We start from the raw sequence: 116396 nt of genomic DNA, 5'->3' as shown, positions 1-116396 counted from the left end.
GTAAGACAGAACAGAAGAGGACATTCATGACATAATTTCAACAAGTTTTCAAAACTTGGTTATTCTTGCCAATTAAAGTATAGTCCATTTATCTCTATTTTATGTCTTTTTATTACATATATATCTAGTAATTATCATTTTGCTCAAAGTAGAGGCACGAATGAACCGTTTACGTAAACAGAAATGTGTCACATAAATTTTACCGAACATTCTTATCTTTAACATATTGGGTCAAATTTATGAAACCTAAAAAATAATATTCTTATTTTAGGCCCTTATACTCAAATTCACTTGAAAGTGTTGTTGAATAAGTCTAAGTGAAACTATAAGATATTAAGATCTAACAGAAATATTAAGCCCAAATAGAATCGTAAACTCAGGACTCAGAGATCTAAACATAGGGTCTGGAAAATTAGTAGGACACCGGTTTTGTTCTCAAACAGGGGCTCTATAGAACAGATTCTATTCAAGTAATTTCGTAGTTACGAATCTTAGGACAAACTTTGAAGTTTGAGACATTAAAATCTATAAAAATAAAATATTTTGATGCAATTTTCTAATATAATAATCCGGTTTTATTAAATGTTGACCAGCTTTTAATTGATGCTTGATTTTGATATCATTAGATCATATTCTTTAGCAGATTTTCGATTTGATATGCTAACGTTCATTCGGCATATAATGATGAGGCACTGAGGTAAAAAAACCCACGGGTGCTTATATTTTAATTATTCTTTATATTGTGTCCTTTTAGTTTTCTCTATTAACAAAATTTTTGTACACATGCTTTATCAAAAATCATATCATAGTCATGACTATGATTAAAATAACTCGAATTATGAAACACCAACCCGCCAACCTTAGACCACCTCCAATGGTTAAAACCTATTTTAAATATCTAAAACAAATAAATATTAATATTTTAATATAATATAATTATATAATTAAATTTTAATTCTAAAACTAAAAACAAACCAATCAAAAGAAGACACATGTAGAGCCTCTAGCAAATGAAGTTCTTAAATAAGGATTTTAAAGACTTTCTCTCTCTTATTTTCATTTTTTTTCTTTATTTTAATTGTTAAGAGCTTTTCTAAATACTCTTATTGGAGGTGATCTTAAAGGTGTACCAAAATGCTCTAAAGAGCAGATAAGATTCTCACTAGTCACTCCACGGTCCATTATTTTGCGATTATTCTTTTTCTTCTTTTTTTTTTAACATTTCTTATTCTTCTACTTTATTAAGCATATATATATATATATATATTGCAGATTTTAATTAAAAGTATTACAAATCCCCCTCCCTCCTTTCCCCAACCAAAAAATAAATTATATTGAAAAGAAAATGCATAAAAACAATATTAACCCAAAAACCTATAAAATTTTTTTAAATTTTCTTAATATTATATTTGGATAGAAAGCTGACATGGGTATAAAAAACATTTTTTAACATTTTTATATAAGAAATATTATATAAGAAACGTTTCTAAATTTTTTAGTTTCTTTTTTTTTCAGTTTCTTTTGTTGATTATTTTAATCAAAAATATTGTTAAAAAATTTCCTTAAAAACTTGCGTTAATGATGGTCTAAAATATCATGTCTTACCGTATGAATCCAAACATATTATTTATCAATGGATCAATTGATCTGTTGATATAATTTTTTTTTTTTTAATTAAGTCTGTACATAGTTTTTTGTTTTGAGCAGTTATTAATTATGTATGTAGTAGTTGAATGTTTAGTTTATAGTCTATGATATTATGACAAAAGACTGATAATAATTAATAAAGTTACACATACGGTAGTTAAATACTTAAATATGTATATGTTTATAATTATCAATTTATAACAGTAGATAGACCAAATTAATTGACAAATATATATGTATATATATATATAAACAAAAACAAAACACCAAAAGTGATAGAAGTCGACAAAAATAAAGTGATAGAAAACTATGAAAACGTGTCCACGTGAACCAACGAGGAAACGTGGGTAGGCTATTCAAGTTACGTTGGGCTTGCTTCTTAGCCCAAGTCAAGTGGTACTCTAAACGCACCGTGTCATTCATCAATTCGACTCTAATTTATAGTATTGGTTTTGGGGATCAAATCTCATTTGCACGTTATTTAAAGTGTATAAAACAAAAATTTATAAAATGAAAACAACGTTCACTGTGATAATTTTATCATGGTGTTACAATTATGCTCTTTTTTTACGTCGGTGTGCCAATAAATATTAACAAACAATCTTAAGAATTAAGAGAAGACATGTGGGGATATGGCTCGGTCGTTTGGTTGCTTCTACACCGTGCCATGATTCGACCCATGATCAAGACATATATTACGCCTTTGAAAGATTTCCTCGTTCTTCTTCTTTTATATTTCTGTTTTTTCTTTTATAAATTTCTATTAGTTTTTAAGTGATGGTTCAATTAGATCGGCCTACTGGGTCATAGTGCTTTTATTTTTTTCTGTTATCAAGTGTTTCATCTTTTATATAACCTTTCTAGTTCGTTAACATATGTGAAAGTATGGATTTAAAATATATGAAATTTGAGTCAATTTTGAGAAATGATTTCATACGATTATGTTTTGGCTATAATAACGTTTGTTTATTTATATATATATATATATATAGTTTAAAAAGTCAGCAAGTTAAATATAAAGTCACATGTTTTATTCTAAAACTCATATATATATTTACTGAAAACTTCACATACATATATACACCTTCTTTTGTAAAAAATATTCTCTCCATTTCAAAATATAAGTCGTTTTAAGATCAATTTTTTATTCCAATATATAAATCATTCTCTTAATGTAAATATTTGAAAGAAAAAAATTTACTTTTATTCCTAACTTTTTAGCTAATTAATTAGTATAAACATAATAAATAATAGATTAATAAAGGATAAAATTGAAAATTGAATAGTTTTTTTTATCTGTGTACTAAGACTTACAATAACTTATTTGAAATAGATGGAGTAATAAATTGAGAGTCAATTCGTTCAGCATTCTTTATTACTTCAGATTTTTACAAAAGATTTGGTGATTAATAAATTTCACATCTTAACAAAAATGAAAATTTGGGAGTCAATTCTATATCTTTTGCTTTCCATCAAGTAAATAATCAATCGTTGAATAATATCTTGGACGGTTTCACCAAGGTTCAAAATATATTTATTTTTTATTATTGATAGTAAAAGATCATAGATTTGCAGAAATAATATTCAAAACACACGAAGCCTCGTAACATACGTCAGAAGATATACAAACGTGTCGGTGTAATTGGCTTAAAGCTAAGCGACAAAGAGCCAATAGATTCGGGAGCATTACTCATTTCGATTCTTGACAATTACACTGAGAAGACTTCTCTGTGACTCATTAAATCAATATAAAAAAAACTTTACTTTTACTTTTATTATTGTTTTTCATTTTCATCCTAAAGTCTGGTATCTTTTTTTTAAAGAAAGTCCTCCTTTTTCTTTTGGATAATCAAAATTACTGTTTAAATACATTCCATTTTTCTTCCACAAAACATTGTTTTCGATTGCTCGAGGAATTTTAAATCAAACAACTTTTCGGTCGAGGCCAAACGCTTCCCAAACAGGATTCAAACTATGTAGGCTGCACTGTTTAATAGACCTAAGTAACATCATTCAACTATCATACACTTGGTTGGTTCGAATACAAAACCTGACCATTGATAAAATGGTAAAAAAACAAAAATCACAAAACCGGTATTTATGACAAATTTAAACAGTTCAGATCATGTTAAGACAAGTTCTTACCGCTCAATATCGATGCTACTATTTCAGTTTACTACTTAAATCACTAAAATATTACTACATTTTTATTATAATAGCTATTTATTCATTACCACCATCTCTTTTTCTTTTTTAATTTTTGGTTGAATTCGTACCACCATGATCTCTTGTATCAATATCATAGTTGAATTGTATCAATATATTTCACCGTAGCATATTTTTATCCTTAATGAATCACCTTAATTCTCTTTACTGCACTCCTTGTTTTGAATTTTTCAGCATGTTAATCCATTATAGTTTATAATTTAAATATAATATTAAATTCAAAATTACATAAATACAAAACAAATATTAGGTCCAATACATTATGATTTTTATTAAAATCAATAATGAACACAAGCAAGATTTGTCAAAATTTAAACGTAGTTCATTTTTTATAATATTTTTAAAAAGGCTAGACGAACGCTTAAATAGAACTAATCGATCTAGAATTAGATTAACCAGACACCTGATTTTTTGGTTTGATTAAGCTTAGATCACGGTAAAAATATCACAGCCGATTGTTAGAACAAGGACTGCACTACTATTTCTCTTTGTCATTTCGTCAGACCAAACATATTGCCGCGATATAGGAGTTTCAAAATAATATTTGTGTAGCTTTTTATTAACTTGTAAAGATAGACCAATGCTTTTGGTCAAAAATAAATAAAGATAGACCAATGCAATGAGGAACATCGTACTAGATTATATTGGATATCTTCTTTTAAATTTTTATTATTATTTTTCCACCACAATATTTAGTAGTAAAGAAATGAACTCTGCAGGTTTTTTTTTTGACGATGGGCTGATTTGTGCAGTTAATGGTCGTTTAGTTGGTTGGTAAACAGTTTAATTAGTCAAAAAAATAGAAGAGAAAAACGAACAATAATTAAATTTCTGACGACTTATCAATTCTGCAGCTCAAAAGTAAAAAAAAAAAAAAACCTATCGTATCGTTCATTTTAACAGTGAAACATCGGTCTCGTAGTTACATACTTACATGTGAAACATAAGTCAAGTGATCGAATAAGAGGAAAATATGTATAACCGGAGTAAGATGAGAAGTGCATGTGAGCGTCAAGAGAAGAAGAAGAAGAAGAGAGGAGAGAGAAAGCACATGCCAAAAGGTATCCCAACTGCCATTACCTAACATTTTCACGTCTCAAGATTGGTGAATGGTCTCTCTATTTTTAAATCACCCATGTGATCTTTTATCTTTTATTCATCTTTTTAAAAATAGTAACTCCTTTTTGTCTTTTTATTATAACATAGTAAATTTTATTTCTCAAAGTTTTTTGGAACATTCAATCGGAGCAAATGCCGTTGGATTATACCGCATATATATTTTTTGAGTTTTTATGTTTTTTTACATAAATTTGATACATCATACAACTGAAACTAAATTGAACTGGAACATATAGTGAATTATATACAAAGGGGCACTCAAATGGCAACCAAGCTGACCAGTTTATCCACACAAAAATTAAGCAGACGATATCACATTCGAGCTCATAAATTTCTAACCAGTTGTATCATTTTTTCGTCTATTATATTATCGTTCAACATATTCTAGATTTTATATACGAAGATCAGATGTCCGCAAGATATAATTAAACCTAAATATCAACATGCAAACGCAATATTGTCCAATTCTCAATATACTTACTAATTAACCACGACAAACGGATTAATGTATAATCAAAACTACAATGTACTGGACCATAAGGTCCACTATCGTAAAGGAATTGTGGAATTCAAATAATTGATGGATTAACCAATAGTTTGCAGAAATTTACTAAAACTCATATGGAATACCTTTCCAACAAAACAAAACTCAAACAGAATATCTTAAGATTTCTTGTTTAACTGTTGTCCGGAAAATGTCAGAAAAATATATTTCCCGTGACTATGGAGAGAGAAAGAAAAGGAAAGAGGTCCAACAAACAAAAGTGTATTGAAATAAGCGAGCACATGTGATCTGCCATTACCATTGACCTTCTTCCCAAAGACATGTGACTGTATATAAATTACTAGTCTTTTTTTGGCTTTCTGAATACTGTTTTTGATATTGCAACAAAACCCTCTATCGTAAAGAGTTACATCATTTTCTTATAATTGAAGTCATCTTAGAGCGAAACCCTAATTTAATTCGCGAAATTTATAAAAATGCGAATTTTGTTGTCAATTGGCCAAATAGAAATAATAAGATAATTTACTTTTGATTCATGATCTAAGACCAACATAAAAAAAAATCTTCAACAAAGGAGAAATCACTAAACCATTACCGATTAGGTTACATCATCTTCAAAATAATGTAAATAAACATTCAGTATTCTCCATCTGTGTAGGTCCTTAATAATTGTTTTCAGATCTATCATCTAACGGTTAATTCACTATTTTAGAACTTAGTGTAAAAGAATTCCCTATTGAGAAATAGCTTACAGTCACAGCCCTATAATTATTTTATTAAATTATCTTCATTATTTTTAATGCATTGGAAAATATCTAGCCAAAAATCATCATTTTGACATTAATGACTGTTTTTATAAACATCACAGTTTAATTTATACTAGTATTCATTACAAATTAAGTATTTACTGAATATTTGCATACAGATTAAGAAAGTTAATTTTCTGAATATTTGCACATAGATTAAGAAAGTTATAAATGCTCAATTATTTGCTGTTTATTTTGTTTAATTAGGTTATTTTTACAATTAATTTCATTACTTTTATTAGTATTACTGATTTTTACTTTAATCTGGGCTTTTCATCTCCTCTCTTTTAATTAATGCTTACACCTCTCTTTTAATTAATGCTTACAATTAATAAGTTTTGTAAAGCAACATGCATAAATATGATTCATTCAACTTAAAGAAAAAAAGATGTGCATTAATTAGATGTAGAAAATCAAATATTATGAAACAAGAAAAAAAACCTAGAAAATCAACTATAATGAAACAGAGGGAGTTGTACTGTAGTGTATTAATGATGGGAACTAAATTAACTACGCCTTTTTGTATTACAAATGAAGTATTCTATAGTACGATATTGCAAGTGTGTTGCCTTGCCTTGCCTTTGACTAATTGTTCATTTGAAATTTCGAATCATTTGATCCTTTCTCCTCCCTATTTATCGTTAATTATAATCGTTTTCCATACAATCTATAAATTGTGTCACTACTAAAAATAGTCTAATTAAGGTTCTTAATTATTTATTTAAGTTCTCCGAGATGTTTAAATTTCAGAGAGAAGTATGTGAGTAATATTTCGAGATTTTCTGAACTCTCTCAAATCATTTCTAGTGACGTGGAACTTTAAAACTCTTCCATTTGATTTTATTCTCATACGGAGTATTAAACTGATTCTACAAAACTCTTTCATTTGATTTGATGTTATAACACCAAATCCTACAAAACTGATGTATTAAACTGATTCTAATTAGAGTTTTCAACTCTTTCTTTCAAACACTTGTTTTCTTAATTATCACCATTTCCTTCCGAGAGAACTTTAAGTTCTTCTTCTCTTCTTCTCTTTCAGTCCGCAAACAACAAATTGATTTAAGTTCTACGCTATAGCTCGATTTTAATAGTTGTCTCTTCGTCATTTCCTGATTTGAGTATTAAAAAAAATCAAAAAAGTAATCACTCCATCTGAGATATACCCTGATCATGTTAATGGTACATGTTATGTTTGTTTCCGAAAAATTGCATGTCACTTTACCGTGAAACCTTGAACCAACAAATTAAATTTCAAAATTTTATAAAAATCAATTTGGTTCTGTACTTAACCCTAAAAATTTATTAGTTTTTACAAAAGATCATTTTGTTCGATAGAAAATAATTAATTAACTGGACGTGAGGCATAAATAATTCGTTTGAATGCTTTTGTTTTTGCTTTAATGTTGTTAAAGAGAACTAGAGAAGGTACTCAAAAAAAAAAAAAAGAGAACTAGAGAAGAAGAGTATGCTTATAGCCCTATATGTCTACCTCCCACTTTTTTTTCCTCTGAATGATATTTGTGTTATTTGCTTATCTTGATACTATAAGTACGAATCATAAAAGTTGAGAAAGAGAACAAATGAACAATAGTTTGCCAGAAATATAATTAAACAAAATATAAATATGTGTATAATTTATCCACAGATACATTTACACGTGTATGTAGTTAGCGTCGCAATGTAGCTCTCAAAACCCATGTGGATATGAGTCATATGACACAACAAATTATATAAATGGAGAAACCATATTAAAATTAATTTTTTGGGTACGTAGAAACAAGATAATTTTGTCATTTAACATGTCTGTAATGATCAAATAAATCTAATAATGGAAATTCGTAGAAAAAAGAACTCGATATATTGCCTAAACCCACACACAGAAATATTACTTCAAATCTGTTACATGACAACTGCATCTTGATTACAATTTACAATAGTATATTATATATTTTCTGCAAGCTTTCGTATCTTATTTTATTAGCATATTCATTTTTACAAATTAAAAACCACAAATCTAGGTATAAAGCAATTTAATCAACTGGATTTAGATTTACCATAGTAAATAGCATCTCCCCAATGAGTTAAAGTTAATAAATACTAAAAATATAATAAAAATAAATAAAGAGTGAGTAGAGAGAGTGACATAAATGGAAGGACGAAAATTGGACCGACCGGCGAAGGGACCATAAAGCGTGAGGGAAGGTAAGTTAGTTGGTCGTTGTTGACGTTTTCTTTCGATCTATAACGAAGGTTCCTCTTTCTTAATCTTTTGACCCTGACTTCTTTATTTATTAGGGGTCTTTTAAATATTAATTAATACTATCATTTATTTCACGTATATATCCATATAAATTAGACGTCAGTTAAAAAGAAATAATAGAGATTTATATTTCCTTTTGTTTTCTTGTTTTTTTTTTCTTTCAGAAAGGCTTTTTTGCTTTTCTTTTCTACTACTTTCTTTCCTCTCTTACTCACTTTCGGTAGGTTGTTCTTAAAATTATCATTATCCATTTTTGTTTCCTTATCTTATTGTATTTCTCTGGTCGGAAATTTCGGGGAATAATTCTTTGCTTCCTGTAAGCAAAAGGGCTCTTCGTGTTCATATTTCAATTCGTAAAGTTCACTTATTTTATTATAGTTTATTTATACTATAATAATAATATATATAATTATATAGAAGTGGTCATTTCCGAATAATTGTGCCGACTGATTTTTTTGTTTCTTAGTTTTAAATATTATATTTTTTTCTATTAAAATCACATCCGGTAATCCTTTCAGTAAGCAATATTTTGTGGACATATACTCTTTTTAATATTAAATTATTATCCTATTATTATTGACAAAAAATTTATATCCCATTATTATAAATTATAAAAATTATTAAACTGACGATTTTATACTAGATACAAGTCTTATGAACCTGCACACCAAAAGGTTTTATTTACACCATATTGAAAATTTTTCCCAATTTTTTTGGGGATTCAAAACTCAGATCTTTTAATATAAAAATATTAATAAATCACTGATCAACTATTAGACCAAAAAGGTTTCAATCTGGACATATACTGAAATTTGAATAATATGTACTTCTCTGTTGAATATTTTTAATATATATAACTATAACATATGAAATAATGAAATGTTATGGTTTGTGCTAGTAATATTATGTGTCACCATATGAGTACAAAGTCACATAACGCATACTGGTAAACGGATAAATTGCATCAACCACACTGGAATTTGAAATGAGAATGTTAATTTAATGTTGAGTCAAAATATGGCCCCAAGTAGTTTTGTATTTTGATATAACCACGAAATAGCGCATTAGCCGAACAGATTAACTCATATCAGAGTCAAAAGTATATAAACATGTATCTTTCACTACTATACATAAATCAATAAAATATACATTTGGACTTTGTTCCACAACGATCTAAATATAATATGAAAGTATCTAGGGACTCCATTAATCGGGTCCTCCATTAATCTAACTACTTTGGCCATTTTAGAAGATCTTTTACCGAGATATAATGTGAAAATAATATTAGGCCTATTGGTAGGGACGTAGGGTCTTTAATTTCGCTGTAGGGGCCAAATTCTCATGTTGTTGTCCAAGTTTTTTTTTTTTTGTCCAAGTTGGGTGAATCTCATTCATCAACGTTGAGTGTCATTAATATTACTGCCAAATTATATTTGAAAAATACATTTCTGTAGGGAGTGGTATATGCATACACTACAAACCTCAATGTTTACAAATTTTGGTAATATTCCAATTTGGTAGTTAGTCTAACTTATCCACAACATTCATAAAACAAAATTATAAAGTTACTTGGTAATCTTTTCTGGCAGCACTAATAGATTTACCGCCTTATAGTATTACTAATCGATCATAAAAGCGGTAAAGTAGAACGGTAACATTATGCAAACATCTTTTGCCGTTGTCCATTACTATATCAATTTTTATACCGCTTTATATATATATATATATATATATATATATATATGTCAGTCCACTTTGATATACTTAGTTCATACACCTTTATTTATTTTTAGATGTTAATTAATCTCCTTTAAATCTAGAGCTAACAGTATACGTCTAATCTTATATAACCAATCTTATTGTCTGCGAAGAGTGTGATATATAGGTAAACAGCATCTACTTAAGTTGGTGGTGCTGTGTTGTTTTCTTCTAATATCATTATTCTAGTGAAAACAAGGTTCATTTATCGAGTGTTAGCCTGTTAATTAAATGCCCTTAACGCCAAGTCAACGTGAAAGAAAACCTAGTAAAAATGAAACGATGTTAAGCGAGATCGTATCTTTTGTATTGTGAATAGCATGATAGGTGTTTTCCTTATAGGCGTACAAAAATAATTATAGTAATATTTGCCATTACAATTGAATTGGTGACTGATAAGTGGTAACAAAAAAAAAACAATGTCAAAATTCAAAGTATAAAAAGAACAAACAGAACACGTACCATTAGTAGAAAACAGACAGAACAAATAGAATGAACGGATCAAATACACCACTACAAATGTTGAATCGCTGAAATTTTCTCACAATTCGAATTGACCGACATGATTTTGTTTTTTTGTTTTTTGTTTTTGACACTTTACATAGTATCGTTTAATATATGACATGGGTGATATAACTAACACACACCCTCTGCACGTATTATAAGAATATACGGCTATAACTAAATTTTATGATTAAAGTTGAATATGTACATATATATATATATATATGCATATGTGTAATTGAATCATAGTGTGATTTTAGATGTATATGTTTAGATATAAAAACTAACTTGATCAAGAGCTGAATTTCAAATTTCACAACTGGATTCGTGACATTCTGCTATGGAAAGACAATTTGATTCAATTATATTTCGATCGATCCCAAAGAATGAATATAAAGCTGCAGATCGACTCACAAAGGAAACCATCTTTCCCATTAATCATTTTTTTTTATTGTTATGTACCATACAGTGTTGTGCAAATCCTCCATGAGGATGAATACCTTATATGGTTCTCAGCAATAAAGATTTGAATGTTTGACGTTCTAAAAAAAATTGATCAAATTAAGTTAAATAAATTAAAAAAAAAGTAAATCCAAAGGTTAAAAAAAATGAAACATCTTATTTGTGTTTTTTTTTAATGAAATTAGATCAAACAATAAATTATACTTTCGTAAAAAAAAATTTGGTCATAATGGGTGTTATATGTTTTTCTCAAGTTGTTAACGCCAACATTTTTCACTTTCAAATAAGTGTACTTCTTATAACTTCTTTATAATATTGTTCTTTAAGTATAATACACGAATGTTCACGTAAAATCAATGTGTAACAGTGCCATTTTTCAGGCTCTATTCTTTCAAAAAAAAAAATTAATACGTAAGATTTTGATTGATGAAAACTTTTAATATCTGCCCAAGCGGGACCTTTTTAACAAAACTATGGAGAAATAGATTTAGGGACACAACATTTTTAATCTTTTTGCGTACAGAAAGTTAGTTCCACGGCAATAACATTTTTTGCCAAATAATTTTTAGGTTTTGAGTGAGTTTCTTACTTTAGATATATTTACTTATGTTTTATTTGATAGAATTTTTACTCTTGTAGTCAAAACTTTTACACTCCTTAATAAAAAATAAAACCTTCTAAAAAACAGTGGCAAGCATGAGTAAAACTTTGTAGGCATATACTTTTGTAATCAAATTTCCTTGATAAGCACAACAAGATCAGGTGCATGGGGCCCCACATGATCATTTTAGATCTCCAAAACACCATAACTGCCGCTGGTTATTATTCTATGCTTTCTAATTCGTCTAATTGATGACACAAAGCAGTAATATTTTTATTGAATTTAAACATAATATTTAATGTTGTTTGTAATCTATTTAGGTCGATAAGTATTTTTACATAATATAATTAGTGGTCATACGTTTGAAACAAAATTTGAAAATATAGTTTTCAAAAATTACTAGTCAAACATAACATTTGAAATTTAGGTGGTGTTCGTTTATATCGTTAGCACAGACACTATGTTACATAGTTCCTAGTTTTCAGGTTATTTATCGATTTGTTAATATTGTACCTTTTTCTAATGTTGTCAATTATATCAGGACGAAGGAATAATATGGACAGGGCCGGACAGATCAATTTGGATGCCCGCATCTAACTTTTTTAAATATGTTTTTTTATATTTTTTTTTTAAAATGAAAAATAATAAGAAAAAAGAAACAAAAACTTCATAAAACAATCAAACTCCATAAACAGTTTATGAGAAAAAAAATCCAATAAAACATATAGTTTTTTGCAGAAATATAGATTTTCTTGCATTTTTTCTGTGTAAAATCGTTCATTAAATTGTCGTAATCGAGTTTTTCAACTATAGTTGTCTTAATTGATAATAAAGCTAACCTATTTGTTGTTTTCGGTGACAAAGATAACTAAAAATACCCTGCTAGAGCGAACTAAGGAATGTAACGGACCATAAGTGGACGTGGATTCACTTGGGGGGTGTGGAGGGGCGAAGCCCCCCACGATACGGTTTCCTTATTGGGCTAGGTTTATGTTTTCTTTTATCTAGTGGGTTTGTGAGTTGGAGTTTTGAGGCTATAAATACAATATATTTTATGGATCAAAAGTTTGTTTATAAAAATATTTATTATGTCCATTTATAGTGGATACCGCAAAAATATGCCTACTAAAAAAAATGTCCGTGGCGGTCGCCTCCCTCGCCTGCCTCAAGGCCGAGCCTTATGGAAACCATTTTAAATGTCTCTTCTCAACCGAAAATATTTATTGTGCATGTGACATTTTTTTGTCACATCTTCGATATATGTTAAATTATATATATATATATATATATATATAATTTTCAATATAAAATAATATCGTTAAGAAATTCCAAGGATCAAAGGTGACTGAAAAATCAAATTAGTTCCTGATATATAGTATAGTGGTTGTTGAGTAATTTACTCCTGAATTAAGTTAAGGCCTAGACCACATGCAAGTATAATACATTCCCAATGCTTTTAACCTGGAAAATAGATTAACAGTTAATATAGTGATTGTTATACGAAAGTAAAGAAAAACGGATTCCCAATGCTTTTACCCTGGAAAAATTAACGCATTTCTTTTTCTTTCTCCCTCTTTTTTTTTTTTTTAAATACTCCCGCTAAATCTGCCATTGACTTTCCATCATAATTCATAAACCTGCTCACGAAATGACACACACATGTATATCTTCTAGCAAAGTCAGGTAGCCATTCACTGGATATAATAAAATGTGTAAAATTTACATTTTATAAATGCATTATCAAATGATTTAAAGTTGCGAGTAACTAATTAATTTACTTACAAGTCTTACATACAACTCATGAATATCATGATAAAGAAACTTAGAAGCTACTACAATAGGCCGTGTGCCTTTTCAAATCAAATGCAATGATAAAACTGTTTATCATTCCATAGTATTTTTAAAATGCTATTACCATATTCTATTGAAAAGAAATCTCAGCAAAAACTTATCTATTATCTTTAAATACACAAAATTCCTTACTCTATTTGTGAACTGGTTGAACCGATGCATTATTAAAGATTAACCAATTAAAATCTGAACACCAGTTTACATTTGTTAAAACAAAACAAAAACACTAGTTTCCAACAATTTATATGTTCTTTTACGAAATCGATCATTCTATAACTTACAGCCGAAATTGTATATCTGTTAAAATACTAACTATTACATTTTTTGTTAAGTTTAATAACTAATACATTATGAAATTTTAGTGTACATTTCATCAGTTTTATAGTTGAAATACCGTGACATGCTTACTAGGCGATGATTGTCGAAGACCCAATAGAATAATACATAATATAATAACACTTGCTGGAAAAAAAAGGGAGCGACCGCATGCAATATAGTTAATACCGTTGCTGGAATTGCGGTTCACAGGGCTCTAAGTCCCGTATCCGTAGGATCCGAAAGGATTTAAAAAAAAATAGTCATAAATTTACACTCAAATATACTTTATGTTAAAATATTTTACATGAGAAGTGATCAAGTGAATGTAGAATCTAATATAGCACATTAAAAAAAAAAACATTGCTAAGAAAGGATATTAAATATACGAGTCAATGTATTCGTTGCAAATTTGTTTCTAGTTAAAAATATACGATTCACAAAGTTGTATCAGAGGTCGGTGGTTTATCCATGAATTATTTCCCTTTTGTAATAATAGATTTTCTAGTGGTATGTTAGAATGTCTCGTAGCCGTATGTAACTTTCTTATGATAGTGGATTTCTAAAAGATAATAACGAGAGAAAAAAATATACTGGATATACTGGATATATTCTTAAATATTTATCAGTCTGTTTTAGAAACATTTACTGGATATACAAGGTAGTAGGTCAAAGATATGCAATTGCCCATGGCCATGGTAAGTCGAATCTCATAAAATATAAATTTTTGTCTAGATTTCTTAATGCTAGAGACACATATACTATTATTATCTTTCTAACATTGAAGATTTTGAATTTTAATCAAAGTATATAACATTACTCAGCGTTGATAACTCAGTTGTCAAGACTTTTGGGGGATGGGGGAGGGGGGGGAGAGGGATTATACAACAACCTCAGAAACAAAATAAAGCTACAATTACCACTCTAGTTTAAAACATTACTAAATTTTAATCGGGAGTAATATTTTTTTATAGATTGTAATATAGAAACTAGTGAATTTTTCCACGTTTTACACGAACTAATATAATTGTCAATTTGATTGTTTAAAAATCTAATATTATTATTGTTTAATTCATTTGTTTTGTTTGTTAGATTTCCTTACCTTTTAATGTTTCATTAAATTTTCCGTTTTATTAAATTTGAAAAACGGATGTTTTATTAAATTTTCTGTTTTATTAAATTTGAAAAATAGTTGTTGACAGGTACAAAAGTAAAACGATATGTACATAATTTATATAAGACTATATAGTATATGTTAATACTTGTTTAGAAAAATATTTTTGTTTAGAAAAACATTAGCATATGTTTACCTGATGACTCTATGAGTTTTTATTTATAATAAAGAAGAAGAAAGATGTTAGACAATTTTAAAAGTTGTGAGAGAATTAGAGAAAAGTAGTTGATATTTATACTAAATCATAAGAAATCGATAATCTTATAAACCTTAGTGATATTTCATTAGTTAGAGATGCTTTTTTTTTAACGACATTTTATTAGTTAGATATATAATATATATTAACTTTTTTGTTAGATTTTTTGTTAAATTTTTTTTTTAAACGACATTTTATTACTTTTTAAATAGATTCTATTTTTTTCTCTTTTAACATTTTTGTTAGTTTTTTTCTAAATTTTGGAAACATAAAATATGGTAATTACTAAGAGATATAGATTCCATTTTGATTTTTTTTTAACAATTTTTTTGTTTTAAAAAAAAAATGTTTTTAATAATTTTTTTCTAAATTTCGGTTTTATAAAAATTTTAAAATGGTTTGATTGACTACAGAATTAAGCATTAAACCATAATAATTTAGATCGGTTTGTTTTAATTTTTTTTACACGTCATTAGATGTGAACCAATAAAAAAATGACACGTAATTGGAAAATAGAACTAAACGGTCTTTTTGCGGCCAAAACTCATTCTGAAGCTGACACGTAAGCGAAAAGTGGTGAAATTCGTTGTGAGCGCGACACATCAACAAATCATTACACAAATAAGTTTATAGATTGTAAAATAAGAAATACAACTTAATTAAACATTTTTGCTGATTTGATCAGACTTTTTTTTGCAAATTATGCTGTTTGGCAGGTTTAATAATATAAATAAATCATAGAAATATTATTAATAAATACTTGTTTAGACACAAAAAATGTACACCTGTTTGAATAGTATTAATAAACATGGCTGTATTTTAACATATCCCTACGAAAAAATTAGATATGACTTTACAGGTAATTAGATAAGAAAAAGAAACTTAGTCCGAAGACAAAAAAAAAAACTTAGTCCTAGTCAAGAATCTTAACACTGTATAAGAGATTTTGTCCTTTTCTTTTGTCTAAAAATTCTTAACATGAAAACAAAATTTATACTTTACAAAAAAAAAAACATGAAAACAAAAAAGGATGAAAATAAAAAATAAAAATAATAAGCAGAGAGAGAGAGATGCATTATTTTAAGAATATAGTTACTAATTAAATATGAAACAGTCACTTCTCTTCAAAGGGGAAGACTGCTTATAAAAGGACTTGAAAGCCTTCACCATCTCTCATTCAATTCACTTCACATTTGGATAAATCTCTACTTTCATTTATCGTTTCATAAAATTAGGTAAGTCTAAAGAGTACTATCTATCTCCTGTACTTAAAATTTGTTCTTTCACTTCTAGTTTATCTACACTTTCAACTCCTAACACAAAATTAAGAACTCAAATTCTTGTTTTAAGTTCTCTGTTTCTTTCTAGCTCCTCTCTGTTTATAAACAACCAAAAGCTCACTTATTCCATACACACAAAGACTTTCTCGGTCTTCCTTTGCTTTTGCTAGTTACTTGGGATAGATTTGCTATATCATAAAATAAACAGGACACGGAAATGAAATATGTCAGATTTATCATAATAACTACTTAGAAGCCTTTATTTATGTTCTAAGACCGTTTTTTATTGAGACAAAACGAAAAGTTGTATGCTTTCCTCTCTCTGCTTCTCCTCTGTTTCTATACTCTGTTTTCTCTTTAAGCTCATTTTCTCTTACTAACAAAGGTATTGTTTTTTCAGGAAACTGAATTAAGAAAATAATATTTTAGACGACGAGCTTAAGGAAGCAAAAGGAAGAAGATGAAGTATGTGGTGGTTTCAGGAGGAGTAGTGAGTGGACTCGGAAAAGGAGTCACGGCAAGTAGCATCGGACTCATCCTCAAGTCTTGTGGATTCCGAGTTACCGCCATTAAAATCGGTCTCGTTTCTTTGTTTTTTCTCTCTTTATTACAACAAACTTGTCAATTCTTTCGTCTACAACGAACATGTCGCCTTTCTTTTTTTTTTTTTCTCACGCAAAGTTCGTTTCTTTTCTTCACTTTTGCTTTTGATTTTTCTCCCAACGAAATTGAGGAAAGAAAAGGAAAAGTTTCAGATTTGATTTTTTTGGCCCCAGTAGTACAACAAGCATGAAAAAGGAGGATTTTTTTTCCTCTACCTCTCACGCGTGTAGAAAAGTGTACAAACAATAAGTTAAAAAGATCTTCTTGGAATTTCCAAAGATTTACACTTTTCTATTTTCCCTGTTGAAATTCTCATGTCTTTTTTTCAGAAAAGCTAAACACTTTTTGTTTTGTTAGTTACTGTACTTAATCGCTGATTTCAAGGTCGGGTTTTTGCAGATCCTTACTTAAATATCGATGCTGGGACCATGTCACCTATTGAGCATGGTGAAGTTTACGTCTTGGACGATGGTGGCGAGGTACTTCAAAATTTAATAACCCTTCTTCACCAATTGCTCTGTTTCCGTAAATGGAAATGTCATTCAATTAGTTAGGTCAACAACCATTTTTTTAAAAATCAATTTTTTTGTTGTTGTGTGTTAATAAAAGGTTGATCTTGATCTTGGGAACTACGAGAGGTTCATGGATATTAAGTTGACCCGTGAAAACAACATAACTACCGGAAAGGTTTATAAGGTGTGTGTCTTTAGGATGTTATGAACACAAAAAAAATTGAAATGATTGATTTTGATCATTGAACTTACACGTTGAAATTTGTAAACAGCATGTGCTTGAAAAAGAGAGGAGAGGAGATTATCTTGGGAAGACTGTTCAGGTAACAAGCTGATATAAGTAGACCATCTGTTCGTTGAAGTTCCCCTGAAAGAGAGAGAGACGAAGATTTTGAAATTCCTTTTTTGGGTTTTGTAGGTTGTTCCTCATATCACTGATGCTATTCAAGAATGGATTGAGCGTGCGGCTAGGATTCCAGTTGATGGACAGTCAGGTCCAGCTGATGTTTGTGTCATAGAACTTGGAGGAACCATAGGTATTTTGATTAATTTCTCTTCATAAGAGACTTTAAACTCAGTATCATGCTTTATTCAGTTAAGTTTAAAAACATGGAGTTACTGTTTGAATTCTGCAGGAGATATAGAGTCCATGCCTTTTATTGAAGCTCTTGGGCAGTTCTCGTATCGTGTTGGTAAGAACTGGTTTGTTGTTCATTGAGGTTTAACAGTAAGAGTTTACCAAAGAAGTCAAGATCAAGTGATGTGTTTTTTAACCTTTTTTCAGGTTCTGGAAATTTTTGCTTGATCCATGTTGGTCTTGTGCCTGTATTGAATGTTGTTGGTGAACAGGCAAGTTTCTTGAGTCTTAAAATATGGTTTAATCTGTTGGCTTTTTCTTTTGGAGTTTTCACTATAACGATGTCTGACATACTGTGGTCTAATTTCTTACACAGAAGACTAAACCAACGCAACATAGCGTCCGAGACTTAAGAGGCCTTGGCTTGAGCCCTAATATCTTGGCTTGCCGAAGCACAAAGGTTCCATCATTGTTAAATCTTTTATTTTGGTTACGTTTGTTTTTCAGTCTCGGCTCTAAGTTCTTACGTTGAAACTTAACTTTGCAGCCACTTGAAGATAATGTGAAGGCCAAACTCTCTCAGTTTTGCCATGTTCCGGTATGTAATATTTGCAAGATAAGACTTTATCTTTCTCTTTGTACATACAAATATTGTTAAAGAAGTTATAATTCTTTTGCAGATGGAAAATGTTGTCACTCTCTATGATTGCCCCAATATTTGGCACATTCCACTGCTTCTCAAAGTGAGTAGCTTTCCCATTCCACCATAGTTTCAGAGTTTCGGTAAAGAGGTTTCTCTCATCACCAATGTCTTTACATTTCAACTTGTTTGAGCAGGAACAAAAGGCACACGAGGCGATTTTGCGTGTCTTGAACCTTAAAGGGTGTGTCTCACTTACTATTCTTCAATAGATTGATTCATTCATTTAAATGCTGATTCTTGTGGGAATCATTGTGTGATTTTTCCATATACAGAATTGCGAAGGAGCCTGCATTAGAGGAGTGGTCTTTAATGGCTAAAATGAGCGACAAGTTGCATGTTCCGGTATGTTACTGGTTCTACCATGACATCTCAGGCTTAGTTTATCTCACTGGTTTTCAGCTAGAGACTGACTTCATTATGTCTTCGGTTTTCAGGTCAGAATTGCTGTGGTTGGGAAGTACACAGAGCTCTTAGATTCTTATCTTTCCATTCACAAGGTAAACCTTTGCAAGATACATCAATCCCAACAGCTATAACCACAATTGTGCTTCATTTGCGGTATTTGATAAAGGAATTCTTGTCTTTGATGACTAGGCTCTCTTGCACGCTTCTGTGGCTAGGGGCAAGAAACTTGTCATAGATTGGATTTCAGCAAGTGACCTTCAACAAGGCGCGAAAAAGGAGGTATGTTTACACTTTACAGTAAGCTCTACTACTCATACAGATTATGGAACTTAGAAACTGAAGCAAAATTGATTCCCCTCTGCAGAATCCAGATGCATATAAGGCCGTCTGGAAGTTACTCAAGGTTCGAACATTCTCTCATTCCCATCAAATGAATCCTGATTTCTTGTGTCGAGATGAATTTTCCGTTGAGCGAGTCCATGTAATTTTTCTTCAGGGTGCTGATGGTATTCTTGTGCCGGGAGGTTTTGGCAATAGAGGTGTAGAAGGAAAGATTCTGGCAGCTAGATACGCCAGAGAAAACAGAGTTCCATACCTCGGTATCTGTCTAGGGATGCAACTCGCTGTGATCGAGTTTGCAAGAACCGTACTTGGTTTGCCAGATGCAAACAGCACTGAACTTGATCCCAACACCAAGAACCCTTGTGTCATCTTCATGCCTGAGGTTTGTTCTCTTCCACATTTTTCTGTTTGAGTTTCATTTACTTCGCTTTACTGAATTGCGGGATTTCCTGTAATTTTTGCTTCAATCAGGGCTCGAAAACGCATATGGGAGGCACTATGAGGCTAGGCTCCAGAAGAACTTATTTCCAAACTAAGGACTCCAAAACAGCCAAACTGTATGGGAACAGAAGTTTTGTCGATGAAAGACACCGACACAGATATGAGGTATTTAAGCAGCTTTAAGATTAGAGTGAAAACTCATCTCTTCTACAGTTTAAGCTAAAACAAGAATGTTCTTTTACAGGTGAATCCAGCCATGGTTCCACGTTTAGAAAGCTCTGGACTCACATTCACAGGAAAAGATGAGACGGGTCAGCGAATGGAGGTTAAAACCGATAGATAAACCCCTTACACCACATATATAAATTTCAATCTTCTTGGTTATAATTCTTTACATTTGATTATACAGATAGTTGAGCTTCCTAACCATCCGTTTTACGTTGGAGCTCAGTTCCATCCCGAGTACAAATCAAGACCCGGAAAACCATCTCCTCTGTTTCTAGGTGAAGAGAAACAAAACAAACCCCACAAAATCTCAGTTTCTTCCTTCATGCAATACATGCTTAAAAACCAAACCTTTTTTGTTGAATCAAAACTTGCAGGACTAATTGGTGCAGCTAGTGGAGAACTAGACATGCTACTGCAACAAAGCTGCCAAGAAACCGTCGTCTCACGTCCTCAATCGAATGGAAAACATGAGAAGAAAGTTTACTGGAAAGGCGCGGCGAAAAAGCCAGTCAGTGTTGTGTACAGTTTATGCGATCGTGTCTACTCATGAACGTGCCTGCATCAACGATGACTTCTCTCTCTCTAAGAAAGCTAGTTTATCCGGATTTTTAACATGGATTTCTTCACATGTGGAGGGAGAGAGAAGGCTCTGCTTTTGTACAGTTTGAAGATTGGCGTTATTTAGGAGATGGTTTTCTTAAGATTATGAAGAAGAAGAAGAACACTAAACACGAGCAGCATTAGAATATAATTACCTTTGTCTTTTGTAATCGGTAATATTTAGAGAGGTCATGGGATTGACTCTCTGTTGCTGTGTTTCTTGGATTCTTATGTAGTAATTAGTATCAATCCGTAGCTTTTTTATTTTGTTGTTTTGTTTTGTTTTTTTTTGGGTTGTTATGGTTTAAACATTTTCAGAGAAGTACCGATATTATTTCGGTACATAGTTTGATTTCTCTGAATGTTAATGTAGTTTCTATGTTATTTGAATGGTTATATTATATAACAAATGTATCTTCTTTTTTACCGGCTAGTCTAAAGTTTTTGTTAGATTCCATTGAAGTTTGCCTAAGATTACTAAGACTGTTGTCATATGTTCATCAGAACTGAAAGGATGTTGCTGACTAATTCAAAAGAATGAAGGTCACTCACTTTATGCTCATTGCCTCTTCTCAATTCTCACTAATATCTCCTGCCTGATTTCCCTTACTCGGAAATGTTCTCATGTCAGAAGATGATTTATTGCAGCCTTTTCTACCACCAAGTTTAAGTTCAATGATTGTTGCTTTTTCAGCCATAAGATGATCTTTGCTTAGATCGAAACATTCTAGAACAAAGACTAACTCAAATATGCATTGTGATAATATATGAACACCATTGCAAACTCAAGATCATAACAAATACAAATTATTTCTTCTCCACTGAATACAATTTGTGGCATAGGTTCAATTTTGAATCGCATAATCAAATCCATTTATAAGGTTCAGTTCCGGGAAGAGCTGGCGTTAATGCTCTGGAAGAGCTCGGGCATATGGGCATTAGTGAGTTTGGTTCTCTTGCTGATCTCTTGTTTCTTCTTCTTCTTCTTATCCTTCGATTTAGTCATTAATACGCCGTGCTTCTGATCAGCAGCTCTCCTCGCTGCAGTGTCTGTTGCCGGCTTCAAACCGTTCTTCCGCAGCTCCTTCTCCACCTCCAGCATGTCCTCCGGGACTTCTATGTCGCGGAACAGAGCTTTAAAGTCGTCATCAACCTTAATGTCACACTTGAAATCATTTGGATACGCAATCTCCTCTTGTGAATTTGATAGCAACCAGATGTCTTCTGAAGCTTTCAGCGCCTACAACAATACAACAATACAAGACAATCTTGAAAACTTCAAACTTCAAGAACCAAGATCCTACAACTTTTCACGCAGCAGGAAACACAATCTAAAACTAGGAACCGGTACGGTTTTTAGTCATACTCAAACGTAGATATAAGTTGTCTAATTGATTGTCTAGCCAAAAACCTAAGGATTCAAGGCGATCAATCTCTTAAGAATCTCATTTCTCATATGTCAAAAAGGTCATCTTTGTGTCGTACCTGCAAATCCTCCATGACATTTGGGTAAGCGTCTTTGAGATCAATGACTGCAATCCCATCAGGATATTTATTTATCAAGGAAAGAAGTTGCTTCTTGTCCTTGACATTGTGCTCAGCCTGTGACGGAAATTGTAAACACAAAAGATGAAACATTTTTTTCCCAATGAGAAAATGAGAAGAATCTCCACCTTGAATGGGGAATGTTATAGTTTATACCTTGTAAGAGAACCTTCTTCCATCGTAATGCGCTTTAGGGTTCTTCCTCATACTATCAAAAACAGCCTTGTTGGCAAGCATATCAACATAACACGCTTCATTGATTTGCTCTGGAGTAAAAGCTTCCCTTGTCTGCAAAGAAGTTAAATTAGTCAACTTTCATTCGAATGAAATATATATAAACGTCATATGAATGAAGAATACAAACCTTCATGAGAAGATCAATGACACGTTTCATTTGAGCTCCAACAGGAGCTTTCCTTATGCTGTTAATGAGCTGAAGCCGCTCTGTATCGCTTGAAAACTTGACAGGACCTCCTGCAGCAGCGAGAGGCTTCTGACTGATTGCAGCAGGCACGGGCCGCCTCGAAGAAGAAGAAGGCGGATGCGCCGCTCTTGAAGAAGCAATGCTCGAAAGCGTAGATTGACATTTCACTTGCTGCTTCTTGAAATTGTTTAGCTGCTCATTCAGAGACATCTGAAGTGTACCCAGAAAAGTAAATATATTTAGTGATGATTCCAAATGCAGAGACTACTGAATGTTGATCAAGTCATGATCCCGAAAACATAAGATGATGGGCACAAAATAACATCATCTCCAAAAGTAGAATGAAAATCAAACAAGGCCGATTCTGGAGAATAACTCAAAATCAGGGTTTCCAATTGACACAAACCTCGCAAGCGTGAGCTTTCAGAATATGATGAACTTAATCAAAAACTGTAGAGTAGTGATAAACAAGGCTGATCCTAGAGAGTCGTTAAAATTAGGGGTGGCGATTTTCAAAATCTAGGTTCCGCAACAATTCCGATTCCTCCGATCTTAGAACGAAAGCAACTAGGGTTTATCAATCAATACAAACCTTCCTTGGAGAAAGGATACAAATAACGGATTCGAAACGAATTCAGACGAGAGAGAGGGGGAGATCGGAGAAGAAGAAGCTTTGGTTTCTTAGCTTTCTCGACGAGAGAGAAACTGAGAGAAATGGGTTCGCGAATGTGTAATATATAGAGGGTAAAGCTGGTAAATTGTAGTAAGAAAATTTGACAAAGCCCAATTACTGGCCCAATAAAGCCGTGTTCTCAAGGCCCACTACCTTCGGATTCTTATGTCCAAGTCTCTTGTTGATTAAGCCGAGTATTTGAAGAAAAGGAGAGAAAGAGGCAACCCGCGAGGGTGAGAGAGAGGAAACGGAGTTCGAATCCTTAATTCGAATTCCAGTTCGTATTTGCCTGATTAAGTGGGTTTTCTTTGAAATTGGGATTGTTCCTTTGATTCTGACTTCTCTTTTGCTGCTCTTTTGGAACAAGTTTTCATCTCTCTGCTTTGCTCTATAGCTTATTTGTTGGCCTCTGAATCACTCAAAAACGTAACTTGCGCCCAGTTTTTAAGAACTAGCTCCTGACTTTTCCTTTTTTCTTTAGTGTGCTTCAGTTTCCCAAGCTTCTTGCTCTGCTTTCGTTTCTTGTTTCTGTTAACCTCTGCTCGTTACTTATCCGGTAATTGATTGCTCTGTTTTTTTAAGTAGTCTTCTGCTTCAATGGAGATATTATTCTAAAACACAAACCTTTCTAACCTATTGAGAATCTCATCATATACACCAATTTCCTCATAGGTTATTCATCTTCAAGTGTTTTGTGTAATATGATACATGTTTTTTTTTTTTAAATCTCAGTTTTGTCATGTTCCGGTATGTAAATATTTGCAAGACTAGATTCATTCTTTCGCCTTGTATATCCAAACATTGTTAAACAATATATATAACTCATTTACAGACTTGAAAACGTCGATTGTCAAAACATTTGTGGGACATATATATTCCATTGCCTCTCAAAGTGACTTTGATTGTTTGCAAATAATTTTTATGGGCTTAACCTTTCATATTAATAAGCCCAGGCCCATATTTAAATGCGCGCGCTACTTCTTCCATGGCGCCAAATCTGGTGAAGCTGAATTTCTCTCTCTGTTTGATCCGAATCTATTGGCTCTAAGTTTCGTGTGCACACCAAGTGTTCGATGAAATGTCTTACCGAAATTTCGTCCTGATTCGTTTACCTCACTAGTTGCCCGAGAGCCTTCTTACCGTCATCTCTCTGATTGGCGTTTAGGGTTTTTCGAAACCTTCAATCTTTTTTTCTCTCCTAGCTCTGATTTCGTGGGATTTTAAAGGTTAAATTCTGTCTTCTATGAGTTTGATACTGTACTTTGGGTCGGCTGATTTATGGTTCTTTAACCCTTAATTGAGACTTTTTTGTTGTTGGTATCAGAATCGTTGCATTGCGGTTTGCTAAAGCCTGAAGATGAACTCTACTGTTTGGTGGGAAGGAGCTGAGAAGACACGAGTTCTCATTGCCCCAGGTCTTCTCTTCTACTTCGATAGACTTTATCTATCCTTTTGTTGCTACGCATTCTGCGGTTATCGTTAACCCAAATGACGTAGGATTACGCAAAGATATGAAATATGTCTGGTCAGTGTTTACCAATGATTGAAAACGTTAGGTTTTGATTGATAAAACGAGCATTGGTTCTTATTCTCTAAGATTACTTAGACTTTTGTTCATCAGAACTGAAAGATTTTGCTCTCATTTGAATCCTTTATTGGCAATGCTAGTTGGAAATCTTTGATGCTTTTAGATAACGTGACCGTTCTTCGTTTCATCTGTAAAGATTCAGGTTGTGGCGGAAACGAACCCGGAGAACTGTTAACACTTTGCCATCCAAAATCAGGTAATGGGATGTAGATTATTGGCAGGCTTGCTATATAGTGTTGTAGGGAAAACTTCCAGTTAGTAACATCTTATGTGGTTTTGGTATCTTTGCTTAAATGGCAGAAAATGGAACATGCTACCTTTTTAATAATGGGATGCTTCAAGAGATTCAATGGTTTAAGCAGTCATATGGTTCTTGGTTCCTGGGAGACTATATTTCTCAAGGTAATGCCACTGTTGATTTTGGTAATGTAGATAAATGCTTACTTCCTAGTGATTTTGAGCCAGCATCAGTACAAAATTTATTTCCCTTATCTTCATGGTTGTTTTCTTGTTACAGATGGAAGCTTATATATGGCCACTCCAGTTGATCCTGTTTTCATCTTGTTGCCTATTTTCGACAAAGCAAGAATGAAGGTCACTCACTCTATGCTCCTTGTCTCTTCTCAGTTCACTATTATTCCATGTCTGATTTCCACTTCTCGGAAATTTAAAATCTCTTCCAAAATTGTCGGTCTATAGAAAGGTGAAGATCCTGGAAAGTTCAGGCAACTGGATGAGATTTTATATGTGGAAGGATATTCTGGATATCAACATTTATTGGCACTTGCAGAGAAGTGTATGGAAATCGTTTGTCAAACTCAAGGTAAATTGGTGCTCTATGGGTTCGGAAAAAAGTCGTTCTACATATACTTTAAACTCTTGGTGATGATCTCTAGATGTGCAATTTCCTCATATCTTTTTCTTCTCTTCTTCTAGAGGTTGGATCTATGAAGTTCTATCGGCTTGACAACTCGAAAGTCTTAGCTTGGTTGAGTTTTAAGGTATGCTCTTGTCAGAGGATGATTGATTTATTGCAGCCTTTTCTACCATCCAGTTGAAATTTTCGTGAAACCTTCTCCATTTGAAAGTGAATATTTGTCTAAATCACTACAAGAAGAGTGATTTCCCTTGTTGAAAATTTCGCGCACTGCATATGTTTCAGGAATGATACATGGTTACTGCCTATATGTCTTTTTTGCATACGGCCTGGTGAAAATTCTGGATTTGCAGCTTCTATAGAAAGCTTATTTCAATGCTGCATTCTATAATTCTTGTCTCTCTGTATGGATTTGAGGGAAAGATAATGCATGTTAGCTCTTATCTGTTTTATTCGTACACTGGAGGTGCCTGTACTTTAATGAACGCAGGTCTGCTGTTTAAAGAAGACTCTACCGGAATTAGACAAGAACTATGCAGCTCAAGATGAGCAACAAACATGTAAGTTGTAGAATGGAAATCATTTAACTTGTGTTTTTGATTCCAAAAATGGTAATCTCTATGAAGTGTTAGTGAACTTGGTGTATGTCTTTTCTTGAAGTTGACCCTTCAAAAGGTGATGTAATATGGCTTTTCACTGATATCGCCTTTAATCTGTACAGTGGTAGATGCCGTTTCGATTGTGGGAGAGTACTTGAAGACAGAGCCTTGGTTGAAGCTTCTCTATGATCATCTTGGGTACCTTTTTTTGTCAAAAATTTGAAATCCTTCTATCACTCAGCAAAAGAGATTTAACTCTTTTATAAAAGCTTTCATCATGTGTGGTTTCTTTTACAGGCTCGAGTTTGTTGATCCGACAATGAAAGAAACCAATGTGGAGAGTCTTCTAACTGTAGATGAGAATAACATGGCTTCCTCAAATTCATTTCAGGTGTGTGTGTGTGTTTATGCAAAAACTGTAAATAAGAGCTCTTAATTGCATATCTTTGTGTTACTAACTCTACTTGTTTATATTTGTTTAGGAGAAAGCAAATAAAAAGCCAGGAAAACCGACAAAGCAAGCAAAGTTAGAGACTGGATCAAAGAACATAAGGGATATGTTTTCAAGGGCTTGTAAGAAAAAATGCTAAACGATATCGGATATGTTTCCAACTATTTATGATTGTTTTTCCGGCTATCAGCTATTTGCTTAGCTAGCAAATTATGAACAAAGACCAACTCACGTAATTTGAATTTTAAATTTGTAGCTAGTGTTACTTATCAACTGAAATATGTATGACTAATTGGTTGATATAAGAACATGCTTATTATATATATCTCGACGCCACACAAGACAAAAATGGACAAAAAAGAAAAATGATAACGATAATAACAAATAGTCAAAAGAAAACAAAACTAAATAGTGACAATGAAAGTCACGACATTTCCTGTTTGTAATTTTATCTTCAACAGTTAGCTTTAATTGGTTGTATTTGTTTTACAAGTGGTCCATTTAATATTTTCAACACAAAAAAACACCTAATTTCTTCTCGATATCAATTTTCAAACAGAAATGTCTCACCAATTTATTATAATAAATATCAATTTTTTTTGTTTATTTTTGTTTAATGTACAATAAAAAGGATGAACATTTTTTTCTAAAAAAATATTTTTCATGAAAAATATATGTTCCATATTTTTCTTGAAAAAAATCATTTTCAAAAATAGTACACAAACAATTTTATTCTCTTACTTATATCATTTTAAATCTTTGAGCTACCTTTAGTTTTGTCAATACTCAACTCTGATAAAAATAATTTCTAGTGATGAAGATGAAGATATGCAGATAGATGATTGTTTAGATGTTTTCTGAAGCTTTCAGAGCCTACAGTAATACAAGACAACTGTCGCTGATTACCAATGTATATATGTCTCTAACCTACATTTGGTTTTATCAATACTCAACTCTGATAAAAATAATTTCTAGTAATGAAGATGAAAATGCAGATAGATGATTGTCTAGATGTCTTCTGAAGCTTTCAGAGCCTGCAATAATACAAGACAATCGCCATTGCTTGTACTTTGGGATGAAGATGCATATAGATGGTTTCGGATGGTGCTATTGGAAAGTTTATTTTGGGAGCGTGATGATGCTCATGGACGATGGATAATCAGATTGGAAAAGATATGTTTTGAAGGGCTTGTACAAAAAAAAACCTAAATCGCATTGGTTAAAATTATTAGATGGCAAGTAGCAATATATCTCTTCAACAAAAACCAACTCACATAATTTGAATATTAAATTTCTAACTAGTTTTGCATATTAACTGAAATATGTTTGACTGACTGGTTGATATAAAATCTGCTTATTTATATATATGAATTCACGCCACACAAGACAAAAATGGAACAATAAAGAATCCATGAAAACTATTGTAAACTCTCCGTTGAAATAAGTTCAGGTTTTTGAGGCTTATATAAAGGGATTTAATAGTATGTAATATTCATGCATGTGGTTTTCCATTGAAGATCTCGGGATGATCTTCAAGAAGATGTTTATTGGTGAGATTGGTTATCTTGCGGATCTTTCGTTCCTTCTTCTTATTCTCTGGTTTATTGATTAATACGCCGTGCTTCTGATCAGCAGCTCTCCTCGCTTTAGTGTCTGTTGCAGGCTTCAAACCGTTCTTCCGCAGAACATTCTCCACCTCCAGCATGTCCTCCGTGACTTTTAGGTCGTGGAACATAAAAATAAAACAGTGAGATGGAGAATACATGAAAAACCATTGTAAACTCTCCGCCGAGTTTCCTATGTAATATTCATTTACAAGTTTAAAAAGAAATCTGAAAATAAAGGTATCCATCTTAGATTTCGTCTAAATCCAACCAACCACATGCATGAATCAACCGCAACTAATTAAGTCAAAGGTTAAGAAAGGACTTTGCGGGAACTAAACCGGGAAGGTCATACATAAAGTTATCTGTTAAAGAGCTCAGGATGATCTAACACAAGATGTTCATTGGTGAGTTTGGTTCTCTTGCTGATCTCTTGTTTCTTCTTCTTCTTCTTATCCTTCAGTTTAGTCATTAATACGCCGTGCTTCTCTTCAGCAGCTCTCCTCGCTGCAGTGTCTGTCGCAGGCTTAAAACCATTCTTCCGCAGCTCCTTCTCCACCTCCAAAAAGTCATCCGGGACTTCCATGTCCCGGAACATAGCTTTAAATTCGTCATCAACCTTAATGTCGCACTTAAAATCGTTTGGATACGCAATCTCCTCTTGTGAGTTTGATAGCAACCAGATGTGCTTTCAGGGTCTGTTAGCAATAAATATGAGACAATTTTGAATACTTGCATTAAACCTGAGACAATCTTGAAAACTTGCACTAAACCTAAGGTGACCACTGCTTAAAAATCTCTTGTATGTAAAAAAAGGTCATCTTTGTGTCGTAAGCGTCATTGAGTTCAGTCACAGCAATGCCATCAGGATATTTATTTATCAAGGAGAGAAGCTCGCTCTTGTCCTTGACATTGTGCTTAGCCTGTGACGTCAAGAGAACAGAATTGTAATCACAAAACATGTATACATATATTTTTCCCAAAGAGAAAATGAGAAGAAACTAATCAAATCAATTTGTTGTAGTTTATCTTGTAAGAGAACCTTCTTCCATCGTAATGGGCTTTAGAGTTGTTCCTCATACTATCAAAAACAGCCTTGTTGGCAAGCATATCAACATAACACGCTTCATTGATTTGCTCTGGCGTGAAGGCTTGCCTTGTCTTCAAAGAAACAAGACAAAAAAAATCAACTTTCATTCGATTTTATATATAAAGCTCAAATGAAGAAGAAGACAAACGTCGCGGAGAAGATCAATGACAAGCTTCATTTGAGCTCCAACAGGATAGTTTCTTATGCTGTTAATGAGCTGAAGCCGCTTTGTATCGTCTGAAAACTTCTTGACCAGAGAAGCTCCATCAGCAGGAGGCTTCTGACTGGTTGCTGCAGGCACAGGCCGCCTCGAAGAAGAAGAAGACTGATGAGCCGCTCTTGAAGAAGCAATGCTCGAAAGCATTGATTGGTTTTTCACTTGCTGCTTCTTGAAATTGTTTAGCTGCTCATTTAGAGACATCTGAAGTGTACACAAGAAAAAAACCGATAATCCCCACAACAGTCAATATATATTAGGGCTTTCAATCGATTATGGAGAATTAGGGTTTCCAGAATTAATTAAGGGTGCGATTTTCAATATATAGGGTTCCACAGCAACAATAAATTTTGATTCCTCCGATCATAGAAGGAGAGCAACTAGGGTTTATCAATCGATACAAACCTTCCCCGATCGAAGAATAAGCGCTTTGATTTCTCTTTGCTTTTATCGACGAGAGGGTGTTGGAGTAATAATGTCAATCTCTTTATATAGAAACACGTTTTACTTTTCAGAATAAAAACACGCTTATTATTAATTTTTTCTTGCATGTAATTAATAAAATCAATACTACATCTTGGTTTACATTAGGGTTTCGCATTTTGCTTGGTTCAACCAAATATAAACCGGATGCCAATCCATTCTGTTAGAGGTTAGCTCAGATTCGAATTCAAAACCAGCCAAATCAAACGAGAATTGAGTTTAATTTAGTTCCTTAACTTTCGTCTACCATCGATACCGGGATAAAAAAAACCGAACCGGGTTAGACTGCTAGTTTGCTTCACGCGGTATTGTAAGGCTAAGAATTTTGGGTCTTACAAATCATAATTGAAGGGCTGGATAAGAATTTTGGGTCTTATAAAGCCCAATAGAGAGCCCAATAGAGAAGTAACCTTTTTCTTTTCTTTTCCTTTTTTTTTGGGTAATAATCTTTTTAAATTCGTTTGATTCTACCTTTCTTCACTTTTCAGATTCTTCCTCTCAAGTTAAGTCAAACAATTCTGTCACTTTTCTTTTAGGGTTTATTGATTGATAGCTCTGTTTCCTATTGCATTCCCCGGTTAGTTTCATTTATCATTTTGCCATTTATTCGATCCTTCTCTTTTCTTCAACTGAGATATTAGATGGGTTAAGCAGAAAACAGACGAATCGTTGCGAGTAATTTAACTGAATAGAGTTCTGACTTAATGAGACAAAGGAATAAGCTTTGCGTGTATACTAGTTTGTATCTGTAACTGGAACTCTCCACTTGACGGCTTGAGCTTGGTTTGAAACAATACTCTTCATAACCTGTCTCTTCCTCGATTGAAGATTCACTAAAGCACTTGTATAATTTGTTTAAATTGCCTTACCAATTTTGATTCTTGACACAGCCATGGAGTTAGAAAGCTTCAGGGTAGTTCTTACCCCCACAGTATTCTATATTCCCGGTTTCGTAACTGATGAAGAGCAAACTCAGCTCCTGAATCATGTAAAAATCTCCTCTCCAATTCTTTTGCATTTGACATCTTGACTTCGTTACTCTTTTACAATCAAGTACTCATTTTGCTGTACTGTTAAGATATATGGAGCATCTGGTTCCAAGTGGAAGACTTTAAAGAACAGAAGATTACAGAACTGGGGTGTGTGAGGAGACTTGTGTACACTTCCCTCATTACTTTGTTTTATTACATTGTTTGTTTGAATGTTTGAAGAAACGAAAAAAGTCTTGAGCTTTTTGGTTTATTCTGTAGGTGGTATGGTCCATGAAAAGGGTCTTGTTCCACAAGAGTGTAAGTAAGGATGAGAATAAATGCCCAATCGTTCTTTTGACAATCTAAATACTCAAGAGTATATGTAATATCTTTGGTTTTGTTTCAGTGCCTTCTTGGCTGACAAAGATTACAGCAAAAATTCGTGAAAGCTCGGGTCTTTTCCCTTCTGCTATCAATCATGTCCTCATCAATGAATATCATCCTGACCAAGGGATAATGGTACGTAATCTGTCTTCTCTGTGGTTCCTTTCTTATTCAGGGGTTAAAATCTTCTTACTTGAAAATGGTTTTATTCTCTGGTTTTAGTTTTATGTTAAAGTTAATGAGCAAGTTTTGTTACTTCCATGGTTGTTGTTTCCACAGCCACACCAAGATGGACCCGCTTATTTTCCTGTTGTAGCTATACTGTCTCTAGGCTCACCTGTAGTCATGGACTTCACTCCGCATTTAAGATTAAGATCAGGCAATGATGACATTTCCAGAGATCAAAGTCCCGGTGCAGAGAGTTGTGTGTCTGAGAGAGATAATCAACACTCATTTTCTGTTTTGATGATGCCTAGAAGCTTACTGATCTTCAAAGATGAAACATACTCAGGTAAATTCCTCATCTATGTAAATCTTTAAACCCATATCTTCAACAGTTTTAAACATCCAGTTTAATTCATATTATCCTATCTTGTTTTTAGATTTCCTCCACGGCATTAGCGATAGTCCAACACAATGCTACAAGCAGGTGCAATACAAAGCTCTTTTTCATAATTGGTACTAGTGACATTGGTGTAAACGACAGTGATTTTATTGTGGTTTCATGCTCAGGTCGTTAACGAAGCTGAAGCATTGGCTTACTCTGAGAATTCTAGTGAAGAGTCCAGGAAAAGCGGTGACAAGATTCTTCACAGAGACCAAACTCGAGTTTCACTTACTTGCCGTTTAGTGCCCAAAGTCCATAAGAATCTCTTCAGGTTGTAGAGACAACTTTGATAACGAAACAACTTGTAGTTTCCCTACTGAAATTAGTTTGTCTTGCCGTTTCTGACTGTGTATAAAAAAGGCACGATTTGTGACGTGGGAAATTGAAAACGACACGATTTGTGTTTGTGGAAACTTGAGGACAAAGAAGTTGCAACGGATAGGATTAAATATGAGCCCTTCATATTTTTTATTTCCCTGTGAAGAGATAACACACACTATATACAATCTCACTCTATCCCCAAATCTTCTTCTTCTCCAAATAATCCACTAAATTTCAAACCCTAGTGTTTCGATTTCTCCCTCTGCTCCAATCCGTCTTCCATGGCGATATCGGCTCCAGCCGCTTGTTCTTCCTCCTCTAGACTCATTTCTTCCTACTCTTCTCCTTCTCCTTCCCTCTGCCCCGCCGCTGTTTCCGCCATTTCCACCTCCGGTAAGCTCACAACCCTAAACCTCTCTTCCTCCTTCATCCCTTCATACTCATTGGCTAGCCTCTCCTCCACCACCGCCGCTTCCCAATCCACCCGCCGCTCCTTCACCGTCCGCGCCGCTCGCGGGAAGTTCGAGAGGAAGAAGCCTCATGTGAACATCGGCACGATTGGACACGTTGACCATGGGAAGACCACTTTGACCGCAGCTCTCACCATGGCTCTCGCTTCCATCGGATCCAGCGTCGCGAAAAAGTACGACGAAATCGACGCCGCGCCGGAGGAGAGAGCTCGTGGAATCACAATCAACACCGCCACGGTTGAGTACGAGACCGAGAATCGTCACTACGCTCACGTCGATTGCCCTGGTCACGCCGATTACGTCAAGAACATGATTACCGGAGCTGCTCAGATGGACGGAGCTATCCTCGTTGTCTCCGGCGCCGATGGTCCTATGCCGCAGACTAAAGAGCATATCCTTCTCGCTAAGCAGGTTGGTGTCCCCGACATGGTCGTCTTCCTCAACAAAGAGGATCAAGTAGATGACGCGGAGTTGCTAGAGCTCGTTGAGCTTGAGGTGCGTGAGCTTCTCTCGTCGTATGAATTTAACGGTGACGATATCCCGATTATCTCTGGCTCTGCACTTTTAGCTGTAGAGACACTCACTGCGAACCCTAGTGTGAAGAGAGGTGATAACAAATGGGTAGATAAGATTTACGAGCTCATGGATGCTGTTGATAGTTACATCCCAATCCCAACGAGACAGACTGAGTTGCCCTTCTTGTTAGCTGTTGAAGATGTGTTCTCCATCACCGGTCGTGGAACCGTAGCTACAGGGCGTGTCGAGAGAGGTACTGTTAAGGTAGGAGAGACTGTAGATTTAGTGGGTTTGAGGGAAACTAGGAACTACACAGTCACAGGGGTCGAGATGTTTCAGAAGATTCTTGATGAGGCTTTAGCTGGTGACAATGTAGGATTGTTGCTTAGGGGTATTCAAAAGGCTGATATTCAGAGAGGTATGGTTTTGGCTAAGCCAGGGTCGATTACTCCGCATACCAAGTTCGAGGCGATTGTGTATGTGTTGAAGAAAGAAGAAGGTGGAAGGCATTCTCCATTCTTTGCAGGTTACAGGCCTCAGTTCTACATGAGGACGACGGATGTGACGGGGAAAGTGACGAAGATTATGAACGACAAAGATGAAGAGTCGAAGATGGTTATGCCTGGTGATCGAGTCAAGATTGTTGTTGAGCTTATTGTGCCTGTTGCTTGTGAACAAGGGATGAGGTTTGCTATCAGAGAAGGAGGTAAGACTGTTGGTGCTGGTGTTATTCAGTCTATCATCGAATGATTGTAACAAGAGAATAAAAAAGTTGTTTTTTTAGAGAGTTTCACTTAGTGAGCATCTATCTGTTTGCTTTCTTTTTGTTTCCCTCTTAATTCACATTACTTCTTCTTTTTTGTGCCATTTTTCTATAAGAACTCGAAATCAAAATGTCATATATTTCTTGATTTTCTGACCCTCCAGATAATTTTTGCAATTATTGATTCGGCTTTGGGGTCTAAAGACCAATGCAGATTGTGAAACTTCATAAATTCCACTTTCATTTGAAAAGTGAGATGAAAAGTGATGGGGGTGGACATGAGATTTGATCTTTCGCTGATGAATTGTTTTATCTTCTCTAACTCTATAGTTATATATAATATTACTCCCATTTATATATACTTTCTTCCTTAACTTGATCTCTTTCTCTCTTGGTTCGAGGCTTTGATTTAGACCCGTGAAGATAAAAAAGATAGAAAGAGCCAAAAAGACACCTCAACGTCCAGTGGCACAGCTTGTCCGGATGAGATTTATTTGCAAAATTGTTGATGTAAAGTATATCTTTGATTTAAACTTGGGATCAGTTGATATTACACAGAATAGGAAGCTACTTTCTTTTAATGCATCATTATACCTACAAGTCTTTAAGTTTCCATATCTCTCAAATTCGTCGTAGCGAAGCCAATCTCCTCTCTAGTTCATCCACTTCAGTAGATTCCGAGCTGCAACAAGAGTTACAAATGTATGAAATGAATGAATTATCTATCCCAAATAATTTTTACTGATCAAAGTAAATAATTTGAACTCTTATGTTATGTACATACTCATTCTTTTCGCTCTTGTTATTGACTGTAGTGGGAGCAGTGGCTTTTGTTGCAATCCGGCCCTTTGGAGCTGAAGATAACTGTTTCGAAAAGAAGCAAGAAACAAGAATTTTAGTTTTAAACGATCACAAGAAATGAGAATACTTTCCATGACAAATTTAGCCTAGCCCTTTTAAGAAAAACCAACCTGAGATGCAACACCAACACCAATCTCATCGAGCACCTATAGTAGCGAGGGCAAATACAAGTGAATGAGAATAGATAGAGGAAGCTTGGAGAAAACTCTCACAAAGAGGTGTGAGTATGCTGCTTGCGATTGAAATTTGCAGTAACTAACCTGGTTTGTGAGATCTTCTGTTTCTTCCTCAGCTTCATCTTTGTCAAGTGTTTCATCAATTGCCTCTGACATCATCTCTATCTGCAAAACGAAAAACGCAAAACACAAAACAAACATGACACAGCCAATCTTCGAGATTACACCGGGACTTAAAAATGGTATAATGCTCTTAAAAATGAGTAGAGATATTGTTTACCGTCATGTCCAATTGTGCAGACTGCTTCTGAAACTCCTTGATCACTTTAGCTTGTTTTGTCGGTGCCATTTGCTGAAAGTGAGAAAGATATGGTCAAAGAAGTGAGAAAAACCCGCCAAAGTTTGCAAAGTGGGATTGTTACCTTGTTCATTGCAACCATAGCTGTGGTTGCACCTTTCATGCCAGATGAAATTGAGGTGCTTGCATACAAAGCCTATATGTTATCAAAACCAGCAAGCAAGGAAACATTGAATAAGTTGATATTGGTATGGAAGCATGCGAAGATGAATGGGGACATTAAGTAAGCTAACCTGTGTATGGGTGGTTACACCACGGATTTGAGCACGGCTTCCCTGCAAATTGGTGATCTGTTGTCTTAATCGAACAAGTTGTCGAGCTAAGATCTTCGTGGCCGCCTATGAAAAATGTTTTAAACATAACAGGATCATTAATGTAGATGAGAATAGTCTTGAGGAATTGAATGAACCAACAAGATAGTAAACACTAGAAACGAAGCTGTGAAGTAGCTAGCGATAGAATCCTCTGCAGGCTTAACAAATTAGTCACCAAAAAAATGAGGACGAAAATTTTGATCTCACAAGAATGGCTTTACCTCGTTTCCAGTCTTGGCTGTTTTCTTGATTTCTGCTACAAGCCTCCTCTCCTAATTGCATCAGTAAAACCGTCAGAAATAGTACTTCACAGCATCGTAGTGAACTAAAAAGCAAAAGAAAAGTTGGCAGATGTCATCTACCTCTAATTGAAGAGATGTAATCTCGCGTTCTATACCTGCAATAACATTGTAAACACACCAATTGACAATGCAAATAAACTTAGTTTTATGATTGGCAATCGCAAAGTTAGATGAAAACAAATACTAATTAGGACTTAGCTAGCAGCGCATGATGCAACTAAACTAGACAATACCAGCAAGAACCGATTCTTGCCTCTTTTCTAACGCTGATCCACTAAGATCCCAGAGAGCAAGCAAGCAGATGTGAGAATTGACGCTAGCAACAGAGACTGTACAGCACAAACTCGACGTAAATGCAAAAAAACAGCTTTAAGACTTCCATTTCCTACAGCGTTTTTTGACCAGCAAGATATAATCTGTTTATAGAAGTTACTTTTCAAAAGAGAAGTGCACATACCTCGCGTAGCCACAGCCATTTCTCTCTTGCTGGTGCGGAGAGCCTCTGCAAAAGAAATAAATTTCAATAGAATCAGAGCAGAACTATACGCATCTCTCTCTATTATGGAAACAACAACAACAAAAACACTTGATTAATCACACAACACTGTCAAATTTAAGCACAGCTAAATCTTAAAGGTGACAATTTTGCAGACTCCTTGTAGAAATCTAGACCCAACTACAAAAATCAAGCTTCAATAGCAATGAACATTTTCAATTTTGCCCTTGATTATCGGATTTTCGTGAGGATGCAAAGTAAAGCCGACAAACTAGTTTGTCATGAGGATACGAAAATCCGAAAATATTCAAGCTTTACCTTTGGGAGTGGTCTTCTTCTTGAAAATGTTCATGGCTATTGTCTTCTCTGAGATCAACTGAATGATCAAACCCCTAATCCTTGTATTTATTATGGTGACAAAACCCTAATTACGTGGAACTGTGGAAGTGAAGTTGATCGGCAGGTAAAGCTTGTCTGCAGAGAGAGAGAAGAGTGGAGAAAAAAGTGTCTCCTTTATGTTTCTTTCTCCTCTCTCAATCTTTTTTATTTTTTGAGTAAAAATGTTTTAAGTCATCAATTCAACGCAACGCCACTGTGGAGCTAAGCCGTTACACTTAGAGAGTGAAAATCGTCATAATGTTTTCTGAAAATGCATTTGGTCAACGTCTAATTTCTTTTGCTTTACTTTTTCTATATACAAATGTTCATATATTACTATGACCATAAGCCTAATAAAGCATATATGAATTCATACGAAGAAAACAGATTAACTAAAACTACAGAAAATAACGAAAACGATAAGAATACACCAATCGCACGCTAAAAAACGCGGACCATCTCGGTTTTGCCGCAACTCAAAGAGCTGGAGTTATCATCAAAGTTTAAACGACTTTGAATACATTTCTTTCCTCCCTCTCAATTATTACATTTTAAAGTACAAAGACGTCAACATCCATCACATTTATTCGCTTCCATTTTGCCGGTATTTTAAGATTCTTATTACAATGACGTATAGATACTTAACTAACTCATTAGTGTACATGCAACATACACATGGATTTAGTTAAAAAGAAGTAGGCATGCATCTACCTACGTTCTTCTTCCTCCACAGCCATTCTCTCTCTGACAGTTGAAGAATGAGACAGCCACCGGGTGACCAAGATTGTAGATCTCAGCGAACTCACGAGTGTTGAATTGTTGGCGCCACTCCGGTGCATAAACCGTTTGTCTTCCGAGTTGTCGGTACAATATTAGCACGAGACGGTGAATCCCTGAGGTGGGACGTGGATTCTCGTAGCACAACATCTCATTGCCTGAAGCAATCATCAAATGGCATATTAGATTAAAGCTTTAAATGGTTGTAACAGACGGACAAGACCGTTCTAGGTTTGAGGCCGATAAAACAGATCAACAGACTAATGTTTCTTTTGAGAAATTTGTTTACAGCGGACAAAACTTACTTTCCCATAGCTAATACTATTCAAATTCTAAGTTTGATGATTAATATTCATGTATGAGTTTTATCTATCTATATATGCACCTAATGAATTTTTAGAGTTAAATTAAACTCACCAAATGTAGTTCCAGTTGTGGCAGGTATATCAGTCACCAACCTGTAACGAGAGTACCCATTTAGTGCAACCAGATGATTAACTATTGCTACTTGAACAAAGCGTGCATAAAATATTTTTTTTGAAATTCTTTTAAATTATAGAAATGTAATAAGACAGAAAAAAAACATGTTGCGTGTGCTAGCTATGATATAACATGACACTCCAACGCAAAACTAACCCTGACCACAACAAAAGACATGTCCTGTACTTGTATATATAGAATCTAGTCTGTGTAATTCTAAAAGTACAGTTAAATGAATACATAAGACATTTAAAGTTAAAGCTGTTCTCTTAAAGTTGATTCGATATGCACCCCCTTAAATGTAGTGGATCTCTAAATTTCGAAGTCTCTTATATACTGTACATATAGATAAATATATATTCTATATATTAAATTAAGAAGTATGTACCTTTATATATATTTTAAGTAAAGTAAATTGAAATGAAGAGAGATGATACAAACCAATGGAGATATTCTCGGAGGTGAGGGTTGCTTAGACTCGGAAAATCTGGATCCACCATAACCTTCATTAATCCCAATAACACTAACCGTATAAGAAGATCGATTATGAAATATCATTAATCAAGAAAGCACGGGGGTTGTTTTTCTAAGTTTGAAAAATGATAACACAAGAAAGAATCAAAAGCTTAATTAAAGTTTTTTTGGTCAAAAAACAAAAAAGAAGAAGAAGCTTAAATTAGGAAAGAGGTAGTAGTTACATGTCCACAGTCCACACACTGGCTTGACTATCCTTGTTCAAACATTCGTTATAATATTCAATCAAGATATAACTACTTACTCAACCATCATTAGTTTTTCACACAAAAAACAGCTTGATAGACCAAAAAAAAAAAAAGGAAAAAAGGTCAGACTCGTAACTGAGAATTCCGTTAAAATAACGTGGATATATGCACAAGACATATGTAATTTGTTTGAATCAATAAAGAAAGAGGAAGTAGAAACCAAGGTGTAGAAATTTCTGAGGTCTTCTCCTCCTATCTCGACCGTTGGTTTGTTCAGAACTTGAGAAGGCCTTAGATCCAAACCATTAGTAACCTCTCTTTGGCCATAAGTAACCCTAAGAGAGACCAATCTCGTGAAAGGATCAAGAACATCTCCAATAACTCTTCCCACCACAAGAGGATCTCCTCTACTTAGAGACATGATATATCTTCGATCTCAAGTCTCTCCAAATGTTTTGCTTCTTACCGTATATAATTTTTATCAACCCTTTACCGCTGTTCCTCTATATATAATCTTTTGGGAATATTGCAATAATTAGCTCGTGAGTCACTGAAATGAAATCATTACCAGAGTCTTTTTCGTGTATTGTCTTCTTCGAGTCGAGAATATAAAAACTGGTTCGACGTGCGTAAATCACTTATTGTCTAACTATTCATACTTGTCCCTTTTTTTCTGTGTTTGTGGTATTCGGTTCCAAACCCACTATTCTAAACATAAATCATAATATTCCAGATTTTACATCATCCACAAATATTTGATCTATATATTTCCTTCAATCAACTACCTCTCTGGACTATATAGATACTATATGCATACATATTGTTTCTCCCTATAGAAACCAATGTTTCATTAATTACGACTAAAACGATTTATACATCAACTATAACTTTAACGTGTTTTTACTTTTATCAGTTAAACAAATTAATGAAATTTCACTAAACCAGTAATAATATAACTAAGAAATATACGGAAAACAAATTTACAAAACAAAAAAAAAGTACCAATAGTTCAGTGGCTGAAAAGTTCAGGTAATTAAGAAATCATGGTTGGAGTATTTTATTATGATTTCAGTTATGGCTTTGACTAATGACTACTATATAATAAACACTTGACAAAATATCCAATTTTTCACATATAACAAAAGGATTTTGAATGAACTATTGTAGATATTTGTTTAGGGTTTTGCAAATAGGTTCCTATCTTTGTAGATCCTCCCTAGCCCAATGAGTACTGGTTTATTATTCGGGACATTCGCAACAGATGTCTGTCGGTACACAGTTGGTTCAATCTGAAGCAAAATATCCAATCCAATTATTGGATCATTAGGTTTTATGTGGAATCATCTAAATATGTGAAGATTACCTACCATTGCAAGTTTAATTTGAAGAAAAAAAATTATAAAACATAATTTAAAAAGTAATAGAGAATATTTTATTGAACTGGGGGGTTTTGTATGCTAATCTAGAAATTCTATCCCAAAGCTAATATTAATCTATGAACTCCTCATTAGCAAAACTGTCTTTCCTGGGATATATATTAAGCAACGGAAGCATTCGAAGGACGATTTGAAACATTTTTGAAAATTTATTTATGAGTTAGTTATGTTGATAACACAAGCTGAAAATATTTAACTACTTTTGATTATATGATTGACGTAAACTTTATCCTATATTTTAGTTAGCAGAAGCCAACCGCACGTTGGACCGCCGTTTGGGACGATCAGATTATGAGCATAAGCACGTTTTAAGATCGCATATTACATATTCTGATTCAGACAACGTTTTGAGGTTTGACGAACAAAGGTGTCCTAACGCGTCAAGTAAAAAAATTTAATAATATAAAAATCTATTAAACAAAAGCGTAAATTACGAAAACACAGAGAGATAAATCCGGGTAAGAGATTTTGGGGGAGAGAGAGACAGGGAAAAATCAGAATCTATTGTCCATTTCCCAAATTTTGGATTGGCTTTGCATAATCGCTCTAGATTTCGCGGGTTTTGCAATCGATTCCCCTTCCATCTCCAATCGGTAAGATCGACCGCACAAATCTCTTATCCTTTCTATAATCTTCTTTGAGTTTGTTGTAATCTCGACACTGTTCTGTTTGTTCGTTTAATCCATTACAAAAATCTCTCTATTTGAGTTTGATATGGATGCAGAAGTTTTTGGCTTTGAATTGGGTTCGGGTTTCGGTTCAAAGCCAGCTCTTTTTCTTATCCATTTAGAGTTCTGGGAGAAATCAGGTGAATTTTTTTTTTTCTGTTAAGTTTCTTCATCTCTCATTTGCTTTAAGCATAAGTATTGTTTGGAATTGAGTATTGAGAAATGTTAGCAATTGTGTGATTGTGATTCTTGGATATAAAAAGAAGAAGCAGATATGCAGGACCAGCTCGTGTGTCATGGCTGTAGAAATACATTGCTCTATCCTAGAGGAGCTACGAACGTGCGTTGTGCGTTATGTAGCACTATCAACATGGTTCCTCTTCATCATCATCATCCTCATCCTCCTCCTCCTCACGGTATCGATTTTTCTTCCTTCTGTAATTTGCGGATTTTGTAGGTGATTTGAGTCTTTCAATAAGAATTGAGTAGGAGGTTAAAGTAAAAAGTTTTGAGACCTGTGCCATTATGACTTGGTTGGATCTGAAGGTCTGAACACAGCTAATGCAGGGGTTGACATGGCTCACATTATATGTGGTGGTTGTCGAACAATGCTTATGTATACGCGTGGGGCAAGTAGCGTAAGATGCTCTTGTTGTCAGACTGTCAACCTTGTGCCAGGTATGTATAATATCTAGAATTGTCTTTCACATCTTTGTTTGATCAGCATTCTTCTCTTGTGATGCTTGCATAACTTATGTGAAATCTGAAAAATGGAAGGTTTTAGATGATCTATGTGGCCTACATAGCTACTTGTTAGAGTTGAAAGGGTTCATTGAATTTCTTTTGATCTACCATTAGATTCTTCTATCTATTGCAGCTTAAGAACATTGGTGAATTGCTTTTCTTTCGTCAATATTTCTCTTGCTTCTTGGATTTTGCTTGTGTTAGTTGTGTTGGTTTGCTGACTTGACTTTTATGAAATCTATAGCACATAATCAGGTTGCGCATATCAATTGTGAGCATTGTCGGACGACACTCATGTATCCTTATGGTGCATCGTCTGTTAAATGCGCCGTATGTCAGTTCGTTACTAACGTTAACGTGAGTACTCCTATCTCTAAAGTCAATTCTGCATGGTTTAGTTAAATCTATTGGCATTTTGATTTGTCATTTGTTGTTGTTTATCTAAAGACGGGCAATGGAAGGGTGCCTCTCCCTACTAACCGGCCAAATGGAACAGCCTCTCCCGGGACAATGCCCTCTACATCCACTGTGAGTTATCAAAATTTTTGATTTTGTAATAACTCTGAAGATGCTAATGGATACAACTCTTCTTACTCTTTTCGTTGGTTTTTCATTTTTTCCAGCAGTCAACACCACCGTCTCAGACACAAACCGTCGTTGTAGAAAACCCCATGTCCGTTGATGAAAGTGGCAAGTTGGTGAGTTTTATATTACTAATCACTTGTGTTTCTTTGTTCTTCTTGTTTACTCATTAGAAAAGGATTTGACAAAGTGACTGAAAACACAAATTGCAGGTGAGTAACGTTGTGGTTGGAGTGACAACGGATAAAAAATAACCAAGAACGAGTGAGATCTGAAAGATCAAATCGAAGTTCTTCGTCTGGTTTGTGCATATTAATACATACGATGAAAATCTTTCTGTTTGTACATCTTTCGACTTCTTTTTAACCCAAGAATAAGGCTTATTCAGAATCTCTTTTTGGTTTTTTGTCTTTTACAAAGTTAAAGAACAAAAGAAAAGGGTTTTGCTCCGGCATTCTTTTGCTCCATGGAACTTTATTCTCTCTTCTGTTTCTAGACTTGTAAACTCCACTGCCTCTTGTGGCATTGTTCATTTATGTATTAATATAAATCTGACACACCAGCCAAACATTAAGGTTTGGGTTTGAAAAATATCTTTCTTCTATGAATAAGATTTGCTTCATGGGACAAGAACAGATCAAGAAACTGATCTTAGCTTTGGTAGATAAGACTTGTCTTAGAGCAAGTCTGGAAATCTGGATTATCTATCTTGCATTAATCTTTCCACAACAACCAAAACCTAATCAGTACCCTCCAAGAACATTAAAGTTAGATGATCAGAAAAAACTTCCCAACAATACCCAAAAAAAACCACCTCTTTGCATATAAATGCACTTTCCACACTGACACAGAGATTCATCACTTTTCTCTTGGTCACTCACTACATCAACAATGCCTGGAGAAAACATTCTGTTGGCTGGTGAGACCACAAAGAGCTGGAAACTACTTTTGGGGATGAGAATATTGGCATTCATGGCTACTTTAGCTGCAGCCATTGTAATGGCACTGAACAAAGAGACAAAGACCTTGGTTGTAGCCACCATTGGTACTATTCCTATTAAAGCCACTTTAACCGCTAAGTTTCAGCACACACCGGCTTTCGTGTAAGCCAATAAAACCCTATATTAAGAACTCGATTCAACACTTATGGAAATTGCAAAATGTTTTTGAGTTATTAGCTAACACTGATGACTTTTGGTGAAAAAAATGTATTACAGGTTCTTTGTTATAGCTAATGTAATGGTGAGCTTCCACAACTTGTTGATGATTGCTCTTCAGATTTTCAGCCGGAAACTGGAATACAAAGGTTTCCATATACTCTCCGTCGCCATTCTCGACATGGTATAAACTACACACTTTATCTACACACAAGTAAAATTGTCATATACGTACATAATTTACATGCATGCATATCTTCAAGTAAATATAATTTTATATTTTTCTCAAATGGAAATTGCAATTGGGTCGAAAGAGTCCGGTTTATTCCAGTTTTAAAACTTAAATATACGTATTGACTTGGTTTCTTTGATTGCTAAAAAATAAAACGTTTGGAAAAAGCTAAACGCAACTCTGGTATCTGCGGCTGCAAACTCAGCGGCATTCATGGCGGAGCTTGGGAAGAACGGGAACAAGCACGCCAAGTGGAACAAAATCTGTGACAGGTTCGCCACTTACTGCGATCATGGCGGCGGAGCACTCATCGCAGCTTTTGCCGGAGTCATTCTTATGCTCCTCATCTCTGTTGTCTCCATTTCCCGCCTCTTGATCAGTTCTAACAAATTCTCCACCGATGCTGCCTCTCCGTCTATTTAGCCGCCATCCCTAAAACATGTTGTAAAAATTCACCAATATGTATATATATATGTTGTGATTTAACTTTGCCTTGTCTCAAGTGACTATCCGATCCTCTTGTCTCTAGTGCACATTCACTGCACTGCACTGCTCTGTTTTGTCACTTTCATATGTAAATATATGACTTTTCATTTCTCACTTCTCTTTTATTTAATAAGCGATATTTTTATTTACAAATTAAACATATGACTAGTTGATTACCCGAATATTAATCATAATTTTTTATTAAAATATACAAGTATAATATATATAAATATAATTAAAAATATTAACTGATATTTATAGTTACAAATATATGCACTGATTATACAATTACAAATAATAGTTACAATTACATTTATTTTATAGTATAATTGCATAAATGCTAGATAATTGTTGGTTTTATAATTAACTATAATAATATCTTTTATATGAATAAAATTGCACATTTTAATATACTAAATTAGAGTAATACGTTCTATCTAATCGGTTCAACATCAGACTAAAATATTTAAATTTTAATAAAAAAAACTAATTATAATATGCATGAAAAAATTAGATTGTTTTATTAAATGGATAATATGAATTTTTTTAGCAAAATTAAGATCAAAGAAATATGATATAAAGAAATATAGTGTTTAGTAACCTAAGTAATATTATGTATTAATTTTTTTTATAAATTTGTTGTTAAGAAATAGAAATAGAAAGAATATCTTTATAAATTAAATGTTAAGTATTAAATATATAGTTGATATAATATAATTTCTAACCAAATTAATGCTAATGACAAATGATATAATTACTCTAATAAATCAAGCATTTTTTATATGTATTTTGAGAAGTTCTCTTATAATGACACATCAGCATGACACTTTTGTAAATCATACATGACATAAAGATCATTTTTAAATTGTCCTTCTCAAATAATAATAAAAGATTACATAAAAAAGAAGTCTAGAAAAATAATCAGAATAATTTCTTCTGAATTATAGATCTAATGCAACTTTATTTTATACTATTGAAACTTGAAAAATACGCATTCTTATGTCTCTAATAAATGTGAAATTAATCAGAAATATTGAAATGCTTTTTTATCCTATAAAGAAGTAAATTAAGGTTTACTAGAGTAAGATAAGTGACTGAATTAAAAGAATAATGATAACCATTTTTTTATTATTTTTAAGATTAATGTTAGTCTTTTTTTGTTTTCTTTCTAATTAGGTCATAAATGGATAAAAGATTGTTCTTTTATGTAGTTCTTGCATAAAATGATTAATCTCTATTTGGCAGCTTATTTTTTACCCTTTATATATTTCTTAGATTAGACTCTAAGATTGTTCCTTTGGTAATTGTTGCCCTAAGAACATCTCTGACCTAAATTCAAATCCTCAAATTTTGAAATTATTTTATTTTCAAAACACTCTCAAATATTCAAATTTTAAGGTTTTTTTTTTTAATTTCCTACCCATCTTCAAATTCTTAAATTTTGAGGTTTTTGAATAGTGAAATTTCAAATTTAAGATTTTACTATTCCAAACTTCAAAACACTTTTTTCTTTTCTTTTTATTTCTTATAATTCTGTATTTCTTACATAATATAAAATTAATTTCACATAAAAATAACATTACATTAAAAATAACATCACATTAAAGTCACACTACAATAACATATTTTACATGAAAGTTTTTGTTTAATGTATTTGTGTAATATTTTTTTTTTTAATTTATTTCATGTAATATTTTGTGTTTTCTAAAAGAAGAAAGAAAAGGAAAGAAAAAAAATCCTCATTCACAGATATTTAACGAAAGGTTTTTGAGATATACGTTACAAATATACATATATTCTGGTTATTACGAATTGCTTTTTCTTATGGTCCTCATCTCTGTTGTCTCCATTTCCCGACTCTTAATCAATTCTAAAAAATTCTCAACAGCTGCTGCTTCTCCGTCGTATCTCGTCGACGTCCCCTAAAACATGGTAGTCAAAATTCAGCAATATGTATACATATGTTGTGATTTACATTGTGTGTTGTTTCAAGTGACTATCTAATTCTCTAGTGCACAGACACTGCACTGCTCTGTTTTGTCACTTTCATATGTAAATATATGACTTTTCATTTCTCACTTCTCTTTTATTTAATAAGTGACATTTTTATTTACAAATTAAACATATAATTACATAGAAAATAAGTCTAGAAAAATAATCATAATAATTTCTACTTAATTATAGATCCCATACAATCATAAACAATCAGTCTAAAATATCAAATAGATTGTTTATGTGTAAATCAAAATTCACATAATAACAAAGTTTATAATTAACATTAGATCAATGTATACTTAATTAACGTGTACTCTTATTCTACTAATATACAAATTTTACTTAAAATATGATAACAATTTTTTGATTTAAAAAAATAAATAACAAAAAAAAATTATATCTAAACAAAAAAAAATAAATGCAACTTATATTAGAAATAAAAAATAAAACATTCTCGTGCGGACGAACGGGGTTAAAATCTAGTTTCTACTTAATTATAGATCGCATACAACTTTTTTTTTGTACTATTGAAACTTGAAAGATACACATTCTTATGTCTCTAATAAATGTGAAATTAATCAGAAATATTGAAATGCTTTTTTATCCTATAAAGAAGTAAACTAATGTTTACTAGATTAAGATAAGTGCCTGAATTAAAAGATTAATGATAATTATTTTATATTTTTATTTTATTTTTAAAATTATTGTTAATCTTTTTTTTTGGTTGGGTAATAGATGGATCAAAAATTGTTCTTTTCTATAGTTCCTACATAGAATGATTAATGTTTATTTCACGGTTATTTTCTTTACTCTTTATATATTTCTTAAATCGGATTCTAAGAATGGTCATTTAATAATTGTTGCTATAAGAACATTTCCAACTTTTTTTTTATTTTCAACTCACCGTCAAATTTTTAAATTTGAGATTTTGAATAGTAAAACTTCAAATTTGAAGTTTTACTATTCAAAATCTCAAAACAGTTTTTATTTTTTTTTTTATTTTTTTTAGTTCTTATAATTTTGTATGTTTTAGAAATAGTCTTATTAACTTTTTTTCTACTTTCATTTTGTATATAATTTTGTATTTTTCTATATTATTAAATAGTTAATTTTATAGTTTCAAATCAGATTATATCATATAAATTGACTAAAAAATAAAATTATTAATATAGAAAAATATTATATAACATTAAATTAATTTCACATAAAAATAATATTGCATTGAGAAACTTAAATTTATATTTAAAGTCACACTATAATAACAAATATTGTACAGAAAATATTTTGTTTAATGTATTTCATGTAGTATTTTCTGTAATATTTTGTTTTCTAAAAGGGAAAGAAAAGAAAATCATTCACAGATATTTAGATATACGTTACAAAAATTTTCAACTCAATTTGTCACTCTTCAAGAAAACTTTTCGGAATCTTGCCCCCTCGGCGAAGGTACACTCATCTTCCTCTTTAATGGCGTAGAGTTTACTTTGTGGCTTTTTAAGAGTCTTTTATCACTCGTTTGGGTACGAGTTGCTTTTTCTCTCTCTTGATGCGTTCTGGGTTTCTAGGGTTTCGAAACGGCACTGCATTTCAAGTGAGGTTTTCTTTTAACAGATCTTGCTTCTTTCTGAGGTCGCTGGTTAAAAGTATCGGGCTTTGTAAACCCTAATACTACAAGAAATGGACGGGCTTGTATCTGCAGCAGAGTCTATGGCTATGGAGGTTCTGTTCTTATCTTTTGCTTGGTTGATTGTGTTTTGCTTTTTCCCATTACCCTAATTTGCATGTGCGCTAGATTTGATCTGGGAAGACAATTCCCTCTTTCTGTATTACTGTTGCAGTTTCTGAATGTGGAATTGTGTATCTTACAGGAGGAGTCTGAGAAACCATCGATTGAAAGGGAAAGTAGCCTCGAACCTGACTCTAGTCCTCCTAGTCCGAAAGTAAGCAAATATGATTAATGTTTGTCTTCAGCTGATTATGGTTAGAGCAAGTATTGGGTAGGCAAATATGATGGATGTTTGAGCCTGAATCCAACCAATTCAAATTTCGACCAAATTCTTTGTTCTTGCATATCGGTATCTTCCTTTGCAAATATCATGTTTCTGAGTTTCTGAGACTGGTTCTTATTGATTTTTCTTGATATGTAGCAATCCAGTTACTTGGTTCTTGAGAATTTAGCAAAATCTCATCTGGTTAAGTAACGAGCTTATTGTAGTTTCTTTTACTTCCTATCAGTGTTTACCTGAATGATATTGTTTTCCTTTTGTTTTTGAGGTATCTGCTAAGTGGAATCCATCAGAAGCTTGCAGGCCCTCGGTTGATGATGCTCCCATATTCTATCCCACTAATGAGGTATTTCATAAATTTGATCTGCAGTTTTGGTTCTTTCTTGGTAATCTCTTCTGAAATTTTTCATCCTTACCGATGTTTCATGGTCAGGATTTCGAAGATCCACTTGCTTACATAGAGAAGTTGCGCACTAGAGCAGAATCATATGGCATATGTAGAATTGTGCCGCCTGTTGCATGGAGTCCTCCCTGCCCTCTGAAGGAAAAACAAATATGGGAGAAATCGAAATTCCCCACACGGATCCAGCTTATTGACTTGCTTCAGAATAGAGAACCAATCAAGAAGTCTACCAAAGGCAAGAAGCGTAAACGGAGAGGAATCCCTAAAACTGGATACACAAGAAGAAGAAGGGATTCAAGCTGTGATACTGATTCCTCTCAGGACGCTGAAGGAAAATTTGGTTTTCAGACTGGGCCAGAATTTACCCTGGAAGAATTTCAGAAGCATGATGAATTCTTTAAGGAGTCTTACTTTCAGGTAGAGGATCAACCTGGTTCCAGAGCGTCTGAAAAAAAGAAATTTAAACCCAAGGTAAAGGACATCGAAGGTGAATATTGGCGGATCGTTGAGCAAGCAACTGATGAAGTAGAGGTATGTATAGGCTACAGTATGATAACAGTTGTACTATTTCTGTCTTTCTTGGTTTCGTCATTTTCTTTTTCATGACTTCTTCTAAATTACTACTCTTGTTCTTATGACAGGTGTACTATGGAGCTGACTTGGAAACGAAGAAATTTGGAAGTGGGTTCCCAAAGCAATCACCAGGGTCTGCTAGAAGTTCTGAAGTAGAACAATACTCTAAACATGGTTGGAACCTAAACAATTTATCCCGTCTCCCCGGATCTGTTTTATCTTTTGAGAGCTGCGATATCTCAGGAGTTATTGTGCCATGGCTTTACGTTGGAATGTGCTTTTCAACTTTTTGCTGGGTAAGTTGCAGTTTTCTTTACGGTAGGGTCTTGTTAATTTATAGTTTTTTATGAATAATCTTGTGATTTTTCCTGGCTAAATGAGTTTTCCTAGATTTTAGTTTTTGTTACTTAAATATATAACAAAAACTCCTTTGGAACCAAAGTTATGGAATTGATGCATATGTCATGTGCTTTCTAGGATCTTTGTACTAACCTTCTGCAACCTGCCTCCTTACTTTGTTTGAAACAGCATGTTGAAGATCATCACTTATATTCCTTGAACTACTTGCACACGGGAGATCCAAAGGTTTGGTATGGGATCCCTGGAAACCATGCTGCGTCCTTTGAAAGCGCAATGAAAAAGCATCTTCCAGATTTGTTTGAAGAACAGCCTGACTTGCTACATCAACTGGTGAATTTTTTCACCTGATTTGCTGTTTCATTTCAAGCTTTGCTGATTAATTAGAACTCCGTGCTTGTGCAATTTTTGAGATAATCTGGCGAGAGCTGTCTTAAGATAATATGTATCTCATCTTGCACCTTCTATCTTTTATCAGGTCACTCAGTTATCTCCAAGTATCTTAAAAACGGAGGGAGTACCTGTCTATCGAGCTGTCCAGCGCAGTGGAGAATTCATCTTAACCTTCCCTAAGGCCTATCACTCTGGGTTTAATTGTGGTTTCAACTGTGCAGAAGCAGTAAATGTTGCACCAGTTGATTGGCTGGTTCATGGACAGAATGCAGTGGAAGGATATAGCCAGCAACGGCGAAAAAGCTCCTTGTCACATGACAAGCTGCTTCTTGGAGCAGCTCTGGAAGCTATCCATTCCCTCTGGGAGCTGGCAGTTTCAAGGAAGAAGACTGCTGCGATTGTGAGATGGAAAAAGGTTTGTGGTGAGGATGGATTGCTTACGAAGGCAGTCAAGGTGATTCTGATTCTATGTTTCTTTTTCTTGCATATGCATGCATGTACGAATGTATACTCAAACAACCATAGGCAATATGTTACATTTTCATAGATTGACAAATATCCTCTGTAGTAACTGAGGACTAGTCCTCCTGATTGTTGATAATATTGAATCAGCACCTTCAATGGTACTAATATAGCTAAGGTTAGCAGAAGCGGGTGGAGATGGAGGAAGAAAGACTAAAACACCTTCCGGATAGTTTTAGCTTGCTAAAGATGGAGGGGGATTTTGACATTAAGAGAGAACGAGAGTGCTTCTTGTGCTTCTATGATTTGCATATGTCTGCTTCAAGCTGCAAGTGTTCCCCCAACCGATTTTCATGTCTTAAACACGCTAAGGATCTGTGTTCATGTGAAAGCCAGGAAAGATTTGTCCTTCTTCGCCACACCATGGTTGAGTTACGGTCTCTGGTCAGAGCTCTAGAAGGGGATCTCGATGCCATAGAAGCATGGGCACGTAAAGGCGGTGACCAATATCCTTTACAGCATCCAAGAGCAAAAGAAGCCTTTGACCTCAAGGGTACCTCTTGTTCAAAGAGTCATGGTTCATCAAAAGCACAGCACCGAGACCAAAACAATCTTCAGTTAGGCTCTGAAGGCTTACAAAGTGATCTAGTCGTAAACAAGGACGTTCAGTTGAAACAAGATGCTGATCAAGATGTACATGGAATCACCAGTAAGTCAGCTGTCACTGATGTAGACCTTGCTGAGATAGTTAAGTTTGATGAGGAGAAGATTTCGGTTGAGTCTCAAAACCCACATTCTGTTTTAGATGTAGGGTGTAGCGAGCCGGCGAAGAAACGTGATGGTTGTTTAGAAGGGAAGGACCAAGATGCTGCAACCAATAGGTTAAGTCACTCTGTTGAGCTTTTGAAGTCTGGATCTCTCGTTGTTAAAAAGCTGTGGTGCAGTAAGCAAGCCATATACCCAAAAGGTGAGATAAATTGAGGATTTCAGATGAGCTTTTGTACTTTAGCATTGTTTATGCCTTTAAAGACTTTGGCTTTTGATTGTGTGTTTTCAGGATTCAAGAGCCGTGTTAAGTTCTTAAGCGTGCTTGATCCAACAAAACTAACAAACTACATCTCAGAGGTTCTGGATGCAGGGCTTCTTGGTCCATTGTTCAGGGTAGGGTACCCTTATCACGTTGTGTTTTCAAGAATATTGACTAAAATCTGTTTGAACCAATGAGAGTGGTGAAACCACGACACTGCTGAATCCTGCTGATCTGTTGTTATATATTTTTCAGGTCTCGCTAGAAGAATGCCCCGGCGAGAATTTCTCGAATGTATCAGCTGAGAAGTGCTGGGAAATGGTGATACAAAGACTCAAACTCGAAATCATCAAGAGGTGTGGTGATCAACCAGTTAGCTCTTTGACCTCTTTACAGCCTTTGGAGAGTATTAATGGGCTTGCGATGTTTGGATTTCTCTCCCCGCACGTTATTGAGGTAAAATTGTTAAGCTCTCATAATTACCCCATAAATCAGTTTTCTTAAGCTTCTTCTGGTGATAGATTCATCCTTTTTATGTCTGCTGGGTGAGAAGCTCGAAACTTCTGTTTCATTACCCTTGAGCATCTTCCTTGCTCGTTTGCATGACCATCGTTACATGTTTTCTCTGCCAGCGTTCTGAACTAAAAGTTAACTTTGCGCACAGGTGGTCGAGGCTCTTGATCCAAAGCATCAGTTGGAGGAGTATTGGAACCAGAAAACAGCGAAAGTGTTTGGTTTTGAACTAACAAAGGAAGAAAAGGAGATTACAGAGAAAGGAGGGGCTTCAGATCCCTCTATGGACCGGGACACAAGGCTTCTGCGTGGACTGTTGAAAAAGGCGACACCGGAAGAGCTTGCAATGATGCATGGACTTCTGTGTGGTGAGACACGCAACACCGAGATTCAGGAAGAGCTCTCTTCTTTGGTGGATAAGATGGAGAAAAGTCCTTGATGATGAGAAAGCAGGCACATACACCCTATTTGAAGTTGACTGTGTTGTTCCTTCGGTGTGTGTTCAAGCTTCAGTCATTCTGTTGTATTAGTGAAGAAAAACCTAGATAGGTAATACAAAAGTAGACAAAAGGTTACTTTGTTTAGGATTGTTGATTGTACTGCATTTACTGTGTACCATTGTTCTCCATCTTATTTGCTTGTACCAGCTTTAATTGAAGATAATGAAAATGCTTCTGTGACTAGTAGACGATTTCAGTCGAAAACCAGATTGAAATTTGGAAATAATTGTATCATCTTCATTTTCAAATGACGAAGTTAACCAGCGTAGATTAAACATGTATGAGCAGAAAATGTTAACCAAAGAAAAACAACAGACTTCAGAGTATTTGTTTGGGTTTTTAGTAGAGGAGAAACAAGCACAAATTCAGAGCCTTTATAAATCAATCATTCACACAAAGAGGGTTTGGACTAAAATAAAATGAAAATTTTAAAAGTGTGGCTTGAAAATAACCCAAGTATAAGATTCTGTGTCTGTACAAAGAGGAGAATCTTTAAGTGAGATCATCCTCGTCGAGATCTTCACCAGTGTTCATCTGAACTGCAGTAACATCTCCAGTGGGTAGCTTTCTAGCCAACTTGATGATCTGCACACAAATACTTCTCCATTAGATTCCGGTCGTTTAATGAAAGCTTTCTTTGATCTTCTGGTTTAACAGTAACCAAGAAATGCATAACAAATCCATTCAGAAACAGAAAGACGGGATTATGATTAGACTTAGGCAGGTAATTTAAATGAATTACCGCGTGATCCAAATTCGAGACAGTGCTTGAACTCGCCACCTTCTTGATTTCTTCAGTGTCACCTTCATTATAGGCTGTGAGCAGTCTACTAGCACTTCGGTTCTGATCACTCTTCAGAAAAGCATCAATCCTACCCAAAAATAAATAATTTCAGACATTTGACTTGATTATTCATGTTTTTCTTGTTTGTTGTAACATATATAGTGACTGCACAAAGAGAGAAGAGTATACTCACTGAGAACAGTCATTGTAGCATTTTTCTGCCTGCTTCAGGTCATGAGCATACAGATATACAATGATTGCACTAAGATAGGCCTAAAATAAAAAGGAAAAACAGCTAACTCGTAAAAATAGCATTCAGGGATACAAGAGAAACGATCTGAGTTACTCCGAGCGCAATGGTGTCGAACAGCGATGGAACCAGGTACCACTACAGCCAGAACTCATACTCATACCTTACACTGGCTATTTGTTGCGTCGCACTTATCAGCAGCTACACCCAATCTTAAGAAAAAGGTTGCAGCATCTGTGAACCTACAAATTTTAATGTATACCAGTTATTTTCTATATCAGATAGATGGATGAAAATATTCCATTATACTGCTACGAACTGATAATGCATCCATGCACAATGAAACTTTAACCTCGTGTGATTTCTTAAAGAATTCATGAACTTACTTCTCAAGCTTTATGTAGACATTAGCACAAGCACGGTAGAGATCAAAGGCCATTTGGTCCCTCCCATCCTCTTCAAGAATTTCACAAGCATCAGTGTATAGTTGGATGGCGTCATCAGGTTTGACATCTTCCAAAGCACTGAGACATAAATTATGGAAGATGAAACAAAGAAAAAGAAAAGTAGCTAGCTAGAGAAGTCACACTCAGAAACACATAAAGATGTCAACATAGAATTACCGGGCAGCCTTTCCAAGAGCATCTGATGCGGGTTGTGCCCTTCCACACTCAACATACAGCTCAGACGCCTTTCTATAAAAATCAGAAACTTCATTCCAGATACTTAGCTTCTGTGCTAGGGCAGCAGCAGACTCCATATGCTTTGCAGCATCCCAGGGACTAGTAAATATCAAGGATAACACTAAATAGGATGATATGTTCATACAGCATATTCGCAACAGATATTAATCTAAAAGGGTAATTTTGGATACGAAGATTGCATCTCTTGTCCTTTTGAAGCTTTCTCCAGAGCCACTTTAGCTTTCTCATATTTGTTTGATGCCCTAAACCCATTTGCTGTCATTTATCGATGAAAAGAGTTACAAGAACAGAATCAGATTTCATTTCCTCAAGAAAAGAATTTTCCATGCTTATAATACGTCTAGTCCCAAAGCTTTAGCATTCGGAGAAAAAAAAAGAAAAACCTAATACTTAGATTCTGCCATAGAGGAAACTACATAGTATCACCCACCTGCCTGCTCATACAACTCAGTAGCACCTCTCCAATCAGCACTCCATCTAGTAAGCGTGAGTTTTGTCCTGTGAAAAATGAAGAACCAAAGATGTTTAAACGGATGACTAAGAACAGAACGAGGTCACTGAAATGTAGGAGCTGAAACCAAAACACCATTTGAAAACAAAACGATGTTCCATATCAAATCAATCCAAAATGATTTCTCAACCCTAGTCAAACTAAGGAAATTATACGTTGCCTACTTGTTATCAAGTTTTAAAGCTAATACAATAGCATTTGCAGTTTCAGGATATATCTAGAAAACAATTAGTAATTCGGAGGAATTTGCAAAGGCCTACTCATTTGAAAATTAGTAAACTTAAGGAAGTGTTCGTAAACTTAAAGCAAACTCAGATTAAGCTGTTCCTACGCAACAATACACGAGATCCTAGATTCTTCTCTTTTTTCCAACAAAACCAATCAAGGCGTGAAAATGGATCACGAGAAGTTTCTTTCTCGATCACTGTTACAAAAGAACCCCATCATATCTTACGAGCACAATGATCGAGCTCAATTAACCAAAAAATGCCCTAAAACCCAATTCGAATGATTGTTCCACCTTTCATTAACCTCGGCAAAGACATTCTAATATATGGAGCGAGAAGAGGAAGAAAGCATACATTTTGTCGGCTTTGGACATCAATTTTTCAGGATCCGAAGACATGACTGGCTCAAATTCAGTAAAAGTCCCCGGCGATCTAGCAAACTCGGAGATCGATCTGCAAATTTAGAATCGCTCCACTATCTGATCAAATGTGTTTTGGCAAAAGATCTTCTATTTTTAGTTATAAATAATTCGACTTTATCTTCCACACTTAAAATAAAATAAAAAGGTTTCATTTTTTTTTTTTTTTTACACCAAGAATATTCTCTGATTCAAACAAACACCAAACCAAAAACATACATCATTACTTTAGAATGTTGAGATTTACACCATTTCCAGATTTATTTTCCCTGTGAGATTCAGATTCTATATCGCATAATTTATGAATAGTAACAACTTTGTTAAACCCACAAAAATAATAACTTTATACCAAAATCAACTTATATCTCACCTTCTCTGGTTCCTTTGGTCAAGCTCATGACAATAAGCATGATTCTGGAAACAAAGATTTAGGTAAGAAGTAGAAATCCAACGTTTCCATCTACATAACTCCACTCTATAAATTACAACACCATTGACTCCAAACATCATCAAACAAACACCATCACAAGCCTTCTCTAATAAAAGTCTAAGTACACAAAAACAAGTCAGCTACAATGTCGATGTCAAAAGTTTATCTCTGCCTAATCTTTCTCACCTTCCTCACTTCCCCACCTGTGCTCTGCTCTCGTAGCCCAAAACTCGTAGCAGCACCAGCCGCAATGGACAAAAATCTCGAGAAAACACATGTTCATCCACCAGCATTGCTTGTTTCTGAATCCAACAAGGTTGATTCACCATCCTCCATGTCCAAGATTGATGATGAGCCTGCAACAAGCTCTGCCATTGCCGGCTTTTTCAGGTATAGATTCCCATTCCAAGGCTGGCCTTTCCACAAGTATGCTCCTTTCCCGCCTGCAAATCCTTCTGTTCCTACAACACCGGCTACTGGAGCTGAGGAAGAGGAATCTGAGAAGGTGCCTTCTTCGCCAAGCAAAGGAAACAGAGATGGAAGCAACCCGTGATGAATGGAAACAAGAAATTGCACTTAACTACTAAAATCTTATTGTGTTTAATGACTGTTTGAATCTTTATCTTCTAGTTTTACATATTGTATCAAATAAAATGTACCATGTATGTGACATTTTACATGGAAAAATGAAATGAATACAATTTATCTTATCTACCATGTACTATAAATGATGTGTGACATTTTACATGGATAATGAAATGAATACAATTTATCTTAATCTAGCAAGCTCTGAATAATACCGGGCTCTCAGGTTCATCCTTTTGAGGCGATTTTGACTATGACAGACACAGGAATATGAACAGTGTGCCCTGTGTTTCCAAACAGCATGATTCTCCCAAAACTGGCAATAGAGCTGTTCTTCTTTGCTTTGAGGACTACACTAAGTAGCTTTGTCTCTCCACTGGCTATAGAAAATTGATTAGGAGTTACCTTCATCAAAACATCAAAAGGAGGAGTCAAACCAACACTATAGGTCTCATTTCCAGCAATGTTTGTCATTAGTCTTTGGACAGTTCGCGTGTTATTAAGCCTCGAGACTGTGATGGATGGCAAATTAAGGTCAGATCCGCTGATTGTTGCATTTCTAAGCATACAATTCTTGCCGGTGTAGTTGAATACCACTGGAGCTGATCCATTGATCCCACAAAGAAATGACATATAGTCTTCAAAACCTGCATAGAGAAAGAAAGAAAGAACCGTTAAAAATGGTTAACATTTGGTTATATGATCATGTAGAAAACCGCCGTTTCAAATCCAAACTTTGGCAAAATGTCCCGGATATTGCTTTGACTTGCCCCTGTGAAATATCATTAGTATCAAGTTTTGCTAACTCACCAGTATCAAAGATTAGTCCCGGATCCAAAGCAGCGGTTGCATTCACAAAGCCATTCCCCATATCAAATGGGATTGCAGGAGACAGGGTTTGATCAGGATTAGCATAAGCACGCTGAGCCATTATTGCCTCGCCTTTGTTGTCAAATAGAACAGAGGTTGTTGAAAGTGCAGATGCAATGGCTGAAGGACTAAAATTTCTGAATTTATGCTTGATCAATGCAGCCACACCAGCTACATGAGGAGCAGCCATGCTCGTACCAGACATCATAGCAAAACTCTCCCCTAAAAAGACCAGAAAGAACACAACAGCTTAAATGACAAAGCCATTAACTTTAAACAATGTTCATGCTTTGGAGATATTTATATACCTTCAAACTCAGCTGAATCTGTAGCAGCGGAACTCCAAGCACCCCAAATGGAATTTCCAGGAGCTACAAGATTTGGTTTCAAAATGTCGGCGTCGTTGAAAAGATTGTCTTCTGGATCAGGTCCTCTTGCTGAGTAATACATAATCTTGGGAGCTCTGTTACTAAAGTTAGCATTTTGTCCACCTGCAATGGCTGCAACTGCCCCAAATCTAACAATCTCCTTGGTGGTTCCATCTCTTTCAAGTGAAGAGTTATAGTACTTGAGTAAAACCTATTTATGAGTTGCACATCGTTGTTAGAAAGAATCAAGAGAAGAAGTGATATGTTTCTGGCTATATTCTCACCTTGGAATCTTCTGAAGATGGAATTATGATGCCAGGCATATCCATTGGTGTAGGATTGATCTGAAAGCCAAGAACATATGGATCCAAGTAGAACACAGCACCCTTTGCAGATAGATTCTTGGCAACAGCTAAAGCCTGTTTAATACTGGAAAGTCCGAGCACGAAACGGATAGAGTAGCTGCATATCAGGAGATTCCCAAACACAAGATTCTTATCCAAGCTGTCAGATTCTTGGCATTCACCTACATACATGTCTTTGTCTGCTACAGAGCTTTTGTTTTTCAATGCATCAACAGCAGAGATCATTGTGTACATCTTGCTTTCATCTGTAGGAACTAGAAGAAAGAAAACAAAACCAAAATTCAAAGCTAAGCCATCTACAAACTAGCTTATGATTTGAAATGGAAATATAAAAAACTTACGTGCAAGTCCTACTCCAGGAATGGATGCATTGTTGCCTAAGATTATCGAATTAGAGTAAACCCGATCGTGAGTAGCAGCACCAACTGTGAAGATCCATGGACTGAAGGAGGACATGCTCTTAGGAGAAGGACCTGTGTTTCCTGCAGCTTGCACAACGAATATACCGGCCTTAACAGCGGATAGCATAGCCATGTCTAGAGGGTTAAAAAACGTGGCTACACCAGGAGGACGTCGGTTAGGTGTGATGGATAGACTTAATATGTCAACTCCATCTTGAGCTGCCTAACCAAATTCATAAACCACTGAAAAGTGTCATAGAAGATCCATTCTTATAGTCAATTGAAACGAAAAAGGTAAATGCTTTACCTGGTCTATAGCAGCAACAACATCTGCAGCAAATCCCCCAAAACTCTTATACAATGCCTTGTAAACAGAAATGCTGGTACATACCAAACACACATAATTAGTACTGTCAATGCAACATGAATGATAAAAGATGGTCTTAGCAAAAACCATTTGCAACTGATGTTTGATTAAGATCCGTATACTTACTGTGCACGAGGAGCGATTCCACTAGCATTTCCAAAGTTATGTCCAGAAACTACTGCTGAGACCCCATGGTTACCAGCTGCAATGGAAGCTGTGTGCCTGTTTCATCAAGATACCAATCTGCAGCCTTTAATATGTGAAAAAAGATTCCAATGATTCAACAATATTAAACTTACGTGCCATGGCCATCTCCATCAAAAGGAGAAGCATAGTCCTCAGATGAATTGAAAATCCCTCTAGTAATAGCTGACTGCGCGAAATGGCGGGCTCCAACAAGCTTCCTATTGCAAGAACCCGATGGAAAATCCGGTGTGACTTCACAAACACCTGAGAAATGATTAGGGATCGGATACTGGCGCTGGGAAGTGTCAGTGCCATTGAAACTAGGGTGAGTTGGATCAATGCCAGTGTCGATAAAACCGATAACTATTCCTTCTCCAGCACTTTCATATCCACCTTCTTTGACCCATGCACCGTTTGGTAGACCCATGAACTGAGGTGTATAAGTTGTAGCCGTCCTAACAGAGAAATCCAACACTATGTTTGCTACTTCTCTTCTCCTTGAGAGCTTCTCAGCCTTTTTGGAAGCAAATAAGATAAAAAAAAAAAAGAAGTTTTAAATGAAGATAACAAACATAGTATAAGCTCATGGAGATATGGTATGATCAAGAATTCAAGATTATATACCTGTTGTGAGCTAACAAACACAGCAAACCCATTGATGAGATAATGGAAGCTATAAAGCTTTATATACTTCTCTCCTTTCAATACATTTCTCAGCAAAGAGTCATGAGCTTGAGCAATTGATGATCCCCTTGATCTCCAATTTGAGATGTTCCTATAACCAGAGAACCAAAATCAATACCAATAAAAGAATATTTGCAGCAAAAGAGTGAATCTTTATATGCAAAACCCAATTTTTGGTGCTTTTCAAAAGCATGGAAGTTAAGAGAATCATACAATGCATGTACCTAAAAGTGAACTCTTTCTGATTCAGTGGTTGAGTCATTAACAAAAACCTGAAATTTGAAGATTCCAAAGCAAAATTCAATTACCTAGGCTGGAGTTTTGGTCTAGTAAACCTTGAAGTGTCTCCATGTTTGGATCCTTGGTGGTGCTTATCTTTGACCCTTTTCATTTCTTCTTGTTGTTGGAAAAGATGAAGAGTAGGAGCTTGTCTCAGAGTAACAATGTAAACAGTCGTAGTAGAGTTTACATCAGAATCATCATTATCTTGGCCTAAGGTAAAACAGAACAAAAAACCAAAACAGAGCAGAAAAACCCCAAAATTCACCATTAAAACTCTCCTCATTTTTTCACTCACTGATAAGAGACTGCAAAAACCCCACCAAATTGCTTAAATAAGAAGAGGAAAAGAGAAAACTGCAAAAGAAGAAAAAAGAATCATGAAGCAAACATGGTGGTAATAAGTGGAATCTGCAGAATAAAAGGAGCTGCCTTTTATTTTTTTTCGTGTTGGAGACGGTGAAAGAGTAGCAATATGGATATTATATAGTTATTATTATATACACAATATGGATATTTTTAGCAGAAAGAAAAACCCAAAACTCACGAGAATCTGAAACCTTTTTTTCTCTTGGATTCTGTGAATATTTTTGAACGTTTTAACTACACTACAGGGTCCCAGAATGAGACTATGAGAGGCAAAGAAAAGGACGAGTACAGTGTTATTGAAAAAAAACAGAATTTTGCAAAATTTAGCTGTTGGAACTTGTCGGGTTGGACTTTTTATCTTCTTATTCGTTTTTTTCACTTGATTAAAAGTTCCGAAGATAACTCAAATTCACAAATGTCACTGAAATTTTTAAAAGAAAAAAAATTTTATAATAAATATGCGATCTTTTCTAGACTTTGATTAGATAAATAACCTTGTCAAAGTCCATAAAAACAAATAGTCTAATAGAATATAGAACTCGAATTCGTTACAAGTATCATTCCGATTAATAAATAAACAATAGCAACTAACGATTATATATGTTAATATGATTAAAGTCATAGCAGCTTTCTTCTATTGTATGGTGTTTTAAAATTAAAAAGCTGAGATTTAGCAATGGTGGGTCAAACGTGAAGAATCATTAGGAGTGTTAATGGGTCACACCGTTTTTTTTTTTACTTTTGGATTCTTTTCCTACTTTTTTTCTATCTATTTTGTCCTTCAACGGCACAATTCTTATAAGAATGAGAGCAATTCTCTTTTCGTTATATTTTGTGTGTGAATAATTCTACAAATGTCGTCACTGAAGATAACGCAATGCTATTATGTATACAAATCGAAATTCAACCAAATACTGAATGCTTAGACATGTTATTTACTTTGGGGTATATCATACATATTATTCATCTTTACATTAACGTTCATATGGTTTTGAATCTTCTGATTACGAATTTCATTATAAACCCGCCTTTTACTTATCACCCCCAATCTTAATCATTCGTCCGAACCCAAAAATAAACATTTTACAAAGCCCTCTACTTTGCCCATTGCAGATTTACGGTTGTGAATGCAGCTAAGACCTTTTTGCTTAAAGCGTGACGAAGTAGTCAATAGGTATTACTTAGGCATGCAAATCAAACACAACACCGAACTAAAAGAACAAAAACCGCAAAAGCTCTAGTGAGAAAGAAAGTTAAAAAAACTCAAGTAATCAGCTCACAAATTTGATTAATTCCCCAAGAGTAAGTTGCCGAAGATGATGAAGAGACAAGACTCCTACATTACAACCGAGACAAAAACTGTTTCTTTAGCAAGAGCTTTCAAACAGAGAGTGACTTTATATCCAAATTCATAAGCATGACATAAAAGGTAAATGCGAATATTCCAGACTTTCATCTTCTGATGCATCCACAAGTTCTTCATCCACAAAAAGCTGATTGTGTTCACCACAACTCCCTAAACAAGTTTTCAGTTTTACCTAAACAAGGACCAGAGAGGTAATTAAGCGTCATTAACCAATTTATCTCTTCTTCGTATAAGACTCAGATGTGATCACTAATGGCGACCAAGTTCTGATTAGTTTCTAAGAGGACGTTAAATTTCTCAAAATGGCGCAAGAATGTTGCTGTTTCAACCTTAAAAAGACTTAATCACTGTACAGCAATCATAAAGTTTTAGATGTTTCACGTTGAACATAAATATTCAGGTGCAAAATAAGAAGAAGATAACCAGGTTTACTGAAATCCTTCTTTCAAAGAAACACAAGAAGATAATGCAAAGACAATCACTCGTCAACAAATCTACAAACTCTGCAAAGCTAAGATAGAACAGAAATTCGGCCAAGTTATGAAAGGCAACATGAAAGCACGACATTGTAACCTGAGGATAAGTCGAATCAAACAACTTAATAATGCCTTCACAATCTCAAAGAAACAGCAGAAAAAAACAGTAAAAGCCGAGACAAAAGGCAACCTCATAGCTAACCTAATCACTGCTGCTGATTATGGGGATTAGGCGGTGGTGGCATGCCAGGACGCGGCGGAGCAAAACCACCAGGAGGAGGAGGCATTCCAGGACGAGGCGGAGGCGGTCCTTGCATCCCATGAGGAGGTGGAGGAGGTCCTCTCATCATACCACCAGGCGGAGGAACCATTGGCCTTTGACCATACGGAGGCGGTGGTCCAGGAAACTGCTGTTGCGGTGGCGGCCTCATACCATAAGGCGGAGGAGGACCTCGTCCCATCGGAGGAGGACCTTGACCACCAAAAGCCGGAGGCGGCGGAAGCATCTGTCCTGGAGGTCGCATAATCGGAGGAGCTGAAAGCTGCGGCGGACGAGAGATCTGAGGCTGCATCATTCCCGGAGCTGGTCCACCGACTCCACGAACCGGACCAGAAAGCCCAGGCTGAGCTTGAACCAGCGGACCGGTCGGCACTCCACGTCCAGCGGCACGGCCGATTCCTGGACCAGCAACAGCAGCTGCTGAGCCAGCCTTAGCACGAGATTCTTCAGGAGGAGGTGGTCCTTCGACTGTCATGGAGATTACCTCTTCGCCTCTAAGCAACACCAAGCCAAGCGTACGGCGATCTTCTCTCTCCTCGTTGATCTTCTTCCCTTTCGCCGGTGGAAGCTTCCGAAACTCCTCGCAGTCGCCGAGAACGAGGTTCATGTGGCGGTCGAACGCCATGAACTTCCCCACTAGCTGCCTTCCGTCTTGGATCGTCACTCGCATCCTGTAGTTGATGAACTGAAGCATCTTAGAACTCTTCGACATCGACATTCTCGCCGATTATACAGTAACACCTCGCGAAGCGCTGTGTCAGAGATTCGGCCGGCGAATCGAGCACGCCGGAGGGTTCGAAACGAACAGATCGAGAGCTTAGGGTTTCCAAAATCAATCGAGACGCCAAAATTGGGGGTTTTGGCTGTGCGAATCGCGGAGAGTGCGAAATTTCTAGGGTTTATAAGGGAACATACTTACTCCATTATGAGCTAATATGGGCCCAAAAAGTATTGGGCTGGGCTACAAATAACTTTATATTTTCTTTAAAAATATCAGTTTTTGTTAGGAGCCAATATACCCCCAACATTTGAAAGAAAAAAATCAGATTAAACGAAATCTGAAAGAAAAATTTCAGAAGAAATTAGTTATTTTATTATTCACCCATACATTGGGATTCTTGGCATGAACTAGCGTGCATCAGGAGTCTGTTCAGGACCAAAGCTTGTGCTCAGTGCAAGAGAACTTTTCGATTCCACGTCTTGACTCCCTCCTTTCCTTGAATTCTCTGATAAGAGACACTCTTGAAGTTCATTAGCAACCTGGGACATGTTTGGTCTTCCAGATGAAGATGGACTAACGCATGACATCGCTAGCTCAAGAGCCTTCCACAGTGAACTAGAATCATAATCCCCAGTGAGACTTGGATCAACAATACTTTTTATATCCCCATTGGTTAACTTAAATCCAACCCATTCTCCTATGTGAGCCTTTTCACGTGTTTGGTCAATCACTGGCTGGCTTGTGATGATTTCAAGTAATACAACTCCAAAACTGAAGACATCGCTCTTCTCTGTCAACCAGTTTGTTCGGTAATATCTATAGTGTAAGTAAATAAAAAAAGGTTACCAAATGGAAATAGGAAGAAATAGCTTAAGTTCATTATATTAAGTTGTGTTATAGACCACTTACTCAGGGTCAAGATAACCTGGAGATCCAGCAACATTTGTTGATACATGAGTTTCACTTCCCACTGGAAATGATCTTGAAAGCCCAAAATCCCCAAGTTTAGCCTGGAAATGCTCATCAAGAAGTATGTTCATAGATTTGATATCTCTATGAATCATTGGTGGTTTGCAGCCGATATGCAAATACTCCAATCCTATATAAAATAACACATTATAAGAATTCTTATAAAACTCACCAAAGAGAAGAGAACATCTAAAAAATGTTATTGAATAAAATATGCAATGAGGACTCATACTTTATTAGATTTGAAAAAATAAAACAATAGGCATTGAAACTTAGAACGAACCTTGAGCTGTCTCTGCAGCAATTCTTAGCCTATTTGCCCAACTCAAAGGGGAGCTAGCACATTCTCCTGTACTCATCAAGATGTGTTTGTGTGTGTGTTAAAACGTGTTAAAGCATGATACACGGTCATTGCTTTTATAAATCACCAGGCCAAAAAATACCTGATAGATGTTGTTTTAAGTTTCCGTTGGACATGTACTCATAGATGAGGACCAAGTGTTGTCCTTCGTCACAATAACCAACAAGGCTTACCAAATTTATGTGGTGTACTCTCAGAAGAAGGTCTACCTATCAAACCACATGTAACCCAGTACTAGTTGGTAAACATCTATACATTTTATTTTATTTTTGAATCTGTAAATGAAATTATTTTTGGTGCAAGTACCTCAGCCTTAAATTGCTTATAGCCTTGAGCTGAAGACTGAGAGAGCACTTTAACAGCCACTTGCTCGTTATTAATTAAGTTACCGTAATACACGACTCCAAACCCTCCTTCACCGAGAGTTTTCTCAAAGTTATTTGTCATTACTGTAACCTCTTCATAAGTAAAGCTTCTCTTGTTCACCACCATTGATGGACGTATATCTGGGAAAATTATAATCACGCATCGTATACGAAAATATTCTAAGTTACCGAGTTTTGATTATAGAGCTTATACCTTTCGAAGACCTCTTTTTTCTTCTGTAGAAGAGGATAATGAGAAGAATAATAGCTGTAGTAATACCCACAGAAGCAGCTGATGCAAGAATGGGTACTAGCCATTTCTTTTTGTTTTTTCCATCACCAGCTTCACTTTCGCAAGATGGATCCAAACAGAGGTTTTTATTTCCTCCTCGAAGTCTATAATATTCTCACAAATTTTGTTTATGATGTTGCTAAAAATATAGAAAAGGCGAGATTGGCTATTCATAGAATTATGTTTGGGAGAAATTAAGAGAAACGTACATCAACGTTAACCCATTATTTTCCATGTTACGTAGGGTTTCAGGAATTGAGCCGCTAAGGTTGTTCCCACTCAAGTTTCTGTGCAATGTATATAAACTTAGAAAACGTTATTATATGCGTCCATTTTATGATTTAAAGCCAAAATACTCGTTTTTAATTCAAGGGAAACTTACATGACCGTCAACAACTTCAGTTTAGCGAGAAATTCAGGCACTCTTCCCGTCAAATTATTATTTGACAAGTCCCTAAAACATCCAAATAAACGAAGTTATTGTCAAACAATATTCCTTGGGTCCATGATATAAACAAAGAAAGTCCCCTTGAAAGTAAATATATATAGAGGGGATATGATAATTAACTTACAATTTCTGTAGCTGGCTAAGATATTGTATGTCACTTGATATGGTCCCATTCAGTCCATAATAAGAGAAGTCTCTGTATGTAGATCAAAACACATAATTACGGTCTAATTTATAGTTAAAATACATTAAAAACACTAATTAATCTGAACTACAAAGCTTTAGTGTTCCCATGATCTTACAGAGAAATAATTCTTGGTGGAATAGACGGAAGCATATTGCTGCAATTTAGACCAGTCCACATATACTGTGTAGGCACACATGGATCTCCTTGCCAGCTCATTTTTTGTAATTTATAAAAAGCTTGGATGTTCTTGAATGCAGTGACTGTGCATATATATAAAGTTTAACCTCGTGAACAACAAAAAATGATTTATATATATAGCTACATAGAGATTAAGCACAGTTGACAAACCGTCGTTTTCATCTGTTTCGGACTGAGGAAGCTGGAGTACCCCGAAAACCTCCATGGCATTAAGAGATGGTGGAAGACTTGACGATGTAGTACTTACAAGCTCTAAGTAGCAAGAATCGTCACATTTAGTCGACGTTCTGATAGGAACAGTATCAACCATGAACTCCAGAGGACTGTAGTTATGATTGATTGTTTTTTCATTCCACAAAATACTAAACTCTCTGGTATCATTGGGCTTCAAGGCTTGGATCTCCGCAAAGTGAAGGTACACGTGAACGTCGTCCGTAGATTGCATGGACCAGCGTCTGCTCCATGACTTACCTGCATCTTTGGGTATAGAAGCCTTTGAAACGATAGCTTGTGGCAAATCAAAGGCATTCGTGGTATTTACAGTGGTGGTGGTGTTTATTTGTGTTAATTCATCCGAAAAGTATGTGTCCCATAGACGATCATGGACATCATCAGGATACCTGACACAATCAATGGTGTAAGAACTATTAACCTTTTACTAACTACAATGTTTTTAAAACCAGATCGGGCAATAAACGGAGCAATGCTTCAGGTCATGAGTCAATCCGGTTTAACCAGGTGTAATAGTGGAGAATATAAAACACCAAATATAACATGTTGTTTTCACTTTACCTAATAGTTTTCAATGCAAATGTTTCTATCATATATGTAGCACCAAATTTAACATGTTTTACTATTATCATACTTGTAATTATCGGCTAATCAGCAAAACTTATTTACAGTAACTAATAAGATAAGGTGAGTTGACTTACCGTACGAAGGATTCAGAATTGCTGAAATACCATCGGTTGAATAGCATCAGGGAGCCAGTTTTAGTAGTATAGGTGTCATCTCTTAGGGGACGTAGTTCCAAGGTTGATATGAATGGCGTCGTTGTTCCTGTCTTAACCAGACAAATATCCATAAAATTCGACTTTGGCATGTGAATTATGTCCTCTACCTTACCATCTGTCCGCCAAAATCGGTCGACACTACCGAATTCTTCTTGTAAGTTTATAGTTATCCAGAAGTTAGGGCCAAGATAAAGATCAAATATTGGTCTTTGTTTAAGGTCATCGTAATTTCTATATACGAAGACAGCTCTGATGAGATAATGTGTGCCCTGCATGACAGTCAGATTATAGCAGTTTCGTAATATTCCTTCCGGAAAATACCTAAGGTACTTATATGGCTTTATGTTTGACATGCCTAAACGAGGATCCTCATTATTCGTTCTACCACTTTTTCCACTGCGAATGAAACCAGAGTCGGATGAAAATTTCAAACCGGTGGTCTCTTCAATATAACTAGGCTCGTTATGGGGCATACCGCAATCTAAACTGATGAATCCTGGTATAAGTCATGGAAAAAATAAAATAAACGGGAAACTAAATCTTGTGCAAATATGTCAATCTTAAAAATAATATATGTGCAGGATGTATAACCGTGAAGACATAAATTACCTTGTTGATCATCTTGGGCATTAGCGAGATTAGTAATGAGAAAAACCCCTGTAAGGGCCAATAAAACAAGCCTACGAATACTCTCCATTTCCAAAATGTTAACATAACAATCACAACAAATATTCTGAAGTAAAGCTATTCATGAACATAAAGAGAAAGAGAGTATCAGCTTTGAAAATGTCTCACGTCACCTGAAGAAGATTGACGCTGATTAATCTATATAATAAGTAAAAAATATTTGGAATTGCAAAAGAAGAGGCCAAATTGGGTACAGTTTAATGATAGAAGATGCCCCTCCAGGTTGGTGGTGTTGACTTTATTTTCTCCTATATGTGCCGTTTGGAGTTTCGAGCACGTCTCCCATATTTCTGTATATATGTGGACACACGCATATTACTTGTATAATATTACTACATTCAAATTTGGAGCTTGTTTGATCATTAATTACTCTGGGGGCCTGGCTTTGATCGCTTTAACTATTTTTCACAGGTTAAAGCCTGATAGGCAGTGATGGCCCCCTGAACTGGTTAAGAGGTTCTTAGGTTTGCAGCTACTTGATTCTCAATCGGTGACATGATGAAACCCCGGTGATAGTGATTGGAGGTGGGTATGCTTGCTAAATGAGTTGTGGTTTTGTGGATAATGATAGTTACGATATGGAAGATTGAGTTTTGTTACACCAATTTTTAAAAAGGTATGGATGGATAATTTCTATAAAATTAAGGCTTCAAATATTGAAGACCAAAGGATTAGCCTGTTTTGGAGTTCTTTATGGTTAGATGCTTAGAGGATATATACTCCCCATTATTTATTTATTTTCATTTAAATTTTGTTTTTTATACTAAAACATAATTTCTTATCCATTTGAAATACATTTCAACCAATGATCAAAAATAAATACTCCCTCCATTCTGTAATAAGTTTTTTAAGCAAGTGATGTTTCAACTATCAATGCATTTTTTTTTTTGTAAACATTGGTTGAACTGTATTTAAACATTGGTTGAAAACATAGATTTGTGACTTTATTTGTGAACTTTTTGATCATTGGCTAAAGGCCATATTGTGTGTGTAAATTTGGTTCATAAAAAAAGTCACAAATATATTTTTGGACTTGTGACATTTCAAATGCCAGAATAGGCAGGACGACCGGTCATGTATGTACTTATAAATTATCATACTATTTGACACACACCTTTTAGTAGGTGAATTTTGTAATTAACAGAAATGAATAAATAATATCCAATAGCCAAAAAAAAAGAAAAGAATAAACAGTATAATCAATGCCTTTGAGTTTTGAGAGGAAGCAAAATGGTAAATGAAGGTATAAAATGACTATACACTGATTAATTCTTACATAAATTGTATTAAATAACCATGATATAATTATTGAACTGTATAAAGTCTGTGATATAAATCAGTTCCTTTCTATAAGCTAATCTCTCAAAAAAGATTATGCAAAAAAAAAAATTAGAGCACTTTTGTCTTTGTTTGTCTTTTAAGAAGAAGCATATCCATGGGGATGGGTCTTTTGCCACTTCCAAGCAACTTCAAGACTTTCTTGAAGATTAGTGAAACGAGCAGACCAATTAAGATCTCTCAGAATCTTAGCTGGATCACTGTAAACCTCGGCGTAATCTCCAGGTCGTCGAGGCAAGAAATCTACTTTGATATCTACTCCTGTCGCTTTCTTGCAAGCTTCCACAAACTCCTTCACCGATCTTCCTTTCCCGGTACCTACATTGTAGATTCCCACATTTCTTGGCTTAGCTTTCTCGAGAGCCTTCACGTGAGCATCTACGAGATCAGTAACGTCTATGTAGTCACGGACACAGGTTCCATCTCCTGTTTTGTAGTCTGTTCCTTTGACCTGTTTATAGAGTAAACCGGATTTGAATCCATAAGAGTTGAATAAAGAAGAAGCATAGAGAGTATGAGAGATGAGTTGTTTTTTTTTACCTGCAGGCCTGGAATCACGCCACGAGCTGCATCAAAACAAGCACCTGAAATTCGTCCATGTTCTCGTAGCTCGGGCTTTGGAGCTTCTCCTAGTCTACCTTCTGGGTCTGAACCGATCACGTTAAAGTATCTGTAACAGTCATAAAGATGATCAGACATTGTTGGTTGATGAAACCAGCTCAGAATCAGAGACTCTAAGGTTTCAATAAAAACGAAACCCTGACCTTAGGATCATGACCGCCATGTCAGAGTTCTTGGAGAAATCAAGGATCATATCTTCAGCCATCTTCTTAGCTTTTCCATAAGGGTTGATCGGGACCTGAAAACCAATAATTGCCAAAATCTGATGAGACATGATCATTGCGAAAAAAGAGGGTTTCCGAAACTGTTTTGAGTACCTGTGGTGTAATTTCAGTGATAGGCATTTTGTCAGGTTCTCCATAAGTGGCACATGTGCTTGAATATATCAACTTCTTCACTTTATGTCTAGCCACAGCTTCAAGAACTACTAATGTGTTTGATGTAATGTTGTGGTAATACCTACAGAACGGGCTTTGATCAGTAACTTTACATGAAATTAGCCACAAAAAAAACTCCAAGCTTGCAGTATTGTTATGAACAAAACAGTGGCTAGAGATTGTACTTTAGAGGATCTAGGGTGCTCTCTCCAACATATGCTACAGCGGCAAAATGCATAACAGCATCAAACGCGTTCTCTGTGAAGATTTTATCGACCTGGAGATTTTCTCGGTTAAGAAAACAAAGCTCATACAAAATACAAAGAAAAACGCTCAAAAAGACTCTTACAGCTTTGGCATCTCCTAAGTCGGCATAAATGAATTGAAGCCTCCCAGCTTCTGGGAACAATCCCTGTAAAACCTTGACTGCTCCAAGATTCCCTCGAGAAAGATTGTCCTGTTTGTGAGACAGAATTATAAGTTTTACAAAACCAAACATTGCAGTTTGACTACTTCCCAATGGATTGCCAAAATACCAGCAAAGAAAGAAACTTTACCACAATGGTTACACGGTATGAATCCTTTAGCAGCCTCAATGCAGCATGTGATCCGATATATCCAGCGCCACCAGTGACTAACACATGAGTCACTCCTTCCTCGCTACGAGAGAACTGTGGAGAACAACAATTTACAGCAAAGACCTTAAGAGTTGAGATAACCAAAAAAAAAAATTATCTAAAAGATCCATTTCAGAACCAGATTCAGAAGACATGTTTCCAGACATTAAGAAAAGAGAAACAGATCAAAGATTCTAGCATATTGGATCGTGGAGTTACCGCGGTTGGGGATGTGAAACTCGGTGCGTGCTTGAGCATAAGAATGCATAAAGCTGTAAGAGAAGCTACCAATATAATCCTGCCCATGACATTGCTCTTCCTTTTCGGTTCCAAATAATCCATCCCTGAATGTTCAAAATTGAATTAAAGACTGTTCTTCTGTGGGTATAATATACAATTCAGAAATTCGATATTGTCAAATAGATATGTGCTTCTAGACTAACCTCCTGTAAGAGGTCTTGTGTTTCTTCCTTGGCTTCTGGCTCTAGAGAAACTTAGCATTTGGAGATTCAGAAGAATCTGAAGTCAAAGGACCTCAAAAAGTCTTATCTTCTTTGGTATTGAGACAAAACTCTAGTAACAAACTCAAAAGCCAGCAAACATGACGTTCATGCTGCTGCAGATTGCTGTTTGGAGTAAAAAAAAAAAGATTTTTAAACAGATGAATACAAGCCAAAAGCTTAAATATCATAGAGGAAAAAAATAATATTTGTTGGAAGTGGGACCTGGGTGGAAGAATCATAAACAAAGAAAAAGACAGACAAAAGTTGAATACATTTATGAATTATAAGATCAAAGTTTTCATTTTGAACATGTCCCAAGAAGTCTAATTATATACTTATGAATTTTATATGTTAATTGGAAAGAGAAAAGTTCTTTGGCAGAGAGCATGTTTGTCACAGAAAGAACAGGAACAGAGAAAAATGAAAAAATAACAAAATGCAGAAAGAGTCTGAGAAAAGTCGACGGATTTGACCGAGTTTCGTTGTTTAATGAACAAACCCATCTCAGGGATTACAGATGAGAAGAAACCCAGAATTGACAAACGATTGGAATCGATTCGACAATTTTGATCAGAATCCGATTCCTTTCAAAAAGGGGGGAAAATGCAGAAACCAATCCGATTCAGGGTAAGAATTGCGCAATTACAGAACAAATGAAGAGACAAAATCGTCGTATTTGTCGGAAAAAAGACAGAGATTGAGAGAGTACCTGAGAATTTTTCGAGAAACGGATTGAGAGAGAGAGAGAGAGAGAGAGGAAGAAGAGTTGTATGATGGTTGAAAAGGAGAGACGCGCGACGTTATTAAGGGAGTGAGAGAGAGAGAGAAGGAGGAAGAAGAACGTAAGAGAGACTCAGAGAGAGAGAGAGAAAGTAGGGAGAAGCGGAGGAAGAAGAAGAAAGTGAGGAAAGAAACGTGCAATGCAAAACCAAGGCACAACTACGACCTGGTCTCCACTCTCTCTTCCTCCCTTCAATTAAGGTCTTTCCTTTCTTTTTAATTTTATTTTCTTTTTTTGGGAAAAAAATCCATAAAGAAATTTCTTTTAGAAAAGAAAAAAAAACACAACTCTCAAGTATTTTTTTTCAAATGTTTAAACCTACGATTTTTTACACATTAACGAAGAGTTTGTGTCATGTTGATTGTACTAGTGAGTATTATTTTAAGACCATCTCTATCAGTTAAAATGAGGTTCTATATTTTAATATAATTTAATTAATTTAATTTAATTTTTGTTTCTGTTAAAATAGATACACTAATAAAGAGTTGACAAAGAGTAGAACTTCTCTAAAATAAAATTCTTAACTAAAAACTTTAAAAACCCTTTCTATAATTTCTCTCTTGCTTTTTTATTTTTTTCTTTAATTTATTGCTAAAATTCTCTTCCTAAATCTTTTATTGGAGGTGCTCTAAGTGTTCGTGTGTATTCTCACACTTGATTCAAATTGGGTTCGGTTCGGTCTAAACTAATATGGTTTAAGTAAAATGATAACAAAATATTAACCATGGTCATTTCAATTCAGCTAGAAAGTGGTTGGCTTTTGTGTAAACAACTAGACGAATATTCATAACATTATTAAGTTACGAACACATGAGAATATCATTCGAAACCGAGCCTCTTTATTTCCAACTTGTTAATGTTATGGATGGCACTTTAAACTCGTCGAGAAAAAATGTGACTATAATTAAAAAAAGTCAAACAAAAATAACGTCGTCGTTGTTCGAATGAATGTTCGACCAAACGAGTTTATTCCTTCTTTCCATGGATATTTCAATTAGGTTTTTTTTATTATGATGCGATTGCAATGATTGTATGTAATAAGCAATCATTTGTTACAATCCTCATTTTCTATTATTTAATTTATCTTTGGAAAAAAAGGTATAATCGATAGTGATCAACTATTCTTTTGCTGCCTAGTTGTAGCGACTGCCTAACCATCTAACGTGATTAGCCAACGAATCGATCGTAGACTAATAATGACATTATCTTATATAAGAATCATAATCACGTAACATATACAATAGTACTTAACTAGTATTATCCCCCGTGCATAGCACGAGAACATATCTTCTTACATAAAAGCCCAAACTTCAGTTACATACACATTACAATGTATAAAATAACTTTCATTTATGAGAAGGAAATGATACATCAAAAACATCAACACACTTACCATAGATTAACCAGAAATACATGAAAATTAAATTTGTTTGTTGGGTACAAATATTAGTTTGAAACTTTTATCTTTTACTTCTTTCTGTCTTGTTTTTCTTGTATTTTTCCTAATTTTTAACCTGCTTTATGAGAAGTTTATGACTTCTTACATCCAATATATAAAACAATCTTACAAATTCAGTTAAAACAAAAAACGTTAAAATCAGCATGTAACAAAAAAAGGATCATTATATGAATGCAAATCAAGAACTAAAAATCACTACATAAGCATGGAAAATTAATTAAATTATCTCAATTTAGTTTACTCATTCGTTTGAAAATATGTGTTCTTTACTATTATACCTTTCGATCAAAATGACTTAACTGATAAGCTATACTGTCGAAAAAAAGAGAGAAGCTATACATGGGACATGACTAACCATCAAACATACTCTTATCGAAATGGATTAATTTGAAGAACACACAAAGAGAAAAATAAACATAATGCTTCTTCCCCACATGTCAATTTTTACGTAAAAAAAAATTATCTAACCACCACCTGGGCTACTTCGGCAGCGCGACTACACGACAGTCGTCACTGGGGTTCACGTTATCTAGTCCTGCATCAGGGACGCTGTGTAGATCCTTAACGGACGCTAAGACCTGTTGGGGGTTGGTGCGGAGGTTGTTGGCGGTGGCTTCGTTGGTATGAGACTCAGAGATCCTGCCAGATTTGGTTCTTCATGGAGAGTAACTTCAAACGCTCTTCAAATGTATGGATTGTCCTGCCGATTCTCTGTCTTTCTTCTTTTTCGACTCGAAGTCTTTTCACCATCCAATACTCAATAGCCTCAAACAGAGAGCATTATTCACCTGTTGGAGAAGAATTGAAGAAGAGAGAGAAGCAGACGATATGGCCATATGAGAAGAGACGTTGAGAGAGATGATGAAAATGATGAGAATAAGAAGTTTAAAAGAGATAGAAAATAACAGTTATTGTGAGTTTTATGATAAAAGAGTTGTTTCTGAAAATCTTAACATTAAAAAAAAAAACTGTTTTAGAAATCGTGGAATCATGGTGGTTTTGGATGAGAAAATTTAGGATTTTAGAATCAGAATTTTAAAACTTTTTGCTTTTTATTTTTCGTTAATTTCTAGCTTTATTTTACTTTTTGTTTTTTACTTTTTTTTGTTAATTTGTTGCTGTGCCACATGTCATCATGTAATTGGTCATGTGACTTGATTTCACAATATACACATATTTGTCAAGTGATAGTTGCCATAGTAATTCACGTAAATTGTTTATTTAAATTATTTATCTATTTAGAGATTTATTGTAATTTTTCCTATTTTGTTTGTTGAAAAATGGCATCTCGTGCTAATTCAAGTCAATGGCAGAATGGTGTGTGTGGTAGCCTTTTATATATTCTGATTATACCCCCTACCATACGTCTATACCACATTTAGAAACGGTTCATCTAATTTAACGATCTAATTTTTCAATTAAAACATTTTGTATTTTATTCTAGTTGATCTTAAATTAAAATATTAAGTTTCCTAATTTTGGTCAACTTTCTTATCCTTTCCAATCGAAAGGAAACGAAAATAGACGTCAATTTTGGTAGTTTTATATTATAGCTTTAGTTAGAAAGAAAACAAAAAGAGACTGGCTTAGCTGAGAAAACCTCGCCTAACTCTAAATTCAGAATTAATTTGGTGATTTCTTTCAGTCGTAAGTTAGGTCACCTACAAACTTTGTGACTCCTTTATATATATAACGCAGCCTCTAATTATTTTTTATTTTATGATTTTGCAGCTTCTAAAAGAATTGTGTTTGATTTTGAGCTATAATAATACTTCAAAAAGTTTGTTTGTTAAGAGATAGATTATTTTGATAGTTATCAATCACAAAACGAAAAAAATATAGTACTATTGAAACAGTGCATTACAGAGTTCCCCTTAATCTATATTTTGAGAAGTCTAAATGTCTGGATATATAGTTTTGCAAAAAAAAAACCAAATAAGAAAAATTATTTTTTCTCAAATCGATCATACCGAATCGGATGGTTTTGCGACTACTTCTATAATTGTAAGTTTAATAGTTGGGTAGAAAAAAAAAATTGAAATAGTGTATTGTTTATCTCTTACCGCTATTTTTATAGTTTCTAATTATTTTGTTATTTTTTGTTATTGAATTCGTATTGTAATTTTTATCGGTTAAAGCCTAAAGGTGTACCATTTGTTTGAAAGTTTGGAGAGTTGGACATACTTTATCATCTTTTTGACCCAAAACCAGACCAAACCAAACCAGAAACATAACAACATAACTTCTAGGCTGTACATTTTTGAAAACCGACCCGTACCAAATTGGAAGTGAACTAAGATAGGACCATTTGCGATGCTGTACTAATTCAAGTGAGAACAGAGAAAGAGCAAGAAATCGGCATGAAATCACCTAAACCTCCGAATCTCCCCGAGAAAACTCTTAAACCCAATTTCTTCTACGGCCACCGTAAGCCGTCGCAGAATCGCCCCGTCGTCCACGGTGGTCTCTTCTCTAATCGTCAATATCTATCGAGAGATCCACCCCAATCACCTTCCAACGCCGTCGCCGACCGGATTCCTTTCGATCTCCGCAAATGGGACCCGGAATCTCGTCTCCCTTCCGAAAGAGCTTCTTCTTCGTCTCCTTCCACATCAATTTCCGCCGCCTCCGAACGCCTATCTCCGATCGCGCGGTTCGTCCTCGACGCTTTCCGCAAGAACCGTAACCGCTGGGGACCCTCCGTGGTCTCGGAGCTAAACAAACTCCGCCGCGTAACGCCGAGTATCGTCGCCGAAGTTTTGAAAGTAGGGAACGATGCTGCAGTTTCCGCAAAGTTCTTCCATTGGGCTGGTAAGCAGAAAGGGTATAAACACGATTTCGCTGCTTACAATGCATTTGCGTATTGCCTTAATCGAACTGGGCATTTCCGCGCCGCGGATCAGTTGCCTGAGCTAATGGATTCACAAGGAAGACCTCCTTCTGAGAAACAGTTTGAGATTCTGATCAGGATGCATTCGGATAATAAGAGGGGTTTAAGGGTTTATTACGTTTACGAGAAGATGAAGAAGTTTGGATTCAAGCCTAGGGTTTTTCTGTATAATAGGATAATGGATGCTCTGATGAAAACTGGCTACTTTGATTTAGCATTAGCCGTTTATGAGGATTTCAAAGAAGATGGGTTGGTGGAGGAAAGCACCACTTTCATGATCTTGGTGAAAGGGCTATGCAAATCAGGTAGAATGGAGGAAATGCTCGAGATTCTGCAGAGAATGAGAGAGAATTTGTGTAGACCTGACGTTTTTGCTTACACAGCAATGATCAAGACGTTGGTTTCCGAGGGGAACATGGATGCAAGTTTACGAGTTTGGGACGAAATGAAGCGTGATGAGGTAAAACCTGATGTAATGGCGTATGGAACACTTGTTATGGGTCTTTGTAAAGATGGAAGAGTTGAAAAAGGCTATGAATTGTTTATGGAGATGAAGGAAAAACAGATTTTGATTGATAGGGATATCTACAGGGTTTTAATTGAAGGATTTGTAGCTGATGGGAAGGTCAGATCTGCTTGCGATCTATGGAAGGATCTGGTGGATTCTGGGTACATAGCTGATCTTGGGATATACAATGCAATTATCAAAGGGTTATGTACTGTGAAGCAGGTCGATAAAGCGTATAAGCTCTTCCAAATTGCAACTGAGGAAGAACTAGAACCAGATTTTGAGACTCTAAGTCCCATCATGGTTGCATATGTGGTCATGAAGAGACTGAGTGATTTTTGGAATTTGCTAGAACGGATTGCTGAATCAGGATACCCTGTAGCAGATTACCTTACACAATTTTTCAGATTGTTGTGTGATGACGAAGAAAAGAGAACATTGGCTTTAGATGTCTTTGATGTACTAAAGACTCAAGGTCATGGAAGTGTCTCTGTGTACAACATTCTTATGGAAGCTCTTTACAAGATGGGAAATATTCATAAGTCCTTGTCACTTTTCTTTGAAATGAGGGAATATGGGTTTGAACCAGATTCATCATCGTACAGTATTGCAATTAGCTGTTTTGTTGAGAAAGGTGACGTCCAAGAAGCTTGTTCATGTCATGAAAAAATCATCGAGATGTCGTGTGTTCCTTCCACGTCTGCTTATTTGTCCCTTACTAAAGGACTTTGCCAAATTGGAGAAATCGATGCGGTGATGAAATTAGTTCGTGAATGTCTGGGAAACGTTGAAAGTGGTCCTATGGAGTTTAAGTACGCTCTAAGGGTATGTCATGTATGCAAAGTGAATAACGCCGAGAAGGTTATGGAAGTACTAGATGAGATGAACCAGGAAGGTGTCTGTATCAGTGAAGTCATATACTGTGCGATTATCTCTGGTATGTGTAAGCATGGAACAATAAAAGCAGCAAGAGAAGTCTTTGCGGAGCTGAAGAAGCGCAAAGTTATGACAGAGGCTGAAATGATAGTCTACGATGAAATGTTAATTGAGCAGACAAAGAAGAAAACAGCTGATTTGGTGCTTTCAGGGATCAAATTTTTCGGTCTTGAGTCAAAACTAAGAGCAAAAGGTTGCAGACTACTCGATGACTCAAGTTTGGAGGACCGCTAAATCATTCAGCTGCCCATAGCTAAACAGGCGACCAAGTGGATGTGCTTTTTCCAAACTACTGCATAAGCTCTTTTGGACGTTTGGTATTAGTCTGAGTTGAATGTTTCTTGGGTATGGTTTGCCGAACCATGCAAGTTTTGGAGCTTTTCTCATGAATCGACGATGACATGAGTTGAATGTTTTTTGGGTTGAGAATCTTGGTTGCTGAAGCTTGGATCTTTGGATTCAAGGGTGATGCAGTGAAGCACCTCCCGAGCTTTGGGTTGAGAGTCATAGACCGAGACTTACAAATCAATGGTCTTCAGAATCTGAAGTTGTAATGGCTCGGGTATTGCAACCCCATAACCGTGATCTCTCTTCCATCGTTCCTACAAGTCCGGGTTGAATAAATGACATTGTTGCAGCTTGAAGTTATTGAACTTGGTGGAAGATGAGATCTTTAGTGTGACATTGTTGACATCAAAATTGTTTTTTAGTTATAATATAATCACTTGTTAAGTCTCACTTCCAAAGTATTAAACATGATCAATAACTGTCAGGATTACTTCATTTTTTTGGATGTCTAACTTGTGTTATAAAAAAAATGGAATTGTCAGAAATTGGAATAAAGTTGGAGTTTTTTTATTATCCCCATCTTTGTGGAAATGGCAGTTAAGTTCCCGTGTCGATGGCGTTCTAAAGTGGTTGCATTTATGATACATCCTTCTTAATCTTAATCACACATCCGAAAAAAGATCCAATCTTACTCTCTTTCAATGAATACTCTGGCCAAGAGCGGTGGCGCGTTGCTGATTTCGCCGTCGTTGGCGACGGCTCTGAGGAGAATGAGAGTGGCTGGTTTCGCCACGTCATCGTCATCATCTTCCTCTCTTAACTGGGAAGGTGGAGTTTCCATGGTCCAAGGAGCTTCCAGAGGCATCGGCCTCGAATTTGTGAGTCTCTCTCTTAATCCATCTCTATCTCCAAATCATGAAATTTACTTGTCGCTGCAAAATTCCAGCTTTTTGAAATCCCACTTGAGAGAGAGTCACTGCAATCAATCACTCCTCAAGAATCTTTCAACTTTTTTTTTCATTTGAAATAAGACATTATTAGATCCAAATTTGGCTGTCTTTAGTTAAAAAATTTCACATTTATTTTAGGTACGACAGTTGCTCGAGAAATATCAGAAAGGGTATGTTGTTGCTACTTGCCGAAATCCAAAAGAAGCAACAAGTCTCTCTGATTTGAAGAACCGTTTCTCTGAAAGACTCTTGATACAAAAGCTTGATGTTACAGATGAAACTACCATTGAGGTTATATAGTCTCTCTCTTCCTTCAATCTGTCTCCTTTCGTTGTTCAAAGTGATTCTTGTGGCTAATTTGTTGTGTTAAATACTTGTGTAAGATGTGCTACAAATGTTCTTGCGCTTTTATGCTTTTTCTGAAATTGTCATGGGTTTATTAGGAATCAGCCGAATCTGTGAGAGAAAGATATGGTTCTCTCAACCTGCTTATAAATGCAACTGGTATACTCTCCATTCCTGGTGTATTGCAGCCAGGTATGAGTAATCTTTCATTTGACGAGAATAATCAATCAGTCGAATCTATTTTACTCGTGTTAGAGAGAAGTTAGTTTCAGTTCTCTCAATGAATACTGAAGTTAGTTTCTTAAGTCTCGTTTATTTTGATCTCAGTACAGAAACAACATTGAACAAGGTTGAAAAATCATCATTGATGCTTGCTTACGAGGTTAATGCGGTTGGTCCAATTCTAGTGATGAAGGCAAGGGACTCCTAATTCTTTTTGTTTTTATGAAGGATCCGTTTTTAGATTATGCCTCAAGAGTCAATATTCTAATGCAAAGCAGAGTGAAAAATTGGCTTGAGAGTAAATCTTAAGTAATGCATGAACATGAACTCAATGAATGACAAAGATTTTTTTTTTTTTTTTTTGGCTTTGTTGTAGCATATGTGGCCTCTCCTTAAGGCTGGTGGAGGAAGTGGAACCGAGAGGGAAGTTGCTGTTGTAGCCAATTTAAGCGCCCGAGTTGGATCAATTGGAGATAACAGACTTGGTGGTTGGCACTCTTACAGGGCTTCAAAAACCGCACTCAACCAACGTACTGCAGATTTGTTGTTTGGGAAAGTCTTGATCTTATTGGTATGAACTGTGAGAAAACAAAACCATTAATCTCTGTTCCCAACTGTTGCTTTTGCAGTGACGAAAAATGTATCAGTTGAGATGGGTAGGAGGAAGGACCCTGTGGTATGCATTCTACTGCATCCAGGCACAGTAGACACTGATCTATCTCGACCATTCCAAAGGAATGTTCCCGAAGGAAAGCTTTTCACTAAAGAGTACTCTGTTGAGAAACTATTGCACATCATCAACAATGCAAAGAGACAAGACAACGGCAAGTTCTTTGCTTGGGATGGCCAGGAGATACCTTGGTGATTTCTATTGTTTGCTTGGGATGGCCACTTCTTTCAAATTGTATTGAATTCTTGTCGAGTTTTTTTCCCTTTCTTGATTAAGAGCTATATCTTCGAGTATTGTCGAATAATCTGGAGTGAGTGTCCAAAAGTTGAGAGCTTTCTGAGTATTCAACAATCAATTTGATGGTCCAATCTTTTTTCTTTTCTTGAAAAAATTGCTCTTTTTTCCTTGAGACGATTCAATAATTAATGTGATGGTCTTTCTGTAATCTACATTGTGTTTACCTTTACAAGCTATTTGCAATGCTCTCTGTGATCCAGCTACTACCTGGAGTCTTATGAACTCTGTTCTTGTTCATCAATCCTTGAAGAGCTGCAGCGTCATCCCACTGTCTCACAGAACTATATGTGTTGCTTAGCAGCACATAAGCTGCTGAGTTCTGAGGATCCAGACTTATGAGTTTCTCTGCAACTCGTCTAGCCAAGCTCACATTTCCATGGACTCTACATGAACTAAGTAGAATCTCCCATAAAACAGAGCTGCTTTTGTATGGTGTAGCTTCTGCAAGAGTCTCTGCATCTTCAAGCCTACCAGCTCTTCCAAGACAATCAACTATACATATGTAATGATCCAGCTTCGGTTCAATTCCATGATCTCTCTGCATCGAACCAAGTATCTCAAACCCAGTATCCACCAGGCCTGAGTGGCTACAAGCAGTCAAGACAGAGACAAAGGTTATCTCGTCGGGCTTCTCTCCCGATGTAATCATCTCTCTGTACAGACCAACAGCTTCATCGCCTCGTCCGTTATGAGCATACCCATGTATCATCTCGTTCCAAAGAACAGTATTTTTAATCAACACTGTATCAAAGAACTCCCGAGCTGAATCTATTTCACCGCACTTACAATACATATCGGTAAGAGCGGTTTCAACAAAGGAGTCACTTACATATCCGCTCTTCACTACCAGGCCATGAAACTGTCTTCCATGGAGTAAACTACATAACCTTGAACAGCTACCTAACATAGTAGCGTATGAAGTTTCATTAGGAAACAACACACCAGTCTGATGCATTCTTCTGAAGAGCATTAAAGCTTTTGTGTCTAGCGAGTTGCGAGTAAGACCTGCGATCATCGAGTTCCAACAAGCGATATCCAATTCGGTTATACAACTATCAAAGATACATTCAGAGATCTCCATCTTCTCGCATTCCGAGTACACTGCAATCAGACCACTAACTATGTGACTGTTCTTAGAAACATTGGTCCTAATTGCTACCCCATGGATCTGTTTCCCTCCTTCCAAAAATCTCAATCTCGCGCATGAACTTAGCATCACACTCAGAGTGGTTCTGTCAGGTTTCAAATTCCGAAACTGCATGTGTCTGAAATGGTTCACTGCTTCCTCATAGTGTTCATACTTGGAGTAGCCAGACAGAAAAGCATTCCATGCGGTAACACTCGTGTGCGGCATGCTAGTGAATATTCTCCTACCGTCCCCTGAACTGAAGCACGCTCCAAGAACACTAATGCAGGTAACTTCGTTTGGTTCAAATCCAGACTCTCTCATTCTATTTAGATAATCAATTGATTTGTCACTTCGATACTCTTGACCAAACCCAGCTATCATTATGTTCCAAGAGACAACATTCACTTCACGCATCTCAGCAAAAATCATCTCTGCACCATTCATGTCTTTACTCTTTGCATATATTTCAAGCAACGAATTGTTCAGATGAAGATCTCCTTCGAACCCAAGCCTTAACACGAGACCATGGATCTGTTTCCCAAGCACATTGCGATAGATTTCATTCGAGCTATCACATTCCTCTCTTTGAGCAGAGACGCTGAGAATATTAGATAAGCAAACAGAATCCACTTGGACACCTTTCTCACACATCGATCTGAACATGTGAACTGCCTCCAAAACTTTGTTTTCCCGAGCTAACCCGTTAATCACAGCTGTAAAAGAGACTTCATTAGGCTCAAGGAGAGATTCAAAGACTCGAACACCATGATCCACCATAAGCCCGCACTTTGCATACATAGACAACAATGCATTCCCAACAAATATGTTCTTGTCAAGACCGGTTTTAACAGCGATCCCGTGGCATCTCATACCGTTAACGCCATTCAAGAGCTTGCTACAAGCGCTCAAAACGCTAGCTAGCGTGAAACGAGAAGGCAAAAACCCTTGAGAAACCATCCTCTCATAAACAACCAAAGCTTTCTCCTCTAACCCTTTTCGCACCAATACGCTAATCATGTTGTTCCACGACACTACATCTCTCTCAGGCATTCCATCAAACACCTCACAAGCTTCCCTCAAATCCCCAACTTTACAACTAAATGTCAAAAAAGCGTTCCATGAATAAACATCTTTAACAGGCATTTCGTAGAACACGTTTCGTGCATAATCCCCATCACCACACTCACAGTATAAATCCAGTAAGCGGTTACAGAGATAAGTATCGCCGGAAAATCCAGTCCGAACGGCGAACCCATGTATGACTTTCCCGGAAAGTTTACACCTTTCATCTCTGCAATAACGCAAAAGATTCGCTAAGTAACGATTGCTTCCACTACGCATTCTCTCTTTAGAGCTACTTCTAAGCTCAGCTCTCACGACTTATATAACATTTTATAAAATATTAATAAACTAAAATTGAAATGAAATAATCATTACATGAATCTAAATTGAAATTAATTTTACATCTGCGAATATAAAGAACTGAAAACAAATTAAGAACAAAAAAAGTAATAATAATCTTTATGGGAAAAATATTTGTTTTACGAAATCAAGAAGAAGGAATGACGACGGTGCGCATCATGTTCTTGAATTCAAAAAAGTCAACGCGACCATCTTGATTCCGGTCAACGGAGACGATCATCTTCTCCACTCTCTCCATCTCTCCTCCTTCAGGCAACCCAAGCTTCTTCAGAACCGTCTGCAACTCCCTCGCGGAGATGAACCCGTCGCCGTTCTCGTCGAACACCTTAAACGCCTCCGCGAGATCCGATTCGTTTGCGGCGGCGGATTCCGGCGAAGAAGAATCATCGTCTTCTCCTGCTCCGCCGAAGAAGGATTCGTCGAGGGTCTTGTGGAGGGCGGAGAAATCGTCGAAGTTGAGACCGGTGTTTCCAGGCTGGATGTATGACTCGACGGTGGATTTGAGATCGGAGATATCTGCGTTGAGGCCGAGACGGGAGAGAGCTTGGCTTAGCTCCTCGACGGAGATGAATCCGTCGCCGTTTTTGTCGAACAAATCAAAGATACGTTGGAGACGAAGAGCGTTTAGGCTTGGGCTTCGAAGCCTGAACGATGACGACTGTATCGTAACTTTCTTATTCTCGCCGTTGCTCTCCATTGTCTTCTTCTTCCTTCTTCTTCTTCTTCTTCTTCTTCTTCTTCGTTTTGGAATTATAATCGACGAGTGATGAAAAGTCTAATTATAGAAGAGAAACAATTGGGGAATTGAAAATGTTTATGGGAAGGAGTCCGTTTTTGCCGGCGTTGACTTTTTCTGGCCCGCCATGTATGAAATTCGGACATCAAACCCATTAAGAGAGATTAATGTCTTAATGATGGATTACTTTCTTGGCTTATTTTGCTTATTTTATAACTGAAATTGCTTTCAAGTTGATTATACAAAACATGTCACGTCGTAGTAGTTACCGAATTTAATTGGAACGTTTCCACTTGCCAACTAAAAAAATGGGTTGTTTCAATTTTCTGCAAATTTTCTCAATAATCATAGAAAATTCAATCTCACAAAGAAAAACTATGTCTTTACAAAGCCATTCAAACTATTGAAAATCAAAACAAAACAATAAAGCTGAAATTGTTTCAATAACTCTTAACCTAAAAAACAGTACCTCAATGATCATACAAAGAAACCACCATGTCATAAATCTGCGTCAAGCTTGGTTGCTTCAATGGTGGTTTATCAGTACACATAAGTCCAAGTGTAATCGCTTGCTTAACTTGCTCCATCGATCTATCCTCAAGCTTCATCTTCTCATCAATCACTCTGCCTAGATTATCCGGATAATGAACTCTTATATACTCAAGATACCTCCTTTCTGAATCTTCTTGTTCCTCATCAGGTCTTAGATTTGTGATCATCTCCAAAAGAAACAATCCAAATTTGAATATATCTGTAACAACACAACAACAAAAACACACTTCTTAGTTTTTAACCTCAATAAAGAATTTCATAATTTCAGGAATGAAAAGAGCCTCACTTGTTGATGAGTTGTTTCCATCTCCGATCTTGAATTGAGAGATCAATGGTTCTTGATCCTCATCAGATAACAAAACACCGCTTGTGCTAAGATCAAATGTAATCTCAGGCCATTGTTCCGATAGATAACAAATACCTTCAACAACTCCCATAACCACTCTTAACCTTCTTCTCCATGATGAAGCCGATGAAGAACTCAACCAAGTCCCAACATTTTCTCCATTAATCCACTCTGTAACCAAAGCCCTCAAGTTTCTGCCATTACACCAACCCAAAACTCTTACCAAATTCTTCTGTCTAAGCTTAAAAACCGCCTCGCATTCCTCTGCGAACTCACGCCTTTTCTCCCTTGAAACCTTCTCTGTATAAACCTCGATCTTTGCCTCTGTCCCGTCTCTTAACGTTCCTCTGTAGATATCGACTCTATTGGTTTTGCTCACAAGCTTCTGATCTGAAAACTCATCGGTCGCTGCATCGAGCATCGCAGATGTGAACTTGTTGCTTCTCCGGCACGTTCTTGGTAAGTAATCAGGTCTTTTGAGACATATCCACCCAAAGCAAAAACAGAGCAAAATCACCATTAACGGAAACACAATCAGCAAGACCAAAACTTTCATCTTGTAACGCTTGACATTAGTAAGAACACCGGATTGTATGAAACTAGATGCGTTAAACCGTTTGAAGAAGCCGGAATCGGAGATCTTATCCTCCGAGAATCGGTTATACGAGAGATTCAAACGGGTCAGATTTGGTAATTTGGAGAGATTCTGAACCGGAACAAAACCAGAGAACTGGTTGTAACTCAGATCAAGAGTGCGAATCTGAGCACAAGACAGAACATTTGTCGGAAAACCGGTCTTGAGAGAGTTATTAACAAGCTCGATCTCGACGACGGTTAAAGGACAATACTTCCAGAAGAAATCGAAAGAGAGGTAGAGTGCAGCGGTTTTAGGGCGGCTGTTGATTCTGATTTTGGGGAAGGATTCAACGCAATTAGGGTTTTTGGACTCGTTGCAGAGATGGCTTGCAACGATTGTGGAGCGGAAGATCTCGACAATGTCCATCGGAGAAGAAGAGGTGTTGTTGCAGTAACGGAGAAGTGGATCACGAAGACAGTTTGTGGTAATGGTGGTGCTGAAATCAGGAGGTGGAGTGAGGTTGGCGAGATCTTCGACTACTGTCGCTGAGAGTATTGAGAGAGGAAGAAAGTGTGATGATAGTGAAGTGAGGAGGAAGAAGAAGAGAGAAGACGCCATTGGAGAATGATTTCGTTGTGCTGAAAAGAAAACGCTTTTTTGCTGTTGTTGTTGTTGTTGTTGTTGTTGTTGTGTGTATGTGATGGGAGAGAGAAGCAGAGTGGTGGTTTCGTGTTATTTGAGGTGTTGGCGGTTATGTTGAAACAGAGTGGGAGGATATTTACGCGCTCATTTTCATGCTCTTTTTTTTTCTCCATTCTTCATGCTTTTAGTGATCGTGTGCTTGGAAGTTGAAAGGTTATTCAAAAATATTTGGGGAAAATAAGTTTTACGATAGCTATATTATGGAAATTAAAAAAAGAAATCAATTTTATTAGTTAATTTTTTAAATTTATATACATACAATCTTGACATGTTTTACCTTGTAATCAAAATTATCTTGAAAAATGGAAAATCACAACATACGGAATATCACAAAAAAAACTTAACAAGATTGGTGAAAATGACCAGGACCGTGTCTTTAAAATTTAGTAGTAACAATATAAAATAAGGTTTGTGCCCACTGATCAATAATCCGTTCACCTCTACACTATCAAACCAAACATCTCTTTAACCAACTCAACTTATGAGTTTTTATACTAAATTTGTGTGTGTGTAAAGCTCAGACCGAAAATCTTTAAAATTTTGAGTAATATGCTGTAAACAAAAAATGATCTTAGAATAGTTTTGCTTGTAAAGATTGTAACACGAATCCATTCCTGTTATTTTTTAGGTAACTAAAAATATGTAGATGAATTGCAATGGGGTTTTTTTGAACGAGTAAGCGTTTATACTTTTGCTATATAATATCGGATTAATGGTATCTAAGCTGATGTATGTACTTTGGTATACAATAAAATCTATCAGAATTAACAAACTCACTCGAAGACAATATTCTAGAATGTAATATGATGAATATCATGATCGCAAGTTTTCAAAATTAAATGAGACTATATAAGGAACATCAAAGTCAGTCAAGATTTACAAAAGAAAAAACAAACCTTTTTTGCTATCTGTGGATGTTGAGCATGGCTTTAGCCTCCGTCTGCTGCTCCCTTCTTTGCTTCCCTCCTGACCTCATCCAATCTCCGCCACTCATCCACCGCTCTCTTCCTCATCTCTCCTTCCGCATTCTTCTCCAAGGCCAATTTACTAGCCTGTTTATGCTATTTGCAAGGCACAATGTATGGAGTAAGTTTATGACCCTAGCCCTTAGGAGGACTAGTTCTATATCGTCTGAGTTTCGCTTTCTTTTGGAATCAACATCTAACCGAATGTGTTGTTCAAAAACCAAAAAAAAAAATGGAAAAAAAAAACATTTAACCGAATGTGCTAGTATAAAAGCTGAGAAGATCATGTAAACGGCTTATCAAAAAACTAGATTAGACCATGCGTATACACCGTTTATGATATAATGTTTTTAATCTGTAAGAGTGTAATTAAACACGAATCCACTTCTATTGTAACTAAAATTTTTTGATGAATAGCAATGGTTTTTTTTTTTTTGAACGAGTAGAAGAATGTATGATATACTTTATTTTATTTTTTTGTCGAATTGTCGGAATTTTAAGAAAATATTTAGTAGATGGACTACCTAATGTCCAACAAAAAAAAATTATCTCCTCTAAAATTTTTATAATTTTTAATAAACACAACCATAACTGTAAATAATATATAATAATAAGTTTCTTACTTTCTTGAATATAGAATGGTTTCACCATATGTTACATTTCCACTAAAACTATCCACAATGGATTTTTTTTAACACCTTCTTTTTTATATTTTAAGAGTTCATATCATCTTCTTTCCTCCACCTAATAATTTAAAACCACTAAATTTTTTATATTTTACAATAATTTTGTTTAATAAAATTCAACACTATATTTCCAACACTTAAATAAATTGTCAAACTCATAAATAAAATATTAAAACTTCAAAATCACACATTAAAAACTTCACAATCAAACTCTTAAATCACACATTAAACTATTTTAAAAACTTTAAAATAAGAGCTTATAAAAAAAGTCTTAGAAAATTTATGGGAAAAAGAAGTTCTTTTATGTGTACCCAAATTAAGAAATAAATTTCTATTTATAGGATACAAAAATGATTAATTTTAGTATAAAATTATTGTTTTGTATAAAAAATACTATCGATTAATCTCAAAGAATTGAAATGAAATAAAAATCTAAAAACAACAAAGCAACTTTTTCATTGGTCCACGTGGCGTTTTGTCCTTGCTACTCTCATTTCATTTCAACACCCAAAAGGCCAAAATCAACACTCCATTAAACTCATTCAACTGTTCAACAAAAAAAAAAGCAACATAGTAATAAACATTTATATATCTACGTATGTATTCAACATTCTCTCACTAAAGGAGATTCCATATCTTTGTAGGTTTATTCAAAGTAAACTCACCAGAGTTTTATTATATATAATCCAAATCCCATTAACTACATTCTTCATAAAACAAATGTCTCGGACGTTTCTTTTTCTAAATTAAAAAAAAATAATAAAAAAATGAAAGAAGTACTTTGTATTCTGTTTATTGTTATTCTTTCGGTTTCAGATGCAAAAGTAACGAAACAAAATATTGAAAATTTCCTCAAATGTCTTCGTTGTCGGACAAGTCCAGAATATCCGATCACCGAAGCCATCTATAGCCCGCATAACTCAACCTTCGTGTCATCTTACGTGTCCTACACGAAAAACAAAAGGTACTTAAACCCTAACGACAAAAACCTAATAGCCATTGTTGCTGCAAAACATGAATCTCATGTTCAGGCAACCGTGGTCTGTGCAAAGTCCAACGGAATCCAGATCCGTATCCGTAGCGGCGGTCACGACTTGGAGGGCCTTTCTTACATCTCATCTTTACCTTTTGTCATTCTCGACATGCACAATCTCCGGTCTATTACCATTGACGTATCAACCAAGAAAGCTTGGGTTCAAGCTGGGGCGATCTTGGGGGAGCTCTACACCAAAATCGCTGAAGCGAGCAAAACGCTGGCGTTTCCAGCTGGCGTTTGCCCTACTGTAGGAGCGGGAGGACACATCAGCGGTGGAGGATACGGAAATCTGATCAGAAAATACGGAATCTCGGTGGATCATGTCGTTGATGCTCAACTAGTTGATGTCAACGGCAAGATCTTGAACAGAGCTTCCATGGGAGAAGATCTGTTTTGGGCCATTCGAGGTGGTGGAGGTGCGAGCTTTGGAGTTATCCTCTCGTGGAAAATCAACCTCGTTGAGGTCCCAGAGATCTTAACAGTGTTTAAAGTTAACAAAACACTTCAACAAGGAGCCACTAATGTTCTGTACAAGTGGCAGATTGTCTCTAGCAAATTACCACAAGGGCTTTTCTTGAGAGCAATGCCTGATATCACAAATGGAGAGAAATCCGGTGATAAAACCATTGCGGTTAAGTTCTTTGCTCAGTTTTTAGGCTCAGCGAAAACACTAATGGAGATTATGAAGAAGAACTTGCCTGAACTAGGGCTAAAACGTGAAGATTGCTACGAAATGAGCTGGCTTAATACGACAATGTTTTGGGCAAATTATCCTATGGGAACATCGACGAGCGTTCTTCTAGATAGGCCATCTGATCCTCCAGGAGCATTCTACAAAGGAAAATCAGATTATGTCAAGAAACCGATCCCAAAAAAAGGAATGAAGAAGATTTGGAAAACAATGTTGAAATTCAACAATGTGTGGATGCAGTGGAACCCTTACGGCGGAGTGATGGACCAAATTCCGGCGAATGCCACGGCGTTTCCTCACCGGAAAGGAAACTTGTTCAAGATTCAGTACTTTGCGTTATGGATCGACGCAAACGCCACAGACGCTAATCTCCGTTTGATGAAAAAGCTTTACCATGTGGCGGAGCCGTACGTGTCAAGCAATCCGAGAGAGGCGTTTTTGAATTACAGAGACGTCGATGTTGGAAGCAATCCGAGCGGAGAGACCAGTGTTGAAGAAGCTGAGATCTATGGATCGAAGTATTTCTTGGGAAATTTGAAGAGATTGATGGATGTTAAAGCTAAGTATGATCCTGAGAATTTCTTCAGGTATGAGCAGAGTATTCCTCCTGTTCTTGCAATGTAACTCTTTAATGGGACTTTTCTGTTGGATAAGTTATGTTGCATTAATTAAGCTCATGCAACTTGCATAGATCAAACCTATTTGTCCTACTTACAGTACGTACGTAAGATTTATGTTTTGTGATATTAGTCAATGATCAATAAAAAAAATTGGGAATTTTTGTGTTAATTGTTGAACGAATCAACATAATACTGATCGATTCGTTCGTGTAGGTACCATCATAGGAAAATATAGTTGATTATTTTTGAAAATACTATTTTTTTAAGAAAAAATTATAATTTGCTACCTACAATACCATCGACCATTGTTAGTTGGCACATTTCTTGGGATATTGATGTCACTCGTAATTTGTTATCTTGGTTCCATGCATCCTCCATAGTTGCAGAAATACTGTGAGCATATGGAACCGCGTTAATAGATGATGGTAGTGTTGTGCTTATTTACCAAACAGCTATACATCAAAACCAGTGTAATTATAATGCAAACCTAAAAATGTTGAAATTTTTTTCAGAATAACTCTACTCGGAAACTTTACGAAACATATTTTTACATAAAGATCAGTGTAAGAAATAAATACATCTTACGAAATAAAACTACGTATCGATATCAAATAAATAATTATGCAAATTTAGTAAGCAAGGCAAATAATCATATCCTTATTTCTTTGTAGAAATTACAAATCGTTCTTTTCAATAAGATGCTTTGATATGTTATTATTTGTTTCCTGAATTATATGGCCTAAGGTTTCATTCATCTATATTGATATGTGTAATAAATTATAGATAAATGTATAAGTTTTGTTTGTTTTTTTTACAAATTTATTCAAATAATTTTCAATTTAATTAATTATGTCAAATCTAGCACATTTCTTCTTTGTTTTGGGTCAACTCTAGCACATTTCTTTCATCTATAAGAAGATATGGTCTAATGTAATAAGTTAGGGATTTTTTCATATTAAGTCATTAATGTGTGGAAGATCTTTGATCAACAAAATCTTTACTTAACAAAGTTAAATCATAACTGATAATCATTAAAAACAAGGTAGGTTTCTTTAATATCAGTTTCACTTCACTCTACGTTTCCATCAATAAAAATCTATCGATGTTTTCAACTTTCCCTCATTGACCAAAATTAGGCCTTCGAATTAAATTTCTCTGCGGAGTTTTAATTCTATAAATCGAAATGCCAATAAATACGTAAAACAAATTGCTTGGGCTTTCTTTTCTCTGCAGAGTTTAGTTTTCTCCGCAGAGTTCTTCAAACAAGAAAGATAACAATGAAAGAAGTAGTTTTCGTTGTGTTTCTTGTTCTACTTGTTATAGTTTCAGATGCGGAAGTAACTAAACCAAATAATGGAAACTTCCTCCGGTGCCTTCATGATCGGACCAGACAGGAGAATCCGATCACCGAAGCCCTTTATACTCCCGATAACTCAACATTCGTGTCAACTTACGTGTCCTACACGAAAAACAAAAGGTACTCAAACCCTAACGACACAAACCTAATAACCATCATTGCCGCAAAACATGAATCTCACGTTCAGGCAACCGTGGTCTGCGCAAAGTCCAACGGAGTCCAGATACGAATCCGAAGCGGCGGTCACGACTACGAGGGTCTTTCGTACATCTCGTCTGTGCCATTTGTTGTTCTTGATATGCACAATCTCCGGTCTATTACCATTGACGTGTCCAGCAAGAAAGCTAAGGTTCAAGCTGGTGCGACCTTGGGAGAGATCTACACCAAAATCGCTGAAGCAAGCAAAACGCTAGCGTTTGCGGCTGGCGTTTGCCCCACTTTAGGAGCGGGAGGACATATCAGCGGCGGAGGATACGGTAATCTGATTAGAAAATACGGAATCTCGGTGGATCATGTCGTTGATGCTCAGTTAGTTGATGTCAATGGCAAGATCTTGAATCGAGCCTCCATGGGAGAAGATTTGTTTTGGGCGATTCGTGGCGGTGGTGGTGCTAGCTTCGGTGTAATCCTCTCGTGGACGATTAACCTCGTTGAGGTCCCAAAGACTATTACAGTGTTTAAGGTCAACAAAACATTAGAACAAGGAGCCACTGATGTTCTCTACAAATGGCAGCTTGTCTCTAGCAAATTGCCTAAAGAGCTTTTCTTGAGAGCAATGCCTCAGGTCGCAAAAGGAGCGAAATCCAAGGGTAAAACCATCGCGGTTAACTTTTACGCTCAGTTCTTAGGCTCATCAACGAAGCTCATGAAGATTATAAACAAGAACTTGCCTGAATTAGGACTAAAACGTGAAGATTGCTATGAAATGAGTTGGCTTAATACGACAACGTTTTGGGCGGATTATCCGGTTGGGACACCGACGAGCGTTCTTCTGAAAAGACCATTGGAGCCACCAGGAGCATTCTTCAAAAGCAAATCTGATTACGTCAAGAAACCGATCCCAAAAGAAGGAATGAAAAAGATTTGGAAAACAATGTTGAAATTTAACAATGTGTGGATGCAGTGGAACCCTTACGGCGGAGTGATGGACCAAATTCCGGCGAATGCCACCGCGTTTCCTCACCGGAAAGGAAACTTGTTCAAGATTCAGTACTTTGCGTTATGGATCGACGCAAACGCCACAGACGCTAATCTCGGTTTGATGAAAGAACTTTATGAGATGGCGAAGCCGTACGTGTCAAGTAACCCAAGAGAGGCGTTTTTGAATTACAGAGATATCGATGTTGGAAGCAATCCGAGTGGAGAGACAAATATTGAAGAAGCTGACATTTATGGATCCAAGTATTTCTTGGGGAATTGGAAAAGACTGATGAATATTAAAGCTAAGTATGATCCTAAGAATTTCTTCAGGTACGAACAGAGTATTCCTCCTGTTCGTGCTATGTGACTTTTGTTACTAAGTTTTGTGAGCATATATACCAAAAAGATAAAGTAAAATGTAATGTGTGCATGCATTATATAGCTCATGTAATTTGCATAAAGTATTTATCCTGCGTATGATTGTGTGTTTTTATTCAATGATCAACCAAAAACTTTGGGAGTATTCATGTTTACTTTTTGAAAGAATAGACACAACATAATATTCGTTCGTCTAGATGTCTATACAGAAACATAAAGCTATGTTTGAAAATATCTTTTGTTTTTAAATATTCATGTTCATAGTCCTGTGTTGATCAGGCTGGTGATGGTTTTACTATTATAACGTCTCTTGTTGTTAGTTATTCTTTACAAACTTGTGATTTTTGGATGGATTATTTAACATGAAGATCCTTCATGTTAAGAATCTTAGCATTTCACTCTACTGGTGAAGCAGGGAAAGCTTTTTGAGTGTCAAGGTAACCTATTATTCTTCACATTAAATTGGTGTATATGATGAGATTCTCAATAGGTTAGTTACTAAATCACAATGGTGCACATGACAATCAACCTTAATTCTATGATCAATGGTGGTTCCATTTTCTTTCACCCTTCTTCCCACTCGACGTCGTCTTCTTCTTCTTTTTCATCATCTGCTTGCACATTTAAGTCCACCTTGTAGTCTCCATTTGCTGCAACAGGAGCCTCTTCTTCCCATTCCACATCTTCTTCATCTTCCTCTTCACGTTTGGACTTCATACCAACCTGACGATCTGAGGATGTTGTAGAAGCCAACTCAATGTCAGGAGTGGTTAATACCCCTGCAGATTCTTGCTGATTCAGCTTTTCAGCTACCTCTTGCTGCTTCAGTAGAGCGGCGTAGTAAGCTTTGATATATTCATCCTGAAGCCAAAAAACGGAAATAAAATGTATCAAGATTCTCGAAACACAATCCACAAGATGCTACATACTGTAGGAATCTAAAATATACACAGAAACTTTACACAAAAGGCATATACCTTCAGATCCTTATCATCGCCATTTCCCATGGCTGATTCATCTGAAATTTTGACTGATCCTCCAGAGACACCATCATCAGTGTTTGCTTCATGTCTCATCTCTCCTCTTTGTTCATCCGTCAGATTCATTCCTTCTTTGATCATCCATGAAGGGAAAACTTTCTGACTAGAATCTCCACCTTCAGATTTAACATCTTCTTTTCCTTCACCAAGGTTAACCTCAACCTAACCATATGTAAGATTTATGAAATCAATTTAAGAAATCAACATCTTCTTCATCTTCAATAGTAACATTTAACTTGTATATACATTGAGAAGTGTAACTAATGATCACCTTTGTCTCTCCGAGAAATTGCATCGATGTTGAACCATACCCACCCTGTGACCTCGAAGGATCGTTAGGGTTCAGACCACCATTTTCATGAGCAGCCCTAGCCGCACGAGCCTCCCATTCCGGATAAGATTCATAGTCAGGAAACGGTAGGTCTTCTACTTTATGTATTTGACCCATCAGATCCTGCACTTTATTTCCAATCAATATCATAACTCTTTCTGATGCCATCATGAATATGGACCAATAATTTCTGATATTTATAGAATTTTCTAGAATATTGAACTGAGCTGCTAAATTAATATACACAGACCTCCACCATCTGAAGTTTCTTTGCATAGCCATCTCCATTTACTACATCTTTGGAAGTTAGCTTTTTACATTCCACAACAAGTTCACCATTGCATTTCTCACAATGAAAAGAATCGTCTTCCATAGAAAGTAATCTCAGGGCATCCAGTGCATTATATCTATACCAGAAATGAGAGTCTGTTAATTCAGGGTTTAGTGAACACAACACAACTCATCAATGTAAAGATTTTTATAAGAACAGAAAGAGCAGTGGACTTTACTTCCTTTGGCATTTAGGACAGCCATACTCTTGAACAGTATTCTTATCTTCTTGTTCATCTTTGAGTTTTTTTTTAATCCGGCACAGCTTACACCGAACAATATCATATATCTGTAAGAGAAAAGAAGTGCTATAAGGTAGTTTGATCTAAAGAAGTAAATTAAAAGGTAAAACAGCAAACTGAAAGCAAAAAAAAAAAAAAAGGTACTAAGGATATGAAGCATACCTGTTGATAATCAAGACAGCAGTATGAGTACGTTTGGAGCTTAACTTTGTCCTCTGCTCGGCCATCAGTTGTAGCAGCCACTGCACCACTATATATCTTTGCATTCTTCTGAAAAGATTGAGCATAAGAAAAAACAGAAGTGAGAGGGAACAATCTTTGCGATATAGGCTTCGCAAGAAGAATATTGATGCGATAAGTTCTATATATCAATCTAATAAAGCATAGTTTCTGCACATACCTCTTTCCGGTGGTGACGCTTGACCAATTTTTGTTCTTCAAAGTGTCTTAATATTTTCCGGAGTAGCTTGGCATTTATCCTCAAGTCTTTTGCCAAATCTTCTTCTCTAACCCATTGCCGCCTAGAAGACATAGAACAGAAGCAATACCAAGAAATGAAAGGTCAGTGAAAACATAGCGGGTTTTAAGCAATATCAATCTTGAAACAGCCAATAATCAAGTTTCACAAGTTAGTCTACCATTCTCCTTATTAAACATAAAAAAAACCAGTCTGGAAACTACTAACTGTGACAACTTTAGATGTTATCCAGATTCACCTAATAGACTTTGTGGGTAGTAAAAGTAGAGGAGATGCATACAAACCTCGTAAGCGAGTCCAGCACCACAACGGCAATCCCTCTGTCGTCAGTTCTTGCAGATATCGGCTGATCATCTCTTCTCGTGGTATACTGATCATAGGAAACCCTTGCTACAAGCCTCACCAACCTGAAAAATTAAATTAAAAAGGCAACATAGGAAATGCAAAAACATATATATATATATGACGAATTTAGTCAAGAAAGTATCAATATGTGTGTGATTGGATAGAAACACAAAGTTCTATGGTATAGACTACAGAGAGAGAGCGAGAGAGATACCTGGTAAATAGCTTGAGCACAACGGTTCTCTGCACCGGGACTGATATATCCATGGTCATAGCAAACCAGATACTTGCATTTACCAGTTGAGGAGGCCAGTATTAATTAGGTTTATGTTTGATACAAACCACCCAGCATAGAAGTTAAAACAGAGTAATCACCGGATAAGTAACTAACAGAGGGGTCAAATAAAAAACAAGAAACCAAAGCAGAGCAAGAAGCTTGTGAAACTTAAGCACACTGCAGAACAAAGGAAAACGGCAGGAGCTAGTTTCTTGGAAACTGGTCTAAAGATACGATTTTAATGATTCAAGGCCAAAGAAAAAGCTATTCCCCCACTCGATATTGGCTCACACAGTAAGATATTAAATGTTTGTAGAGCAAAACAGAGAGATGAAACTTGTTCCAAAATTGTATTATGGAAAGCAATACGCTAATTCCACCGACCGTGAAACAATAACAATGGACTTGAACAACCACGGAGGTGATATTTGCTCAGAATCTAAGAAATAGAAACCAATTTCCAAAGAAAAGCCATAAAAAAACACGCAATGCGAAAAGGGTGAGAAATCGGAGAGGAGAAAAATGCGATCGATTTCAAGAAAACTGTGCGACAGCACAAGGACCATAAAATTAGGGTTTCTACGTTATAACCCGACAATTCTTGGTGACGTTTCTACGATATCCGACGAAGCTTACCGGAGAGAAATTAGAGAGAGACAGAGAAAGATCGCGGCGCAGAGCGAGAGCGAGGAACAAGAACAACAAAAAAAAAAGGTTTTTACACAAAAGGTTGTGTTTTTAAAAGCGAAAGTTTTTATAGCGGTATCCTCAACAGCCCGGGCCCAAGTTTACTATGGCCTTATTACTACGATTAACAGTTAAATATTTTTAGTTAAGGTTATTTGAAAAAAATGACAGGTTTGAGTAGCTCGGTAACATGTCGGATTCGAACTTGTTTGTACATAAAATTGCTAAATGAATGAGAATTTTCATCATTTCGGATAAGTTTCTTCAAAATTCAGGATACTATTTTTCAGGATAAATTATGTGAAGTTTTTAGAAATTTTCAACAGAGAATAGATTATTCAAGTTCTTTGTTATTATTTCCAACAGGGGTTGTTCAAACAATCAGATTTAATTCTTTGGACTATTGACTAAGAAAATTTTATGTATTCAACTTATGGTACATTACGTATCCAAAATTCCATTAATAAACATCTATATCTATGCATGTATTCAACTTTCCTTCATTACTTTCCATATTCCGAAGGGTTTAGTTTGAATAAACCCATATCACCAAAAATATTCAGCTTTCGAATTCTCTTTTTCAGCTGACTTTTATCCTACAAATCGAAATCCCAACAAATACTGAAATACATATAACAAATTACTTGGTCATCTTTTTTCTTTTGATTTCTACGAAAAAAAAAAATACAAACAAACAAAATGAAAGTAGGTTTTGCTCTGTTTCTTGTTCTTCTTGTTTCGGTTTCAGAGGCAAAAATAACGAAACAGAATATTGGAAACTTCCTTCGATGTCTTCGCTCTCGGACCAGTCCCCTGAATCCGATAACCGAAGCTCTCTACAATCACGATAACTCCACCTTTGTGTCCACTTACGTATCCTACACGAAAAACAAAAGGTGCTCAAACCCTAACGACACAAACCTAATAGCCATTGTTGCTGCAAAACATGAATCTCATGTTCAGGAAACCGTGGTCTGTGCAAAGTCCAACGAGATCCAGATACGAATCCGAAGCGTTGGTCACGACTACGAAGGTCTTTCTTACATCTCATCTGTGCCGTTTGTTATTCTCGACATGCACAATCTCCGGTCTATTACCATTGACGTGTCCAACAAGAAAGCTTGGGTTCAAGCTGGTGCTACCTTGGGAGAGCTCTACACCAAAATCGCTGAAGCAAGCAAAACGCTGGCGTTTGCGGCTGGCGTTTGCCCTACGGTAGGAGCGGGAGGACACATTAGCGGCGGAGGATACGGAAATCTGATAAGAAAGTATGGAATCTCGGTGGATCATGTTGTTGATGCTCAGTTAGTTGATGCCAATGGCAAGATCTTGAACAGAGCTTCCATGGGAGAAGATTTGTTTTGGGCCATTCGTGGTGGTGGCGGTGCGAGCTTTGGCGTTATCCTCTCCTGGAAAATCAACCTCGTCGAGGTCCCAGAGACCTTGACAGTGTTTAAGGTCAACAAAACATTGGAACAAGGAGTCAATGATGTCCTCTATAAATGGCAACTTGTCTCTAGCAAATTGCCTCGAGAGCTTTTCTTGAGTGCAATGCCACAAATCACGAAGGGAGCAAAATCCGACGAGAAAACCATTGCGGTTGCGTTCTCCGCTCAGTACTTAGGCTCAGCAGAGAAACTAATGGCGATTATAAGCAAGAGTTTGCCTGAATTAGGGCTAAAACGTGAAGATTGTAACGAAATGAGTTGGATTAATACGACGACGTTTTGGGCGGATTTCCCGGTCGGGACACCAACGAGTGTTCTTCTTAAGAGGCCATTAGAACCTCCAGGAGCATTCTTCAAGAGCAAATCTGATTACGTCAAGAAACCTATCCCAAAAGAAGGAATGGAGAAGATTTGGAAAATGATGTTGAAATTCAACAATGTGTGGATGCAGTGGAACCCTTACGGTGGAGTGATGGACAAGATTCCGGCGAATGCCACCGCGTTTCCTCACCGGAAAGGAAACTTGTTCAAGATTCAGTACTTTTCGTTCTGGAACGACGCAAACGTTACAGACGCTAATCTCGGTTCGATGAAGGAGCTTTACGACGTGACGGAGCCGTACGTGTCAAGTAACCCGAGAGAAGCGTTTCTGAATTACAGAGACATCGATATTGGAAGCAATCTGAGTGGAGAGACAAATACTGAAGAAGCTGAGATCTATGGATCGAAGTATTTCTTGGGGAATTTGAAGAGACTGATGGATGTTAAAGCTAAGTATGATCCTGAGAATTTCTTCAGGTATGAGCAGAGTATTCCTCCTCTTCGTGCTATGTGACCGAGCATATTAATCCAAAAAAAAAACTATATAATAAGTTATTCGAGCATGCATTATTTAGAGCTCATGTAATTTGCATAACATATTTGTCCTAGCTACTTACATTAGGAATTCTCTGTTTTGTGATATTATACAATGATCAATAAAGAATTTGGGACTATTTATGTTAACTTTTTGAAAAAAAAAAAATCAGAAGCATAATAGCTAGATAGCCTAGATTAGTGTGTGTACGTAGTGTTAGTGTAGATCGTTAAAGGGAACTAAAGTTGTGTTGGAAAGCAACTTTTCGTAGCAAGTCAAGTATCTGAAAATTTCTGATATTTTAAGGTATCGGTAATTCGGTACGTTTCCGAAAAAAAACTATTCTTTCTATAATTAACTATAAATAAATATTAAAAAATTGAACCTGCCCTCGATTGCGTCTATATCCACAATATAATTCTGTCCGGATCTTATTAGGAAAGAGACGATATCCATGGTTCATAATATCATATGGATCTTATTTGGGAAGATACCACACTTTAAGAGATCGATATCCACGGTTCATAATATCATATGGTCCACAGACATTACTCATACAACTGTTAACGGATAATCATATAAATCTTTCAATAATTTTTACATTCAACACCTTAACTATACAATCTGCCCATAATGTCGACAGAATTTCACATCATACACCCAAATATTAATTTAGATGTGAACACTTGACAATTAACCTCAAGGCTTTTTCTTCTGAATTTAAAATTTACCTCAAGTTCCACTACAAAACAAAGCCTTCTCTTTTTTTGACATCAATCCAAAATAGTCCCATTCTCAATCACTCGGCTTCTTACGAGTGTACCTGACAAATGCCATTCAATCATCACATCCATCTATATCTTTTTGGATCAATACGTGTTATTCTTATCTATCAAACATTTTTTCAAATATATATATCCCACTACAAAGTTTAAATACATTTCTCCTCAAACAACTAATTTTGTTATGAATTATAGCATATGAATATATGTACAGTTATGTATATGTCACTATGCTTCTCTATACATAATTATTATATTTTTATATTTAGAAGAGAGAGACGAGAGTAGAGAGAAGCTATTGCTTCTTCATCTTATTATTGAACTTGTTTTTCTCAACTTAACTTCTCTTACATGTACTGACCCTTATTTATACAATCTTAACTTCTCTTACATGTACTGATCCTTATTTATACAAGAAACAAAGTCAGCGAAAGAAACTTCACGTTAAAGTAAATACTAAAAATATTGATGTGGATAATATATATGTACGTTTTCTTTCTGCCTAACAAAACTTACTTCACTCTTCCACCTTTCTACCTTACAAAGCAAAACTCCATCATTGCAACAAAAAAAAAAAATGAAACTCCAAATCTTCTTTAGCTCTAAATTAGCCTTCTTCACTTCCATCTTCTTACTTCTATCGATTCCTCATGCAGTTTCAGCTGACCGGTCTAATCACACCGGTTTTCTCCAATGTCTCTCTCTCCGGTTAAACGACTCCAACATCGTCTCAAAAGTCATACATACACCAAACGATTCTTCTTTCTCCTCCGTCTTAACTTCCTTAATACAAAACCAGAGATTCTCTGCTCCTGATACACCTAAACCGGTTTTAATCCTAACTCCGGTTCAACCTTCCCACGTCCAATCGGCGGTTAAATGCGCACGCCGGTACGGCATCCACATCAGAACAAGAAGCGGAGGACACGACTACGAAGGTCTATCTTACGTCACACACAAGCCCTTCGTCGTCATCGATCTAAGGAATCTCCGGTCTATCGCAATCGATGTCGATAACCGGTCGGTTTGGGTCCAAACCGGAGCCACGATCGGTGAATTATACTACGAAATCGGTAGAAAAAACAAAACTTTAGCGTTCCCCGCCGGTGTTTGCCCCACCGTCGGCGTCGGAGGACACTTTAGCGGCGGAGGGTACGGTACCCTTCTGAGAAAACACGGTTTAGCGGCCGATCACGTGACGGACGCGCGTGTGGTCGACGCGCGAGGGAGGATTCTTGGAAGGCGAGAGATGGGAGAAGATTTCTTCTGGGCGATTCGTGGAGGTGGTGGTTCGAGCTTTTGCGTTGTTCTCTCATGGAAGATCGGTTTAATCGATGTTCCGTCGAGGTTAACCGTCTTCAACGTCACGAAATTCTCAGAACAGAGCGCTTTGAAGATCATCCATCGTTGGCAGTTCGTCTCTGATAAAGTCTCTGATGATTTATTCGTGCGAGTTATGTTGCAGAGATACAAGAACATGGTTCGAGCTTCGTTTCCGGGTCTGTATCTCGGTTCGGTTACTAATTTATTGAAATTGGTAAACCGGGAATTTCCTGAGTTGGGTTTGGAGAAGAGAGACTGTAAAGAAATGAGCTGGATCGAGTCAGTGGTTTGGTTCGCCGAGTTAGGAGAAGAACCGATCGATGTTCTTAGAAAACGCACACGCGCGTCGCTGTCTTTCAAGGCTAAATCCGATTTCGTTCAAGAACCGATGCCTGAGATCGCGGTTTCCAAGATTTGGAGAAGATTGCAAGAACCGGAAGCAGAGTTTGCTCAGCTGATCTTCACACCGTTTGGTGGTAAAATGAGTGAGATTTCGGATTACGAGACGCCGTTTCCGCATCGTAAAGGGAATGTATACGAGATTCAGTATTTGAATTATTGGAGGAGAGGAGAAGAGAAAGAGAAGTGTATGAGATGGGTGGAGAGAGTTTACGATGAGATGAGTGGGTTTGTAGCGAGATCTCCGAGAGGAGCTTATATTAATCTGAGAGATCTTGATTTGGGGATGTATGTTGGTGTCAAGAGGAGTAAGTACGAGGAAGGTAAGAGTTGGGGAGTTAAGTATTTTAAGAATAATTTCGAGAGATTGGTGAGAGTGAAGACGAGTGTTGATCCTTTTGATTTCTTCTGTGATGAACAGAGCATTCCTACTCTTAAATCTGTTCAAGTTATGTGAAAGAGTCGAATGTTTTGAAAAAATGAAAGATTGGAGATTTTTTGTGTCGGAAAAACAGGAAGCATGGAGTGATAGTGAGTGTTTGTGTTAGTGTATAGTATATGTTATCAAGTAGTTTAAAAATATTTGAATTTCTGTTGGTAAATATTTGATACTATATTAATCATCAATTGGAGGACATATTCATAGAGTACTCGTCTTGAGAGAATCTCAAAACTGATTATATTTCATTGTATTTCGCCCAAAGATCCTTGAGGAATTTGCCTGAAAATTCTGAAGAACAACCTAAGTTTAAGTTTTCTTCAAGAGTAAGCAAGCAAGCAGGTCTAGGTTAAAAAACTGATAACGGAACAGCTCAGTGAAGATTAATACTTCACGGTTTCTAAAAAAAATTGGGTGCGTCTACTTCCACGGGAAAGTTTTGAGAAATTTTCACGCCGTTTACACTGTAACAGAGGAAGCTTGGTCTGAATTATAAACATTAACTTGAATCCGATCACATACTTCGATACGACGTTACTGTTGCTTGCACGTGAAGTAAATCGATAGAAGCAACAACATACATTGATGTCGGCAGCAAAGCAATCGTAGTGGTCAAACACTCACAGTTGCTGATGAAGAAAAAAAGGCTGAGCGTTAATCAATCATTTTAATTCCAAGGATTAATTGGTGATTTAATTCTATCCAATCTCATCAAATAAATTTCAAATTGAAGAAAATAAAATTTATTTTATAATATTCATTTTTCATAGTTTTCTATGTGTCAGTTTCTTGTCATCCAATGTTCTTTTTATAGAGGGCATTATAAGGGTATTTATAACTGCATAGATATATCGATATTACAAAGGGATGATTCTATGGATCAAAATAGGATGAAGTAGTTTGAGAGAAAAGAGAATAAGCAAAAACTTAGCTAACTTTAGGAGATATCACATACTAATAAAAGAAAGTGAAGAACGAGAGAAGAACAATAATCTCACTAAAACGAGAGAAGCTCACTAACGATTATTAGTTATGGTGTTCACGATCGGTTCGGCCTCCACGGCCACGACTCCGTGACCATTAACATTATTCCACGGCTTCCGCGACTACGACTCACTACGAGTTTAGTCAATGTTTATTGCGTCTATTTTAACAAGTTATAGCGTCCACGTGTGATATATTCTTAACATTAGAATCTAAATAACCAATCTAGACGTCCGCTTTCAAAACACGTATCATAGCTAATTCTCAGTCGAATTTTTTTAAAAAGAGGCAACTGATTAAATAACCTCTTTTGATATTTTCACTACTGGTCATCGTGTACTAAAGATTTGCCATGTGCAATCCGTAACATTATAATGCAACAACAAAGCTCACTGAATTTATCGAAAATATTCAAAAGTTCCCACATGTTTTCAGTTACAATTTTTTTGTAAAAAGTCTTCCATCGTTAACTTCCAGTTTTATTTTTATTCTTATCTTCAGTACCGAAACCATTTATTGCTCTTAAGAAAAAGCAAAGCAAGATCGTCTGAAATGATGAATAAGATATAAAAATAATTTTATTACTCAAACGTGCTTAATTAACCGGTTGGAAAGTTCTTTTAGCTCACCAGATTTCGATTAGAGCACCATGCACCGCCTACGTCATATCCACTAAAAAAAAAACATTTTGAAAAAATGCTACAACATTTCGGCCTAAAGGAAGTAAACGGGAAACGACGAAAAAACACGTTATTCTTTAACAAAAACAAAAAGAAAAAGAAAAACACGTTATCGATCGTGGAATGAATTAGTGACGCACACATGCTCACAACGATTTTTAATGTAAGCCACACAAATAAGAACCAAGCCCTTGCATTTTCAACTTCAACAACAATGAAAATAAGTTTTTGCTGCTTTATCACATTGAATCGTAATGTTGAATTTAATCATTTGTCTTTATATTTCAATCAAAACTTCTCCATTTTACAGGGTTTATGGTTCATGGCTAACCTTGTTTTATCAACATTGGCGACATGAACTGTATATCTCAGTTTTCCAGTTGAAAATTGCAATAGAATGGAATTGTGTCGTGTACATCCCTAATGTTATATAGACTCGTCAACAAAATATGCATCTTCTCTAAGAAAATATAGTTTTTCCTTAAAAACAAAATACTAATAACTATATACTAGTATATTGTTTCTAAGAATCTTATTTTATCCGTCTATTGGAGTTTTTCTAAGTCTTAACAGAAGAGGACTTTTTACTCAATAAGAAGACTTGAAAGTTGGAAACATCAAAATATGAAAATTAAATGAGTGTACAAGACTACAGTTTACAATAATTCATATTAAGTCAAAAAAATGAAGCCGTTTCATCTCTGATTTTGATGGTTGCTAAAAATACTTAATTGATAATATTTCAGAATGCCTTAGTCAATAATTGATAATATTTCAGAATGCCTAGCCTTAGTCAATATTTTTATCCATTTACATGATAACTGTGGTTGCTGTAGCTAGAGAAAAAACATAGACACAAATAAAACAAATATAAAAAAATGCAGAGGATTAGTTCATTGAAAAAACTGTATACATATGGTGACATATTTAAACTCAACTATCAAATATAATTAGTTCACGTGGATGAAATTTGCTCGTACGATATAATATACACAAGTTACGTTGTTTAAACTTTAAAGTCTTCTCTTTGAACTTTTCTTGCCTCCATCACAGTCCCACAAACCCATTTGGAATTTATTACCGACGTTGACCATTGACTTAAAAACCAGCGAAGAAAATGACATTAAATAAACAAACGGCTCAATATAATACTAATAAAAAAGCAAACGTTTTGTTATAATAATACCTTCTTTTTTGTACCAACAATTTTATATAATATAAATATTCCTACAAAAATTATGTTTACTCGCTAGTTTATCTGCATTTGCTACTTCTCTTATGCTATGAGGGTTAATGATTTAGACTATTTAAAAGAAATATAAACGATATTTCTTATCTTATCCCTCTAAGTCTAAAATTACGAGTCTACTAATGAGGTTCAAGAATATAACAAATAAGTGACTGAGATCTTGAGAAGTGAAAACAAAGAAATACGTTTAGTTTTTGGTCAACGAATAACAATAGATGTTAAAGATATCTTTTGATATTTGCAATTTTATAAAATATTTTAGTTTTTTAAAAACCAATTGAGGAATATTTTTAATCACAAGAGCATATTGTCGTAATGAAGAAGTGATTGACCGAATTATCAACCAAAACTTTCTAAAATTTGCGAGACATATCTTCCCCCTGCGGTTATAAATAAACCGGATAAGTTAGTGCAGGAACAGAGAAACACGAGACCCAAGAAGAAAGATCCCATTTTTTCACAATGCTCACGACACGACAAACCTTTTGCTCTGTCGTATTCTTCCTTCTCTTCCTCTCTCTACCTCTCTGCTCTTTCTCCCAATCACCGAACTCTGTCTACAACTCCTTCCTCAAATGTTTCTCCGAGAAGACGAAATCCCCACAAGCCCAAATCGCCAAAAACGTCTTCTCTCAGAGCGATCCTTCTTACTCCTCCGTTCTCCGTGCGTACATACGCAATGCGAGATTCAACACTTCCTCTACTCGCAAACCAACAATCATCGTCACTCCTCGCTCCGATAGCCACGTCAGCGCCGCCGTCATCTGCTCCAAACCCTTAAAAAACTTCGTCCTCAAGATCCGAAGCGGCGGCCACGATTACGATGGTCTCTCTTACATCTCCGATAAACCCTTTTTCATCCTCGACTTGTCGAATCTCCGCGACGTCTCCGTCGATATCGCCTCCAATTCGGCGTGGATCTCCGCCGGAGCGACACTCGGCGAGGTTTACTACCGAATCTGGGAGAAAAGCAAAATCCATGGATTCCCCGCCGGAGTTTGTCCGACGGTCGGTGTCGGAGGTCATTTAAGCGGCGGTGGGTACGGTAATATGCTGAGGAAGTTCGGATTGTCTGTCGATAACTTGATCGATGCGAAGATCGTCGATGTAAAAGGTCGGATTTTGGACCGGAAATCGATGGGTGAAGATCTTTTCTGGGCGATTTCCGGCGGCGGAGGAGGAAGCTTCGGCGTCGTTTTGGGTTACAAGGTAAAGCTCGTTCCTGTGCCACCGATCGTGACGGTTTTCCGGGTGGAGCAGTATATGGATTCCGGAGCGGTGGATATGGTTCACAAATGGCAATCAGTGGGTCCTAAAACCGACCCGAATCTGTTCATGAGGATGCTGATTCAGCCCGTGACGAGGAAGAAGGTGAAGACGGTGAGAGCCTCCGTGGTGGCTCTGTTCTTAGGCAGAGCAAACGACGTCGTTTCTTTGCTTCGTAAGGAGTTTCCAGAATTGGCTCTAAAGAAGGAGAACTGTACGGAGATGTCTTGGTTACAGTCTGCTTTATGGTGGGATAATCACGTTAACGCTACTCAGACCGATCCTAAAGTGTTTCTTGATCGGAATCTTGATTCCGCAAGCTTCGGGAAGAGGAAATCGGATTATGTTGCGACTCCGATTCCTAGAAACGGGATCGAGTCTCTGTTCAAGAAGATGATCGAGCTAGGGAAAATCGGATTGGTTTTCAATCCGTACGGCGGGAAAATGGCGGAGATCGCGGAGGACGCGACGCCGTTTCCTCACCGGAAGAAGCTTTTCAAGATTCAGTACTCAGTGAACTGGAAAGAATCGTCTCCGGAGATAGAGAAGGGTTTCTTGAATCAGGCTAAGGTGCTACACAGTTTCATGACAGGGTTTGTGAGCAAGAGCCCTAGGAGTGCTTACTTGAATTACAGAGATGTTGATATCGGGGTGAATGATCACGGGAAGAATAGTTACAAGGAAGGAGAGGTTTATGGAAGATCGTATTTTGGGAAAAACTTTGATCGATTAGTGAAGGTTAAAACAGCTGTGGATCCAGGGAATTTCTTCAGGAATGAACAGAGTATACCTACCTTGCCAAGTAAGGCATAATTAGATATATTTATCACTCATTTGATATAAAAGATTGGTTTACTTTGCTATAATGTAATGCTTTGGTGAAGCAATATAGAAGAATGTATGGTTTTGGATTTTTGTATATTTCTATAGTTTGTCTGATTCTTGGAACTCTGCAATAAAGTCTGCCTAGATTGGTTGTATATGAAAGAGAAGTAAATAAGTCAAATTTTCTGGTGATGAAAACCAAATTTGAAACCGGTGATTGTTGGAATTAGCTACCTGCTTTTGAAATTCATAGCTAAAATTGTGGAAATTTACGGGTTTTGTTTGGAGTAGTTGACGATGATTCTGGACCGTGTTCTTGTGACCTGCAATTTTTGTGTAATGAATGAGATAGTGTTGACTTTTAGACCTGGTTTGGTTGCAGTAGCGAATGGAACGGTTGTGACTGAATCGGGAACGGCGAGACGGTGGTCACGAGCCGGAGGAGCCACCGTAGTTGCAACGGTGGCTTTACATGTCTTCTAGAATTTTAAGATTGTTTCTTTACATGTATTCTAGAATTTTAAGATTGTTTTTTTTTTCAATCGTTGACTAATGGTATCTCTTCCATAAGATGAACAGAGTCTCAGTAGTTTCACATCTGTCGAAGTTATCTGAAGTTGTGAGAAGATTTTGTGTCAGAAACAAAGCATCCAATGACGTGTTAATATTGCTTTATGTATCATTGATGTATAGATAATGGAAAATTCATAGCCCTGAGGAATTATTAAAAAACTCAGAAGAACAATGGAGAATTTCTGCAAAAATGTATAATTATTATTTAGGAATAACCTTCAAATATTTTCCGTTTATAGGAAGTATATTAATTTGTGTATATACATGACTATAATTACTGAAGACATTTATAAATTTTTATATTTTACCAGTATTCAATATTGAATCGTCATAGAAAATGTTATTTATGTATTAAAAAGAAAATCAACTTAAATAAATTTGTCTTTGACTAAAATATATGGGAGTTAAAAAGCTCCCACAATGTTCACTGGATTTGAATAATATAACTGAGACGGCGGGAATTAAGGTAGGATTCAGTGAAAGATGCTAACAAATGAAAGAGATCGAAGGCGACATAGAAGATAATCCAATTTGATTTCATGGAAAGAAAAAGAAAATAATCTGATGTGATTTTCTTTCTCCGTAGAAGTAAAACACATATAAATTCATAAACAAAAAATAGAAATTCATAAACAAAAAACACAATTCATAAAATATCAAAACTGTATGTATAAATATTCTGAAAATATTAAAAATCTTCATGCAGGTAACATGCTAAATTATGTATACGTAAATTAGTAACCTTGGTCACATTTTCTTGATGTTAAAGTATTTTCTCTTTGAACTTGTTATTCTTTCCTTTGTAGTGTCTTATACATTAATCCAACTAGAATTTTGCCACCGACATCGACTAAATGGTACGACCATTGACTAAACCCAAAAAACTGACTACTTTTAAAAATTTTAAAAAGGCTAACATACATTATGTAACTCCTAAATTTTAATATGCAGTGGATCAAAGTTTAGAATTAAGAAAAAATCTCTTTCCCTGGAATTAGGTTTTATACCAAATAAATAAAGATACAAGTGGAGTTAACATGCTTGCTTAAAACAAATATTTTTTTGAAGTACATATATTCTCTGTCTTACAGTTATAAAGCACATTACAGAGAAGCAGCCAAATAAAAAACTTTCACTTTAAACAATGATTACGACACAAACCTTTGTCTCTGTTCTTTTCTCTGTCCTCTTCTTGTCTCCCCCTTTCTCCTCATTCGCTGCACCTCCCTCGTCGGATTCCGTCTACGAATCCTTCGTTCAATGTTTCTCCGACAAGACGAAATCACCACAAACACAAATCACCCAAAAAGTCTTCTCTCAGACAAACCCTTCTTACTCCTCTGTTCTCCGTGCTTACATCCGAAATGCGAGATTCAACACTTCTTCAACTCCAAAACCAACAATCATCGTCACTCCTCGCTCCGATAGCCACGTCAGCGCCGCCGTAATCTGCTCCAAACCCCTAAATTTCGTCCTCAAGATCCGAAGCGGCGGCCACGATTACGATGGTCTCTCTTACATCTCCGATAAACCCTTTTTCATCCTCGACATGTCGAATCTCCGTGAAGTCTCCGTCGATATCGCCGATCAATCGGCGTGGATTTCCGCCGGAGCGACACTCGGCGAGGTATACTACCGAATCTGGGAGAAAAGCAAAATCCACGGGTTCCCCGCCGGAGTTTGTCCGACGGTTGGTGTCGGAGGTCATTTAAGCGGCGGTGGATACGGGAACATGGTGAGGAAATTCGGATTATCAGTGGATTACGTTGAGGATGCGAAGATCGTCGATGTAAAAGGTCAGATTTTGGACCGGAAATCGATGGGTGAGGATCTTTTCTGGGCGATTTGCGGCGGAGGAGGAGCTAGCTTCGGCGTCGTTTTGGGTTACAAGGTAAAGCTCGTTCCGGTACCGGATACCGTGACGGTTTTCCGGGTGGAGCAGTATATGGATACCGGAGCGGTAGATATGGTTCACAAGTGGCAATCCGTGGGTCCGAAAACCGACCCGAACCTGTTCATGAGGATGCTGATTCAACCCGTGACGAGGAAGAAGGTGAAGACGGTGAGAGCTTCTGTGGTTGCTCTGTTTTTAGGGAAAGCAGACGACGTCGTTTCGTTGCTTGCTAAGGATTTTCAAGAATTGGGTTTGAAGAAGGAGAACTGTACGGAGATGACTTGGATTCAGTCGGCTTTATGGTGGGATAATGACGAAAACGCAACTCAGACTGATCCTAAAGTGTTGCTTGATCGGAATCTTGATTCCGCTAGCTTTGGGAAGAGGAAATCGGATTATGTCGAGGCAGAGATTCCTAGAGATGGGATCGAGTCTCTGTTCAAGAAGATGATCGAATTGGGGAAGATCGGGCTTGTTTTTAATCCGTACGGCGGGAAAATGGCGGAGGTTGCGGTGGATGCGACGCCGTTTCCGCATCGGAAGAAGCTTTTCAAGATTCAGTACTCGGTGAACTGGAAAGAATCATCTCCGGAGATAGAGAAAGGTTTCTTGGATCAGGCTAAAGTTCTTTACAGTTTCATGACTGGGTTTGTGAGCAAGAACCCTAGAAATGCTTACTTGAATTACAGAGATGTCGATATTGGGGTGAATGATCACGGGGTGAATAGTTACGAGGAAGGAGAGGTGTATGGAAGGAAGTATTTTGGTGCGAATTTCGATCGATTAGTGAAGGTTAAAACCGCGGTTGATCCAGAAAATTTCTTCAGGAATGAACAGAGTATACCTACCTTGCCAAGCAAGGCATAGTGAAAAAACATTTGACCTTTGTTTTTTTTTTTAATTACAAAAGAAGAATGAAAAGGTTTGGTTTTTTTTACTAAACCAGTATTGTTTAGTGGAGGAGAATATAATAATATGATTTGGAATATAGTTTATTGCATTCACGGAACGCTATGATAAGATTCTTTTTCATAAAGTTGAAAGTATAAAAGGGGTTGGTATTGATGACAAAAACAGAAATTCAAAACAGTTGATTGTTGAAGTTAGCTACCTGATTTTGAAATTCATGGCGAAAATTAAGGAAATTTGGGTTTAGATGGAGTAATTTAAGAGTTGATATGATTCTCGTGAGTAAAGTTTGGATCTTGTGAAAGATGTTAGTGTTGACTTTTGACCAAAATTGGGTTGCAAATTTGCAATAGCTAGTGTCCTTGTTTCCTGAGACGGTCACGGCCACATGGTGATTCATGAGCTGGAGGAGCCACCGTTTTCGTAGAACTTGTACCGGTAGTCTGAAAACTGAGTCGTTGACTGAAGCTTACAAGTCAAACTTTGTGTTAAGTTTTAACGGTTTTGTAGTAGATTTGTGTACGCTATCAACTCTGTACAGTACACACACATTTCCACGAACTTCCGTTTTCAATTATAAGGATTAAATAATTTGTTGGATTTTTTTTTAATGCCACTAACAAAAGAAAAAAAAAATTCAATTATGCATGGTTCAAGACTCCAAAGAGTGGTAATGATACTGAATCATGAATTCAACAAAGATGGTTCAACAAATAATTTATAATCCATCTTTTGTTTTAATATTATTGGAGGCTTAAACCACCATGGACTTTCAAAGGAGTTAACATGTGAATATTGGTCAACTACTGTAACAACAAAGTTAATCTGTGAACTGGAGGTTTATTTGATAACTATGGTTTTAAATGGTACTATAATAGTATAAAGAAGATTATTTAAAACTTTTAGCAATGAAATTTGATCGTTTTAGAGATAAGTTTAGGATGTTAGAACTTAGAACTTTAGGATGTTTAGGACAGTTTAAAAGAATAAATGTATGGGGTGGTCTTATTAGGAATAATTTCTATAGCACAAGATGGTGGTAGTATTATAATTGATTTTGGAGATCATTTTGAAAGAAAAAAAGAAAGCATAAATTATGATTTTTTTTTTAATCTTCAACATAAAATATGTTAGTATAAAAATCTAAGGCGTGCCATAAACTCCGAGTGTATATCATATATCATCAATAAAATACACATATTGAGCACTACTTTTGAAGAAAGTGGTGTTAGTCTCAAACCAGATCATAAGACATCAGAATTTGCGGCATTAGTAAATACCAAACCTCTTATTGGAAGAAGTAGGTGAGATGAGAGTCTTCCGTCAATTAATTAGTAGAAGACATATGCAATACAGAAAGACAGATCCAAAATATTCAATTGGAAAATTAGATTGAAATTCGAGTTATAACTCGGCGACAATATTTTGAAAATACCACTAAAATACAAAAGAAGATTAACTAATTAATATTCGAGTACTACAATAATAGACGGAAACAATAGAAATACTAAAATTGATCGATAATTTTATCAATTCACAACTGAAATATATCGATATAGACTAAGAACATACGGTTTATAAAGAAAGAGAAAATGAAACAGTAGTTTGGGTTTCGGAACAAGCTTTTTATTGGACAATAGTTTTAACATCGACAACTAAAAGAGAGGTAAGCTTGCAGGGAAACGAACTTGCATCCATTGCTTCTCATACGTAACCAAATGGCTCCAACCTAATTCCTCCAGCAATCCCAGTTTCATTTCGTACAGTTTCTTATTCGCACTCCCGTTCTCGTTTTGGATCATGTCATCAAGTACCTGAAAAACCATTATCAATTAATACAGTCATGGGGGTCAGTGATAATCAGATGATCATTATTACAGTTTTACTTGGTATGTTTCAAGATTAGATCAAAGTGTTTACCTTCAATGCGGTCCCGAGTCGTGAGAGCCGTTTCTCTCGTAGAACAGTGAGAGTACAGAATTTAGATGATTTCACGTCTACCCATTTTGTCAGTTCTTTGAAATTCTCTTCGAATCTATCCTTCTGGCTACTTTCTTCTTCTCTTTCTTCTTCCTTCTCAACCTGCAAACAAATGAGTAGTGTAATCGCCCAATATTAGCTAACAAATTGCTTATGACACCATTCGTAGTTATTCGCTACATTCATCTGACTTTCATAATCACCGTTTAGCATGTTCCTATTTTCTAGTCAGATAAATATATTATCAGTTCACGAGGTGATAAGTGAGATCAATATTGGTCTTGCCTTCAAATCCTCGAGTCTCGCTATGGCTAACCCTTTCTGGTATAGTGCTTCTGCCAGTTGGTCACGGGTCATCTCCATTTTTTTCTTTAAATTCTGATTCGAAAATACCACAGCAGGTGATTATCAGAGCCGTAAATAAAAGCAAGTTAGAAAATACCACAGCACGATAGTTAAGAATCTTATGAAAAACCAACTTTTTGTAAGAAAACGCAATAAATAAAATGATATCACACCTCTGCCTCCTCATCTTCTGGTTCGCTTTTCTGTAGCAAGAATCTTGCTAACTCATCTACGTCAACACTGCATACTACTTCATTTGCAGCATCAATAATCTGCAAAAGCAAAAGAGAGATTTTCAGCTTACATGCTAATTTCCCCACCATCTATAAACGCTAAAGAGATTAGTAGTTGGAAAAGTATTGAGTGTGTAATGTATAAGTAGAGAAAGTAGTAGCACAACGTTTAAGATTAGTAACTCATTTGAAACTTTACCTCTTTGTGATAGCTGATTTTGTCCCCAGCTTCAGGCCCAGATAGCAAACCTTCCAAGATCTTAGCAAACAATGGAGTATGGTTTGGGTATTCAGACTGCCAAGGAACATATGCTCAAGTTAATCTAACAGTATTTCAGATTTGCATTATTTTTTCAAAACTTTCAGAGTTAAAGTGGCACAAATCATTATTCAAAACGAGAAAAGAAAAGCCCTTAGCTGGCAAACCTTGAGACAGGCACACAACTTTCTCCACTCTGAACGCTCTTCCTCAGTTTCTTGTTTTAGGTTCCCAAGAAATTTGATCTTTGTGTCACGAACCTGATTACAAGAAAGAGCTTTCATAAAACAGTGTAGAAAAGAAAACCCTCAATATTCACCAACAAGTAGTTGATTCAATTATATAATAGGATATTCGAGCATAAAGTTGGGCAAGAGCCAATATTAAACATGCTTCTACAAATAATACCTCTTGTTCCAAGCGTTCTGATACTGATTTAGAGCTATTTGGAGCAGAAACTGTCTTCTTATCTTCTTCAGGCTATTGAATTAACAACAAAAAAACAAAAAAAAACAAAATTTCAACAGAATTGGAATACAAGGGAAAAAAAATAGATCAAGCTAAACACAAAATATGAGCTCCTGTAGCCAGACTGTCCTGCATTACTGCATCAAGTATCACAAACCTATGGTAACAGGCAAACCAGATCAGAAAAGGTAGTTTTTTAAGTTACCTTATTTGGTGGAACCACATATGATATTGGATAAGATACAGGATTATCCTTTGGATTCTTCCCTTCTTTATCATCAAATGACAATTTCCCATATGAGATCTCTCCCACCATCATAGATCCTTGCGGAGTATTCTGCAGATGACATAAAAATTTACATTTGAGAGAGATATGATGCATCAGAACATTAATTATGCTTGTCAACAATCTACTAAACCTTGGGTATCTTATCCTTTGTTGGTGGGCACAGATAAAACGCTTCCTTCACCCTGCAGGTAATAAATGAGGTGAGAAACACGTTCAGAGAACAACCAACGCAGTAGCTAGAAAACTTTAAACGGGTAAATGAACTAAAAGAGTACCCTGGCATTAGAACAGAGGATTTAAAGGCACCATTTCCAGTGACTGGACCATCTGGTTCAGAATGTAAGTTCAGCCGAACTTCCTGCATCACAAGCAAAATAGAAAGAAAAATCAACTCTTCAGGGATTTTAACGTTTCAAAAAAAGAAAAATATTGACATAAATTAAAACGTGATTCGAAATCTTACCCCCATGTTTCTTTCAATAAACACAATGAGCTGCTTCAACTTTTCCAGCAGCTGCACATTTTCATGCCTGGCAAAGCAATTAGCTATCAGAATAGTAAATATGCACTGTGAAACAAAATTGTCACCCATGTAAACTTGTCAACCAGTCACGTTGAGAAGATCAGATCTTCCTAGTTATATTAAATAAACTGCAACCATCAAAGATAAAGCACAAACCTCAGATACAGCTGAAGTTTATATTCTCCCTTAGGAAGCTTAGAAGACGCAGGATAAACATCACCCATTGCATGTACACGCTGAAAGTATGTCAGGACAGTGTGTTAAGGCATAACCAATTTGGTAGACACGAACGCAGAAAAGCGTTTTCACAATTCATAACCGAACTCGGGATTCGTAAATTTTGTTGCCAATGAGAATTTACGAGCTACTCTATACTTGTAGTATCCAGCCTTTTAGGTGGCAGTTCAAAGAGTACCTTGTTCCCATCAGAGATCATATAAAATTGGGACTCAAATTTAGTGTCATATATGCGATTGTTCAATAAGGGGATATACGGTTTCACTTCAGCTGCATCTTCTAATTTGAACTTGTAGCTGCAGAAAGGAAAGAAAGAGAATTACCATAAATTTTTTGATAAAGAGAGGCAAACAACGACACCAAGAAAGCAGAAGCATAACCCACGTTAATGTCAATGCTAGTATCTGTTTGCCCGACAATAGTGTATCGCGGCCAGTTGACAGAGTCTTGAGTTGTGCATCAACAGGTTGATATGGAACTCGTATCTGCAGTTTAAAGCAAAACACCGTACATAAGCAATTCTACAAAAAAATTTACAGAAAAGGTAAAAGATACCATCTCCACATACACTGTACCTTGTTCAGAACAGCTATGGGAACAAGTTTTTCAGATGCCAATAGTGCTTCAGCTTCAACTTTTATTGGGGCTTCACTTCCATCAAGTATCAATTCTTCTTTATTGACACCAATTCCATGGAATGCAATCTAAAATACCACACATAACTTGCATCAACTTATGTCTAACAAGTCACAATGTACTCAATATAGTTATTACGCGTGAGCAACTTTAACATAGAACTTCGCTCATAACATTAGTGTGACAGCATGAAAACTGATCCATAACACTTTTTATATCTATTCACCTGTAATTCGTTTCCAAAACCATTCCTAAATGAGAATGCACATACAGGAGTGATTATTGCTAAACCAAAGACCTAACATCCAACTAAAGAGAAACTAAAATTGGTAAGGGAACTAAATTGCAGAAAGAAATAAGCAATGCATTAACATGGGCCAACTGATACACTAGCATGATGAAATCAAAGGAAAGTTAGGAAACCAGTAGGAAAAAAGGATAAAAAATAATAACTTAGAGTTCATTACCTGACACAATACGACACAAAAGACAAAAAAAAATACAGGCATTTAATATTCCTTATGCAATATATGCTTGTGTTACACACATACACAAACACACACACACACACACACACACACACACACACACATATATATATATATATATGCCTATATAATTCTCAGTTCCTACCTCAAAGTCAACGATAGTTGGTTCACGACTTCCAAG

At 35.9% G+C, this 116396-nt stretch overlaps 29 protein-coding genes and 1 pseudogene across 61 annotated transcripts in view; 16 read left to right on the top strand and 14 right to left on the bottom strand.

The window, feature by feature from the left end:
- Nucleotides 1-16569: 16569 nt before the first annotated feature.
- On the top strand, nucleotides 16570-21525 carry LOC18029239 (CTP synthase). Its single transcript, XM_006413820.2, has 21 exons — nucleotides 16570-16662; nucleotides 17108-17285; nucleotides 17710-17789; nucleotides 17920-18006; nucleotides 18095-18145; nucleotides 18241-18358; nucleotides 18458-18514; nucleotides 18607-18671; nucleotides 18776-18859; nucleotides 18947-18997; nucleotides 19080-19142; nucleotides 19237-19283; nucleotides 19375-19444; nucleotides 19537-19599; nucleotides 19697-19786; nucleotides 19872-19910; nucleotides 20004-20231; nucleotides 20321-20455; nucleotides 20535-20615; nucleotides 20700-20793; nucleotides 20893-21525. The coding sequence occupies exons 2-21, from the start codon at nucleotides 17168-17170 to the stop codon at nucleotides 21066-21068; spliced, it is 1797 nt and encodes a 598-aa protein (XP_006413883.1). The 5' UTR covers nucleotides 16570-16662; nucleotides 17108-17167; the 3' UTR covers nucleotides 21069-21525.
- Nucleotides 21526-21858: 333 nt separating this feature from the next.
- On the bottom strand, nucleotides 21859-23803 carry LOC18029238. 2 transcript variants are annotated; one of them, XM_006413816.2, is made up of 5 exons: nucleotides 23680-23803; nucleotides 23028-23297; nucleotides 22820-22951; nucleotides 22604-22720; nucleotides 21859-22358 (listed from the first exon to the last, which is right to left on the bottom strand). In XM_006413816.2, the coding sequence occupies exons 2-5, from the start codon at nucleotides 23295-23297 to the stop codon at nucleotides 22002-22004; spliced, it is 876 nt and encodes a 291-aa protein (XP_006413879.1). In that variant the 5' UTR covers nucleotides 23680-23803; the 3' UTR covers nucleotides 21859-22001. The 2 variants fall into 2 exon arrangements, with proteins under 2 accessions (XP_006413879.1, XP_006413880.1); XM_006413817.2 differs by having other exon boundaries at nucleotides 23494-23788.
- A 991-nt stretch (nucleotides 23804-24794) lies between these two features.
- Nucleotides 24795-27502, top strand: LOC18029237 (ribonuclease H2 subunit B). Of its 2 annotated transcripts, none has more exons than XM_024149892.1 (11): nucleotides 24795-24986; nucleotides 25085-25175; nucleotides 25491-25544; nucleotides 25649-25750; nucleotides 25866-25942; nucleotides 26048-26171; nucleotides 26285-26349; nucleotides 26716-26785; nucleotides 26947-27022; nucleotides 27122-27215; nucleotides 27307-27502. In XM_024149892.1, exons 2-11 carry the CDS (start codon nucleotides 25118-25120, stop codon nucleotides 27412-27414), a joined length of 828 nt encoding a protein of 275 aa, XP_024005660.1. In that variant the 5' UTR covers nucleotides 24795-24986; nucleotides 25085-25117; the 3' UTR covers nucleotides 27415-27502. The 2 variants fall into 2 exon arrangements, with proteins under 2 accessions (XP_024005660.1, XP_006413878.1); XM_006413815.2 differs by having other exon boundaries at nucleotides 25485-25544.
- A 1738-nt stretch (nucleotides 27503-29240) lies between these two features.
- Nucleotides 29241-30390, bottom strand: LOC18029236 (annotated as a pseudogene).
- A 765-nt stretch (nucleotides 30391-31155) lies between these two features.
- On the top strand, nucleotides 31156-33004 carry LOC18029235 (alpha-ketoglutarate-dependent dioxygenase alkB homolog 6). 5 transcript variants are annotated; one of them, XM_024149795.1, is made up of 8 exons: nucleotides 31156-31246; nucleotides 31560-31657; nucleotides 31748-31808; nucleotides 31920-31958; nucleotides 32047-32159; nucleotides 32304-32535; nucleotides 32627-32673; nucleotides 32757-33004. In XM_024149795.1, exons 2-8 carry the CDS (start codon nucleotides 31562-31564, stop codon nucleotides 32907-32909), a joined length of 741 nt encoding a protein of 246 aa, XP_024005563.1. In that variant the 5' UTR covers nucleotides 31156-31246; nucleotides 31560-31561; the 3' UTR covers nucleotides 32910-33004. The 5 variants fall into 5 exon arrangements, with proteins under 5 accessions (XP_024005563.1, XP_024005564.1, XP_024005566.1 ...); XM_024149796.1 differs by having other exon boundaries at nucleotides 31193-31657; XM_024149798.1 differs by lacking the exon at nucleotides 31156-31246 and having other exon boundaries at nucleotides 31594-31657; nucleotides 31920-31962.
- Nucleotides 33005-33127: 123 nt separating this feature from the next.
- LOC18029234 (elongation factor Tu, chloroplastic) lies at nucleotides 33128-34851 on the top strand. The gene has a single exon (XM_006413812.2). The coding sequence runs from the start codon at nucleotides 33234-33236 to the stop codon at nucleotides 34686-34688; it is 1455 nt and encodes a 484-aa protein (XP_006413875.1). The 5' UTR covers nucleotides 33128-33233; the 3' UTR covers nucleotides 34689-34851.
- A 310-nt stretch (nucleotides 34852-35161) lies between these two features.
- LOC18029233 (vacuolar protein sorting-associated protein 2 homolog 2) lies at nucleotides 35162-37727 on the bottom strand. The gene is made up of 11 exons (XM_006413811.2): nucleotides 37527-37727; nucleotides 37170-37214; nucleotides 36773-36807; nucleotides 36632-36682; nucleotides 36330-36434; nucleotides 36161-36232; nucleotides 36019-36090; nucleotides 35823-35903; nucleotides 35673-35708; nucleotides 35486-35565; nucleotides 35162-35383 (listed from the first exon to the last, which is right to left on the bottom strand). The coding sequence occupies exons 1-11, from the start codon at nucleotides 37558-37560 to the stop codon at nucleotides 35323-35325; spliced, it is 672 nt and encodes a 223-aa protein (XP_006413874.1). The 5' UTR covers nucleotides 37561-37727; the 3' UTR covers nucleotides 35162-35322.
- Nucleotides 37728-38297: 570 nt separating this feature from the next.
- Nucleotides 38298-39986, bottom strand: LOC18029232 (protein TWIN SISTER of FT). The gene is made up of 4 exons (XM_006413810.1): nucleotides 39786-39986; nucleotides 39285-39346; nucleotides 38781-38821; nucleotides 38298-38521 (listed from the first exon to the last, which is right to left on the bottom strand). Exons 1-4 carry the CDS (start codon nucleotides 39984-39986, stop codon nucleotides 38298-38300), a joined length of 528 nt encoding a protein of 175 aa, XP_006413873.1.
- A 1428-nt stretch (nucleotides 39987-41414) lies between these two features.
- Nucleotides 41415-43580, top strand: LOC18029231 (protein LSD1). Of its 16 annotated transcripts, none has more exons than XM_024149973.1 (8): nucleotides 41415-41594; nucleotides 41726-41809; nucleotides 41933-42085; nucleotides 42237-42347; nucleotides 42658-42770; nucleotides 42861-42941; nucleotides 43040-43111; nucleotides 43208-43580. In XM_024149973.1, the coding sequence occupies exons 3-8, from the start codon at nucleotides 41944-41946 to the stop codon at nucleotides 43247-43249; spliced, it is 561 nt and encodes a 186-aa protein (XP_024005741.1). In that variant the 5' UTR covers nucleotides 41415-41594; nucleotides 41726-41809; nucleotides 41933-41943; the 3' UTR covers nucleotides 43250-43580. The 16 variants fall into 16 exon arrangements, with proteins under 16 accessions (XP_024005741.1, XP_024005742.1, XP_024005739.1 ...); XM_024149974.1 differs by having other exon boundaries at nucleotides 42228-42347; XM_024149971.1 differs by having other exon boundaries at nucleotides 42228-42347; nucleotides 43037-43111.
- A 277-nt stretch (nucleotides 43581-43857) lies between these two features.
- On the top strand, nucleotides 43858-44979 carry LOC18029230 (CASP-like protein 1B2). Its single transcript, XM_006413807.2, has 3 exons — nucleotides 43858-44098; nucleotides 44213-44336; nucleotides 44553-44979. Exons 1-3 carry the CDS (start codon nucleotides 43887-43889, stop codon nucleotides 44805-44807), a joined length of 591 nt encoding a protein of 196 aa, XP_006413870.1. The 5' UTR covers nucleotides 43858-43886; the 3' UTR covers nucleotides 44808-44979.
- Nucleotides 44980-48260: 3281 nt separating this feature from the next.
- LOC18029229 (probable lysine-specific demethylase JMJ14) lies at nucleotides 48261-53284 on the top strand. 4 transcript variants are annotated; one of them, XM_024148960.1, is made up of 13 exons: nucleotides 48272-48311; nucleotides 48431-48584; nucleotides 48734-48805; nucleotides 49140-49217; nucleotides 49305-49805; nucleotides 49916-50143; nucleotides 50376-50537; nucleotides 50683-51051; nucleotides 51246-51768; nucleotides 51865-52026; nucleotides 52117-52220; nucleotides 52342-52542; nucleotides 52751-53284. In XM_024148960.1, exons 2-13 carry the CDS (start codon nucleotides 48543-48545, stop codon nucleotides 53036-53038), a joined length of 2730 nt encoding a protein of 909 aa, XP_024004728.1. In that variant the 5' UTR covers nucleotides 48272-48311; nucleotides 48431-48542; the 3' UTR covers nucleotides 53039-53284. The 4 variants fall into 4 exon arrangements, with proteins under 4 accessions (XP_006413869.1, XP_024004728.1, XP_024004726.1 ...); XM_006413806.2 differs by having other exon boundaries at nucleotides 48261-48311; nucleotides 48477-48584; nucleotides 51246-52026; XM_024148958.1 differs by having other exon boundaries at nucleotides 51246-52026.
- Nucleotides 53285-53450: 166 nt separating this feature from the next.
- LOC18029227 (gamma-soluble NSF attachment protein) lies at nucleotides 53451-56098 on the bottom strand. The gene is made up of 9 exons (XM_006413805.2): nucleotides 55930-56098; nucleotides 55268-55335; nucleotides 55008-55092; nucleotides 54757-54915; nucleotides 54520-54657; nucleotides 54297-54375; nucleotides 54077-54156; nucleotides 53842-53971; nucleotides 53451-53684 (listed from the first exon to the last, which is right to left on the bottom strand). Exons 1-9 carry the CDS (start codon nucleotides 55971-55973, stop codon nucleotides 53592-53594), a joined length of 876 nt encoding a protein of 291 aa, XP_006413868.1. The 5' UTR covers nucleotides 55974-56098; the 3' UTR covers nucleotides 53451-53591.
- A 410-nt stretch (nucleotides 56099-56508) lies between these two features.
- Nucleotides 56509-56994, top strand: LOC18029228. Its single transcript, XM_006413803.2, has one exon. The coding sequence runs from the start codon at nucleotides 56570-56572 to the stop codon at nucleotides 56975-56977; it is 408 nt and encodes a 135-aa protein (XP_006413866.1). The 5' UTR covers nucleotides 56509-56569; the 3' UTR covers nucleotides 56978-56994.
- A 50-nt stretch (nucleotides 56995-57044) lies between these two features.
- LOC18029226 (subtilisin-like protease SBT2.2) lies at nucleotides 57045-60977 on the bottom strand. Its single transcript, XM_006413804.2, has 10 exons — nucleotides 60559-60977; nucleotides 60191-60341; nucleotides 59680-60080; nucleotides 59507-59602; nucleotides 59321-59393; nucleotides 58954-59236; nucleotides 58532-58866; nucleotides 58188-58458; nucleotides 57820-58101; nucleotides 57045-57656 (listed from the first exon to the last, which is right to left on the bottom strand). Exons 1-10 carry the CDS (start codon nucleotides 60813-60815, stop codon nucleotides 57238-57240), a joined length of 2568 nt encoding a protein of 855 aa, XP_006413867.1. The 5' UTR covers nucleotides 60816-60977; the 3' UTR covers nucleotides 57045-57237.
- A 1194-nt stretch (nucleotides 60978-62171) lies between these two features.
- Nucleotides 62172-63892, bottom strand: LOC18029225 (small nuclear ribonucleoprotein-associated protein B'). Of its 4 annotated transcripts, none has more exons than XM_024149452.1 (2): nucleotides 62931-63892; nucleotides 62172-62436 (listed from the first exon to the last, which is right to left on the bottom strand). In XM_024149452.1, the coding sequence occupies exon 1, from the start codon at nucleotides 63736-63738 to the stop codon at nucleotides 62947-62949; it is 792 nt and encodes a 263-aa protein (XP_024005220.1). In that variant the 5' UTR covers nucleotides 63739-63892; the 3' UTR covers nucleotides 62172-62436; nucleotides 62931-62946. The 4 variants fall into 4 exon arrangements, with proteins under 4 accessions (XP_024005220.1, XP_024005221.1, XP_006413865.1 ...); XM_024149453.1 differs by having other exon boundaries at nucleotides 62172-62234; XM_006413802.2 differs by having other exon boundaries at nucleotides 62943-63892.
- Nucleotides 63893-64148: 256 nt separating this feature from the next.
- LOC18029224 (probable LRR receptor-like serine/threonine-protein kinase At4g20450) lies at nucleotides 64149-68271 on the bottom strand. 4 transcript variants are annotated; one of them, XM_006413801.1, is made up of 13 exons: nucleotides 68184-68271; nucleotides 67494-68070; nucleotides 66712-67181; nucleotides 66479-66623; nucleotides 66301-66372; nucleotides 66111-66182; nucleotides 65938-66015; nucleotides 65651-65832; nucleotides 65378-65577; nucleotides 65154-65280; nucleotides 64994-65059; nucleotides 64651-64840; nucleotides 64149-64557 (listed from the first exon to the last, which is right to left on the bottom strand). In XM_006413801.1, the coding sequence occupies exons 1-13, from the start codon at nucleotides 68269-68271 to the stop codon at nucleotides 64149-64151; spliced, it is 2676 nt and encodes an 891-aa protein (XP_006413864.1). The 4 variants fall into 4 exon arrangements, with proteins under 4 accessions (XP_006413864.1, XP_024005149.1, XP_024005150.1 ...); XM_024149381.1 differs by having other exon boundaries at nucleotides 64149-64512; XM_024149382.1 differs by lacking the exon at nucleotides 66301-66372 and having other exon boundaries at nucleotides 66479-66599.
- Nucleotides 68272-69471: 1200 nt separating this feature from the next.
- Nucleotides 69472-72661, bottom strand: LOC18029888 (probable UDP-arabinose 4-epimerase 3). Its single transcript, XM_006413800.2, has 10 exons — nucleotides 72427-72661; nucleotides 71658-71840; nucleotides 71434-71558; nucleotides 71155-71268; nucleotides 70947-71054; nucleotides 70783-70874; nucleotides 70538-70679; nucleotides 70364-70458; nucleotides 70140-70269; nucleotides 69472-70050 (listed from the first exon to the last, which is right to left on the bottom strand). Exons 2-10 carry the CDS (start codon nucleotides 71713-71715, stop codon nucleotides 69679-69681), a joined length of 1236 nt encoding a protein of 411 aa, XP_006413863.1. The 5' UTR covers nucleotides 71716-71840; nucleotides 72427-72661; the 3' UTR covers nucleotides 69472-69678.
- Nucleotides 72662-76304: 3643 nt separating this feature from the next.
- Nucleotides 76305-79158, top strand: LOC18029886 (pentatricopeptide repeat-containing protein At4g20740). The gene has a single exon (XM_006413799.2). The coding sequence runs from the start codon at nucleotides 76318-76320 to the stop codon at nucleotides 78523-78525; it is 2208 nt and encodes a 735-aa protein (XP_006413862.1). The 5' UTR covers nucleotides 76305-76317; the 3' UTR covers nucleotides 78526-79158.
- Nucleotides 79159-79174: 16 nt separating this feature from the next.
- Nucleotides 79175-81211, top strand: LOC18029887 (C-factor). The gene is made up of 6 exons (XM_006413797.2): nucleotides 79175-79457; nucleotides 79668-79820; nucleotides 79973-80066; nucleotides 80207-80289; nucleotides 80473-80626; nucleotides 80726-81211. Exons 1-6 carry the CDS (start codon nucleotides 79281-79283, stop codon nucleotides 80959-80961), a joined length of 897 nt encoding a protein of 298 aa, XP_006413860.1. The 5' UTR covers nucleotides 79175-79280; the 3' UTR covers nucleotides 80962-81211.
- On the bottom strand, nucleotides 81202-83562 carry LOC18029885 (pentatricopeptide repeat-containing protein At4g20770). The gene has a single exon (XM_024148720.1). It carries the CDS (start codon nucleotides 83531-83533, stop codon nucleotides 81230-81232), a length of 2304 nt encoding a protein of 767 aa, XP_024004488.1. The 5' UTR covers nucleotides 83534-83562; the 3' UTR covers nucleotides 81202-81229.
- Nucleotides 83563-83636: 74 nt separating this feature from the next.
- Nucleotides 83637-84381, bottom strand: LOC18029884 (calcium-binding protein CML42). Its single transcript, XM_006413796.2, has one exon. It carries the CDS (start codon nucleotides 84309-84311, stop codon nucleotides 83742-83744), a length of 570 nt encoding a protein of 189 aa, XP_006413859.1. The 5' UTR covers nucleotides 84312-84381; the 3' UTR covers nucleotides 83637-83741.
- A 439-nt stretch (nucleotides 84382-84820) lies between these two features.
- On the bottom strand, nucleotides 84821-86443 carry LOC18029883 (LRR receptor-like serine/threonine-protein kinase HSL2). Its single transcript, XM_006413795.1, has 2 exons — nucleotides 85189-86443; nucleotides 84821-85101 (listed from the first exon to the last, which is right to left on the bottom strand). The coding sequence occupies exons 1-2, from the start codon at nucleotides 86441-86443 to the stop codon at nucleotides 84821-84823; spliced, it is 1536 nt and encodes a 511-aa protein (XP_006413858.1).
- Nucleotides 86444-88945: 2502 nt separating this feature from the next.
- On the top strand, nucleotides 88946-90529 carry LOC18029882 (berberine bridge enzyme-like 17). The gene has a single exon (XM_006413794.1). It carries the CDS (start codon nucleotides 88946-88948, stop codon nucleotides 90527-90529), a length of 1584 nt encoding a protein of 527 aa, XP_006413857.1.
- A 1273-nt stretch (nucleotides 90530-91802) lies between these two features.
- Nucleotides 91803-93389, top strand: LOC18029881 (berberine bridge enzyme-like 17). The gene has a single exon (XM_006413793.1). It carries the CDS (start codon nucleotides 91803-91805, stop codon nucleotides 93387-93389), a length of 1587 nt encoding a protein of 528 aa, XP_006413856.1.
- Nucleotides 93390-93964: 575 nt separating this feature from the next.
- On the bottom strand, nucleotides 93965-96508 carry LOC18029880 (general transcription factor IIE subunit 1). Its single transcript, XM_024149890.1, has 9 exons — nucleotides 96381-96508; nucleotides 96106-96228; nucleotides 95738-95864; nucleotides 95506-95613; nucleotides 95281-95390; nucleotides 95018-95178; nucleotides 94712-94923; nucleotides 94378-94602; nucleotides 93965-94261 (listed from the first exon to the last, which is right to left on the bottom strand). Exons 1-9 carry the CDS (start codon nucleotides 96437-96439, stop codon nucleotides 93965-93967), a joined length of 1422 nt encoding a protein of 473 aa, XP_024005658.1. The 5' UTR covers nucleotides 96440-96508.
- A 1321-nt stretch (nucleotides 96509-97829) lies between these two features.
- Nucleotides 97830-99413, top strand: LOC18029879 (berberine bridge enzyme-like 17). Its single transcript, XM_006413791.1, has one exon. It carries the CDS (start codon nucleotides 97830-97832, stop codon nucleotides 99411-99413), a length of 1584 nt encoding a protein of 527 aa, XP_006413854.1.
- A 1229-nt stretch (nucleotides 99414-100642) lies between these two features.
- LOC18029878 (berberine bridge enzyme-like 18) lies at nucleotides 100643-102526 on the top strand. Its single transcript, XM_006413790.2, has one exon. The coding sequence runs from the start codon at nucleotides 100794-100796 to the stop codon at nucleotides 102393-102395; it is 1602 nt and encodes a 533-aa protein (XP_006413853.1). The 5' UTR covers nucleotides 100643-100793; the 3' UTR covers nucleotides 102396-102526.
- A 3165-nt stretch (nucleotides 102527-105691) lies between these two features.
- On the top strand, nucleotides 105692-108092 carry LOC18029877 (berberine bridge enzyme-like 19). Of its 2 annotated transcripts, none has more exons than XM_024148822.1 (2): nucleotides 105692-107358; nucleotides 107767-108092. In XM_024148822.1, the coding sequence occupies exons 1-2, from the start codon at nucleotides 105753-105755 to the stop codon at nucleotides 107862-107864; spliced, it is 1704 nt and encodes a 567-aa protein (XP_024004590.1). In that variant the 5' UTR covers nucleotides 105692-105752; the 3' UTR covers nucleotides 107865-108092. The 2 variants fall into 2 exon arrangements, with proteins under 2 accessions (XP_024004590.1, XP_006413852.1); XM_006413789.2 differs by having other exon boundaries at nucleotides 107764-108092.
- Nucleotides 108093-109098: 1006 nt separating this feature from the next.
- Nucleotides 109099-110828, top strand: LOC18029876 (berberine bridge enzyme-like 21). The gene has a single exon (XM_006413788.2). The coding sequence runs from the start codon at nucleotides 109099-109101 to the stop codon at nucleotides 110713-110715; it is 1617 nt and encodes a 538-aa protein (XP_006413851.1). The 3' UTR covers nucleotides 110716-110828.
- A 1372-nt stretch (nucleotides 110829-112200) lies between these two features.
- Nucleotides 112201-116396, bottom strand: part of LOC18029875 (tripeptidyl-peptidase 2) — a 9304-nt gene continuing 5108 nt past the window's right edge. Inside the window, exons 19-34 of one of the 2 annotated variants that reach the window (XM_006413787.2) lie at nucleotides 116361-116396; nucleotides 115667-115795; nucleotides 115476-115576; nucleotides 115270-115387; nucleotides 115011-115090; nucleotides 114795-114861; nucleotides 114607-114689; nucleotides 114462-114513; nucleotides 114248-114379; nucleotides 113983-114054; nucleotides 113742-113834; nucleotides 113515-113610; nucleotides 113256-113354; nucleotides 113023-113115; nucleotides 112678-112839; nucleotides 112201-112571 (exon numbers count right to left, since the gene is read on the bottom strand). The exon at nucleotides 116361-116396 is cut by the window's right edge and continues 135 nt beyond it. In XM_006413787.2, the coding sequence (XP_006413850.1) occupies nucleotides 112413-112571; nucleotides 112678-112839; nucleotides 113023-113115; nucleotides 113256-113354; nucleotides 113515-113610; nucleotides 113742-113834; nucleotides 113983-114054; nucleotides 114248-114379; nucleotides 114462-114513; nucleotides 114607-114689; nucleotides 114795-114861; nucleotides 115011-115090; nucleotides 115270-115387; nucleotides 115476-115576; nucleotides 115667-115795; nucleotides 116361-116396 (1572 nt within the window). In that variant the 3' untranslated portion in view covers nucleotides 112201-112412. Of the gene's footprint in view, nucleotides 112572-112677; nucleotides 112840-113022; nucleotides 113116-113255; nucleotides 113355-113514; nucleotides 113611-113741; nucleotides 113835-113982; nucleotides 114055-114247; nucleotides 114380-114461; nucleotides 114514-114606; nucleotides 114690-114794; nucleotides 114862-115010; nucleotides 115091-115269; nucleotides 115388-115414; nucleotides 115577-115666; nucleotides 115796-116360 lie in introns of both variants that reach the window. The other variant, XM_006413786.2, reaches the window with a different exon arrangement.

Source organism: Eutrema salsugineum, unplaced genomic scaffold (genome assembly GCF_000478725.1).
Source record: "Eutrema salsugineum unplaced genomic scaffold, Eutsalg1_0 scaffold_1, whole genome shotgun sequence".
NCBI classification, from domain to species: domain Eukaryota; kingdom Viridiplantae; phylum Streptophyta; class Magnoliopsida; order Brassicales; family Brassicaceae; genus Eutrema; species Eutrema salsugineum.
The sequence above is the reverse complement of the archived record's forward strand: the minus strand, read 5'-3'. Positions and strand labels throughout refer to the sequence as shown.

What these genes read in the sequence shown, in the direction of transcription:
- LOC18029239 (XM_006413820.2), top strand. Translation starts at nt 17,168, where the DNA reads ATGAAGTATGTGGTGGTTTCAGGAGGAGTAGTGAGTGGACTCGGAAAA. An exon ending in CTCAGTTTTGCCATGTTCCG is followed by an intron (nt 18,998 to 19,079) that starts GTATGTAATATT and finishes ATTCTTTTGCAG; the next exon opens with ATGGAAAATGTTGTCACTCT. An exon ending in CCGTCTGGAAGTTACTCAAG is followed by an intron (nt 19,911 to 20,003) that starts GTTCGAACATTC and finishes ATTTTTCTTCAG; the next exon opens with GGTGCTGATGGTATTCTTGT.
- LOC18029238 (XM_006413816.2), bottom strand. Translation starts at nt 23,297, where the DNA reads ATGTCTCTGAATGAGCAGCTAAACAATTTCAAGAAGCAGCAAGTGAAA. An exon ending in TCATTGATCTTCTCATGAAG is followed by an intron (nt 22,952 to 23,027) that starts GTTTGTATTCTT and finishes ACTTCTTTGCAG; the next exon opens with ACAAGGGAAGCTTTTACTCC. An exon ending in GAAGAAGGTTCTCTTACAAG is followed by an intron (nt 22,721 to 22,819) that starts GTATAAACTATA and finishes TTTCCGTCACAG; the next exon opens with GCTGAGCACAATGTCAAGGA.
- LOC18029237 (XM_006413815.2), top strand. Translation starts at nt 25,118, where the DNA reads ATGAACTCTACTGTTTGGTGGGAAGGAGCTGAGAAGACACGAGTTCTC. An exon ending in TCGACAAAGCAAGAATGAAG is followed by an intron (nt 25,943 to 26,047) that starts GTCACTCACTCT and finishes GTCGGTCTATAG; the next exon opens with AAAGGTGAAGATCCTGGAAA. An exon ending in AATCGTTTGTCAAACTCAAG is followed by an intron (nt 26,172 to 26,284) that starts GTAAATTGGTGC and finishes CTCTTCTTCTAG; the next exon opens with AGGTTGGATCTATGAAGTTC.
- LOC18029235 (XM_024149795.1), top strand. Translation starts at nt 31,562, where the DNA reads ATGGAGTTAGAAAGCTTCAGGGTAGTTCTTACCCCCACAGTATTCTAT. An exon ending in ATCCTGACCAAGGGATAATG is followed by an intron (nt 32,160 to 32,303) that starts GTACGTAATCTG and finishes TTGTTTCCACAG; the next exon opens with CCACACCAAGATGGACCCGC. An exon ending in CAACACAATGCTACAAGCAG is followed by an intron (nt 32,674 to 32,756) that starts GTGCAATACAAA and finishes TTTCATGCTCAG; the next exon opens with GTCGTTAACGAAGCTGAAGC.
- LOC18029234 (XM_006413812.2), top strand. Translation starts at nt 33,234, where the DNA reads ATGGCGATATCGGCTCCAGCCGCTTGTTCTTCCTCCTCTAGACTCATT.
- LOC18029233 (XM_006413811.2), bottom strand. Translation starts at nt 37,560, where the DNA reads ATGAACATTTTCAAGAAGAAGACCACTCCCAAAG. An exon ending in AATGGCTGTGGCTACGCGAG is followed by an intron (nt 36,808 to 37,169) that starts GTATGTGCACTT and finishes ATGTTATTGCAG; the next exon opens with GTATAGAACGCGAGATTACA. An exon ending in CAGCCAAGACTGGAAACGAG is followed by an intron (nt 36,435 to 36,631) that starts GTAAAGCCATTC and finishes CATTTTTCATAG; the next exon opens with GCGGCCACGAAGATCTTAGC.
- LOC18029232 (XM_006413810.1), bottom strand. Translation starts at nt 39,986, where the DNA reads ATGTCTCTAAGTAGAGGAGATCCTCTTGTGGTGGGAAGAGTTATTGGA. An exon ending in TCAGAAATTTCTACACCTTG is followed by an intron (nt 39,347 to 39,785) that starts GTTTCTACTTCC and finishes GGATTAATGAAG; the next exon opens with GTTATGGTGGATCCAGATTT. An exon ending in CACAACTGGAACTACATTTG is followed by an intron (nt 38,522 to 38,780) that starts GTGAGTTTAATT and finishes TGATTGCTTCAG; the next exon opens with GCAATGAGATGTTGTGCTAC.
- LOC18029231 (XM_024149963.1), top strand. Translation starts at nt 41,944, where the DNA reads ATGCAGGACCAGCTCGTGTGTCATGGCTGTAGAAATACATTGCTCTAT. An exon ending in TCATCCTCCTCCTCCTCACG is followed by an intron (nt 42,086 to 42,215) that starts GTATCGATTTTT and finishes TTGGATCTGAAG; the next exon opens with GTCTGAACACAGCTAATGCA. An exon ending in GACTGTCAACCTTGTGCCAG is followed by an intron (nt 42,348 to 42,657) that starts GTATGTATAATA and finishes TGAAATCTATAG; the next exon opens with CACATAATCAGGTTGCGCAT.
- LOC18029230 (XM_006413807.2), top strand. Translation starts at nt 43,887, where the DNA reads ATGCCTGGAGAAAACATTCTGTTGGCTGGTGAGACCACAAAGAGCTGG. An exon ending in CAGCACACACCGGCTTTCGT is followed by an intron (nt 44,099 to 44,212) that starts GTAAGCCAATAA and finishes AATGTATTACAG; the next exon opens with GTTCTTTGTTATAGCTAATG. An exon ending in CCGTCGCCATTCTCGACATG is followed by an intron (nt 44,337 to 44,552) that starts GTATAAACTACA and finishes GTTTGGAAAAAG; the next exon opens with CTAAACGCAACTCTGGTATC.
- LOC18029229 (XM_006413806.2), top strand. Translation starts at nt 48,543, where the DNA reads ATGGACGGGCTTGTATCTGCAGCAGAGTCTATGGCTATGGAG. An exon ending in GCAAGCCATATACCCAAAAG is followed by an intron (nt 52,027 to 52,116) that starts GTGAGATAAATT and finishes GTGTGTTTTCAG; the next exon opens with GATTCAAGAGCCGTGTTAAG. An exon ending in TCTCCCCGCACGTTATTGAG is followed by an intron (nt 52,543 to 52,750) that starts GTAAAATTGTTA and finishes CTTTGCGCACAG; the next exon opens with GTGGTCGAGGCTCTTGATCC.
- LOC18029227 (XM_006413805.2), bottom strand. Translation starts at nt 55,973, where the DNA reads ATGTCTTCGGATCCTGAAAAATTGATGTCCAAAGCCGACAAAAT. An exon ending in GGACAAGAGATGCAATCTTC is followed by an intron (nt 54,916 to 55,007) that starts GTATCCAAAATT and finishes GATATTTACTAG; the next exon opens with TCCCTGGGATGCTGCAAAGC. An exon ending in TGCTACAATGACTGTTCTCA is followed by an intron (nt 53,972 to 54,076) that starts GTGAGTATACTC and finishes ATTTTTGGGTAG; the next exon opens with GATTGATGCTTTTCTGAAGA.
- LOC18029228 (XM_006413803.2), top strand. Translation starts at nt 56,570, where the DNA reads ATGTCGATGTCAAAAGTTTATCTCTGCCTAATCTTTCTCACCTTCCTC.
- LOC18029226 (XM_006413804.2), bottom strand. Translation starts at nt 60,815, where the DNA reads ATGAGGAGAGTTTTAATGGTGAATTTTGGGGTTTTTCTGCTCTGTTTT. An exon ending in TGTTTGTTAGCTCACAACAG is followed by an intron (nt 60,081 to 60,190) that starts GTATATAATCTT and finishes GCTTCCAAAAAG; the next exon opens with GCTGAGAAGCTCTCAAGGAG. An exon ending in GGAATCGCTCCTCGTGCACA is followed by an intron (nt 59,394 to 59,506) that starts GTAAGTATACGG and finishes GGTATGTACCAG; the next exon opens with CATTTCTGTTTACAAGGCAT.
- LOC18029225 (XM_024149452.1), bottom strand. Translation starts at nt 63,738, where the DNA reads ATGTCGATGTCGAAGAGTTCTAAGATGCTTCAGTTCATCAACTACAGG.
- LOC18029224 (XM_006413801.1), bottom strand. Translation starts at nt 68,271, where the DNA reads ATGGAGAGTATTCGTAGGCTTGTTTTATTGGCCCTTACAGGGGTTTTT. An exon ending in CTGAAGTTGTTGACGGTCAT is followed by an intron (nt 66,016 to 66,110) that starts GTAAGTTTCCCT and finishes TACATTGCACAG; the next exon opens with AAACTTGAGTGGGAACAACC. An exon ending in CCAGGTTATCTTGACCCTGA is followed by an intron (nt 64,558 to 64,650) that starts GTAAGTGGTCTA and finishes CTTACACTATAG; the next exon opens with ATATTACCGAACAAACTGGT.
- LOC18029888 (XM_006413800.2), bottom strand. Translation starts at nt 71,715, where the DNA reads ATGCTAAGTTTCTCTAGAGCCAGAAGCCAAGGAAGAAACACAAGACCT. An exon ending in GTTTCACATCCCCAACCGCG is followed by an intron (nt 71,269 to 71,433) that starts GTAACTCCACGA and finishes TGTTCTCCACAG; the next exon opens with TTCTCTCGTAGCGAGGAAGG. An exon ending in ACTTAGGAGATGCCAAAGCT is followed by an intron (nt 70,875 to 70,946) that starts GTAAGAGTCTTT and finishes GAAAATCTCCAG; the next exon opens with GTCGATAAAATCTTCACAGA.
- LOC18029886 (XM_006413799.2), top strand. Translation starts at nt 76,318, where the DNA reads ATGAAATCACCTAAACCTCCGAATCTCCCCGAGAAAACTCTTAAACCC.
- LOC18029887 (XM_006413797.2), top strand. Translation starts at nt 79,281, where the DNA reads ATGAATACTCTGGCCAAGAGCGGTGGCGCGTTGCTGATTTCGCCGTCG. An exon ending in TCCTGGTGTATTGCAGCCAG is followed by an intron (nt 80,067 to 80,206) that starts GTATGAGTAATC and finishes ATCTCAGTACAG; the next exon opens with AAACAACATTGAACAAGGTT. An exon ending in AAAAACCGCACTCAACCAAC is followed by an intron (nt 80,627 to 80,725) that starts GTACTGCAGATT and finishes TTGCTTTTGCAG; the next exon opens with TGACGAAAAATGTATCAGTT.
- LOC18029885 (XM_024148720.1), bottom strand. Translation starts at nt 83,533, where the DNA reads ATGCGTAGTGGAAGCAATCGTTACTTAGCGAATCTTTTGCGTTATTGC.
- LOC18029884 (XM_006413796.2), bottom strand. Translation starts at nt 84,311, where the DNA reads ATGGAGAGCAACGGCGAGAATAAGAAAGTTACGATACAGTCGTCATCG.
- LOC18029883 (XM_006413795.1), bottom strand. Translation starts at nt 86,443, where the DNA reads ATGGCGTCTTCTCTCTTCTTCTTCCTCCTCACTTCACTATCATCACAC. An exon ending in TGGAAACAACTCATCAACAA is followed by an intron (nt 85,102 to 85,188) that starts GTGAGGCTCTTT and finishes GTGTTGTTACAG; the next exon opens with ATATATTCAAATTTGGATTG.
- LOC18029882 (XM_006413794.1), top strand. Translation starts at nt 88,946, where the DNA reads ATGAAAGAAGTACTTTGTATTCTGTTTATTGTTATTCTTTCGGTTTCA.
- LOC18029881 (XM_006413793.1), top strand. Translation starts at nt 91,803, where the DNA reads ATGAAAGAAGTAGTTTTCGTTGTGTTTCTTGTTCTACTTGTTATAGTT.
- LOC18029880 (XM_024149890.1), bottom strand. Translation starts at nt 96,439, where the DNA reads ATGACCATGGATATATCAGTCCCGGTGCAGAGAACCGTTGTGCTCAAG. An exon ending in ACTTCAGATGGTGGAGGTCT is followed by an intron (nt 94,924 to 95,017) that starts GTGTATATTAAT and finishes CATCAGAAAGAG; the next exon opens with TTATGATATTGATTGGAAAT. An exon ending in AATTTCTCGGAGAGACAAAG is followed by an intron (nt 94,603 to 94,711) that starts GTGATCATTAGT and finishes ACATATGGTTAG; the next exon opens with GTTGAGGTTAACCTTGGTGA.
- LOC18029879 (XM_006413791.1), top strand. Translation starts at nt 97,830, where the DNA reads ATGAAAGTAGGTTTTGCTCTGTTTCTTGTTCTTCTTGTTTCGGTTTCA.
- LOC18029878 (XM_006413790.2), top strand. Translation starts at nt 100,794, where the DNA reads ATGAAACTCCAAATCTTCTTTAGCTCTAAATTAGCCTTCTTCACTTCC.
- LOC18029877 (XM_006413789.2), top strand. Translation starts at nt 105,753, where the DNA reads ATGCTCACGACACGACAAACCTTTTGCTCTGTCGTATTCTTCCTTCTC. An exon ending in GAGTATACCTACCTTGCCAA is followed by an intron (nt 107,359 to 107,763) that starts GTAAGGCATAAT and finishes GTTTGGTTGCAG; the next exon opens with TAGCGAATGGAACGGTTGTG.
- LOC18029876 (XM_006413788.2), top strand. Translation starts at nt 109,099, where the DNA reads ATGATTACGACACAAACCTTTGTCTCTGTTCTTTTCTCTGTCCTCTTC.